Genomic DNA, 131,640 nt, shown 5'->3' with positions numbered 1-131,640 from the left:
GCTGGGCCCCCAGCCTGCAAGAGGGGACGCCAGGAGCTGCCCTGTGGCAACAGGTGGGGGCAAAGGGAGACACGCCAGGCCAGGCAGTGTGTGAGGTAGGGGGAGCTCTGTGACAGGTGAGGAGACAGCAAGGGAGAAGGCACTGGACCCTGCACATCAAGGAGGGGATACTGGGTTAGAGCTGACACTGGGTCCCTCTCTTGTCCTATTCCTGACTGGGAACCACAGCAGTGGGTGGAGGGGTGTCTTTGCATGGGGGGCCTTGGTGGGGCAGTTACTGTCACGGTGTGGTGGCCACTCCAGCCCTTCCATGTCTGGCCATCCCCAGCGGGTGAAGGGGGCTGGGAGTAGAGCCTGTTCCAAGGGGCCCATGGGTCCAGGAACCATCTTCCCTCTTGGATTGCCAGAGGGAGGGTGGGCGGGGTGCATTGCGGGAGAAGGGGAACCTGCCCCTGGTGTGATGGGCTGACTCCAGGTGCCACCTCATGCTGTCCCCTCCCCCATGACCCCATCTCTCCCGCTCTTGCCAGCAGCTGCCTCGAGGTTCACAGCATCGGCTCAGAGGATGAGGACTTGGAGCTGCCGCTGGATGGCTTGCTGCCCCACAGCCCCCTCCCTGACTCCACCCGTGCCGATTCGCCCTTCCAGAGCTTGGTCAGCAGCTCCCAGGGCAGCCCCCAGCTGTGCCAGCGCCTCTTGCCCAAGGCCTGCAAGGTGAGGGGCTGGCTGAGGGGGGGGTGAGTGGGGATGCCAGTTTGGGTGAGAGGTGGCCTGACCATCTGTCCCTGCCCTGCTCTCTCCCCAGACCAGCGTGGCGACCCAGTGTGACCCGGAGGAGATCATCGTTCTGTCGGACTCGGATTAGACCCCCTGCCTGCCCAGGGGGGCTGGAGACTCTGGGGGTCAGGGAGGGTGACAGGGTTTGTTTGTGGCTGGTTATGGGGTGGGGTTAAGGGGGTGGAGCAGAGCCCTCCACATCTCCTAGGCTGCCCCTCCCTCTTTGTACAAAGAAATGGTTAAAAAACAAAAAAAAACCCCTAAAAATAAAATCTTTTTCTTACTCAGCAGCTGCTGGTTCTAGGCTGTGACTGAGCTGGGGGTGGGGGCGGTAAAGGGACATGGGGGGGAGAGGTCGGGGACAGGTGCCTCTGGGGGGGAGGGCCTGGGCTGTGACTGAGCTGCAGGGGTGCTAAGGGGGAGAGGCCTGGGGAGCAGGAGGCTCTGTGGGGGGAGGGTCTGGGCTGTGACTGAGTTGGGGGGGTGCTAAGGGGTAAAGGTCCTGGGGGGAGGGTCTGGGCTGTGACTGAGTTGGGGGGGTGCTAAGGGGTAAAGGTCCTGGGGGGAGGGTCTGGGCCGTGACTGAGTTGGGGGGGCGCTAAGGGGTAAAGGACCTGGGGGGAGGGTCTGTGCTGTGACTGAGTTGGGGGGGCGCTAAGGGGTAAAGGGCCTGGGGAGAGGGTCTGGGCTGTGACTGAGTTGGGGGGGTGCTAAGGGGTAAAGGTCCTGGGGGGAGGGTCTGGGCTGTGACTGAGTTGGGGGGGCGCTAAGGGGTAAAGGTCCTGGGGGGAGGGGGGCTGGCCCGTGACTGAGTTGGGGGGGCGCTAAGGGGTAAAGGTCCTGGGGGGAGGGGGGCTGGCCCGTGACTGAGTTGGGGGGGCGCTAAGGGGTAAAGGTCCTGGGGGGAGGGGGGCTGGCCCGTGACTGAGTTGGGGGGGCGCTAAGGGGTAAAGGTCCTGGGGGGAGGGGGGCTGGCCTGTGACTGAGTGGGGGGGCGCTAAGGGGTAAAGGTCCTGGGGGGAGGGGGGCTGGCCCATGACTGAGTTGGGGGGGGCGCTAAGGGGTAAATGTCCTTGGGGGAGGGGGGCTGGCCCGTGACTGAGTTGGGGGGGGCGCTAAGGGGTAAAGGTCCTGGGGGGAGGGGGGCTGGCCCGTGACTGAGTTGGGGGGGCGCTAAGGGGTAAAGGTCCTGGGGGGAGGGGGGCTGGCCCGTGACTGAGTTGGGGGGGCGCTAAGGGGTAAAGGTCCTGGGGGGAGGGGGGCTGGCCCGTGACTGAGTTGGGGGGGCACTAAGGGGTAAAGGTCCTGGGGGGCGGGGGGCTGGCCCGTGACTGAGTTGGGGGGGCGCTAAGGGGTAAAGGTCCTGGGGGGAGGGTCTGGGCTGTGACTGAGCTGGGGGGGCGCTAAGGGGTAAAGGTCCTGGGGGGAGGGGGGCTGGCCCGTGACTGAGCTGGGGGGCACTAAGGGGTAAAGGTCCTGGGGGGAGGGGGGCTGGGCTGTGACTGAGTTGGGGGGGCGCTAAGGGGTAAAGGTCCTGGGGGGAGGGTCTGGGCTGTGACTGAGCTGGGGGGGCGCTAAGGGGTAAAGGGCCTGGGGGGCGGGTAGCTCTGTGGGGGGAGGGTCTGGGCTGTGACTGAGTTGGGGGGGGCGCCAAGGGGTAAAGGACCTGGGGGGAGGGTCTGGGCTATGACTGAGTTGGGGGGGCGCTAAGGGGGAGAGGCCTGGGGAGCAGGAGGCTCTGTGGGGGGAGGGTCTGGGCTGTGACTGAGTTGGGGGGGTGCTAAGGGGTAAAGGTCCTGGGGGGAGGGTCTGGGCTGTGACTGAGCTGGGGGGGCGCTAAGGGGTAAAGGTCCTGGGGGGAGGGGGGCTGGCCCGTGACTGAGTTGGGGGGGCGCTAAGGGGTAAAGGTCCTGGGGGGAGGGGGGCTGGCCCGTGACTGAGTTGGGGGGGCGCTAAGGGGTAAAGGTCCTGGGGGGAGGGTCTGGGCTGTGACTGAGCTGGGGGGGCGCTAAGGGGTAAAGGGCCTGGGGGGCGGGTAGCTCTGTGGGGGGAGGGTCTGGGCTGTGACTGAGTTGGGGGGGCGCCAAGGGGTAAAGGACCTGGGGGGAGGGTCTGGGCTGTGACTGAGTTGGGGGGGCGCTAAGGGGGAGAGGCCTGGGGAGCAGGAGGCTCTGTGGGGGGAGGGTCTGGGCTGTGACTGAGTTGGGGGGGCGCTAAGGGGTAAAGGTCCTGGGGGGAGGGTCTGAGCTGTGACTGAGTTGGGGGGGGCGCCAAGGGGTAAAGGTCCTGGGGGGAGGGGGGCTGGCCCGTGACTGAGTTGGGGGGGCGCCAAGGGGTAAAGGGCCTGGGGGGAGGGTCTGGGCTGTGACTGAGCTGGGGGGGCGCTAAGGGGTAAAGGTCCTGGGGGGAGGGGGGCTGGCCCGTGACTGAGTTGGGGGGGCGCTAAGGGGTAAAGGTCCTGGGGGGAGGGGGGCTGGCCCGTGACTGAGTTGGGGGGGGCGCCAAGGGGTAAAGGTCCTGGGGGGAGGGTCTGGGCTGTGACTGAGTTGGGGGGGCGCTAAGGGGTAAAGGTCCTGGGGGGAGGGTCTGGGCTGTGACTGAGTTGGGGGGGGCGCCAAGGGGTAAAGGTCCTGGGGGGAGGGTCTGGGCTGTGACTGAGTTGGGGGGGGCGCTAAGGGGTAAAGGTCCTGGGGGGAGGGGGGCTGGCCCGTGACTGAGCTGGGGGGGCGCTAAGGGGTAAAGGGCCTGGGGGGCGGGTAGCTCTGTGGGGGGAGGGGGCACAGCTGACTGCGGTGGGGCGGGGTTAGCTGCAGAGGCCCCGCCCCCTGCCGGCCCTGTCTGTCACGGAGGGGGGAGTTAAAGGGCAGGGGGCGCTGTCGGAGGCCGCTTTCTCCCGGGAAGGAACAGAGCCTGCGCAGCGATTATTCCTTTAAGGCCCGGCATTTAAAGGCAAAATTGCGGTGTCGGTCGACGTTGGCGAAGCGGCGGCTGAGCCTGCCCCTTTAAGAGGACGGAGTTAGTGGACGCCACACTCTGCGCGCGGGGTGGGTTGGGCTGCGTTAAAGGGGAGGGCCGGGTGTGGGTGGATCGTGCCCCCATGGCAGCCTGAGGGCGACGGCGCTTGCCCCTTTAAGCCAGGCAGGGGCGGGGCCGGGGGCTAGTGGGAGGAGGGTGAGGAACAAGATGGTGGCGGCGGCCTGAGAGCCCCGGAGCGCGAGCGGGCGGGTGAGCGGGCCCGGGGGGTGCGGGGGGGGGACATGAGGGGGGAGGGGCCCGAGGGGTCTGTGGGGGAAGGGACAGGGGGATCTGGGGGTGACATGGGGGGAGGGGTCTGGGGGAGCGGGGGGGGGTGACATGAGGGGGGAAGGGCCCGAGGGGTCTGTGGGGGAAGGGGCAGGGGGATCTGGGGGTGACATGGGGGGAGGGGTCTGGGGGAGCGGGGGGGTTGACATGAGGGGGGAAGGGCCCGAGGGGTCTGTGGGGGAAGGGGCAGGGGGATCTGGGGGTGACATGGGGGGAGGGGTCTGGGGGAGCGGGGGGGTTGACATGAGGGGGGAAGGGCCCGAGGGGTCTGTGGGGGAAGGGGTGGGGGGATCTGGGGGTGACATGGGGGGAGGGGTCTGGGGGAGCGGGGGGGTTGACATGAGGGGGGAAGGGCCCGAGGGGTCTGTGGGGGAAGGGGTGGGGGGATCTGGGGGTGACATGGGGGGAGGGGTCTGGGGAGCGGGGGGGTGACATGAGGGGGGAAGGGCCCGAGGGGTCTGTGGGGGAAGGGACAGGGGGATCTGGGGGTGACGGGGGGAGGGGCCTGGGGGAACGGGGGGGTGACATGAGGGGGGAAGGGCCCGAGGGGTCTGTGGGGGAAGGGGTGGGGGGATCTGGGGGTGACATGGGGGGAGGGGTCTGGGGAGCGGGGGGGTGACATGAGGGGGGAGGGGCCCGAGGGGTCTGTGGGGGAAGGGGCAGGGGGATCTGGGGGTGACATGGGGGGAGGGGTCTGGGGGAGCGGGGGGGTTGACATGAGGGGGGAAGGGCCCGAGGGGTCTGTGGGGGAAGGGGCAGGGGGATCTGGGGGTGACATGGGGGGAGGGGTCTGGGGGAGCGGGGGGGTTGACATGAGGGGGGAAGGGCCCGAGGGGTCTGTGGGGGAAGGGGTGGGGGGATCTGGGGGTGACATGGGGGGAGGGGTCTGGGGGAGCGGGGGGGTTGACATGAGGGGGGAAGGGCCCGAGGGGTCTGTGGGGGAAGGGGTGGGGGGATCTGGGGGTGACATGGGGGGAGGGGTCTGGGGAGCGGGGGGGTGACATGAGGGGGGAAGGGCCCGAGGGGTCTGTGGGGGAAGGGACAGGGGGATCTGGGGGTGACGGGGGGAGGGGCCTGGGGGAACGGGGGGGTGACATGAGGGGGGAAGGGCCCGAGGGGTCTGTGGGGGAAGGGGCAGGGGGATCTGGAGGGGACATGTGGGGAGGGGTCTGGGGGAGCGGGGGGGTTGACATGAGGGGGGAAGGGCCCGAGGGGTCTGTGGGGGAAGGGGCAGGGGGATCTGGGGGGGACATGGGGGGAGGGGTCTGGGGAGCGGGGGGGTTGACATGAGGGGGGAAGGGCCCGAGGGGTCTGTGGGGGAAGGGGCGGGGGGATCTGGGGGTGACATGGGGGGAGGGGTCTGGGGAGCGGGGGGGTGACATGAGGGGGGAAGGGCCCGAGGGGTCTGTGGGGGAAGGGACGGGGGGATCTGGGGGTGACATGGGGGGAGGGGCCTGGGGGAGCGGGGGGGTGACATGAGGGGGGAAGGGCCCGAGGGGTCTGTGGGGGAAGGGGCAGGGGGATCTGGGGGTGACATGGGGGGAGGGGTCTGGGGGAGCGGGGGGGGTGACATGAGGGGGGAAGGGCCCGAGGGGTCTGTGGGGGAAGGGACAGGGGGATCTGGGGGTGACATGGGGGGAGGGGCCTGGGGGAGCGGGGGGATGACATGAGGGGGGAAGGGCCCGAGGGGTCTGTGGGGGAAGGGGCAGGGGGATCTGGGGGGGACATGTGGGGGAGAGGTCTGAGGGGAGCGGGGGAATGACATGAGGGGGGAAGGGCCCGAGGGGTCTGGGTGGTGGGGCAGGGGGGTTTGAGGGGTTGACATGAGGGGGGAGGGCCCAAGGGGTCTGTGGGTGGAGGGGCAGGGGGATCGGGCGGGGTGATGTGGGGGGAAGGGCCCGAGGGGCCTGTGGGCAGAGGATCTGGGGGAGGGTGACATGAGGAGGGAGGGGCCTGAGGGGTCTATGGACAAAGGGGTGGAGGGATTTGAGGCAGTGACATGAGGGGGGAGGGGGTCCAAGGGGTCTGTGGGCAGAGGGCCTGGGGATTGGGGCACTGTGCGGGAGGCTAGTTGCCTTTGAGGTTGCAGGGGGCTAGGGGCAGGGTAGGAGATGGAAGGAGGGCTGGGGTGGACATGACATGAGGGACACTGGGCGGCTGGGAAGTGAGCTGTGAGGGGTCTGTTGGGGAGGAGGCAGACCCTGAACTGGGGGGAAGCTGCTCTGTGCGGGTTGAGATGTGCTGTGTGAAGTTTTCAGAAGGGAAGTACAAGGTCGGAGGTTGTGATCAGGTGGTGCCTGAGAGTTGGGGGGTTGGGAGAGGTTATGACCTGAGCGGTGGGGGGTGTCAGGGGCAGTTATAAGTTGAGGGCTTCGGGAGCCAGGCAGGGGCTCAGGGATTACTTTATGATAAGGACATAAGAGCGACTGCACTGGGTCCGACCAATTACCCATCTAGCCTTCTGGCTGGTGCTGGTGTCCCAGAGGGAATGAACGGAAAGGGGCAGTTATCGAGTGATCCATCCCCTGTCGCCCACTCCCAGCTTATGCAATTTCTCCACCCCGTGCACTCTGCTGTACCCCCAGTCGCCTTTTTTTTCCAACAGTCCCAGTTGTTTTACTCTCTCCTCATATGGAAGCCGTTCCCCCTCTCTGATCATTTTTGTAGCCCTTCTTTGTACTTTTTGCAATTACAATATCTCTTGTTTGAGATGAGGCGACCAGATCTGCGTGCGCACCATGGATTTATAGAGAGGCAACATGACCTTTTCTGTCTGGTTATCTATGCCTTTCCTAACGGTTCCCAACATTCTTTACTGGTTTTGGCTGGCACTGCCCGTTGAGTGGATGTTTTCAGAGAACTATCCACAACTCCAAGATCTCTCTCTTGAGAGGTAACAGCTAATTTAGACCCCATCATTTTATATGTATAGTTGGGATGATGTTTTCCAACGTGCATTACTTCGCATTTATCAACATTGAATTTCACCTGCCATTTTGGTGCCCAGTCACCCAGTTTTGTGAGATCCCTTAGTAGCTTTGGACTTAACTATCTTGAGTAATTTTATATCATCTGCAGATTTGGCCCCCTCACTGTTCACCCTTTTCCTGAGGTTTGGGGCTGCAGGGATGTGGGGGGGTCATGGGCTGGGGCAGGGGCTGGTAGGGTTAGGCTGGGGGGGATAAGGAGAGGTATGGGTGGGAAGGGGAGCTGGGCATGGGTTAGTTATATAGTAGGAGCAGGGATGGGTGGGAGATTGCGGTTTTTGGTTGGAGGGTTATAATAGGGGCTAAGGGGAGGGTGTGGAGGAGAAGCTGCAGTTTGGCAATAAGGGAGGTAGTGCTGAGGGAAGTGGGGTGGATTGTGATGGGGAAGAGGGGGGCTGGAGGGGGCTCAGTGTGTGTGTGATGGGTGCCCCACACACCCCAGTCTCTCTGAGTGCCCTGGTTCTGCTCCTACAACCTGGAAACCCTGTCTCTTTGCCTGGGGCTCCCACTCCCTCACATTCCCAGACACACTTGTATTTCACTGTTCTTTTCAAACCCGCTGGACAGCCCAGACAGACCTCGGCCAAGTGCTGGGGGAGCTGCGGGTGGTGGTACTGTGGAGGAGTTGAGGGAAGGTCTTGTCTGAGGGGCGGATGCCAAGAGGGGCCAGTCTGGATTTGCAGGAGTTGGTTGGTCCGAGAGGCAGAGTTCATGGTGTTGTGTTTGGAATCGCTCTCCCCTGGGGAGTTGGGACTGAGGCACAATTGTCCCCTATGGTCCATTCCACAAAGGGTTAAATGTCTCAGTGAATCTCCTCAGATCCTGGGCCTGTCCTGCTCCCTGTGCTGTGGGGGGCGTCTGGGTCACAGGATCTGGGGCGGGGGCCCACAGACAGAAGACCCCCGCCCTGCCCCAGGGATCTTTGGAATGTAGCATTTGAGGAAGGATGGGGGATCTCTCAGCACACCACAGCTCTAATCCTCTGTCTCTCGCAGGCAGTGCATCCCCGGCACCATGGACCCAGCGTGCGGTGCCATTGTACACGTGGACTTCCCTGAGATCACCAGTGCCCTGCTGGAGAACCTGAACCAGCAGCGGGTGGAGGGCAAGCTGTGCGACATCTCCATCCACGTGCAGGGCCAGGTGTTCCGGGCCCACCGGGCCGTGCTGGCCGCCTCCTCGCCCTACTTCCACGACCAGGTGCTGCTGAAGAACATGACGTCCATCGTGCTGCCCAACGTCATGGACCCGGGCGCCTTTGAGATGGTGCTGGGCTCCGCGTATACCGGCAAGCTGAGCATGGCCTCAGACGAGATCGTCAACTTCCTCACCGTGGGCAGCGTGCTGCAGATGTGGCACATCGTGGACAAGTGCACGGAGCTGCTCAAGGAGGGGCGGGGCACCGCCGGCCCTTCGCCTTCCTCCTCCTTCCGTGCCCACTCCAGCCGCACCAGTGAGAACCAGTCACCCAGCAGCAGTAACTACTTCAGCCCCCGGGAGACGGGTGAGGGGCCGGAGCACGGGCCTGCCAAGTATGCACTTCGAGGGGCGGCAAGTGGCATAGAGCGGGATGGATCGGAGGGGCCCGATGAGGAGGTGATCTTCCAGGCCGAGAAGGGTCCCTCCCGCTGCCCTGAGCCCTTCTCCGGTAGCAGCAAGTTCATCCTGGAGACTGACGATGACGTGAGTGACAGCGGCGGGGATGGGGGCAGTGGTGGGGGCGGGGGGCGGCGCCCAGCCTACGTGCAGCCTAGCATCATGCCCCAGAAGCAGTGGGTGTACATCAAGAAGGAGCGGTCCCAGGAGGACTTGGTGCTGACATGCGAGGAGGACGAGGACCCGGTGGAGGTGGGGCCAGCCCCCGGTGAGCCCCCCCTCAGCATCAGTGATGTGCGTACGCTGACCGAGCCCTCCGGGGCCAAGCTGGAGGAGCAGGTCAACTTCTGCGAGTCCTCGGAGGACTTTCCCTCGCCCTACGAGGGGCTGGAGGAGGGGCCGGGTGGCGGCGGCAGCTTTGCTCAGCGCTCCCTCATGCCCATGGACATGCAGGGCAACCAGATCCTGGTCTTCCCCCCGCAGGCCCCCGTGGAGCACGGGGCTGTGCAGCTGGCAGCCGGCTCGGGCGATGGCAACAAGATCTTCATGTGTCACTGTGGCAAGGCCTTCTCCCACAAGAGCATGCGCGACCGGCATGTCAACATGCACCTCAACCTGCGCCCCTTCGACTGCCCCGTCTGTAACAAGAAGTTCAAGATGAAGCACCACCTGACGGAGCACATGAAGACACACACGGGCCTCAAGCCCTACGAGTGTGACGTCTGCGCCAAGAAGTTCATGTGGCGAGACAGCTTCATGCGCCACAAGGGGCACTGCGAGCGGCGCCACCGCCTGGCTGGGGCGGGCGGGGGACCCAAGAAGGAGCCCGTGGTGGCAGGGGGGGCAGGGGAGGGCGACTGGGCGGCGCTACGGGAGCCCCAGGCTGCCGGGAGGTCTCCGCGCAGTGAACTGGGCTTCAGCGGGGGGAGCGGGGCAAAGATGTGAAGTGGGGGAGCAGGTGGCAGATGGCCTCCCCTGCCATGCACATGGACACCCCCTCCTCCCTGACAGACCCTGGGGCACAGACATGCCCTCCCCCACACCCATCCCAGACGCACACACTCGCCAGTTACTGGATTCCCCACCTGGAGTGGCCTGCTCTTCCCAGGATGCTGTGGAGCAGGGACGGGGGAGCCGAGGAGCCAGGACACTCTGGGGGTGGGGTGAGACAGGACACAGTGATGACTGTACAGACTGAAGTCTCTGTCGGGGTCCCGGGTTGTGAATTCTGTGCCTCCCTCCCCTTCCTGGGCCAGGTGGGGGCTGGATTCCTAGGCCGTGGCATTGTGGGTCCATAACTGTGTACCCTGGGGGGGCCTGGACTCCTGGGTCCCTGAGGGACTCTTAACACTAACCCCCCCGCCCCTTGCTGGGTCGGGGGCACCTCCCTCGCCCATGATGGGCTAAGGAGACTGGGCGGGGGAGATGTTTGTGAGGTGTGATCCCTCTGTGCTGTGTGTAGCAGGCTGACCTGTGGGTCAGTGAGTCTGTCCTGTCCCTGTCTGTCTGTCTGTGATTCACTTTGGCTTTCTCGTACATGTAATGACTGATGCTGAGCTGGAACCTGCAGCCCCCCTGCTCTATCCCTTCTGGAGGATGGGGCAACCCCCACTCTCCCCTTAGACCACCCTCACCCCTCCTCCCTGGGCCAGTGCCCCCTGGACCCCAATTTATGGCCAGAGGGCTAGTGTGATCCTTGGAGGTACAGACAGGGCAGTTGTGGGCAGGATGTGATTTTACCTTGTACCTGGCCCTGGGGCAGCCGTCACTGGGCTCTAGTGCCCAGGACTGGGGCCGGCACTCCCGCACAGGTGGGGATATGTTGGAGAGGGGCTGGAGGAGAGCCCCGAGAATGCTGAAAGCTGCGGGGAACATGCCTTGCAGAGAGAGACTCAAGTTGCTTACGCAGAGATGGCGAAGGGGTGACTGGATCCCCACCTGGGAACAGAGCTGTGATGCAAGGGCCCTTTGACCCAGCAGCTGGAGGCTGGAGACCAGGGAGGGGAATAAGGCTGGGAGCAGCTGCCAAGCGGGGCACCTTCCGACCAGGATGGGATGGCTGAGAGAGCTGCTCCAGTGCCGGGTGGGTCGCTGGGCTGTGTTCTGCGAGGGGCAGGCGAGACCTGGCCTGGGGATCTATGAATATCCCCTCCTGGGGGCAGGGCCAGTGTCCCTTCACCCTATAGTAGGGGTGGGGTCCCCTGCGCCTCTGTCCTTTTTCCCGCCCCCAGTCCCTCTCTGGGACAGCACCCCCCTTCCCTCCCAACTGCCCTCAGGACAGCATCCTCTGCTCCCTTTCCTCCATCTCTCCCCTCCCTGGACAACACCCCTCCATATCCCCCCTTCAGGGACTGCTCCCCCTTCCTCCCTGGTACAACACCCTCCCCCCACTCCCTAAGCATAGAGCTAACCTGAATATAGGTACGACGCCCCCTTCCCTGCCAAGGGCTGGGAGTGAATGACCCCCGGCCCTACTGGGGGGGCATTCCAGTGGGAAGTGCAGGCCCCAGTGGTAGGAGCACCTGATGTTTGGGGTGTGATGTAGTAATCCCCCATTACAAACTGAACAGGGGCATGGGGATCCCTCTAATGCACAGCACCCCCACCCCAATGCTGGGCCAGTGGAGAAGTCACTGGATTGGGCCTTAGAACTCCTGGGTTCTCTGCCTGGTGCTAGGAGGAGCATGGGGGCTGGTGGGTTAGAGCAGGGGGGCTGGGAGCCAGGACTCCTGGGTTCTCTCCTGGCTCTGGGAAGGGGGTGGGGGCTGGTGGGTTAGAGCAGAGGGGAGGGGCTGGGAGCCAGGACTCCTGGGTTCTTTCCCCGGCTGTGGGAGGGGAGGGGCTGGGAGCCAGGCCTCTGGGTTCTTTCCCCGGCTGTGGGAGGGGAGGGGCTGGGAGCCAGGACTCCTGGGTTCTTTCCCCAGCTCTGGGAGCGGGGACTGGTGGGTTAGAGCAGAGGGGAAGGGCTGGGAGGCGGGACCCCTGGGTCCTGTCCTGTTTTGGGAGTAAGCCCTTCCCCCCCACTCCACCTCTGTGCCTGTTTTCCCCACTGCAGCCTGGGGGCGAGGAACTGGCTGCGGCGCTTCTGCTTCTGCTCAGAGTGGGGCTCCCCCATCCCCCTCAGTTCCTGTCTCCTTCAGGTCTTTTGTAACTTGATTCTTTGTTGGTTTTTTAATGTCTATAAATATTTATTGGTCTGTTTAGTGCCTGGCTCCTGCTTCTCATTGTGTGCTGTGCCCCCCAAATGGGCAGAGGGACCCTCAGGCAGTGCTCCTCCAGGAAAGCACCCCCCAAAATGGCATGAGGACTGCCCAGCGCCCGGCTTGCGAGGTGGGGCACAACCAGGTTCCCTCACAGCACACTGCCCTCTGGTGTTGGGCTGGGGAGACTGCGTATTTGCGCCCACAGCAGTACCTCCGGCCCACGAGGCTGGGGACAGTGGGTGCAATAGGGCCTCCCACCGCACAGCGGCCCCTAGCACCAGGCTGGGTTTTGAGGTGCCGCTCTGTTCCCATTGCTGGTTATATCACACACACACACCCCACCCTGTTACACAACCCCAACCGCATGCCTGATTCAGGGGCTGGGCATGGGGTTATGTAACCTGCTGTGGCGGGGGGCTGAGGAGGGGGCTAAAAGCAGCCCCATCTCTGCCTGGTGCCCATCCGCATGAGAAGAGTTAGGTCATACCCCAAACTCTCCATGCAAGAGTCTGCAGAGTGATGGAGCAGCTGGGGGCATGGAGAGAGGGAGTGATGGGGGGGTTCAGAGTCTGGGTGTCTTGGGATTTGGGGTGCACCTGGGAGCTGATCCTGATGGGCTGGGGGGACTGATGGGTGCAGGGACCTACAGGCTTGGCAGATTGTGCCTCAGGCTCTCTGGTCTTGGCAGCGTGGGGTGTGGGTGTCGGGGGGGGGTTCATCACCAGCCTGAATCTCTCCCTGCAGCTTCTGCCATAGTGCCCGTCATGATGCTGCTGCTCCTGGCTGCACTCCTGCACCTGGCCCTGGCCCTGGCCCTGACACGGGGGGTCTCTCCCCACACTGCAGAGGGTGGTAGAGGGAACATCCCCAAACCCCTTCCCCAATGCCTCAGAGGTGGAGATTGATCCTTGCACAAACCCCTGGGGGCAACAGCACCCCCAGTGTGATGGGGCCAATCCTAGGGGGGCTGTCCGCCCTGACTCCCCATCTGGTTCTGCAGGGAGACGCCTAAGTTCTGCGGGGAAGTCACCGAATGTTTCACCTTTGATCTCATCTGCAACAGCTCTGACTACGAGGTGAGGGTCAGTTGTGAGGGGAGGGAAAACCTGCTAAAATACCCCCTCCTGAGATGGCCAGTTCCCCCACCCTGGGGCTGGACTGGCGCTTGTGCCCCATAGCGGGAAAAGAATCCGCGTCTCATTTCCCACCCTCTGGAGCCAGCCAGTCCTCCTGAAGCTGGGAGGGAGGGGGTTGGAGGGATGGAGCAGGAAGCATGGGAAGGAATTGACCCCCACCATGCTCCTGTTGTTCCCTGCCCCCACTAGGCCCGGCTTTACCCCCCCCCCCCGGCCTGGGTCAGCACCCATGTGAACAACATACACAGTCGCCAAGACCACCAGCTTCTGGCTCCTCTTCCGCTACATCCAGGGCCGGAACCAGCTGGGTAAGGTGACCCCCATAACCCCTCTGCCCCCAGCCTCAGATCGCAACCCCTAGAGAGTCCACAGCTCCCGACCCCCACATGTAACCCCCCTCCTAGAACCCCTAGAGCACCCACAGCCCTGCTCCACCCATAGCCCTCATCTCCCTCCCAAGTCCCCCAAACCCCACAGCCTTCTCCCATGGGGTCCCTACAGGCCCCCCCCCATAGTGACTCCAAGAGCCCCCCCAACTCCATTGCTCCAGATAGCCCATAATCCATCCCTCAGAGACCTCATGACAACAAGAAACTTCCTCCAAGGTCCCCAGGGGCTAAGGGGAGGGACATAGGGGGTTGGGCCTCCCCCCCCCCCGATCCCTGGCGCTGTTTCATGTTTAATGAGCCCTGGTAGAACAGGGACAGAAGAAAAGAGGGGTCTCTACCCTCGCCAAGAGCTGGCTGCAGCGGAGGGGGGCTGGGGATTGGTTCTGGGGTGGGGGGAATGTGGATTCTGAGTAAACATGAGACGAACGCGGCAGGTGTGAGGGTCCCGATGACGTCACCAGTTCTGACCTGGGTGGACCAGGCTGCTGGGGAGACGCAGGAGTAGCCATCTCCTTCCTGCTGCTGGCAGCATGGCAGGGCGACCCCCCCCCCCCAGCCCACCGAGCTTGTGGTGAGTGATCCCCCACCAAACGCACCGAGTGACCCCACTGCCCAGATTGCTGCCCACTGACCCTGCTGTGACCCCCCCACCGAACCCACTGAGTGACCCCACTGCCCCCACATTGCTCCCCACTGACCCTGCTTTGACCCCCCACCTTGCTCCCCACTGACCCTGCTTTGACCTCCCCACCCCACCCCCACATTGCTCCCCACTGACCCTGCTGTGACCTCCCCACCCCCACCCCCACATTGCTCCCCACTGACCCTGCTGTGACCCCCCACCTTGCTCCCCACTGACCCTGCTTTGACCTCCCCACCCCCACCCCCACATTGCTCCCCACTGACCCTGCTGTGACCCGTTCCCCCCCCCACACACACACACCCCCATGCCTGGTTGGGGCTGACACCCTCCCTCTGTGTCTGGCCCAGGTTTTCATCGAGTGGTTCCCTGCTCTGCCCACCTACGTTCACTCCTTTGGGCGGGTGGCTCACGGACTCCAATCGAGGGACCCACAGCTGGGCCCTTGACACCTCTCTAGGGTGGGACGCCCGGCACTTTGACCGCTCCTAGCACTACTCTGCCAGCTACAACAGGTCGGGGGAGACCTGTCTGCTGCCTCCCTGGGGTGCTGGGGCAGAGCAGGGGCCAGTGTTCCTTGGGGCGCAGCAGCAGGGAAAATTGCAAGGGAGCAACTCAGTAGGGGGTGCTGAGCTGTGGGGAGTGGGAGGCTGGGCAATTGGCCCCAAACCTGGGGCCTTTGCGAAGGGGTGGGCGGTTGGTGGGGTGACCAGAAGTTCCAATTTCATAGGGACAGTCCTGATATTTGGGACTTTGGCTTATATAGGCACCTACTCCCCCCCACCCCGATTTTTCACACTTGCTGTCTCATCACCCTAGGGGTTGGGGGCTGCCCTGCTCTCCCCCCAACCCCCCCCCCCGCTATCTTGCTGGCACAGAATCATCCATGCCCCTAGATGTTACACCAGAAGCTGCGGTCCCTAGGGAGCAGTTTTACAGGGTACAAGCTGCAGCTGGGAGGAATATCAGTGTGGGGCCCAGTTTACCTGTTGTACCCCAGGGACAAGTTAAAGGGTTACACTGGGGGGGTGCCTAGGGGGCTGGGTTTGTCTGTTACCCCAGGAGCTGGGAGTGGTGTCAGTGGGGACACCAAGTTGACCTGTTATGCGAGGACCTGGGGGGTGGGGGTAGGTTTATTTGTTACTAGAGTTGTGGGGGGCACTAGGAGACAGGTTTCTCTTTCACACCAGACTATGGGGATGGGATGGTTTCTGTGGGGCGGGGACAGATTTACCTGACTGGGCAGGGGCTGAGGGAAAGGGGTGACTAGGGGGACAGGTTTACCTGTCCAGGCAGGAGCTGGAGGAAAGGGGGGACTAGGGGGACAGGTTTCCCTATCCAGGCAGGGGCTGGGAGAAGGGGTGACTAGGGGACAGATTTACCTGTTCAGGCAGGAGCTGGGGGAAAGGTTTCCCTGTCCGAGCAGGAGCTGGGGGAAAGCGGTGACTAGGGGGACAGGTTTCCCTGTCCAGGCAGGAATTGGGAAAAGGGGTGACTAGGGGACAGGTTTCCCTGTCCGGGCAGGAGCTGGGGAAAAGCACTGACTAGGAGAAAGATTTACCGGTCCGGGCAGGAGCTGGGGGAAAGGGGTGACTAGTGGGACAGATCTGCATGTCTGGGCAAGAGCAGGGGGAAAAGGGCAACTAAGATACAGATTTCCCTGTCCGGGCAGGAGCTGAGGGAAAGGGGTGACTAGGTGACAGGTTTCCCTGTCCAGGCAGGAGCTGGGGGAAAGGGGTGACTAGGGGACAGGATTCCCTGTCCGGGCAGGAGCTGAGGGAAAGGGGTGACTAGGTGACAGGTTTCCCTGTCCAGGCAGGAGCTGGGGGAAAGGGGTGACTAGGGGACAGGATTCCCTGTTCGGGCAGGAGCTGAGGGAAAGGAGTGACTAGGGGACAGGTTTCCCTGTCCAGGCAGGACCTGGGCGAAAGCGGTGACTAGGGGGAAATACTTACCTGTCCAGACAGGAACTGGGGGAAACGGGTGACCAGGGGGACAGGTTTACCTGTCTGAGCAGCAGCTGGGAAAAGGGGTGACTAGGGAAGAGGTTTCGCTGTCCAGGCAGGAGCTGGGGGAAAGGGGCAACTAGGAGACAGATTTCCCTGTCCGGGCAGGAGCTGGGGGAAAGCAGTGATTAGGGGACAGGTTTACCTGTTCGGGCAGCAGCTGGGAAAAGAGGTGACTAGGGGACAGATTTATCTGTCCAGGCAGGAGCTGGGGAATCGAGTGACAAGGGGACAGGTTTCCCTGTCCAGGCAGGAGCTGGGCAAAGGGCTGACTAGGGGGACAGGTTTACCTGTCCAGGCAGTAGTTAGGGGAGGGGGCGGGTGAGAGGGAGCCGGGGGGCAGGGCAGAGGAAGATGGGGCAGTGGAGGGAGGGATGGGGGAGAGGGAGCTGGGGGGGTAGCAGAGGTAGATGGGGCAGTGGAGGGAGGGGGCGGGGCAGAGGAAGATTGGGCAGTGGAGGGAGGGGGCGGGGGAGAGGGAGCTGGGGGTGGAGCAGAGGAAGATGGGGCAGTGGAGGGATGGGGTGGGGGAGAGGGAGCTGGGGGCGGAGCAGAGGAAGATGGGGGCAGTGGAGGGAGGGAGCGGGGCAGAGGAAGATGGGGCAGTGGAGGGATGGGGTGGGGGAGAGGGAGCTGGGGGCGGAGCAGAGGAAGATGGGGCAGTGGAGGGAGGGGGTGGGGGAGAGGGAGCTAGGGGCGGAGAAGAGGAAGATGGGGGGAGGGAGGGAGCGGGGCAGAGGGAGATGGGGTAGTGGAGGGAGGGAGCGGGGCAGAGGGAGATGGGGTAGTGGAGGGAGAGGTGGGGGAGAGGGAGCTGGGGCGGAGCAGAGGAAGATGGGGGCAGGGGAGAGAGGGAGCGGGGCAGAGGAAGATGGGGCAGTAGAGGGAGGGGGTGGGGGAGAGGGAGCTGGGGGCAGAGCTGAGGAAGATGGGGGCAATGGAGGGAGCGGGGCAGAGGGAGATGGGGTAGTGGAGGGAGGGGGCGGGGGAGAGGGAGCTGGGGCGGGGGAGAGGAAGATGGGGTAGTGGAGGGAGGGGTGGGGGAGAGGGAGCTGGGGGCGGGGCAGAGGGAGCTGGGGCAGTGGAGGGAGGGGATGGGGAAAGGGAGCTGGGGGTGGAGCAGAGGAAGATGGGGCAGTGGAGGGAGGGGGTGGGGGAGAGGGAGCTGGGGGTGGGGCAGAGGGAGCTGGGGCAGTGGAGGGAGGGACCGGGGCAGAGGAAGATGGGGTAATGGAGGGAGGGGTGGGGGAGAGGGAGCTGGGGGCGGAGCAGAGGAAGATGGGGGCCGTGGAGGGAGGGAGCGGGTCAGAGGAAGATGGGGTAATGGAGGGAGGGGTGGGGGAGAGGGAGCTGGGGGCGGAGCAGAGGAAGATGGGGGCAGTGGAGGGAGGGGGCGGGGAGGAGGCGATGGGGGCGGAGCAGAGGAAGATGGGGCAGTGGAGGGAGGGAGCGGGGCAGAGGGAGATGGGGCAGTGGAGGGAGGGAGCAGGGCAGAGGAAGATGGGGTAATGGAGGGAGGGTGGGGGAGAGGGAGCTGGGGGCGGAGCAGAGGAAGATAGGGCAGTGGAGGGAGGGAGCGGGGCAGAGGGAGATGGGGCAGTGGAGGGAGGGGGTGGGGGAGAGGGAGCTGGGGGCGGAGCAGAGGAAGATGGGGGCAGTGGAGGGAGCGAGCGGGGCAGAGGGAGATGGGGCAGTGGAGGGAGGGAGCGGGGCAGAGGAAGAGGGGGTAGTGGAGGGAGGGGTGGGGAGAGGGAGCTGGGTGCGGGAGCAGAGGAAGATGGGGGCAGATGAGGGAGGAAGTGGGGCAGAGGAAGATGGGGCAGTGGAGGGAGGGAGCGGGGCAGAAGAAGATAGGGCAGTGGAGGGAGGGGGCGGGGGAGAGAGAGCTGAGGGTGGAGCAGAGGAAGATGGGGCAGTAGAGGGAGGGAGCGGGTCAGAGGAATATGGGGCAGTGGAGGGCGGGGGTGGGGGAGAGGTAGATGGGGCAGGGCAGGGAGCGGGTGGGGGAGAGGGAGCTGGGGGCGGGGCAGAGGAAGATGGGGCAGAGGAGGGACGTGGTGGGGGAGAGGGAGCTGGGGGCAGAGCAGAGGAAGATGGGGCCGTGGAGGGAGGGAGCGGGGCAGAGGAAGATGGGGCAGTGGAGGGAGGGAGCAGGGCAGAGGAAGATGGGGCAGTGGAGGGATGGGGTGGGGGAGAGGGAGCTGGGGGCGGAGCAGAGGAAGATGGGGGCAGTGGAGGGAGGGAGCAGGGCAGAGGAAGATGGGGCAGTGGAGGGAGGGGGTGGGGGAGAGGGAGCTGGGGGCGGGGCAGAGGAAGATGGGGCAGAGGAGGGACGTGGTGGGGGAGAGGGAGCTGGGGGCAGAGCAGAGGAAGATGGGGCCGTGGAGGGAGGGAGCGGGGCAGAGGAAGATGGGGCAGTGGAGGGAGGGAGCAGGGCAGAGGAAGATGGGGCAGTGGAGGGATGGGGTGGGGGAGAGGGAGCTGGGGGCGGAGCAGAGGAAGATGGGGCAGTGGAGGGAGGGAGCAGGGCAGAGGAAGATGGGGCAGTGGAGGGAGGGGGTGGGGGAGAGGGAGCTGGGGGCGGAGCAGAGGTAGATGGGGCAGTGGAGGGAGGGGGTGGGGGAGAGGGAGCTAGGGGCGGAGAAGAGGAAGATGGGGGCAGGGGAGGGAGGGAGCGGGCCAGAAGGAGATGTGGCAGTGGAGGGAGGGGGTGGGGGAGAGGGAGGTGGGGGCGGAGCAGAGGAAGATGGGGGCAGTGGAGGGAGGGAGCGGGGCAGAGGAAGATGGGGCAGTAGAGGGAGGGGGTGGGGAGAGGGAGCTGCGGGCGGGGCAGAGGGAGCTGGGGCAGTGGAGGGACGGGGTGGGGGAGAGGGAGCTGGGGGCGGAGCAGAGGAAGATGGGGCAGTGGAGGGAGGGAGCGGGGCAGAGGGAGATGGGGCAGTGGAGGGAGGGGGTGGGGGAGAGGGAGCTGGGGGTGGAGCAGAGGAAGATGGGGCAGTGGAGGGAGGGGGTGGGGAGAGGGCGTTGGGAGCGGAGCAGAGGAAGATGGGGCAGTGGAGGGAGGGAGCGGGGCAGAGGGAGATGGGGCAGTGGAGGGAGGGGGTGGGGGAGAGGGAGCTGGGGGTGGAGCAGAGGAAGATGGGGCAGTGGAGGGAGGGGGTGGGGAGAGGGAGCTGGGGGCGGAGCAGAGGAAGATGGGGGCAGTGGAGGGAGGGGGCGGGGGAGGAGGCTTTGGGGGCGGAGCAGAGGAAGATGGGGCAGTGGAGGGAGGGAGCGGGGCAGAGGGAGATGGGGTAATGGAGGGAGGGTGGGGGAGAGGGAGCTGGGGGCGGAGCAGAGGAAGATGGGGCAGTGGAGGGAGGGAGCGGGGCAGAGGAAGATGGGGCAGTAGGGGGAGGGAGCGGGGCAGAGGAAGATGGGGCAGTGGAGGGAGGGAGCGGGGGAGAGGGAGCTGGGGGCGGGAGCAGAGGAAGGTGGGGCAGTGGAGGGAGGGAGCGGGGCAGAGGGACATGGGGCAGTGGAGGGAGGGGGTGGGGGAGAGGGAGCTGGGGGCGGGAGCAGAGGAAGATGGGGTAATGGAGGGAGGGGTGGGGGAGAGGGAGCTGGGGCGGGAGCAGAGGAAGATGGGGTAGTGGAGGGAGGGAGCGGGGCAGAGGGACATGGGGCAGTGGAGGGAGGGGGTGGTGGAGAGGGAGCTGGAGGCGGAGCAGAGGAAGATGGGGGCAGTGGAGGGAGGGGGCGGGGGAGAGGGCGTTGGGGGCGGAGCAGAGGAAGATGGGGCAGTGGAGGGAGGGAGCGGGGCAGAGGGAGATGGGGCAGTGGAGGGAGGGGGTGGGGGAGAGTGAGCTGGGGGCGGGAGCAGAGGAAAATGGGGGAAGTGGAGGGAGGGAGCGGGGCAGAGGGACATGGGGCAGTGGAGGGAGGGGGTGGTGGAGAGGGAGCTTGGGGCGGGAGCAGAGGAAGATGGGGGTAGTGGAGGGAGGGAGTGGGGCAGAGGGAGTTGGGGCAGTGGAGGGAGGGGGTGGGGGAGAGGGAGCTGGGGGCGGAGCAGAAGTAGAGGGGGCAGGGGAGGGAGGGAGCGGGCAGAGGAAGATGGGGCAGTAGAGGGAGGGAGCGGGGCAGAGGGACATGGGGCCGTGGAGGGAGGGGGTGGGGGAGAGGGAGCTGGGGGCAGAGCAGAGGAAGATGGGGGCAGTGGAGGGAGGGAGCGGGGCAGATGAAGATGGGGTAATGGAGGGAGGGTGGGGGAGAGGGAGCTGGGGGTGGGGCAGAGGAAGATGGGGCAGTGGAGGGAGGGAGCGGGGCAGAGGGAGATGGGGCAGTGGAGGGAGGGGTGGGGGAGAGGGAGCTGGGGGTGGAGCAGAGGAAGATGGGGGCAGTGGAGGGAGGGAGCGGGGCAGAGGGAGATGGGGGTGGGAGCAGAGGAAGATGGGGGCAGTGGAGGGAGGGAGCGGGGCAGAGGGACATGGCGCAGTGGAGGGAGGGGGTGGGGGAGAGGGAGCTGGGGGCGGAGCAGAGGGAGATGGGGCAGTGGAGGGAGGGGGTGGGGGAGAGGGAGCTGGGGTAGTGGAGGGAGTGGGTCGGGGAGAGGGAGCTGGGGGAGGAGCAGAGGAAGATGGGGGCAGTGGAGGGAGGGAGCGGGGCAGAGGGACATGGGGCAGTGGAGGGAGGGGGCGGGGCAGAGGGAGCTGTGGGCGGAGCAGAAGTAGATGGGGACAGGGGAGGGACGGATAGGGCAGAGGAAGATGGGGCAGTGGAGGGAGGGGGCGGGGAGGAGGCGTTGGGGGCGGAGCAGAGGAAGATGGGGCAGTAGAGGGAGGGAGCGGGGCAGAGGGACATGGGGCAGTGGAGGGAGGGGGTGAGGCAGAGGGAGCTGGGGGCGGGGCAGAGGAAGATGGGGCAGTGGAGGGAGGGGGTGGGGGAGAGGGAGCTGGGGGGCAGTGGAGGGAGGGGGCGGGGAAGAGGGCGTTGGGGGCAGAGCAGAGGAAGATGGGGTAGTGGAGGGAGGGAGCGGGGCAGAGGGAGATGGGGCAGTGGAAGGGGGGGACAGAGGGGGCTGGGGGGCAGTGTAAGGAGGGGGCGGGGCCTGGGCAGCTGGGCTCCAGGCGGGGGAGGGCGGGGCCAGGCAGTGTCTGTCTCACCCGCCCGCTCCCCGAAAGTGAAAGTAGAAGCACGGGGCGGGGGGGGGAGGTCGGGTATTTTCACCCCTCCCTCGCCAGCCGCCATGACTTCACTCGCCCCCGTGGGGGCCCTGGCCCTGCTCCTGCCCGGTGAGTTGGGGGGGGAGGTGCTCTCTGAGCCACCCTCCTCCCCGTCCCTCAGACCCCCCGACACTGCGCGTCCGTCCACGGGGCACACCTGTTCCCCCCCCGCAAGGACAAACTGCCCCCCCGGGACTCAGCTCCCCCGCCCAGGGACCATGAACCCCCCCGAGACATGGCTCCCCCCCCGCCCCGTGCCGGGATGTCTGGGGTTCAGAGGGACAGTCCTGCTAGTTGGGGCTTTTGCTCATAGAGGCGCCTATGAGCTGCAGCCCGCCCCGTCTGGTCCGGCCGCTGCCCTGAGCTGGGCCGGGCTGTGCTCCCGCAGGGTGTCCGGGAGGAGGCGGTGATGGGGGGGCTGCTCAGGGCCTGGGGGGGATGTAGAGGCACCTGCTGATTATTGGTGGCAGGGGAGAAATCAGACCCTGAGGGGATGAGGGGTCATCCCTGGGGAGGGGACAATCTGGGGCAGTCCGGTGTCCCAGGGAGCTTTGGGGGTCCTGGTGTCCCCACTAACCCCTGGCCCTGGCCTCTAGGCTTCACTCTGTGTCTGGCTGCGGCGGGGCCCCCCCGGCTGAGCTGCTGGTTCGTGGAGGAGGCCGGGGGGGGCGTGGGGGTGATGCCGAGTTCCGTGACCCAGCGCAGGGCTCTGCTGCTGCTGCGGGGGGTGAGAGGGGGGCACCCCGAGACGGAGCCTGAGCTGCCCCCTGACCTGGAGCCAGGCATGATTTTTGATATCGTAGGTATGTCCTTCCCCCCCTCCCCCCCAGGCACCCACACCCTGCTCCTCCAGTGCCTGCCCCCACTACCGCCCTGCTGCCCGCTCCTGCCCCCCAGGACAACCCCTACATCCCACCTGCCCCAGTGTTACCCCATCTGTTCACCACACCCTGCTCCTCCAGTGCCTGCCCCCACTACCACCCTGCTGCCTGCTCCTGCCCCCCAGGACAACCCCTACATCCCACCTGCCCCAGTGTTACCCCATCTGTTCACCACACCCTGCTCCTCCAGTGCCTGCCCCCACTACCACCCTGCTGCCCGCTCCTGCCCCCTAGAACAACCCCTACATCCCACCTGCCCCAGTGTTACCCCATCTGTTCACCACACCCTGCTCCTCCAGTGCCTGCCCCCACTACCACCCTGCTGCCCGCTCCTACCCCCCAGGACAACCCCTACATCCCACCTGCCCCAATGTTACCCCATCTGTTCACCACACCCTGCTCCTCCAGTGCCTGCCCCCACTACCACCCTGCTGCCCGCTCCTGCCCCCCAGGACAACCCCTACATCCCACCTGCCCCAGTGTTACCCCATCTGTTCACCACACCCTGCTCCTCCAGTGCCTGCCCCCACTACCACCCTGCTGCCTGCTCCTGCCCCCCAGGACAACCCCTACATCCCACCTGCCCCAGTGTTACCCCATCTGTTCACCACACCCTGCTCCTCCAGTGCATGCCCCCACTACCACCCTGCTGCCCGCTCCTGCCCCCTAGAACAACCCCTACATCCCACCTGCCCCAGTGTTACCCCATCTGTTCACCACACCCTGCTCCTCCAGTGCCTGCCCCCACTACCACCCTGCTGCCCGCTCCTACCCCCCAGGACAACCCCTACATCCCACCTGCCCCAATGTTACCCCATCTGTTCACCATACCCTGCTCCTCCAGTGCCTGCCCCCACTACCACCCTGCTGCCCGCTCCTGCCCCCTAGAACAACCCCTACATCCCACCTGCCCCAGTGTTACCCCATCTGTTCACCACACCCTGCTCCTCCAGTGCCTGCCCCCACTACCACCCTGCTGCCTGCTCCTGCCCCCCAGGACAACCCCTACATCCCACCTGCCCCAGTGTTACCCCATCTGTTCACCACACCCTGCTCCTCCAGTGCATGCCCCCACTACCACCCTGCTGCCCACTCCTGCCCCCTAGAACAACCCCTACATCCCACCTGCCCCAGTGTTACCCCATCTGTTCACCACACCCTGCTCCTCCAGTGCCTGCCCCCACTACCGCCCTGCTGCCCGCTCCTGCCCCCCAGGACAACCCCTACATCCCACCTGCCCCAGTGTTACCCCATCTGTTCACCACACCCTGCTCCTCCAGTGCCTGCCCCCACTACCACCCTGCTGCCTGCTCCTGCCCCCCAGGACAACCCCTACATCCCACCTGCCCCAGTGTTACCCCATCTGTTCACCACACCCTGCTCCTCCAGTGCCTGCCCCCACTACCGCCCTGCTGCCCGCTCCTGCCCCCCAGGACAACCCCTACATCCCACCTGCCTCAGTGTTACCCCATCTGTTCACCACACCCTGCTCCTCCAGTGCCTGCCCCCACTACCACCCTGCTGCCCGCTCCTGCCCCCCAGGACAACCCCTACATCCCACCTGCCCCAGTGTTACCCCATCTGTTCACCACACCCTGCTCCTCCAGTGCATGCCCCCACTACCACCCTGCTGCCCACTCCTGCCCCCCAGGACAACCCCTACATCCCACCTGCCCCAGTGTTACCCCATCTGTTCACCACACCCTGCTCCTCCAGTGCATGTCCCCACTACCACCCTGCTGCCCACTCCTGCCCCCTAGAACAACCCCTACATCCCACCTGCCCCAGTGTTACCCCATCTGTTCACCACACCCTGCTCCTCCAGTGCCTGCCCCCACTACCGCCCTGCTGCCCGCTCCTGCCCCCTAGAACAACCCCTACATCCCACCTGCCCCAGTGTTACCCCATCTGTTCACCACACCCTGCTCCTCCAGTGCCTGCCCCCACTACCACCCTGCTGCCCGCTCCTACCCCCCAGGACAACCCCTACATCCCACCTGCCCCAATGTTACCCCATCTGTTCACCATACCCTGCTCCTCCAGTGCCTGCCCCCACTACCACCCTGCTGCCCGCTCCTGCCCCTAGAACAACCCCTACATCCCACCTGCCCCAGTGTTACCCCATCTGTTCACCACACCCTGCTCCTCCAGTGCCTGCCCCCACTACCACCCTGCTGCCTGCTCCTGCCCCCCAGGACAACCCCTACATCCCACCTGCCCCAGTGTTACCCCATCTGTTCACCACACCCTGCTCCTCCAGTGCATGCCCCCACTACCACCCTGCTGCCCACTCCTGCCCCCTAGAACAACCCCTACATCCCACCTGCCCCAGTGTTACCCCATCTGTTCACCACACCCTGCTCCTCCAGTGCCTGCCCCCACTACCGCCCTGCTGCCCGCTCCTGCCCCCCAGGACAACCCCTACATCCCACCTGCCCCAGTGTTACCCCATCTGTTCACCACACCCTGCTCCTCCAGTGCCTGCCCCCACTACCACCCTGCTGCCTGCTCCTGCCCCCCAGGACAACCCCTACATCCCACCTGCCTCAGTGTTACCCCATCTGTTCACCACACCCTGCTCCTCCAGTGCCTGCCCCCACTACCACCCTGCTGCCCACTCCTGCCCCCTAGAACAACCCCTACATCCCACCTGCCCCAGTGTTACCCCATCTGTTCACCACACCCTGCTCCTCCAGTGCCTGCCCCCACTACCACCCTGCTGCCCGCTCCTGCCCCCCAGGACAACCCCTACATCCCACCTGCCCCAGTGTTACCCCATCTGTTCACCACACTCTGCTCCTCCAGTGCCTGCCCCCACTACCACCCTGCTGCCCGCTCCTGCCCCCCAGGACAACCCCTACATCCCACCTGCCCCAGTGTTACCCCATCTGTTCACCACACCCTGCTCCTCCAGTGCCTGCCCCCACTACCACGCTGCTGCCCGCCCCTGCCCCCCAGGACAACCCCTACATCCCACCTGCCCCAGTGTTACCCCATCTGTTCACCACACCCTGCTCCTCCAGTGCATGTCCCCACTACCACCCTGCTGCCCACTCCTGCCCCCAGGACAACCCTACATCCCACCTGCCCCAGTGTTACCCCATCTGTTCACCACACCCTGCTCCTCCAGTGCATGCCCCCACTACCACCCTGCAGCCTGCTCGTGCCCCCCAGGACAACCCCTACATCCCACCTGCCCCAGTGTTACCCCATCTGTTCACCACACCCTGCTCCTCCAGTGCCTGCCCCCACTACCACCCTGCTGCCCGCTCCTACCCCCCAGGACAACCCCTACATCCCACCTGCCCCAGTGTTACCCCATCTGTTCACCACACCCTGCTCCTCCAGTGCCTGCCCCCACTACCACCCTGCTGCCCGCTCCTGCCCCCCAGGACAACCCCTACATCCCACCTGCCCCAGTGTTACCCCATCTGTTCACCACACCCTGCTCCTCCAGTGCCTGCCCCCACTACCACCCTGCTGCCCGCTCCTGCCCCCCAGGATAACCCCTACATCCCACCTGCCCCAGTGTTACCCCATCTGTTCACCACACCCTGCTCCTCCAGTGCCTGCCCCCACTACCACCCTGCTGCCCACTCCTGCCCCCCAGGATAACCCCTACATCCCACCTGCCCCAGTGTTACCCCATCTGTTCACCACACCCTGCTCCTCCAGTGCCTGCCCCCACTACCACCCTGCTGCCCGCTCCTGCCCCCTAGAACAACCCCTACATCTCACCTGCCCCAGTGTTACCCCATCTGTTCACCACACCCTGCTCCTCCAGTGCCTGCCCCCACTACCACCCTGCTGCCTGCTCCTGCCCCCCAGGACAACCCCTACATCCCACCTGCCCCAGTGTTACCCCATCTGTTCACCACACCCTGCTCCTCCAGTGCCTGCCCCCACTACCACCCTGCTGCCCGCTCCTGCCCCCCAGGACAACCCCTACATCCCACCTGCCCCAGTGTTATCCCACCTGTTCACCATACCTTGCTCCTCCCCTCTGCTCCCCCCCGTGCTCCCCCATCCCGTTTCTTACAGCCCACTCCTTTCCCCATCCTTCCCAAGTGCTCCCCCACTCCTCCGCCCTGCCCCCCAGTGCCCCCCCACTCCCCTCTCTGGCATGTCCCTCATTCGCCTTACTATGCCCCACAACTGCTCCCCGTCTCTCTCCCCAGATTCTGGGGGCCCCTGCGTTGTATCCCCCTCCTGGCAAGGGTGGGCATTGGGGTGCTTGATTTCTTTCTCCTCTCCAGACCCTGCAGGGGCCCTGCACCGTGTCCCCCTCCCAGCAGGGGGGCGCCGCAAGGAGGGGGAGCTGCCATCCTGTGAGATCAACACCTACATACCGCAGGAGGCCCACGTGCCCTGGGCGGCCGGCCTGACCCCCGAGCACCGCAGCCCCTTGGGCCTGGGGGGGCCCTGGTTCATCAGCAGCATCCAGGTCCCACCCAGGGGCTACGGGGTCAGCGCTGTCCTCAAGAGCGAGGAGGCTGCAATGTCCCTGCAACCAGCAGTCACCATGGCAACTGGTAACCAGGGCAACTGGGAATGTAGGGTGGGAGCAGCCTTCCCCCAAAACCCTGCTGTGGGACCCTCCCCAAACCCTCCTTGCGGCCCTGAGCTCCTTCCCTTGCCCCCGCATCCTGCTGTGCTGCTCACAGCACTACCCCTCCCAGGACACTGTCCATGTGGTGCTCACAGCCCTGCCCTCCTCCAAGGCACTGCTCCCATGGTGCTCACAGCCCACCTTGTGCCACTGCTCCCGTAGTGCTCAAAGCACTACCTCTGAGGCATCATGCTCACAGTCCTGTTCCCCATGGCACTGCCCACCCCCATGGCACTGTCCCTGTGGTGCTCACAACCCTGCACCCCCCTGGCACTGCTCCCATGGTGCTCACAGCAGTAACCCCCCACCCTCCTGGCACTGTCTTTGTGGTGCTCACAACCCTGCCCTTCCCTCGGTGGCACTGCTCCCATGGTGTTCACAGCAGTAACCCCCCACCCACGTGGCACTGTCCATGTGCTCACAGCCCTGCCCTCCTCCAAGGCACTGCTCCCATGGTGCTCACAGCCCGCCTTGTGCCACTGCTCCCGTAGTGCTCAAAGCACTACCTCTGAGGCATCATGCTCACAGTCCTAACTGTTCCCCATGGCACTGCCCACCCCCATGGCACTGTCCCTGTGGTGCTCACAACCCTGCACCCCCCTGGCACTGCTCCCATGGTGCTCACAGCAGTAACCCCCCACCCTCCTGGCACTGTCTTTGTGGTGCTCACAACCCTGCCCTTCCCTCGGTGGCACTGCTCCCATGGTGTTCACAGCAGTAACCCCCTCACCCCCGTAGCACTGTCTCTGTGGTGCTCACAGCAGTAACCCCTTCATCTCCTCCCTTCAGCGGTGTTGTCCGTGTTCTCCCGCACCCCACACCTGCACTCCCGCCTAGGCCGGGATGTGCTGCTGGACTGTGGCTTCACAGCACCACCCGGCCCCTTTTCGGTGGAGTGGCGGTACCAGTACCGGGGTGCTGGACGCGTGGTGCTGGCCTACGACGGGGTGTCAGGCCGGGCCCATGTGGCCGAGGAGGGGGCGCAGCTGTTCCTGGAGGAGGGGAGGGCGGACGCAGACACCAACGTCTCGCTGCGACTGTCCCAGGTTGGGGTGCGGCACGAAGGAACCTACATCTGCACCATCTACCTGCCCCACCTCCACGCCCAGCAGGCCCTGGAGCTGCGCATCACCGGTGAGTCTGGGGGAGCTCCTCTGAGCTCCTGCCTCTGCTCCCAGCCTTGGGGGAGGTCAGTATGGGACGATCTTTGCACCACATAGGTATCTTCCCCTCGCCCCAGGCTGGTGATACACAACTGATTCTAGGGAGGGCCCCTGAACTGATGCTCCCACAGCCTGGGCTGTGAACCCCAATATTTCCCCCCTGATTTGGAGGGGTCCCAGAGTTCCCCACATTGAGCCAGCACCCCCTAGAAACAACAGACTTTGGGGATGCTTAGCTGGGCTATACAGGGCTGTATGGGACTGATCTCTAATCCCTCCTTCCTCCCAGAGCCCCAGGTAGTGGCACTGTACCCCGTGGCCCCAGGAGATGAGGGAGGCCAGACTAGGTCATAAATCATCTCTTCCTTTGAACCCACTTCCCCCTACCCCCATGGTTACGCTGCACGCCAGCCCTCTGTCTGTGTCTCCTGGCGGAGGAGGGACACCAGGCTGGGCTGTACAGGCCCATATGGGACCAGTCTGTAACCCCCTGTCAAGGTATTTTTCCCACTTTGAACTTTAGCGTCCAAAAAGTGGGGACCTGCATGTACCCTTCTAAGCTTAATTCCTAGCTTAGATCTGATAGCGCTGCCACCAGCCAAAATATAGTGTTTGGCACACTCTCTGTTCCCCCAAAACCTTCCCTGGGGAACCCAAGACTCAAACCCCTTAGGTCTCAAAACCAGGAGAAATGAACCATTCCTCCCCCTCCTTTCCCCCTCCCAGACTTTCCCCTCCCTGGGTTATCCTGAGAGGCTACACTGATCCAAACTCCTTGGATCTTAAAACAGAGAGGAATTGACCTCCCCGGCCTCCTTTCCCCTTACCAATCCCTGGTGAGTTCAATCCCCTTGGGTCTTAAACAAGGGAAAATATCAATCAGGTTCTTAAAAAAGAAAGCTTTTAATTAAAGAAAGAAAAAAGTAAAAATTATCTCTGTAAAATCAGGATGGAAAATGTTTACAGTGTATTCAGCTCATATAGACTAGAGGGACTTTCCCCACCCCTAGCCTGAGATTCAAGTTACAGCAAACAGAGGTAAAAATCCTTCCTGCAAAATACACATTCACAAGTGAAGAAAACAAACATAAGACTAATCCGCCTTTTCTAGCTAGTACTTACTATTTTGTACATGAGACTGTTTCACAAAGATTGGAGAAACCTGGGGTGCACGTCTGGTCCCTCTTAGCCCCAAGAGCGAACAAAGGACAAAACAAACAACACAAACAAAGACTTCCCTGCATCAAGATTTGAAAGTATCTTGTCCCCCCATTGGTCCTGTGGTCAGGTGTCAGCCAGGTTCACTGAGCTTCTTAACCCTTTACAGGTAAAAGAGACATTAACCCTTAGCCATCTGTTTATGACACCCCCTCTCCCCTCAGAGCCCCCTGTGGTGATGCTGCGCCCTGACCCCCTATCGGTGGCTCCTGGGGCACCAGCCGAGCTGGTCTGTGAGATCTCTGGCTACTACCCGTTGGACGTGACGGTGAGCTGGCTGCGCCGGGGCCCTGGGGAGGCAGGGGGCAACCTGCTGGAGTATGTGACTGAGACTTGGGAGTCAGGGCACCGGCGTGGCCCCGACGGCACCTACAGCCTGAGCAGCTTCGCCCGCCTGGCGCCCGTCCAGCCCCGCGACCACGGAGCCACCTACAGCTGCCATGTGACCCATGCCGCCCTGGCCACCCCTGCCCGGAGGAGCATCCGGCTGTGCGTGGCAGGTGGGGACAGGGCAGGGGGCAATGGGAGAGGAGTGCAGGGACGGGGGGGGCTTGGGGGAAGGGGGCAGAGGGGAGAAAGGGGAGGGGGTAAGGCAGGGGTGTGGGGCAGGGGGTGGAATGGGAAGTGTCTCTCGGTCTCATTCCCCCTCTGCCCCAGGTGCCACGGGCCCCTCCCTGGAGGATGCCATTGGGATGTTCCTGGCCGCGTTCCTGCTCTATGGGCTCTTCCGCCTCCTCGGAAACAAAAGTTTGTGCCCCCCGTGTCACTTCCCCTGCCCCCCACTGCCCCCCGTGTGTCACCCCCACCCCCATTGCCCCTTGTATCACTTCCCCTTCCCCCATACACCCCTATCCCCACCGCCTCCTCTGGGACAAGGATGTGTGCCCTCCTGTGTCACTTCCCCTCCCCCCACTGCCCCTCATGTTACCCCCTCCCCCCATATGCCCCGATCCCCAGTGCCTCCTCCAGGACAAGGGTAGGTGCTGCCCTGCCACCATTCACCCCATTGCCTCCCATACAGCCCCCAACCCTCCCACTGCTCCCGTATCCCCCCCAGTCCTATCCCCCCATACCGACCTCCATTGCACTCCCAACCATCCAGCCTCCTCTGCAACACCCCCTCATACTGCCACTCCATACACCCCTCAGCCCCCAGGTACCCCCCAATGAGCCCTCTGCCTCCCAGGCCACATCTGTTCCTCTTCCCCACATCTCCTTGGGAAGGATGTGTACCCTCAGACCTCCGCTGCCCCCGCTCCCCTCAGACCCCCTCTTCCGCTTTGCACCCCCTGTCCTTCCCCTGTGTCTCACTCCTCTGTCTTGGTTTCTTTTTCAGTCTGTCCATCCGGAGCCGAAGAGAAAAGCAAGGTAAATACCCCTCCACACCCCAACAGTGCTCCTGCCCTGCCCCCCCCCAGCACCCCTTGCTGGGAGAGGCTGGGGCTGGAGTACCTAGGGTGATTCTTACCTGACTCTCTTCTCCCCACAGAAATCAGAGTGAGACGTGCCCAGGGAAGCTGAGATTTTGGGGGCTGATCTGTGACCCCCATAATAAGATTGTGAACCTCAGGCCAGGAACCAGAGTTAGGGGGCTTAATGATCAATAAAGGGTTAACTTCCTCTCTGGTACCCCTTCCATGCTGCCAGAATCATGCCTCAACCCGCCCCCTCCCGCCTCCCCTGCTGCTTCCCCACCCCCTCTTGGCTTGCTCTGCCCACAGCACCCACCTCTCCTGCTGCCGGGGTTCCTCCGCCTGAGCCCCCACCCTCACCCATGCTCCCCCTGCTGCCTGCCTCTCCCTGGGGGGTCAGGCAAATGGCCTGTTCTGTTTAAGATTGGGGGGCTGTTGGTCTGCACTGCTATATGGGGGCTTTGGCCCCAGAAATAAAAATGTTTTGCTGTGACCACCTAACTGCTGAATGGGCGTCGTCATCTCTCAGCATCCCTCCCCGGAGCCCCCACAGCAGAGGTCTCCTCTCCCCACCCAGCCCCACATGCCCTGCGCAGGGCAGCTCCAGGTTTTCTGCCGCCCCAAGCAGCGCAAAAAACAAACAAACAAACAAAAAGCCACGGCAGCGCAATTGCGCTGCTCCACTCTTCAGCGGCAGTTCAGCAGGGAATTCAGCCAGCAATTCAGGCCACCGAAGACCTGGACCTGCCATCACAATAGCAGCCAGAGGGCCGCCCCTTGGTATTGGTCACCCCAAGCGCCTGCTTCTTTAACTGGTGCCTGGAGCTGGCCCTGGCCCTGCCCAAACTGCCCCTGCCCCCAGTGCCCCCATCTCCTTCTGCCTCAGCAGGAGACTTTCCCATCCCCTTACCCCGCCCCCAGCTTCCCCATCCCTGGCACCCTCATAGCCCGGGCCAGTTGGGTTCAGAGAGTCTCCTCTCCCTAAGACCCAGGGCACACGGTCCCAAGGCTGAATGCCCAGTAGCAGAGAGTTCCACAGGGTCAGGGAGACAGAGCCTTTCCCGCCATCCTTGCTACCCTGAGTTGCTCCCATTCCCCCCCTTATGTTACAGAGTCCTGTATGTCCTGGTCTTGACTTCCCAGCTCCCCTCGCTCTCTAAGCACTGCCCATGCTGGGTTCATACCCAGCCGACAGGCACTGGAGGGGGGACTTCCTGGCTGGAGGGAGACAGGAAGGGAGTCCCCATTGTTCAGCTTCCTCTCCGTGGAGAGAGAGGGGAGAATATAGGGACTAGAGGTTCCAGACCCCACTGGAGGGGGGAATATATGGACTGGAGAGATGGGAAACACAGAACTGGATAGTGAGGCGGCCGCGAGGTGGAAAACGTTGGATCCAGCTCCCAAGGGGAGTGGGAGAATATACAAACACGTGGAGGGGGGAGCATATATACAGACCGCATCGCTGGGAAACATGGAGCCGGATCCTGGGGGGAAGGGGAAGAATATACAGACGAGCACTGGGAAACATGGAGCCGGATCCCAAGGGGAATATGGAGTGGAGAACTGGCAACATGGAGCTGGATCCCAGGGGAGGGGGAAATATACAAAATGGAGATCTGGGAAACACGCAGCCCTGGGACAGAGCCACATAGCGTGTCTGTCCCAGGTTCTAGGTCTCTCTGGCCTTGGCTCTGTTCCCAGGTGGATCCAATCTGGGCTTTAATGCTCTGCTCTGGATTTCATGTCACTTCCTTTCCAGACTGTTTCCACTCCAGGATTTTGATCTCCCCGGTAGGCTCTGCTCCAGGCTATGCGGTTCTGACTCCCATCCACCCCCTTTTAGTCCTGCCGGCTTTACCATTCCCTGGAGGTACTCCAGGCTGATACAGCTCCGGGCTTTGTGCCACTCCACTGGCTCCAGCTCCGGGCTTTCCGTCCTTCCCCCCTTCCTGCCCCTCCCTGGTTCCAGCTCCAGATTTTCTGTCCTGCCCCCACTTCCTGCCCCTGCTTGGCTCCAGCTCCGGGCTTTCTGTCTATCTGGCCCCGGGCTCTGTTCCTAGACTCCGTCCAGTTCCGTGCTGTCCGCTCTGACTGCAGCTCCGGATTTCTCTCTCTCCATCCAGTGACTCCACTCCGTCGTGCCCCTGCTATCCAGCTCCGGGCTTTGAGTCTCCCCGGCCCCTGGCTCCGTTCCCAAGCCGGCTCCGGGTTTCCGCCCAGCCCCGCCCCGCCCCGCCCAGCGCACTCAGCCTGGCCCCGGGGCGCAGCAGGGAGCCGGTGCTCGAGGGGCGAAGAGAGCGTCCCGCCCCCAGCCTGGCACCCAGGTGGGCGTGCACGGGGGGAGCAGGGGGTGCAATGGAGGACATGGGGTGTGCTAGGGGAATATGGGGGTGTAGGGTGGGGAGCAGGGCAGGGGTGCAGTATAGAATATGGGGGTGCAGGGAGGGATGTGTTGGGGCAGTGTGGAATATGGGGGTGTAGGGTGGGGAGCAGGGCAGGGGTGCAGTATAGAATATGGGGGTGCAGGGAGGGATGTGTTGGGGGCAGTGTGGAATATGGGGTTGTAGGGTGGGGAGCAGGGCAGGGGTGCAGTATAGAATATGGGGGTGTAGAGAGGGATGTGTTGGGGGCAGTGTGGAATATGGGGGTGTAGAGTGGGGAGCAGGGCAGGGGTGCAGTATAGAATATGGGGGTGCAGGGAGGGATGTGTTGGGGGCAGTGTGGAATATGGGGGTGTAGGGTGGGGAGCAGGGCAGGGGTGCAGTATAGAATATGGGGGTGTAGAGAGGGATGTGTTGGGGGCAGTGTGGAATATGGGGGTGTAGGGTGGGGAGCAGGGCAGGGGTGCAGTATAGAATATGGAGGTGTAGAGAGGGATGTGTTGGGGGCAGTGTGGAATATGGGGGTGTAGAGTGGGGAGCAGGGCAGGGGTGCAGTATAGAATATGGAGGTGTAGAGAGGGATGTGTTGGGGGCAGTGTGGAATATGGGGGTGTAGAGTGGGGAGCAGGGCAGGGGTGCAGTATAGAATATGGGGGTGCAGGGAGGGATGTGTTGGCAGTGTGGAATATGGGGGTGTAGGGTGGGGAGCAGGGCAGGGGTGCAGTATAGAATATGGAGGTGTAGGGAGGGATGTGTTGGGGGCAGTGTGGAATATGGGGTTGTAGGGTGGGGAGCAGGGCAGGGGTGCAGTATAGAATATGGGGGTGTAGGGAGGGATGTGTTGGGGGCAGTGTGGAATATGGGGGTGTAGGGTGGGGAGCAGGGCAGGGGTGCAGTATAGAATATGGGGGTGCAGGGAGGGATGTGTTGGGGGCAGTGTGGAATATGGGGGTGTAGGGTGGGGAGCAGGGCAGGGGTGCAGTATAGAATATGGGGGTGTAGGGAGGGATGTGTTGGGGGCAGTGTGGAATATGGGGGTGTAGGGTGGGGAGCAGGACAGGGGTGCAGTATAGAATATGGGGGTGCAGGGAGGGATGTTTGGGGGCAGTGTGGAATATGGGGGTGTAGGGTGGGGGAGGGGTGCAGTGGGTGTGTTGGGGGTGAAGTGGGTGCAGGGGGCTGCAGGAGGGAGGGGGACCAAGTCCCCCCAAATATTTCCTGCTCCTGGAGAAGTTCTAACTTCCCTCCCATGTCCTTCCGTCCCCGTCCCCATCCCCATCTTTCTCAGTCCTGGACCTCTCCGGGGGCAGCCCATGACTCCTCCGTGGGGCTGAGAAGTCCCCTCCCCCCACGGCCCCCCCATGCTGCCCCGCTCGCTGCGCCATCTGCTGGAGGGGGCCCGGCTGGAGCTGGGGGAGGAGCAGGGGGTCACTCTGAGCGGGTACCGGAGCTGGTCCCCCGACCCCCCGCAGCCGCAGGTGAGATGGGCTGGGGGCATGTGAGGGGCTGCAGGGAGTAGGCTGGGGAGCACGGGGGGGTCACAGGGAGGTGTGCGCTGAGGGGGATATGGGGAAGGAGTGGCAGCCCCGTGGGGGTGGCGTGGGGTGGTCAGCTCGGGTGTTGCTGGCAGCAGTCGGGGTGTGTGGGGTTAGAGGGGATGTGGGGTCACGCCCTTGTGTGTGGTTGGGGGAGGAGATTCTGTGTGGTGTTGGGTCACGCAGGTGTGAAGGGGGGTGTTATGGGGTCACACCATTGTGGGAGTATGTGGTGCAAGGGGGGGGTTGTGAAGCTGTGTGTTGTGTGGTGGGGTCACACCCATGAGTGTTTGTGGAGCCGTGTGTTGGGAGGGCATGTTGTACTGTCACACCCTTGGTGTATGTGGTACATGGGGGGGGTGTAGCCGTGTGTTGTCGGGTGTGTGTTGTGAAGTCACACCTCTGGGGTTTGTGGAGCCGTGTATTCTCAGATGTGTATGGTGGGGTCACACAGTTGCATGTGAAGCATTGTCATGGGGGGGTATGCGTCGTTGGTAGTTGAGCTGTGTGTGATTGTGTTGGCTTTGCTGGTAGTTATGCAGCTCACTCGGTGTGGTGGTGTGGATGGGGGTGTGTGGAGTGGTGGGATGTTTGGGGGGGTGTCTGTGTTGTGGGCTATTTGTGAGGAGTGAGTAGCTGGGGGGCTGGGGCTGTGGTGAGGGGCAGTGTGGGGCTTGGGTGCAAGTGGGCCTGAGATGTCCCTTCACTTCCTGTCCCAAATTCCCCTTGGTCCCCAGCTGCCCTGCCGCTCCCTGGGGTCATAGGGCTCAGGTGAGCGCCCCCTTCCGAGGACACACCCAGTCCCTGCGCTGGGGGGGGCAGGGCAGGTAACCTGGCAGGTTTGGGGAAGTGCCCGGGGGGGGGGGCAGGGCGGGAGGGGGTGGGGCTGGAGCAGACAGAGAAGGCGGAAGAAGCACAGGGAGGGAGACAGGAAGAAACAGGGACAGACAGACGGGGAGGAGTGTAGGGAGAACAGGACGGACAGACGGGGGAGGGGAGCAGGGACAGGAGAGACAGACGGGGGAGGGGAATGGGGACAGACAGACTTGGAGGAGTGTAGGGAGAACAGGACAGACAGACGGGGGAGGGGAGCAAGGACAGACAGACGAGGGGAGGGGGGACAGGAGAGACAGACGGGGGAGGGGAGCAGGGACGGACAGACGGGGAGGAGTGTAGGGAGAACAGGACGGACAGACGGGGGAGGGGAGCAGGGACAGGAGAGACAGACGGGGGAGGGGAATGGGGACAGACAGACTTGGAGGAGTGTAGGGAGAACAGGACAGACAGACGGGGGAGGGGAGCAAGGACAGACAGACGAGGGGAGGGGGGACAGGAGAGACAGACGGGGGAGGGGAGCAGGGACGGACAGACGGGGAGGAGTGTAGGGAGAACAGGACGGACAGACGAGGGGAGGAGGGACAGGAGAGACAGACGGGGGAGGGGAGCAGGGACGGACAGACGGGGAGGAGTGTAGGGAGAACAGGACGGACAGACGAGGGGAGGAGGGACAGGAGAGACAGACGGGGGAGGGGAATGAGGACAGACAGACGGGGAGGAGTGTAGGGAGAACAGGACAGACAGACGGGGGAGGGGAGCAAGGACAGACAGACGAGGGGAGGGGGGACAGGAGAGACAGACGGGGGAGGGGAGCAGGGACGGACAGACGGGGAGGAGTGTAGGGAGAACAGGACGGACAGACGAGGGGAGGGGGGACAGGAGAGACAGACGGGGGAGGGGAGCAGGGACGGACAGACGGGGAGGAGTGTAGGGAGAACAGGACGGACAGACGAGGGGAGGGGGGACAGGAAAGACAGACGGGGGAGGGGAATGAGGACAGACAGACGGGGAGGAGTGTAGGGAGAACAGGACAGACAGACGGGGGAGGGGAGCAAGGACAGACAGACGAGGGGAGGGGGGACAGGAGAGACAGACGGGGGAGGAGTGTAGGGAGAACAGGACGGACAGACGGGGGAGGGGAGGGGCGGACAGAGAGACAGACAGACGGGGAGGGGAGGGGGGACAGGAGAGACAGACGGGGGAGGGGAATGGGGACAGACAGACGGGGAGGAGGGGAGGGGGGACAGAGAGACAGACAGACGGGGGAGGGGAGGGGGGACAGACAGACAGGGAAGGGGAAGGAGACGGGGACAGACAAGGGAGTGTAGGGGGGGTTTCTTGTTGGTGTGTGTGAGACTGGGGAGGCAGGAAGGCTGGCTGGCTGCCCTGGGCTGCATGTTTGAGAGGTTCACTGGGTCCTGCTGCACCCCCTCCCTCCCCCCTACTGTCTGTGTCCCTGAACCCCTGCTGTGTCCCATAACTTTCCCACCCTGCCCCCCAGCCCTATGCACCCCAAACTCCTCTGCCCAGGTCCACAGGCCCAGGCCTGTCCCATAGGACTGCGGAGGGGTTCAGCTGGGCGATTCTCTCCCCCCGACGCCCCACCCCAGTGAGAGTCGTGCCCCTAGGTGGGGCTGAGCAGGACCCAGTGAACCTCTTCAGCACACACGCACCTTGGGGTGGGGGTGGTGACAGCCATCTGTCTGTCCCCCCCCACGTACCCGGATGTCCCCCAGAGTGCTCCCTCTGCCTGAGGGAAGGGGGCAGTTCCGGGGGAGGCTGGCGGGGGCCACGCCCCAGTAAGCAGCAGGAGGGGGTCTCTGTCGGGGGGGGGGCGCTGATGAAGGTTTTCCTGCGCCTGGGGGCGTGCCTGGGGCCGGGAAGTCAGGAGGGAGGGGGGCTGTCCCGGACTCGGTGGTACTGTCTGCCTGTCAAGGTGAGCTGGGTGTGTGGGGGTGGGGGGGGGGACGGGACTGTGACAACTCCTGTAGGGGTGTGGGGCCGCTCCTATACAGCTGGCCAGGGGAAATCCAGGGGGGCGGCTGGAGTAGGGGGAGGGAGGATGAGACTCCTGCAGATGGAGGGGTGGGGAGCAGTGATACCCGGGGTAACCCTCCGCTCTCCCCCAGCCCCCAGTGACCCTGACTGAGGAGGCCGAGGAGGGGGTGATCTACACAGTGACCACACGCCAGCCCGGGGGCGCCCAGCCAGGGGTGAGTGTGGGGGGCAGGTTGGCTCTGGTGCCATCTCTTCCCGGGCCCCCAGCGGTATGGGGGGGCTGTCACTGAGAGGGGATGGTGTGAGGGGTCCAGGCTGGCTCTGACGCTCTCCCCACAGGCTAAGGGGGGGCGCAGCCAGGCCGAATCACTGGGGGAACGTGGAGGGGGGTCTAGGCTGGCTCTGATGTTCTCCCTACAGGCCCCAGGCACGTGGGGAGCCAGGCTGGGTCACTGGGGGAGCATGGGGGGTCCAGGCTGGCTCTGACGCTCTCCCCACAAGCCCTGGAGGGGGGGCAGGGAGCCAGGCCGGGTCACTGTGGCGGAGTGGGGGGCCCAGGCTGACTGGCGCTCTCCCCACAGGCCCCGGTGGGGGCAGGGAGCCAGGCCCGCTCGCTGAAGGCCGGGTCGCTGGTCCGGCTGGTTCGGCACCTGCTGGAGGCCCAGATGCTGGGCGACACCACCTACGTTCCTGCCTTCCTGGTCACCTACCGGGTGTTTGCTCACCCCCCTACGGTGCTGGGGCTGCTGCTTGACAGGTGACGGTGCTCGGGGTGGAGGGGGCGCAGGATGGTGGGGGGAGAAGGGGGCGCAGGATGCTGGGGGTAAGTGGGGGGAGGAGGGGGTGCAGGACACGGGGTAAGTAAGGGGAGGGGGTACAGGACATGGTGTAAGCAGGGGAAGGATGCTGGGTTAAGTGGGGGGGCGAAGGGGGTGCAGGACACGGGATAAGTAGGGGGAAGGGGGACACGACGCTGGGGGAAAGTGGGGCGTGACTAGAATAGGGATTATGGGGGGGACGTGGGGGCAGAGGGGATGGGGGGACACAAGGGGAGAGGCAGGCCCCATGGGGGGATGAGAGGGGAGGGCTAGGACCCAGAGCAGAGGGTTAGGGGGTATGGGGAGATGAGAGGGGAGGGCTGGGACCCGGTTGGGGGGTAGGGGACGTGCACATAGGGAAAGGAGCCGTCTGGTGTGGGAATGGGAGTGCAGGGGCCATGGCAGCCCCCCTGACCTGGTCTCTCCCTCAGGCTGGAGGAGGTCGGGGCGCTGGAGCTGGGGCCCGTCTCCCCAGAGACAGCTGAGCTACAGCGGTGAGTGACACCCCCCACAGCCTCCCCCTCCCTTCCCCTGGCTGTGTCCCCCATTCACCCCCATCTCCCCCCAGGGCCTTCTCCTCGGTGATGTGCTCCTGGCTGGACGGGTACCCCGAGGATTTCGGAGGGGCCTTGGACCGGGGCCTGGTGGAGCGACTGGGCCGGAGCCTGCAATGTGCCCTGGGGCAGGGCTCCGAGGCCGAGAGATGCCTGCTCGCCCTACGGGGGGTGCAGGGAGGGCCCAGCAATGGAGGTGAGGCGTGACTAGAATAGGGATTCTATTTAATGGGGGTGGGGAAGCCTGCAGACAGGGGAGGGGGGCAGATGGATGGGGGAAGGGTCTGGTTGGAGAGGAGTTGGGGGGCCGAGAGGCAGGCAGATAAGGGTGGGGGGCAGATCTGGGGGGTGGGGAGGTGGAAGGGGGTACTGGGGTTGGGGGAAGGGTCTATCTGTGGGGCAGGCTCTTCCCCGCTGGGTCTAACGCTGCCCCCCCCCTTGCAGGAGAGCTGGAGGAAGAGGAATGGGGGGTAGGGAAAGATGGCCCTGAGGGGTGTGTGACCCCCAGGGGGGACCCTGACCCCCTTGACATCCTGATCTTCCAAGCCGACCATGTGGCTGCTCAGCTGACGCTGGTGGAGGCGGTAAGTGGGGGAGGGGGAGGGGGAGGGGGCTGTACCCCATAGGTCCCCTCGTCAGGGTAATTCGGGGGTGGGGGTAGGTAATGGGGTTGGGGACTCAGTGTTTAGGTTACAGGGTGTGGGGGTTCAGGACACCCCAGGAGATGTTCCTGTGGGTGAGGGGTAAGGGACACCCTTAGCAGTGGGTGGGGGTCAGGGTGCAGCCCCCCATTAATCCTGCCTCCTCAGGTGCTGTTCCCAGGGGCGGTAGGTGGGAGGGGTTGGGGTGCAGCCTCCCATTAACTCCTGCCCCTCCCCCCAGGCGCTGTTCCTGCGGGTCGTGCCCTACCAGTGCCTGGGCTCACTCTGGTCTCAGCGGGACAAGAAGGGGCGGGAGCGGGATTGCCCCAGCGTCCGTGCCACTGTGCACCAGTTCAACCGCCTGGCTGGGGCTGTGATCCGCTCCTGCCTGGCGAGGCCGGGGCTGCGCCCCCAGCAGCGGGCCCGGATCCTGGAGAAATGGATCCACGTGGCTGAGGTGAGTGTGGGGCCGGAGCTCAACCCTCTGGGGTCGGGGTCGTCACACTGCGTCAGGCCCCCAAACCCCAACCGCGTCCCTGGCCCCCAGCACCGGGCCTTCATCCTGGAGAAATGGATCCACGTGGCTGAGGTGAGTGTGGGGCTGGAGCTCAACCCTCTGGGGTCGGGGTCGTCACACTGCGTCGGACCCCCAAACCCCAACCGCATCCCTGGCCCCCAGCACCGGGCCTGCATCCTGGAGAAATGGATCCACGTGGCTGAGGTGAGTGTGGGGCTGGAGCTCAACCCTCTGGGGTTGGGGTCGTCACACTGCGTCAGGCCCCCAAACCCCAACCGCGTCCCTGGCCCCCAGCACCGGGCCTGCATCCTGGAGAAATGGATCCACGTGGCTGAGGTGAGTGTGGGGCTGGAGCTCAGTGCTCTGGGGTCAGAGTCACCGCACTGTGTCTGGCCCCTGGCCCCACAGTCTGGGCCATCCCTGCCCACCCTCCCCCCCCCAGCAATGGGCCCCTGGCTCATGGGAAAAGGATTCACACAGTGGAAGTGAGAGCAACGTCTGATCTCAGCTCTGCTCCCAGTACCAGCCAGGCCACCCTGACCCCTCACCCCTGAGTCAGCCCAGCCCCTGCCCTGCAGCTGGCCCCCCATGACCCTGACCGCTGTGCCCCCAGGAGTGCCGCGCCCTGAGGAATTTCTCGTCTCTCTGCGCCATCATCTCTGCCCTGCAGTCGAGCCCCGTGCACCGGCTCAAACGGACCTGGGACGAGACTGCCAGGTGGGGCTGGGCCGGCGTGTGTGTTTGTGTGTGTGTGTGTGTGTGTGGAGCTGGGTGGTTGGGATGGGGGGAGGCCATCGGGAGGGCAATGTCTCAGGGGTCACTCACCCCCCCCCCAATCCTCCCGCCAGGGATGCGCTGCGCAGCTACGAGGAGCTCAGCACCATCTGTTCTGAACAGGATAACTACAGCCTGAGTCGGCAGCTGCTGTTCCAGGTGAGGGGCCTCCTGACTCCTGTACCCCACCCCCATCCGGCCCCACACCTTCTCCCCGGGCCCCCCAGCTCCTGTGCCCCCATCCTGCCCCACACCTTCCCCCCAGCCACCCTGGCTCCTGTGCACTCCCCATCCGGCCCCCCGGCTCCTGTGCCGCCCAATTCTGCCCCCTCGGCTCCCAAGCTCCTGTTCCCTATCCTGCCTCCTATCTCCCTGCCCCCCATCCGGCCTCCCAGCCCCCTGGCTCCTGTGCCCCCATCCTGCCCCCTGGTTCCCTGCCCCCCATACTGCCTCCTACCCACCTCCTCACCATGGCCCCCTAATGTCCTCCTTTCCCATCCTGCCCCCCACTCCCTCCCTCTGCCCCTTCCCTACCCAGCTGGCCCAACCCCTGTGCCTCACCACATCTCCTGTATCCGCCCTCATCCCCGACACCTTCCCATGTCTCATTGTTCCTCCTCACACTCGCACCTGTGCCCCTCTCTCATTCCTCTGCCCCCCAGGAGGGCACCTCCAAACCGTCTGGCACCGACCCTGCCCCACGCCGGCACCTGCGGAGACCCCAGGAGCAGCGCCCAGTGGTGAGTGGGGGAGGGAGGGGCACAGGATAGGAGGGGCTGCCCCGTCCCTGTTCTCCCCCTTCAGGGCCCAGGAAGGCAGAGGTGGGGGGGATACTGAGGCGTGGTGGGCTTGGGCAGCCCTGGTTGGGGTATATGGGGGGCTGGGCAGAGGCACAATAGGGTGGGGAAAATGTGGGGGGCCCAGTAGCTTGGGTTGGAGGTATGGTTTGTGTGGGGGTATATGGGGGCCTGAAGGGGGTACACTGGGGTGGGTGGAGGCCAGGCAGGGGGCTGTGGGGCAAGGGGATTGGCAGTGTGCTTTGTGTGGGGCTATGAGGGTGCATGGTGGGTGTGGGATGGGTAGGCGGGTGTCACAGGGTCCCCAGGCGATGCTCTGGAACTGCTCCCCACCAAGCCAGGCAGGACTCTGGGGAGCCTCCTCTCCCTTGGAGCAGACTGTCCCCAGGGCAAGAAGCTCACACGGCTTCACCTCCTGGGTCTGACCTTGGAGCATTCAGCATCCTCTGCCCCTCCATGCGCTTCCCGCAGTGAGTCCGCCCGGGCGGGGTCCTGGGGGAGCCAGAGAGCCCTGCAGCCCAACTCTGCAGTTGGATGTGACTCTCAGCCAGCAGGTAAAAGAGGTTTATTAGTTGACAGGAACACGGCATAGAACAGAGCTTGTTAGCACAGAAATCAGTGACTTTCAGCCAAGTCCATCTGGGGGAGTCCTGGGCCAGGCGGCCTGGACTCCCCCTCTTCCAGTCCCCCCAAGCAGACTGCCAGCTTCCAGTGACCCCACCGCAGGCACCCCCATTGCTGCTTCTCCACATCTTTGTCTCGCTTCCCAGGCCAAGACTCACCTGGTTGCCAAGAGCGACACAGTCCTGTGGCACCTTATAGACACATTGGAGCATAAGCACGTCTGTAAGGTGCCACAGGCTCTGTCGTTCTTTGCAGCTACGGACTAACACAGCTCCGGTTCTCAGGTTACAAAGGGCACTGGCCATAGCACATGTGCAGGCAGCTGGAACAGCATCACCTGCCCCAGAGGGTCTCAGCCAAAAATCACACACCCCTGTTCCCACCACCCAGGTATTGGTGCAGCACACAGGGAAACTGAGGCACACATTCATGCAAAACAGTAAAACTCACATTGTCTCAACAGTAAGACACATACAATATAACAAAGGCTGGAGGGTTCACGGCAGGCGTGGGAGGACTAGGTGGGGTGCTGTGTAGCAGGCGGATTGTGGGGGGCTGGAGGGTGCACGGTGGGTGTGAGGGGCTAGGCGGGGTGCTGTGGGGTGGAGAGATTGGTGGGGGGTTGTGGGGGGCTGGAGGGTGCATTGCAGGCGTGGGGGGGGCTAGGCATGTGCTGTGGGGCAGGGGGGTTTGTGGGGGGCTAGAAGGTGCATGGTGGGCCTGGGGGGGCTAGGTGGAGTGCTGTGGGATGGAGGGGCTGTGGGGGGCTGAAGGGTGCATGGTGGGCATGGGAGGGGCTAGGTGGGGTGCAGGGGTTGGCGGGGTGGTTTGTGCAGGGCCGGAGGGTGCACAGCGAGGTGGGTGGGGACGGGGCACAGTGGGGAAATGGGGGGGCTGGGCGGGAGGGTTGACTGCCCGTTCTCTGACCCTTGCTCCCCCCAGGGCGTGGTTCCGTACCTGGGCACCTTCCTGCGAGACCTGGTGATGCTGGACACGGCCATGAAGGACGAGCTGGAGGTAAGACCAGGAGGCGGGGAGTAGGGGTGAGGGGCTGGGTTAGGGTTAGGTATGAGGCGGGATGGGGCCAGCCACGGAGTGGGGCCAGGTAAGGAGACAGCAGGGGTTAGGAGAGCAGTGGGCGGTTATGAGGGGGCTGGGCAGTGGGGGCAGGGGAGCAATGGGGGAACTGGGGGGCCAGGCAAGGAAGCAGCAGGGGAGCAATGGACCAGGCAGTGGGGGGCTGGACAGCAGGGGGAGGGGAGCAGTGGGGGGTTGGGGAGTGATGGGGGGGCCTGGCACACGTGTGGGTCGGTTGTGGGGCTCATGGCACGTCTCGTTTCTCTGGCAGAACGGATACATCAACTTCGAGAAGCGGCGCAAGGTACCAGGCTGTGCCAGGGCCACTGGGCTCCCTCCATGTCTGGCTTGGGGCTCCCCTCTGTCGCTCTTCCTCCCCCCCCCGGGTACAGCCCCCCTTTGTCACTCGCTGCCCCCCCCCAGTACAGCCCCCCTGTATCGCTCTCTGCCCCCCACCTCATACAGTCCCCTGGGCTCTCTGTGCGGTTCCCTCCCCCGCTGGTTACAGGCTCGGCCCCCCCTTCCGCCCCGCAGTATAGCCCCCCCCGCTCTCTGCCCTGCTGTCCTGTCATACTCTCTGCCCCGCTCTCTGCCCTGCTGTCGGCAGTGCCCCCCACCATGTAACCGCCCCACTCTCCCCCCCAGGAGTTCGAGGTGCTGGCCCAGCTGCGTCTCCTGCAGTCCGTGTGTCGCAACTACAGTGTCCAGCCCAGCCCCCCCTTTCAGTGCTGGCTGCGGGCGCTGCCCCCCCTCTCTGAGGCACAGAGGTAGCGGGAGGGAGGAGCGCCCCTGTGGCTGGTGGTGGTGGGTGGGGGGGTATGGTGCTTGTAGGAGCTGCATGAAGTGGGTTGCTGCATGTAGGGTTGTATGGTGTGGGAGGTTGTGTAGGGTTTTGGGGGTTGTGGTGTTGCATGTATATGGGAGTTTGTGTAAGGAGTGTTGCATGTAGGAGGGGTGTGTGTGTGTAGGGTTTTGGGGGTTGTGGTGTTGCATGTAGGAGGGGGGTGTGTGTGTAGGGTTTTGGGGGTTGTGGTGTTGCATGTAGGGGGGGGTGTGTGTAGAGGAGTTTGGGGGGTTGTGGTGGTGCATGTGGGTGTCTGTGTGGAAGTTTGGGGGGGTTGTGTGTATTATGCAGTTCTAATTCCCCTCTTCCCACAGTCACAGTCTTTCCTGTGAGATCGAACCCCCTGGGGAGGCCCCAACCCCCCAGCAGCTCCTGAAGCCCACCCTGGTCATCACCCACTGCACAGAGTGAGCATGGGCGGGGGGCAAGGCTGAGCAGTGATTGAGGGAGGGGGGCTCTGGGACATTGAGGGGCTGGAGGGATAGGGAAGGGGGCTGGAGGCTGGTGAGGCTGAGGTAGCAGCCCCCCCTTGCTCCATCTGTTACCTCCCCTATGTCTCAGGCTGCTGAGCTCCGTGGGGAACCCCCTGGTCTCCTGGGAGGGGCCCAGCTCCCATGAGGGGCCCTCTGGCTGCAGCCCTGACCTGCTGCCGCCCCCCCGTGGCCCCACGCAGCTGCTGTCTCGCCTGGCGCAGGTGAGAGACCCCACCACCACTGCTTCCTGCCCCCACCCCCCTGCCTGATCTCTCTCTCCCCGCAGTCCTGCACCCCCATCCCCTCTCCCATTCCTCCCCCACCCCACCCCACCCCCCTTTCCCCGTCGGTCCTCTGCCCCTTGTCCCATTCCTCCCCCTCCCTCAATCCCAGCACTGTGCCCTTCGCCACCCCCGTCACCCCATCTGCGTCCCCGCAGCACATGAAGTGGCCGTCAGTCTCCGCGCTGGACACAGCTCCTGAGGACGTGGGTTCCTCGGCCGGGGGCCTCTCGCCCCCCACCCCCACCGGGGGGGACTTTCCCCGGGGGCACCGGCGCTCGGCTTCATGCGGCTCTGCCTTCCCTGCCCCTCCCAACCCGGCGCCTGGGCCCCCCTCCTCTGACTGCTGCATCATCCGCGCCCGCATGGCCCTGCACAACGGCAGCCTCTATAAAAGCATCCTGGTGAGCACCTGGATGCCTGGGTCCTGTCTCCGGGGGGGCGCTGGGAGCCAGGACACCTGGGTTCTATCCCGGCTCTGGGAGGGGAGGGGGGGCTGAGAGCCAGGAGGCCTAGGTTCTCTCCTGTCTCTGGGAGGGGGAGTGGGCAGCTGGGAGCCAGGACTCCTGGGTTCTATCCCAGCCCCGGGGGAGGTAGGGGCTGGTGAGTTAGAGCAGGGGCAGCTGGGAGCCAGGACTCCTGGGTTCTATCCCAGCCCCGGGGGGGGGGGGGGGGAAGGGGCTGGTGAGTTAGAGGAGGGGCAGCTGGGAGCCAGGACTCCTGGGTTCTATCCCAGCCCCGGGGGGGAGTGGGGGCTGGTGAGTTAGAGCAGGGGCAGCTGGGAGCCAGGACTCCTGGGTTCTCAACCCTGCCCTGTCTGTCTTGCTGTGACACTTTCTCCTGCAGTCAGTGTGTTGGGGGTGGGCCAGGCTATTAGTTTAGCCTAGGAACCTCCTGTTTCCCCAAGGTGACCCCAATCCCACAGCTGCTATGGGGAGGGGGCAGCTGGTCCCCTGACGCAGTGTCTCTCCCTGTGGGGAGGGGCTGCCCCATTGTGTGTGTCTGGTATGAACAGGTTAGCCCTACGTGTGTGCGTGCATTGGTGGGGGCGGGGTGTTGACTGGGTGGGCGTGAGGCTCTCTGGGATGTCTGGTGGGATTTGCTGCGTTCTCCCAGCTTTGCATGTTGTATGTGTGGGGGGCATGTCTTGTTATCTCTGTGGGGTGATCACTTCCCTCTACGTGGTGGTGCTCTCTGGGGTGCCTGGGCTGGCTCTGTTGTGCACAGTGCGAATTGTGTTGCCGTAGGTGACCAGCCAGGACAAGACCCTGTCTGTCATCGCCAAGGTGCTGGAGAAGCACGGCCAGGAGCCGGGGGCTGCCCCCCAATTCCAGCTGGTCCAGCTGCTGCCTCAGGGGAAAGGTGAGGGGGGCAGGGGGAATTGGTGTCCCTGGGGTAGGGATTGGGGGAGCAGGGAGCACCCACAGCAATGGGGTCTCCCTAGGGAGCTGGGTCCCATGAGTGGGTGGGGGGACCCTATTCCCTACCCCCCCCTCACACCCTGTCTCTTCCCCTGCAGAGCTGACCTTCCCGCCTACAGCCAATGTCTTCTATGCCATGAATGGCTCCAGCTTGGACTTTGTGCTGCGTCCCAAGAGCGCCAGGGAGCCTCCCCTGCCCCCCAGTGCCGTGCCCCGTAGGGCAGAGCTCAGCGCCACCTTCCCCAAGATCAAGGCCACCGGCCGCAAGCTTGCCAGGGCCCTCTTCTGACGGCGAACCCCAAAACCGCCCTGGGGCTTCCTGGGCCTGGAGGAAAGGAAGTGACCTGCACCCTCCCAGGCTTTGAGGAAGGGAATTGGAGCTGCCTAGGGCTGTCTACTTGGCCTGGGGCTGCCTTCATGTCTCCTGGCATCAGGGTCTGGTCTGCCCCAGGACTGTCCAGGGGGCAGCCTGCCCAGCAGCCTCAGGGCCATGACCTAAGTGCCTTGAAATGGGTGATGTCCTGACAGCTCCTCCCCCAGAGGTCAGGACCTACTTCCTGTCCACCCAGGAGGTACAGCCCCCATGGGGGGCAGGGGCAGTGACCCCCCACAGCATGGTCTCACCCCTGCCACAAGGACTCCGTGGGGAGGCCAGCGTGGTAACGTCCTGCTAGACATGGGGGGGATATGGGGTGCCCCACTGGTGCCGAGATGGCAGCTTCTTAGGGACTTGTCCCGACTGGAGGTGTAGGGGGAAGGACTGTGTGATCCAAGCCCTGCAGGGGCAGCTGATACCCCCCCATCACTGTATAGGGGGCTTGTGGCCCTAGCCCTCTTCGCTGTAACACTAATGCAATAAAGACACTAGAAGCAGCTGGCAGAGAGCTGTGCCTGGGGGGGAGCGAGCCGTGCAGGGCACAGCCAAAGAAAGCAGAGGGGACAAAGCTCAGCGTGCTCTGCCCTGCCCTGCCCTGCGAGGAGGCAGCCAGGGGCACAGAGACACGCCCAGCTGGCAGCCAGAGCTGGTGAACAGCAGGGGCCCAGGGCCGGTGAGTGGGTACCGAGGGGTGGGGAGGGGAGGGAGCACAGAGGGCCAGGTACCATCAGTTTGTGCATCACATCTTTATTTCAAACAGTGAAACACTTAAATACAGCCCCCCCCCCAAGTATTGTCTCATGCCTTGGCCGCCCCCTTGCCCTGGGATCGCTGATAGTCCTGCTGCAGCCGGGCCAGCACCTCCCGCTGCTGTTCTGCCTTCTTCTCAGACTCCTGCATCTGCAGCTCGTAGCGCTTGCTGTAGGGGGAGAAGGGAGAGTGAGCTGGGCCTAGAACCCTCCTCCCAGCCCCAAAAACAAGAGGCCCCAGAGCTCAGGCCCCTGCCCACCATGGGGCTGGATTGAGGAAATGCCCATTCCCCACCCCATGAGCGAGCCAGGGCTGCCTGGGAGTGGATCTTAACCAGTGCCCCCTAGAGGGGAAGGGCCCATCCTGTGAGCCAGCCAGTGCCCCCGCCTGGGGGCTGGAGGAGCAGGGAGCCAGCCCATCACACAGGAAACCCCCTTCTCCCCCTCCACACGTACATCTCCCCAGCAATATAGTCCAGCCGCTTGCTGACAGTGGCTTTAGCCTCGTCCATGTCCTGTTTCACCAACACCGGGCCAATCAGCTTGTAGACGGTGTTGGTCGCATCCAGCAGCCCCAGCTCCTATGAGGGAGCAGAACAAGGGGAGGTGAGGGGCAGCTGAGGGGGGGGGTGGGAGAGAGTACAGAATTGGGGGTGGGGAACTCACCTCCTTGACAATGTTGTTCTCAGTCAACTGTGCCTCCAGTTTCTGCCGCGCCGCCATGGACTTGCTGAGATCTGAGGGGCACACATGGAGGGGACCCCATGAGCTGCAGGGCTGCAGCCCCCTAGGGAGCAGCCAGGACCCCTGCCCACATCACAGCTGCCCAGAAATCAACCTGTCATCTCTTATAGTACAACACAGGTGAATAACCCCTGGCTCTGCAGGAGGAGATGGGGGGGGGGGGAGACAGACTCAGCTTCATTCCGCCCGCAGTGGGGCTCTGCAGGCTGGGGGTCTCTGTGCCACAACTCAGGTGGCAGGGAGACCCCAGGGCAGGGTTACTCTCCCCACTGGGATCAGAGACCTCAGCCTGCCAAGCCAGCCTGTGTATTCACATTAGGAGTAACTGGGGGAAGAGGGCAGAGGTGGGGTTCAGGGATGTGGCGGGAGGGAATGTGGAGGGTGCAATGAAGGTGGGGAGAGAATCTGAGGAACTGTGGGTAGTTTGTCGGGGGGGGGGGGGCAACAGGAACCTCAGAGGGTGGAAGGGGGCAGGGAGAGTTATGGGGAGGAGGAGCAGGGATGGATTATAGGGCACAGTAGGCTATAGGACACAAGCAAGTTATTGGGGTTGGGGGACTATCAGGCACAGGGGGTTAGGGGCAGGCACTGGGGCAGGGCCCAAGGTGGCAGTGGGTTAAGGGCAGGAATTAGTGGGGAGGTGATGGGGAAAGGAGAGGCCCGGGGTTATGGCGTGGACGCTTAGGGTTCTGGGGCGGTGAGGAGCCCTGGGGGTTATGGAGCAATGAGGGGGGAGGGGTGTCCTGGGGGTTATGGGGTGGAGGGAGGGGGATGATAGGGCAGAGGCATATAGTGGGGAAGGGGTGAGAGACAGGTTATGAGGTAATGCAGGGAGGGGGCTCATGGAGGAATGGGGGCCCAGGGGTTGGCGGGGGCAGGGAGGTGATGCGGGTTGAGGCAGGTTATGGGCCGAAGGGGGATGGGGGGCGGGTAATGGGCCGGGGTTATGGGGCAGCTGGAGGGGGCGATGGTGACAGGCAGGCGGGAAGGGGGCAGGGCCGGGCATAATGGGAGAGAGGAAGGGGGCGGGGCGGGGCCAGGGGTGACAGGGGAGAGGCGGGTTATGGGGAAGGGGGGAGGAGACCCCGGGGGAATGGCGGGGGGGGGAGGGAGGTGATGGGGGGGAGGAAGGGGGCCGAGGCCGGCTATGGGGCGGCGGGAGGGGCTGAGGCTGGCTATGGGGCGGGGGGAGGTGATGGGGGGAGGAAGGGGGCGAGGCCGGCTATGGGGCGGCGGGAGGGGCTGAGGCCGGCTATGGGGCGGGAGGGGGAGACCCGGGGGAATGGCGGGGCAGGGAGATGATGGGGGGCGAGGCCGGTTATGGGGCGGGGGGGAGGGAGATGATGGGGCGGCGGGAGGGGGCCGCGGCCGGCTATGGGGCGGTGGGAGAGACCCGGGGGAATGGCGGGGCAGGGAGATGATAGGGGGGAGGAAGGGGGCGAGGCCGGTTATGGGGCGGGGGGGGAGGGAGATGATGGGGGGGAGGAAGGGGGCGAGGCCGGTTATGGGGCGGGGGGGGGGGACCTGGGGGAATGGCGGGGCAGGGAGATGATGGGGCGGCGGGAGGGGGCCGAGGCCGGTTATGGGGCGGCCGGCTATGGGGCGGGCGGGGGGAGACCCGGGGGAATGGCAGGGCAGGGAGATGATGGGAGGGAGAAAGGGGGCGAGGCCGGTTATGGGGCGGGGGGGGACCTGGGGGAATGGCGGGGGGGCAGGGAGATGATGGGGGGGAGGAAGGGGCCGCGGCCGGTTATGGGGAGGGGGCCGCGGGGGGGGGCGGTACCTTTCTGCAGCTGCTGGTATTTCTCCAGCTCGCCCTGCAGCTTCTTCTGGATCAGGTCCGCCATGAGGGTCCGGTCCGGTCCGCCTGCGGGGGGAGGGGGGTTAGAGCGGGGGGGGCACATGGTCCCTCCCCCCCTCCCGAGCGCCCCGCAGCCCCACCCGCACCTACCGCTCCCCGCTGCTCCGGTGCTGAGCCCCGCCCCGCCCCGCGCATGCGACCTCTCCACCCGGCTTCCGTACAGTCCACGTCTGCCGGGCGCCGCGGTGCACCATGGGATTTGTAGTCCTGCCTCTGAGCCCGTCCCCTTCCTCCCCCTGCCGGATCAAGGCCAATTGCGCTCTCCTGGCTGGGGGAAAGGGAAGGCGATAAATAGCCGTTCACTTCCGCCCGCTTCCAATATGACCGCCGGATGGGGGCCCGGAAGGGCAGCTCACTTCCGCCTTTTTCCAAGATGGCGGCGGGTTCAGGCGAGAAGCAGATTAAGACACTTCCGCCTTTTTCCAAGATGGCGGCGGGGTCAGGCGAGCAGCAGATTGACACTTCCGCCTTTTTCCAAGATGGCGGCGGGGTCAGGCGAGAAGCAGATTAAGACACTTCCGCCTTTTTCCAAGATGGCAGCATCAGGAACTTTTCTTGCTGCTGACAATACCCCGTTTCCCCTCCCTCTTCTGTGGGGCTGCAGCCTTCTCTTCTCACACCCTCCTTTGTCTGCCCCTCCCTCGCCCCCTTGCTGCTACAGAGCCTTGGCTGCTGTAGCTAAAAGCGGCCTTGAAACTTGCTTCAGTTTAGCTCCAGTGGGTTACAGCCGGGAACTGGCTGTTACACTCCGAAAACTAACTGCTGAGCTTACATTTTACAGCTCCTAACGTACTAGGAAGAACATTGGTTCATTGAGGCCTACAACAGGAGGGCTTCCTTGACACTTGTGGTCTACCACCCTCCCGAGTTACCTAGGGTTATGCCTAGTGACACCAACAATTACATAAAGCAACAAAAATCCACAAATAATAACAGCAGCACTTTTAAGCAGATTATGTAGCCATCCACCTACATCAGGCAACCAGCTAAAGAAATCACTCCACCAGGAGTTCCAGCTGGGTTGCTTTCCTCCGTGATCCCTTGCAATTTTTTCAAGATGTTTTGCTCTCTGCCATGTAGCGTTGTAAACATCAGGAATATATACACAACATTCTTGTCCTATTAAGGCACATGTCCCTCCTTGTGAGGCTAACAAAATGTCCAAAGCCATTCTGTTTTGAAGAACCATTTGCCTAAGCTGTTTTTGCTCGGTGGCCAGATCAGCGAGGGTTTCACCAGTGTTTAGCCATTGTTTTTAACACTCCTTGGAATCTCATTATACCTTCCCCTATATGGTAAGTAGCACCTCCACATGTAAAGAAAAGGGCTGCACAGGTTCTTGTCCAATCATCAAGTGCTTTCCAGGTAAGGGGTCGAGACCTGTCAACATCTTCCCTGGCATCTTGCACATTTCTTAAACGTCCAGAAGGAAGGTGATCTTGATATAGGACAGGTGTTCTAACCAGGCCAAATAGCATGACCCCTTCCAGGAGACAGGCAAGCTCAAATAAGTCTTTGCTCCACAAACCCAATAGACTCCAAACAAGGGACTAGATATAACAAATGCAGTATATTGAGATTTGTAATACCATCCAGTCCAGGCACAGAGACCGTGAAAACTATTAGTAGCATTGTTAATACACTGACACACAGAATACTTAGTACCCGAAGAATTAAAAGAATGCCTTTTTATGCAGTGTATGTGAATGATCTCTGAATGCTCCAGCACTGCGGTGCAATCAGTGTGTAATAAATGTGGTGCTATAAAGCAACCTATTCTGGTAAACACATGAGGTTTACCCAATACCAACCAATTAAACAAGCTGCAAAAGTTAGCAGGGAAAATATACCAGGACTTTCCAGGCTGGGGTAACCCTTGTACAAGAGTACAATCAGGGCCACAGCTACCACCAAAATGGGTTCCATTAAAATAGGCTTTACAATTGCTAATTCCTACAGGCACATTTCCTGAGCCCAGGAAGCACCACTCACCAGGTCACTTCCACATTGTAAGGTATCTATTAATCTGGATTCCTGAATTTGCCCAGGTTAGGTTCTGCAAGCCTGAGGAGTCCTTCCGTGAAGGAGTCCATGTCATATTCATAGGGCTAAGAGGTATGGGGATCATGGGAAGACCATACCTAACATGAAATATTATTCAGTGCTGGCATACGGGCTTTCGCTTCATGAACAAAGCGAATAAAGACATTATATTTATATCCCCTAGTTAATTTAACCACCACAAAGAAAAACAACAAACAATACACAAATGAGTTCACCAATTCCCCAAGCGACTATTCGTTGCCATTCCTTGGAGAACGGGCACCAGTATACTTCTTCTTGAGCTTTAGCCTCAGGTTGCCCTAGGGGGTAGCAGTCCATGTGTCCTGGGCACGGTGGTTGTCTGCTTCTGGCTCACCCGGTTCACGGTGGGGTGAATGTGCGTGGCTCCCTCGAAGTCCGATGTTGTCTGCTTCTGGGGAACCCTTTACCAGGTCAGGTTCCCGAGCGGTGCTCCTCTTGATTCTGGTATGATGAATCTAAGTGAGAAGTTTCTTGACCCAAACAGCAGTAGGGCTCACCAGGATAGTCTTGAACGGTCCTAGCCACTGGAGTTGAAGTGGAGTCTTTCAGTAAGCTTTGATTCACACTGGGTCACCTGGCGAAACAGAATGAACAGCTTCCCACAATGGTAAAGATTGAGACTGTGCTGAGTACTGTTGTAATGAAGTTAAATGCTGCTGCAAAGCTTTTACATACGTTTTTGTTTCACAAGTCAGATCAGTGTCACTAAGTATTGAAACCAGAGAAGTAAAAGAAGGTGGTACATGTTAAAAAATATATTTTAAAGGGTGCTACCTTAGTCCTAGTATTCGGGGTAGTCCGGACAATATACAAAGCCAAAGGAAAAACTTTAGTCCATTTCATCTGAAGATTTTTACACAACTTGGTTAGGGTGATCTTTAGAGTTCCATTCATACGCTCCACCAGGCCTGAGCTCTGAGGATGCCAGGGAACTTGAAAAACCCATTTTGTCCCAACTGCTTCAGTAAGTTTCTTGCAAATTTTTGCTGTAAAATGCATTCCCTGGTCAGAAATAATATTTTTCAGGAGGGCCAAATCCTGGTATGATCTCATTAAGAAGCACCTTGCAAACTGCTTTGGAGTGGCTTTCCTTCTGAGGGGGGTAATTCAGTAAATCAATTTGAATGTGCTGCATGGGCCTATGAGCCCATCTGCGCCCCCCCCCCCCAGGCGGTGCTTGTTTGTTTACACCCTTTGGATTACATTGCTGACATAGAGCACACTTTTCTACTGTTCTCCTGGCTACCTCATAAAGTCCTGGAGAAACAAACTATCTTAGGATAATTTGGGCCATTTTGTTTGCCCCCAAGTGTGTATTATTGTGAATCTGTTGCACCACCTCACTCTGATAACTTTTAGGCAACACATAGCGACCATTGCATTCCCAAAGTCCTGTCGAGTTGGGCTTAGCTCCCCACTTCTACCAGATTGTTTTTTCACCATCCGGGGCTTGCTGTTGCCAAGTCAAAAGAGGGGAACCCACAGTCAAATGTGTATTTTGTAGTGCAGCTGCCTTAGCAGCTTCATCTGCAAAACGATTTCCTACTGACACTGGATCAGTCTGTCTGGTATGAGCCCTGCAGTGAATAACTGCAATTTCTTTAGGGGCTTGGATAGCTTGCAGTAACTCAGCTATCTCTTCTCCATGAGCAATCTGAGATCCTGAGGAAGTAATGAATCCTCTCTCCTTCCAAATGGCTCCAGTAGCATGACACACCCCAAAGGCAGAGGGGTGACAGGCCAGGCCCTGGCTCCCGACCCTGGGGAGCGGGAGAGGCCCAGAGGGAGGTGCTGAGTGACAGGCCACCGACAGGAGCGACACTTGAGTGAGAGGTTGCAGGTACCCTCTCCCATGCCCCCCCCAATTCCCCCCACACCTCCCCCACAGCACCACCTCTGACCCATCCCCTCAGCAGTGGCCTCTATTTAGGCACTTGAACTGTGAGATTCCCTCAGTGCCAGGGGTGCTCCCACTGGTGGGGGTGCAAAGGGCCCTTGGGGGTTTTCTCCTTCCTCACACACACTGAGCAGGGATGGTGCCAGTCCTGACCTCTGGGCTGCCCCACCCTCGGGGTCATTGATCTCATGGTGAGGGGCACCTGGCCACGTCCTGGGCGCTGGGGGGTGCTGGATGTGCTGGGATATGCTGGGAAGCAGCTGCTTTGGGGACCCCAAATTTCACCCTCCATCCAGGGGGCAGGCACCCTGGACACGCATCCTCCTACCTCTTACACATTCCTGGGGGGGGCTCCCCAGGGCTGGGGGCTCCCTGAGGGACTCTTTCCCCTCCGTGACTCTCCCGGGGAGGGGAGGGGCAAATCTCTCTCTGCTGCTGCCCTGCGGGTCTGGTGGCCAAACAAGGCCCAGGGCCCTTGGGAGGGAGATGCTGCCTGCATAGAACCAGGGGGTGTCTCTGCTCAGGGGTGCAGCTCTCCTGCTGTAAGCGGAGGGCGGGGGGAGGATGGGACATATGTTGTACTTAAAGTGCTGCACAGGATCTTTTCTGGGGGGATAAGGCAAAGTGCCACATTTCTTGGTAATACATGTATCAACCCACACTGTGTCATCTGCGTATGATCTAGATCACACTCACAAGCACACTCCATATTGTTGTTACCAACTAGTTGCTCCCCTTAACTGCACTGGCCAGGTAAGTTAGACGGGGGAGGGGTGGAGCCGGGGTCCTCTGCAAGACACCTCCCCTCATAGCAGCTTCCCTCTCAAGCAAATCTGCACCAGATTCAAAATCTGGGTGTGTCCATTGGTCATCTGTGGTGCCTCCTTCTGGCTGTTGTCCCAATGCTGCACAGAGGGTGTTTCCAAGGGAAGGCGCTGGCTTCTAACCCCCGAGGCCGTCAGTGTGTCTGAGCTTCTCTAGTGAGCCCGCTTGGCCTGTTTTATTGTCCTTGGGGCTGGCTTCTACTCCGAGCAAAGAGACATTTTTCTTCGACCTTAACTATCCAGAGGGGCAATAACCTTCTACCAAGGCTCAGTACAAAGTTTCTATCTAAGGACTCGATACAAAGTTGTCCGAAAGTAGAGGTTATATATGGAACTACTGAACACAAGGGTATATGAAGGGGCACAATACAAAGTCATCTGAAAATGATATAGCTACGCCAAACTGCTTAATGCAGAGATTTATCTGCACCTGGGGCATCTCGGTCCAGTGTGCCTGGCTCTGGTTTGGGCAGAGGGTCTGTCAATGGGATGGCGGGGAAGGCCAGGTGTGTTCATGGCCAGCTTGAGGCCGAGAGATGTTCAGTGTCACAGGGGCTGCCTGCCCCTAAGGGGATCCGGGGGGGGGGCAACAGCCCCCTTGGAACTGCCCTGGAAGGAAGGGAGCGGGAGGGGGAGAGAGGCTCCCTTCTTCTCTGGGCTTGTGGGGGGGGCTAGCCCAGCCTCCAGAGCCCACACCCACTGGAGAGAACCCTACATGCCATGGGAAGAATCCCCACAGGCTATGAGCTGGCCTCAATATGGCTGCAGCTCAGAGCTCTCCAGGCCTGGACAGGAGCTGGGTGGGTGGAACAGGAGCCGCTATCTCCTTTCTGGGCTTCGAGCCGGCACCTGCGCCTCGCAGCCCCCTCCCTGTCTGGGAGCCCAGGGGGGTTCTTGTCTGACAGTGACTGCTGCAGGGTGGGGGTCTGGGAGCCAGGACTCCTGGGTTGTCTTCCCGGCTCTGGGAAGGGAGTGGGGGCTGGTGGTTAGAGCAGGGGGTGGGTGCTGGGAGCCAGGACTCCTGGGTTCTGTCCTTCCCATCCACCCCAGCCCCAGAGCTCCATGCTCAGTGCAGGGATGGGGCAGAGATGGTTCTGTCCTGCTGGCAGTACCTCTGGTACCTCCACAGGCAAGGGGGCCGTGGCCATGGCTGGTTTGCATGCCCCGTCTCTGAGCACCATCTTCTGCTCCGCCTGGGCCTGCCCCATGTCTGGCTAACCCCGTGGGCAGTGCCGCTAGCAACACGCCATCTCTCAACACAGTGGTTGGGCAGGATGGTGCAATGAGACACCCGTGCCCTGGCCCTGCTGATCCAGCCCCTCTCGGTGATGGTTGCTCAGCCCAGCTCGGGGACCGGGTGTTGGGAGGGATGGGGGTGAGCATAGCCTGAGGGGTGAGGGTGGTGTACTGGAGTCGCCCCATAGCACCATACACCGTGGGGTTCCCTGGCTTGAGGTGGGGAGATTCTCACGGAGAGGAGGGATTACCCTGTCCCTGAGAGCTCCCAGGCCATGCGGTGGCGGTGGGGGGGCTCAGTTCATGGTGTATGGAGGGGGAAGAGGTGGTGCTGTTGGGAGCGCTGCTGGGAGCTGCAGGCCCATGGTCCCACTCTGTGGGGGCTAATTGCACCCCATTGGCGGGGAGCGCTTTGTCTCCCATTGCTACGGATCCCAGAGGCCGATTGCTATTTCCTTCCCCACTGGCCCCTCTTCCCAACAGCCCTGGCTCTCAGCCTACAGGTGCCAGTAGTTCCTGGGGGGGGCGATGGACCCCCCAAGTGGGGCATGTTCCTGGGGGCCCTGGCCGGTGAGCTGGTCCTGCCGTGTGCTGTGCAGCCCGATGCCCCGTCCCAGGCATTCCCCCCTCCCGACTGGGCTGGCCCGGGCTCTAGCAGCCCCAGATGTGCTGGGGGGGGGCTGGCTCCGGAACCCCCGGGGCCCCCAGCCCTACACCCCGGCGGGCTGAGCTGGGGAGAAGAGGAGGGCTGAGGGTGACTGGGTGGGGGGGTGGATGGTCTGTGCACACAGCCACCATTAGGGTTTGTATTTTCCTGGTGCCGCTCCCCTGGTGCAAGCCGGTCTGCGAGGCAGGGGCGCTCCCGGGACGGGGGATGCGGGTTTGCGCACACGCACGGTCCTTACCCCCATCCCTGCGCACCGCTCACGAGCTACCACCGGGGGGGCAGTGACGCAGCTCGGAGCGGAGCGTGGCCGGGAGCTGAGTGCGGGTCCCCGGGCCCCCCGCTCGCTCCCTGCCCCCTCCCCTGCCACGTACCTGCCCCAGCTCCTGCCCCTCTTCCTCTGCGTCCCCCCGGCTCCTCGCCCCTCCCCTGCCATGACCCCCTGGGGCCTTGCCTCCCTTTCTCTCCACGCCCCCCCCCGGCTCCTGCCTCCTCTTCCTCTGCTTGCCCCGCCCATCCCCCGAAATTTCCATACCCCCATCCACTGCGCTCCCAGCCCGGGGTAGTGGGGGGCTCATACTGGGGGGGCTGCAGGGGCACTGGGGAGTTGTTCTGTGCGTGATCCCCGATCTCTCTCTCTCTCTCTCGCAGGCGACCTCCACCACCTGCTGACTCCCCCTCACCCTGTATGGCCCCCCGGCTCTGCCCCCCCCGGCGCCCCTCTGCCTGGCTTCTGCGGGGCCTGCTGGCAGGGCTGGGGGGGCTGGCACTTGTGAGCCTCCTGGTTGGGGGCACAGGAGAAGAGCTGCTATCGTGGTCACTGGCCCCCTTCCTGGGAGGCAGGGGAGGTTTCCAGCACGTAGATCCCCCCTTGCCTGGCTCCGACTCCTTCCTGCTGCCCAACGTGGAGGGCTGCGAGCCCCGGGCCCCCTTCCTGCTGGTGCTGGTGGCCAGCGCGCCAGGGCACTCAGCCCAGCGCCAGGCGGTGCGTGCCAGCTGGGGGGGCATCCGCTGGGCCGGGGGGTATCCAGTGCGGACATTCTTTGCCCTGGGGGCACCAGGCTCCAGTGAGGAGCAGACTCGGCTGGAGGAGGAGTCCCAGCGCCACGGAGACCTGGTGCAGGGCCGCTTCGCCGACACCTACGCCAACCTGACCCTCAAGACCATGATGCTGCTGGGCTGGGCAGCCGCCCACTGCCCTGGCGCCGCCTTTGTGGTGAAGGTCGACGACGACGTCTTTCTCAACCTGCCTGCCCTAGCCCGTCACCTGGGGGCGCTGCCCAGCCCTCGCCGGCTCTACCTGGGCCGCATCCACTGGTGGGTGCAGCCCAACCGCGACCCCGGCAGCCGGCACCACGTCCCGGCCTCCACCTACCCGGCCAGGGCCTTCCCTCCCTACTGCAGCGGCACGGCCTATGTGCTGTCCAGCGACGCTGTCCTGGGGGTGCTGGGGGCCACCCCCCACGTGCCGCCCGTGCCCCTGGAGGACGTCTATGTGGGGCTGTGTGCTCGCTGGTCCGGCTTGGCCCCCACCCACACAGCCCGCATGGCTGGATCCACCCACTACCCCATGGACCCCTGCTGCTATGGGGAGGTGCTGTACAGCGTGCACCAGGTGGGCCCTCAGGCGATGGGGGCAGCCTGGGCTATGGTGGGGGGAGAAGGGAGAGCCTGTACCCCACTGCACAGGGGGCTGGGAGTGCTGAGGTGTAAGGTGCTAGCCCTGCTGGAGGGTCTGTGAGGGAGCCAGGACTTCTGGGTTCTAGCCTTAGCTCTGGGAGGGGAGTGGGGGCTAGTCCAGTGGTTCTCGGGGGGCATGTGTACCATTGGGGTACACCAAAGTCTTCCGGGGGTGCATTGTCGCATCTAGAGATTTGCCTAATTTTACAACAGGCTACAGAAAAAGCACTAGCCAAGTCAGTACAAACTAAAATTTCATCCAGACAATGACTTCTTCAGACTGCACTGTGTACTGTACACTGAAATGCAAGTGCAATATTTATATTCCAGTCAGTGTATGGTGAAAATGAGAAAGCAGCGGTTTGTCAGTAATAGTGGCTGTGACACTTTTGTATTTTTATGTCTGACTTACGTAAGCAAGTTGATTTTAAGTTAAGTGAAACTTGAGGGTACGCAAGACAAATCAGACTCCTGAAAGGGGCACAGTCATCTGGAAGGGTTGAGAGCCACAGGTCGGGGGGGACTGGGAGCCAGGACTCCTGGGTTCTAACCCCAGCTGTTAGTGCAATGATGCTCAATGGCGGCCCCTGGGCCAAATGTGACCCGCCAGCTCACCTTAAAAAAATGTTTGTAACTAAATTCATGGCCAGCGATGTGCTGCCTACGGCTTCCTTAGTAAGTAACGTACTGGAGCTTAGGTTCTCCGATATCATCGGCTACGACTGAGTTGGGACGCTGCCTGTTTGATCATTGGTGATGTAAATGGAGCCGGAAATCAATGCGAGTGGGGGAGTAAGCATTGCAGAGTCGCCAGCGAATACCGAGCATTTAACCCAAGCTGCACAGCGGATTTTATCTTTATTATGCCACCTCATTTAAAGGCAAAGCCTTGGCATTCCCTCTGCCAAACCACTGGATCTGTCTGTAAGGTCGCCACAGGGAGGTGCCACTTTGGCTCAAAGCACAGTCACATCCATGCGGCCTGGCCACCTGGTGGTGCTGCAAAATGTGACAAAATGGAAAATCGGAAGTCTTCGGGTCCTACTTGAAAGGTTCTCACGAGATCAGCAACTTTACAGGGGAAAGCAACAGTTGCCTCGTTGGAGAACGTGGGCACTTGCTAAAAGGAAAAGGCCTTTCCTGGATGCCAAGCTTGTGAAGGAGCGCACACTAGAACCGCTGGAGGAGCTCTTTGCTGGGGGTAAAAACAAAGCTGACATTGTGACCTGTGTGACGCAGGTTCCCCTGTCCGATTCCACGGTAGTGCTAAGAGTGGCTGATATTTGTAATTTATGTGACTTGACTGTCAGCACTGCTTTCCGATTTAAAAACACCAAACACACGGCTCCTGTGGTGGACGAATCAAGCGATTTAAGTGACGCCCTCCAGCCAGTGCTACTTGTTAGATTTTTAGGATGGTGAAATTTTGAAGGTAGAATTTTTATGCTTAATACCATTAGAAACCTACCCCACAGGAAGGAGCATTTTTGTAAAGTTAAAAGGCTTTTTGGAAAAAAATGGGTTTAGGTCTGCAGAAAATAAACTTGTTTGTTACAGACAGAAGTCCCTCCGTGACAGGGAAAGGGACACTATCACTGCCCGTCCGCTCAACTTCTACCCTGCAACATTGTCTTTATAAAACTGTCTTACAAGACATTTCAGCCGAAGTCAGTGACCTGTTGCAGTGTGACGTTTGTTGGTTAAGTAGTGGGATGCATGGTACAGGTGTTGTGCGCTTCAAAAAGGAATAATAGAATCCTTTCAAACCACAAGACCACCAAGGTTGCAAGTTCCTGGAATGTATGGAAGCTGTCACAAGTAGCTTTTCTGTGCGATATTACTGGTTGCTAGAATTCCTTCAGCTTGCAGCTCCACAGTCGCGCAAGCAGTGCCAGGGAGCTGTTTGAGAAAGTGTGTGCCTGTCAGAGGAATCTTGAAATCTTTCAAGCAGACTTAACAAGATGTTGCACTTTCCCACATTGCATGTTGTTGTGACAGATGAAACCTCAATAGAAATGCTGCACGAATTCCTAAACAATCTGATCAAACATTTTAAAATGGGATTTGAGAATTTTAAAATTCCCAAGGATTTGATTTTATTTGTTGTCTCTGCCAGTGGACCTTACCCTTCTGAATCAAAGAACCCTCTTGATTCAACCAATGAAGGGGCCTTTCTATTAGAAAATGTAAGGCTCCAGAGCTCAGATGTCTTGAAGGCAAAATCCAGAGATGTGGGACTTTGTGAGTTCTGGACTCAGTCTGCTGACCAGTTTCAGAATAGCCAGCGTCTGGCTTTTAACCGTGTTCGGCCCAACGTACCTCTGCAAAGCTGGGTTTTCTGCCATGAACATTAGCAGAAAGTCAATCACCTGATGGACGAGCATCTTCATGCATGCATGGGCCTTGGTCTGACCGCCTACAATCCACTCGTCATGCTTGTTGCTGTCACCTCTCCCACTAGCGCGTGCCACAAACACGGGTAACAATGTTGATAAAGCTGATGAAGTGGGCTGTAGCCCATGAAAATAAATGTGTTAGTCTCTAAGGTGCCACAAGTACGCCTGTTCTTTTTGCAGCGACAGACTAACACGGCTGCTACGCTGAAACCTGTCTTAGAAGATGGAATCACTAATACTTACCTTGCACTCAGGGCTTGTATTTGTTGGCAGCTCAAGTGTTTTTTGTCAGACGTGTGCCAGTGGGCTACCCAAAGAGTGGGGAGCTTTCACTGAATATCACTGGGATAGTGGGTTAGAGTTGGGGGGTGGGGGGAACCAGGACTCCTGGGTTGTGCCCTGGCTCTGTGTGAGACACCTGGGGCAAGTCACCGAAGCACTTTGTGCCTCAGTTTCTCATCAGTTAAATGAGGCTGTTGTCTTTGTCTGTCTTGTCTAGTAAACCGTGAGTGGCAGTGTGGATCTGTGCAGCGCTCAGCCAAACCGGGGCCCTGAGCTTGGTCAGTGGGGGGTGGGGGGGCTTGCTCTCACTCACTCACGGGTCTTGCCATGCAATGAGGGCTGTCATAAACCTAGAGATAAGGGCAGCTGTACTCAATCGCTTTACCTGTAAGGGGGTAAGACGCTCAAATAACCTGGCTGGCACCTGACCAGAAGGACCAATAAGGAAAGCAGCTACCTTCAAATCTGATATATGTGTGTGTGTTGTTTATGCTCTTTCTTTTTTTGGTTGTTCCCTCCTCGGATAATGAGAGAAAACAGGCAGGGACATCGCCTGAAAACATACCTGGCAGAAGCTATCGAAGAATTACACGTGAGGCAAGGCAATGTGTTAGACTATCTTTTATTTTAGCTTGTGAATTTTCCCTGTGCTAAGAGGTAGTTTTATTCTTGTTTTTGTAACTGTGAAGCTGAGTCCAGAGGGTGAATTCTCTGTGTTTTAAATCTTTTTATTACTCTGTAAAGTTATCTTCCATCCTGATTTTACAGGTGTGATGCTTTTCCTTTTTTCTTTATAATAAAGTTTTTCTTTTAAGAACCTGATTGAGTTTAGTGTCCTCAAGATAAAAGGTTTGGTCTGTGCTCACCAGTTGGTTGGTAGATTATGCTCAAGCCTCCCCAGGAAAGCGGGTGAAGGGGGAATATTTTGGGGGTACAAATACCAAGTGACCTTTTCCTGAATTTTCGTGTAAATCACTTGGTGGTGGCAGCGATACCGTCCAAGGACAAGGAAAGGAATTTGTGCTTTGGGGAAGTTTTTAAACTAAGCTGGTAGAAATAAGCTTAGAGGGTCTTTCATGTGGGTCCCCACAACTGTACTCCAGAGTTCAGAGTAGGGAGGGAACCCTGACAAGGGCCCTGTGCTGCACCCAGTTCTGGGGAGGCGCCGGGACATAGACTGAATGGGATGGGGTGTGGTGGTGGGGACAGACTCTGTAATTAGCAGGGAGGGGACAGGTGCCCCCCCCTTTCCCTCAGGAGCTGGTACCTGCCCCTTGGAGTCCCTGGCAGTGGGTGGGGACGGCAGGCTTGGCGAGCTCTGCCTGTTGTTAGCATTAATGGCGGCCCGTCCTCAGAGCCAGAGAAACATCCGAGCCCTTTGTGCTCAGTTCGTGGGCTCAGCACCAACCCAAGGGTTAATGTGCCCCAAGCCACTCAGTGCCAAGGGGCAGGGGTCACCGCCAGTTCCTGCTGGGTCAGGCCAGGCCTCGCACTGTGCCAGGGACATACAGCCAGGACCGGCGCTAGGGGTTTGAGTGCCCTAGGCGCACGGCAATTTCACCGCCCTGCGCGCTGGTCCCGCGGCTCCGGTGGAGCTGCCGCAGTGGTGCCTGCGGGAAGTCCACCGGAGCTGCGCGAGCAGCTACCGCCCACAGGCAGGACTGTGGCAGCTCCACCGGAGCCGCCTGCCGCCCCCTCCGGCAAAACGCCGCCCACCAATAATCCTTGTGCCCTAGGCGATTGCCTAGGCTGCCGAAATGCAAGCGCCAGCCCTGCGTACAGCTGCCAGCTGAGGCGTTACAGCGAGCGACGTTGACAACGGCGGTCGGGGATTTGTCACCAGCCAAAGGGAACTCAAGACCTCACCCGCTGTGTGGGGCTCACCCCCTGGCTGGCGGAAAGCCTAAGTCCTTAGCATACGCACGAGCCTCAGCTGGCCCATGACGGGCCAGTGGGTGGATCACTAGCTTCCCTGGGCTGGGCACTGCCAGACGTGGGTGGGATGCGAACACTGATGCATGGCCCCTGCGATGTGAGTTTCCCCTGTGCTGCATGGTTAACAAGGGGGGAGGGGGTTAAGTGTGGGCTGCTGGAGGCAGGAAAGAAGCTTCTGGACTGGGATTAAAGAGGAGTTAGAGGGCTCTGGACGGATCCAGATCCACCTGGCTGTAACTTTCTGTTGCCTGTGTTAACTAAAGACTTGCTACGCTGTGTTCCTGACATCTAATAAACCTTTCTGCTTTTACAATACTGGTTGAGAGTCACCTTAGATCAAGGAGCTGGGGGTGCAGCGCTCCCTTTGGGGGTGCAAGTCTTCCCTGGGTCACTGAGGGGCGTTCACAGCCTGAAGGAGGGATGCTGAAGGCTCCAAGGGTCAGCCCAGGAGGTGACGCCCAGCGAGTGTGTGATGCTAAGGGGGCTGATACCCTGAAGGGGTCCCCCAGGACTGTCTCAGAGCCGTGGGAGAGCACGGGGCCTGCACAGCCATGTCTCAGAGCACAGCCAGTGACCGTTAGGGGCATTGCTAGGAGGCAAAGCCAGCAGTCACCCAACTTGCAGCGAGGAAGCGAACGGGCAGCGTGTCGCCATTCCTGAAGGCAGGCTCTCAACCAGACCGAGGACTCCCTGTGATAAACGGCTCCAGCTCCACAGCATGGTCACACAACAGCTGAATGTGGGCAGGGCGTGTGCACAGCACCCCTGGGACTCCATGGGGGGCTGGCAGGGGCTGCAGCTCATCCCCAGCAAAGCGGGGACGCTGGGGAGTCATTCGGCTGCCTGGCTGGGGGGTGAGAGTGTAATTGGCTAGATCAGCACCTGTCCCCTCACATTAGGAGAGCAATGGGGGGGGGGGGGAGTGGCAGAGAGGGAACATGTGTTACACCTGTCACAGTTAACCCATGACCCCACAGCTGGGTGAGGGAGTGAGAATGCTGGAACTGTGGGGGCAGCACTGGTCCCAGGGCAGGGCAGCCCAGCGGGGTGTGATCTCAGCTCTGGCGGGGGGCAGGATGCACCCTGACAAGGGCCTGGAGGTCCCACACACATAGGCTCTGTTCCCCTGCAGAGGTGTAAAACGAACAGGACTCCAGGGGCTGGAGCAGAGCCCCCGCTGGTGCTGGTACAGAACCTTCCGCTGACACCCGCAAGCCTTTGAATTTCCACCTCCCTGTGCCCCTGACCTGTTTATCCCCAGCTGGCCGGGTGTGGGTAGCTGCCAGGAGCTCTTCTCCCTCCCCTGTACAGAGCCGCCCGAGCCCCCCAGCCTGCGCTTGGCTACCAGTCACGCTCCCCTCTGCCCCTACACACGGCCCCCACCTCCAGTAACCCCTGCCCCCAAACACTCCCCATTGCACAGAGCCCCCCAAGCCTGCAATCAGCTCTCAGCCATGCCCCCCTCTGCCCCCACCAAACCAGAGAGTCAGGCATAGCCAATGACAACTTTAATACAAAAATGTCAGGGTCCAGTGTAGGTTGAGTGGGGGACCCCACAGCCCCTACCCCGGAGGGGATGGGTAACGCTCGTTACCCCATCGCCCCCATGGGGGGCAATCCCCTCCCCACAGCCTCCCCAAGGCTATTTCCTGAACCGATCCAACGCCGAACTCTGAGCCCGGGGTGCCGCCTTCCGCTCTTGCTCCGCCGCCTGCTGCTGCTCCAGGCTCTTCCGGATCTTGGTCTGGGGGGAGGGGGAGCAGGGGTGAGCCGGGGACACCCTGTAAATAGCCCAATGCGGAGGAGCAGCCCTGGGATCCAACCCACACCCCAATTCCCAGCGTAATGGAGCCTGGGGTACAGGGGAGATGCCCCTAGATGTCACTGGCCCAGTCGGACGGGGTAGTTGTGGTGGGGGGCAGGAACATGGGAAGTCCCTGAATGAGACAGGAAGTGGAGAGCTGGCTCTTGGGGGTGGGGGATAAAGCCTGACCCAAGGACGGACGTACCCGCTGCTCTTCGTTTGCCACCTTCCTCTTGCGCTGTAGGAGGCTCCCGGCTGAGCTGCGTCCCTTCAGCTTCCGGCGCGGCTGGAATGCCGGCTTGGCCTGGGGGTCGAAGCCCTGGGGGGTGGGAAGGAGTGAGAGTCCTCCTGTATCCCACAATGCACCATGGTCCATCCCCCCCCCCCCCCCCCCCCCCCCCCCCCCGCTCCTGACGTGCCACAGTGACTGTGCCACTGCCTGGTCCCCACTGTCCTACCCGCCCCACTTCCCACAATGCACCACGGTGCCCCCTACGTGACAGCCACAGCATTGCCTGGTCCCCACACCCCGCAATGCACCACAGTGACAGCCCCCCCCCCACTTCCCCCAATGCACCACGGTGACAGCCCCCCACTTCCCCCAATGCACCACAGTGCCCCCTGTGTGACAGCCACAGCACTGCCTGGTCCCCACAGCCCGCAATGCACCACAGTGTCACCCCCCCCCACTTCCCCCAATGCATGTGTGTACAGCACAGCACTGCCTGGTCCCCACACCCGCAATGCACCACAGTGACAGACCCCCCACTTCCCCCAATGCACCACGGTAGCGCGCCCCCCCCCATGCACCACAGTGCCCCCTGTGTGACAGCCACAGCACTGCCTGGTCCCCACACCCGCAATGCACCACAGTGTCACCCCCCCCACTTCCCCCAATGCACCACAGTGACAGCCCCCCACTTCCCCCAATGCACCACAGTCCCCCCTGTGTGACAGCCACAGCACTGCCTGGTCCCCACACCCCGCAATGCACCACAGTGTCACCCCCCCACTTCCCCTAATGCACCACGGTGGTGCCCCCCCCCGCCATGCACCACAGTGCCCCCAGTGTGACAGCCACAGCACTGCCTGGTCCCCACACCCTGCAATGCACCACAGTGTCACCCCCACTTCCCACAATGCACCACGGTAGCGCGCTCCCCCCCACCCCCATGCACCACGTTGCCCCCTGTGTGACAGCCACAGCACTGCCTGGTCCCCACACCCCGCAATGCACCACAGTGTCACCCACACTTCCCCCAATGCACCACGGTGGTGCCCCCCGCAATGCACCACAGTGTCACCCCCCCACACACTTCCCACAATGCACCACGGTGGTGCGCTCCCCCCTGCATGCACCACAGTGCCCCCTACGTGACAGCCACAGCACTGCCTGGTCCCCACACCCTGCAATGCACCACAGTGTCACCCCCCCACACTTCCCCCAATGCACCATGGGTGGTGCCCCCCCATGCACCTCGGTGCCCCCTGTGTGACAGCCACAGCACTGCCTGGTGCCCACACCCCGCAATGCACCACAATGACAGCCCCCCACTTCCCACAATGCACTACGGTAGCGCCCCCCCCCATGCACCACGGTGCCCCTTGTGTGACAGCCACAGCACTGCCTGGTCCCCACACCCCGCAATGCACCACAGTGTCATCCCCCCCACTTCCCACAATGCACCATGGTGGTGTGCCCCCCCCCCCCCCGCATGCACCACGTTGCCCCCTGTGTGACAGCCACAGCACTGCCTGGTCCCCACACCCCGCAATGCACCACAGTGTCACCCCCCCACACTTCCCACAATGCACCACGGTAGCGCCTCCCCCACCCCCCCGGAGTCACTCACCAGCCGCTCCACTCGCTCGTGGTGCTTCTGCTCCATGGTAATGGCATCCACCTGGCCCAGCTGCCCTGGGTCCAGCGTGATCAGCTCCGACGGGATCTGCCGGGGACCAAGCCGTAAGGGGGGGCCTGGATCACCCAGGCTCCCCCTTCCCACAACATCGCCCCTCCTGACGGTGCCCCCACAGACATCCCAGCTACTGACCCTGGTTTCCCCTCCCCGAAGCCCCAGAGCTCCCTCCCTTAGCATGAGCCCCCTTGGCCCCGGAGCAGTAGCCCACCACTGAGATCCAGCTGCCCCCTAGCTGGGGCTGCATGGGGGGAGCCGGGGGGGCAGGCTTGCACACTGTTTGCAGGGGTGATGTTACCTTCTCCAGCAGGGCCTTGACCTCCCACTCCTGCCGCTGCTTCCGGCTCCGGAAAGGGTTGTTCTCCAGGGCATCGAAATTTGCCTGTCCAGCACCTGGGATGGGGAGAGGAGGGGGGGCGAAGAAGACGACAGGAGGTTAGTGGTGGGGAGAGCCATCCCCCCTCTGCCATAGACACAGCCACACAGCCATGCCAGGACCACGCAGGCTGTAGCAGGGGGCACACAACAGGCATGTCAGCTACTGGGCACAGGGAGGGTTATGGGGGCATAGTGGGGGGCCACACCTGGTACCAGGAAGCTGGTGACGCTGTGAGGGATGGGGAGTTGGGGGGGGGCACAATCGGTGGGGGGTCCGTACCTGGCACCAGGTGGCTGGTGACGCCGTGGGGGATGGGGTGGTGGTGGTACAGGGGGGCAGCGGGGGTTCCATACCTGGCACCAGGAGGCTGGTGAAGCTGTGGGGGATTGGGGGTTGGTACTGCAGGGGGAAGGTGGGGGGGTCCGTACCTGGCACCGGCGGGCTGGTGACGCCGTGGGGGATGGGGTGGTGGTGATTGTACAGGGGGACAGTGGGGGTTCCATACCTGGCACCAGGAGGCTGGTGAAGCTGTGGGGGATTGGGGGCTGGTACTGCGGGGGGGGCTATGGAGGGGTTCCATACCTGGCACCAGGAGGCTGGTGATGCCATGGAGGATTGGAGGCTGGTACTGGGTGGGGGCTGGGGGGGTTGGTACCTGGCACCGGGGGGCTGGTGACACTGTGGGGGATGGGGAGTTGTGCTGGGGGAGTGGGGGCTATGGAGGGGTCCGTACCTGGCACCAGGAGGCTGGTGAAGCCGCTGCCGTGCCCCACGCCCAGCACGTCCTCGAAGGGGCAGAAGCGCAGGCCGTGGGCTGTCCAGGGCAGCGTGTGCGACAGGTAGGGCTTGTGAGGCGGCTGCATGGGCACGTCCCGGTACACCTGGGGGAGGGGGCAGACATGGGGGATTAGTGCCTGCAGCAGGACCTGGCTCACAGGGGTGTCAGTGCACAGGGCAGTCAGAGCCACTCCTCAGGTGGTGCCCAGGTTGGAGGTGGGGGACAGATGGGGCCCAGGCTCATAAGAACGTCCACACTGCGTCAGAGCAAAGGTCCATCTAGCCCAGTCTCCTGTCTGCTGACAGTGTCTGGTGCCAGGTGCCCCAGAGGGAACGAACCAAACAGGGAATCACCAAGTGATCCATCCCTTGTTGCCCATTCCCAGCTTCTGGCAAACAGAGGCCAGGGACACCATCCCTGCAATCCTGGCTAATGACCATGACCATGACCATGAACTTGACCATGACCATGAACTTGTCTAGTTCTTTTTTGAACCCTGTTATAGTCTTGGTGTCACAACATCCTCTGGTAAAGAGTTCTGTGAAAAAATACTTAAACCTGCTGCCTATTAATTTCATTTGGTAACTCCTAGTTCTCCACACCAGTCATGATTTTATAGACCTCTATCATATCACCCCTTAGTCGTCTCTCTTTTCCAAGCTGAAAAGTCCCAGTCTTCTTAATCTCTCCTCATACGGCAGCTGTTCCAGACCCCTCGTCATTTCTGTTGCCCTTTTCTGAACCGTTTCCAATTCCAATACATCTTGTTTGAGATGGGGTGACCACATTTGCACACAGTATTCAAGATGTGGGTGATGTGATACAGCATGGCCAGAGGGCAGCAGGAGACTGTTAGCAGGGAGCCAGGTTTGTTATAGATTAACTAGAGTCATGAAGCCAATTAGAGCACCAGCAGTCAGGCATGTGATAAACCCCCTGCTTCAGTCAGACAGGGTGGGAGTTGGAGCAGGGAGGTTTGGTTGGAGCAGAGAGCAGTTTGAAGGAGTTGGAGAAGAGAACAGTATTGAAGAGAGACAAAAGGAAAGTTTGGAGGAGTGGTGCGGTGGGCTGAGAAATCAAAGAGAAACCCTAGGTAAGGGGCACCTGGCTTGTGTAGAAGGAGGGCAAGAAGCCCCTTCCCAAGCTGAAGGGCAGGAGAGGGAAGCAGCACAGGGGAAGGAACCGCTAGTTCAAGTGGTTCACCACAAACCTCAGGGCCTCTGGGTTGGGACCTGGAGAAGAGGGCGGGCCCAGGTCCCTCCCTCTCCACTCCCCTCCCCCAAGGACACTAGTGGGGTAATTAAAATACTGATTCAGAGGCAAGCAATGGCGCCCTGAACCTTCCCCAAGGAAGAGAAAGCGCAAGACCCAGCATAACAGTACCGGCAATTTGCCACAGTGACCACAGATTTCTATAGAGGCAGCATGATATTTTCTGTCCTATTATCTGTCCCTTTCTGAATGATTTGCAATGTTCTGTTTGTTTTTTTGGCTGCCGTGGTACATTGAGTGGATGTTTCCAGAGAACTGTCCACAATGACTCCCAGATCTTTCTTGAGTGGTAACAGCTAATTTAGACCCCATCATTGTATAGTTGGGATGATGTTTTCCAAAGTGCATTACTTTGCATTTATCAACAATCAATTTCATCTGCCATTTTGTTGCCCAGTCACCCAGTTTTGCGAGATCCTTTTGTAGCTCTTCACAGTCTGCCTGGGACTTAACTATCTTGAGTAGTTTTGTATCATCTACAAATTTGGCCACTTCACCGTTTACCCCTTTTCCCAGATCATTTATGAATATGTGGAATAGGACTGGGCCCAATACAGACCCCCTGGGGGACACCACTATTTACCTCTCTACAAAGCAGTGCCCAGCTTTTTTGGAAGGGAGTTGGGGGGAAATGGGAAGTGGGTTTGAGCAATCCCCAGTCTGCGGGGGAAGGATGCAGGACAGATGGGGCCCTGCTGAGCCCAGCGAGAGCGGGGGAATGGCCCGGAATACAAGGGCCTCTCCTTTACCTGCGCCACAGCCCCACAGCTACCCCCAGCTGGCTGAAGGCCCAGTGCCGGTGTGTGTGTGGGGAGTAGTGGGGTGTGTGTGTGCAGGGATGGGGAAGGTGGAATCGTTACCTGCACCACGGCCCCACAGCTACCCCCAGCTGGCTGAAGGCCCAGTGCCAGTGTGTGTGTGGGGAGTAGTGGGGTGTGTGTGTGCAGGGATGGGGAAGGTGGAATCGTTACCTGCACCACGGCCCCACAGCTACCCCCAGCTGGCTGAAGGCCCAGTGCCGGTGTGTGTGTGGGGAGTAGTGGGGGGTGTGTGTGTGCAGGGATGGGGAAGGTGGAATCGTTACCTGCACCACGGCCCCACAGCTACCCCCAGCTGGCTGAAGGCCCAGTGCCGGTGTGTGTGTGGGGGGAGTAGTGGGGTGTGTGTGTGTGCAGGGATGGGGAAGGTGGAATCGTTACCTGCACCACTTCCCCACAGGTGGCTGCCAACAGGCCCCGCTGGCTGAAGCTCAGGTGCCCGGCGCCCACAGGCAGCACCAGCGACTGCACGGGCTGATACGCCCGGAGGTCGTAGATGTGCAGCTTCCGGTCCAGCCCTGACGTCGCCATGTACCTGGGGGGGAGACGGGGAGAGACCACAGCATGACACCATCATGTATCTGCTGGGAGGCAGGGCAGACCCACAGTATGACCAACCCTCCCCAGCCCCAACGTCGCCATGTACCTGGGGGGAAGCAGGGGGAGACACACAGTGTGACCCCCCCCCTTACAGCATCACCCCCAAGCCCTACCTCCCACTCCAACCCCAGCCCTGACATTGCCATGTACTTGGGGGTAGGCAGGGGGAGACCCACAGCACGACCCCCCCCCAGTTCCAACGTTGCCATGTATCTGGGGGGAGGTGGGGCAGACCCACAGCATGACATCCCCCCAGTCCTGACATTGTCATGTACCTGGGGGGAGGCACGGAGAGACTCACTGCATGACACACCCCCCCCAATATCCTGCCCCAGGAAGGTGGGGGGAGATCCACACCGTGACCCTCCCACCCCTTTTCCATATTCCACCCCTGCCCTGATGACATCATTGTCAAGGTAGTATCCCCACTCTGAACCTTAGCATCCAAAAGATGGGGTACCTGCATGAACCCCTCTAAGCTTAATTACTAGCTTAGAAATGATAGAGCGGCCACCACCCAAAAATATAGTGTTTTGGGTCACTTTCTGACTCCCCAAACTCTTCCCTGGGGACCCCAAGACCCAAACCCCTTGGATCTTAACACAAGGAAAGTAAACCCTTTCCCCCGCCGTTGCCTCTCCCAGGCGTCCCCCCCCGGGTTATCCTGGAGAGACTATACAGATTCAAGATCCGTGAATCTAAAACAAAGAGGAAATTCGCCTTCCCCCTCCTCTTTTCCCCCTCACCACTCCCTGAGAGAGAGACAGATTCCTAACACAGAGAGAAATCAGGCTTTTCCTCCCCGCTTCTCTCTTTCCTCCCACCAATTCCCTGGTGAGTGCAGTCCCCCCCCCTCCCCTTGAGTCTTATACAAGGGAAAAATCAATCAGGTTCTTAAAAAGAAACACTTTTAATAAAAGAAAGAAAAAGTAAAAAATTATCTCTGTAATATCAGAAATATCAAAAAATGTTACAGGGTCTTTCAACTTATAGAGACTAGAGAGAATCCTCCCCCCCAGCATAAAACAAGTTGCAGCAAACAGAGATACAATCCTTCTAGCAAAATACACATTTGCAATAAAGAAAACAATCAAAAGACTAAACCACCTTTCTAACTAGTACTTACTAAATTGAACAGAAGAGATTTTTTCAGAAAGATTGGAGGAACCTGGATGCATGTCTGGCCTCTCTTAGCCCCCAGAGAGAACAAAGCAAAAACCCAAAAAACACAAATAAAGGCTTCCCTCCACCGAGATTTGAAAATATCTTGTCTCCTGATTGGTCCTCTGGTCAGGTGTTCCAGGTTTACTGAGCTAGTTAACCCTTTACAGGTAAAAGAGACATTAACCCTTAAACATCTGTTTATGGTAATCATGTAGCTGGGGGAAGTGGGGAGGAGACCCCTCCAGCTCCCCTCCTTTTCCCACATGCACCCCTGCAGCCCCTTTTCTCCGCTCACCCCCTTCAGGCCCCCTCCCCCCACAGCAGGGCTGCCCCCACCAGTCACTCACATTCCGGAGCTGTCGACGGCCACAGCCCGGACCCCCCCTCGGTGGCACAACATCCGCACCAGGGGCTCCTTGATGTTGGGGCTCCACAGGGTCACTGTGCCTGGGGACGGGGCACAGAGCAGGAGGAGTTAATGAGGCATCACCCCCCACTGGGCACAAGGGGTTAGCGAGGGGTGGAGGGGATGGACAGAATCAGGCTCACCGCTGGGGGGTGGGGGGAGAGTGTCACTAAGGGGCAGTCATAGTACTGGGTCTGACTGACCAGGCCAGGCTGCAGGGGCTGGGGGGTGTGTGTGTGGAAGATGCAGCCAGGGGTCCCTAGGGCAGAATGGGGCCACGCTGAGCCCCGTGCATGCTGGAAGGTTGATGGAATATCCCTGTCTGAGCTCCGCCTGCCCCAGTGATGAGCCTGGCTAGGCCAGTGCGCTGGGGCCTGCGGGGCGGGGTGGGGATGACACACTGACACACACAGAGAGTGAGGGCCCTGGGAGAAACGCTCCTAGCAGTGTGGGGCAGGGGACGATGGCTCTGGGGTGAGATGAGCATAAGGGGGTCTCTCCGTTTCTGTACCCATAGTGCATGATGGTGCTGGCCAGGCTGCGGATTGGTTATGGGGTACAGGGGTGTCAGGGGATTATGGTGGGGCACAGGGAGGTTACAGAAACTGTCAGATGCCTGCATCCTAAGAAAGGGGAAAAAAATCATAGGCAAGAGTTGTAGACCAAGCTGGATGAGCAAGCATCTCAGAGAGGTAATTAAGAAAAAGCAGAAAGCCTACAAGGAGTGGGAGATGGGTGGGATTAGCAAGGAAAGCTACCTTAGTGAGGTCAGAACATGTAGGGATAAAGTGAGAAAGGCCAAAAGCCATGCAGAGTTGGACCTTGCAAAGGGAATTAAAATCAATAGTAAAAGGTTCTATAGCCGTATAAATAGGAAGAAAACAAAGAAAGAAGAAGTGGGACCGCTAAACACTGAGGATGGAATGGAAGTTAAGGATAATCTAGGCATGGCCCAATATCTAAACAAATACTTTGCCTCAGTTTTTAATGAGGAGCTTAGGGATAATGGAAGGATGACAAATGGGAATGAGGATATGGAGGTGGATATTACCACATCCAAGGCAGAAGCCAAACTCGAATAGCTTAATGGAATGAAATCAGGGGGCCCAGATAATCTTCATCCAAAAATATTGAAGGAACTGGCACATGAAATTGCAAGCCCATTAGCAAGAATTTTTAACAAATCTGTAAACTCAGGGGTTGTACCGCACGACTGGAGAATTGCTAACATAGTTCCTATTTTTAAGAAAGGGAAAAAAAGTGATCCGAGTAACTACAGGTCTGTTGGTTTGACATCTGTAGCATGTAAGGTCTTGGAAAAAATTTTGAAGGAGAAAGTAGTTAAGGACATTGAGGTCAACGGTAATTGGGACAAAATACAACATAGTTTTACAAAAGGTAGATCGTGCTAACCCAACCTGATCTCCTTCTTTGAGAAGGTGACAGATTATTTAGACAAAGGAAACGCAGCGGATCTAATTTACCTAGATTTCAGTAAGGCATTTGACACGGTTCCACATAGGGAATTATTAGTCAAATTGGAAAAGATGGGGATCAATATGAAAACTGAAAGGTGGATAAAGAACTGGTTAAAGGGGAGACAACAACGGGTCATACTGAAAGGTGACCTGTTAGGCTAGAAGGAGATTACTAGTGGAGTTCCTCAGGGATCAGTTTTGGGACCAATCTTTTTTAACCTTTTTATTACTGACCTTGGCACAAAAAGCGGGAATGTGTGAATAAAGTTTGCAGATGACACAAAGCTGGGAGGTATTGCTAACACAGAGAAGGACCGGGATATCATACAGGAAGATCTGGATGACCTTGTAAACTGGAGTAATGGTAATAGGATGAAATTTAATAGTGAAAAGTGCAAGGTCATGCATTTAGGGAGTAATAACAAGAAATTTGGTTATAAACTGGGGACACATCAGTTGGAAGTAACACAGGAGGAGAAGGACCTCGGAGTATTGGTTGATCACAGGATGACTATGAGCCGCCAATGTGATATGGTCGTTAAAAAAGCTAATGCGGTTTTAGGATGCATCAGGTGAGGGATTTCCAGCAAAGATAAGGAGGTGTTAATACCATTATATAAGGCACTGGTGAGACCTCATCTGGAATACTGTGTGCAGTTCTGGTCTCCCATGTTTAAGAAGGATGAATTCAAACTGGAACAGGTACAGAGAAGGGCTACTAGGATGATCCGAGGAACGGAAAACGTGTCTTATGAAAGGAGACTCAAAGAGCTTAGCTTGTTTAGCCTAACCAAAAGAAGGTTGAGGGCGGATATGATTGCTCTCTATAAATATATCAGAGGAATAAATATTAGAGAGGGAGAGGAATTATTTAAGCTTAGTACCAATGTGGACACAAGAACAAATGGGTATAAACTGGATACTAGGAAGTTTAGACTTGAACTTAGACGAAGGTTTCTAACCATTAGAGGAGTGAAGTTCTGGACCAGCCTTCCAAGGGGAGTCGTGGGGGCAAAAGACCTATCTGGCTTTAAGACTAAGCTTGATAAGTTTATGGAGGGAATGGTATGATGGGATAGCCTAATTTTGCCAATTAATTTGGCAATTGATCTTTGATTGTCAGGGGATGGGATGTTAGATGGCGGGGATCTGAGTTACTACAGAGAATTCTTTCCTGGGTGCTGGCTGGTGAGTCTTGCCCACATGCTCAGGGTTTAGCTGATCGCCATATTTTGGGTCGGGAAGGAATTTTCCTCCAGGGCAGATTGGCAGAGGCCCTGGAGGTTTTTCACCTTCCTCTGCAGCATGGGGCACAGGTCACTCGCTGGAGGATTCTCTGCAGCTTGAGGTCTTCAGACCATGATTTCAGGACTTCAGTAACTCAGCCATAGGTTAAGGGTTTGTTATAGAAGTGGATGGGTGAGATTCTGTGGCCTGCTTGTTCAGGAGATCAGACTAGATGATCATAATGGTCCCTTCTGGCCTTAAAGTCTATGAGGTCTCACCGTTGCTCTGCCCCTGGTGGACAAGGGTGGTGACTGGGCGGGTGGTTGGTTGGTTATGGGGTATGGGGGAGTAGCAATGGGGCTGGGGGCAGTGGTGGGGTTGGGTTGGGCGTAGCAGTGGGATTGGGTCAGGGTTGGGGGTAGCGGTGGGTCAGGTTGACGGGGTAGCAGTGGGTTTGGGGTGGGGATGAGGTTGGGGGATAGCAGTGGGGGTTGGGGTAGTGATAGGTTTGGAGTGGGGACGGGGTTGGGGGTAGTGGTAGGTTTGGAGTGGGGACGGGGTTGGGGGAAGAGCTGGGCACAGCAGTGGGGGTGGGGGGTAGCAGTGGGTTTGGGGCGGGGTTGGGGGGAAGAGTTGGGGTTAGCAAGGGGTTGGTGGTAATGGTGGGGTCGGGTTGGTGGTAGCAGTGGGGTTGGGGGTAGTGGTGGGGTCAGGTTGGGGGGGAGCAGTGGGTTTGGGGCGGAGTTGGGTTTAGCAGTGGGTTTGGGGTGGGAACAGGGTTGGGGGAAGAGTTGGGGGTAGCAGTGTGGGGTTGGGTGTAGCAGAGGGTTTGGAGTGGGGACGGGGGGTAGCGGTGGGTTTGGGGCAGGGTCAGGGGAAGAGTTGGGGGTAGCCGTGGGTTTGGAGCGGGGACAGGGTTGGGGGAAGAATTGGGGTACCAGTAGGGGTGGGGGGTAGCAGTGGGTTTGGAGCAGGGACGGGGTTGGGGGAAGAGTTGGGGTACCAGTGGGTTTGGAGTGGGAACGGGGTTGGGGGTAGCAGTGGGTTTGGGGCAGGGTCAGGTTTGGGGATAGCAGTGGGCTTGGGGCAGGGTCAGGGGAAGAGCTGGGGGCAGCAGTGGGGGTTGGGGTAGCGGCGGGGTTGGGGGAAGAGTTGGGGGTAGCAGTGGGGTTGGTGGTAATGATGGGGTTGGGTTGGTGGTAGCAGTGGGGTTGGGGATAGTGGTGGGGTCGGGTTAGGGGGTAGCAGTGGGTTTGGAGTGGGGACGGGGTTGGGGGAAGAGTTGGGGGTAGCAGTAGGAGTTGGGGGTAGTGGGGTTGGAGTGGGGACAGGGTTAGGGGGTAGCGGTGGGGTCGGGGATAGTGGTGGGGTCGGGTTGGGGGTAGCAGTGGATTTGGAGTGGGGACGGGGTTGGGGGAAGAGTTGGGGGTAGCAGTAGGAGTTGGGGGTAGTGGGGTTGGAGTGCGGACAGGGTTGGGGGTAGCGGTGGGGTTGGAGCGGGGTTGGGGGAAGAGTTAGGGGGTAGCAGTGGGGTCAGGGGTAATGGTGAGGTCTGGCTGGGGGTAGCTGTGGGTTTGGAGTGGGGACGGGGTTAGGGGAAGAGTTAGGGGTAGCAGTGGGGTTGGGGGTAGCAGTGGGCTTGGGGCAGGGTCGGGGGAAGAGCTGGGGGCAGCAGTGGGGGTTGGGGCAGCAGTGGGATTGGGGCGGGGTTGGGGGAAGAGTTGTGGGTAGCAGTGGGGTTGGTGGTAATGATGGGGTTGGGTTGGTGGTAGCAGTGGGGTTGGGGATAGTGGTGGGGTCGGGTTAGGGGGTAGCAGTGGATTTGGAGTGGGGACGGGGTTGGGGGAAGAGTTGGGGGTAGCAGTGAGTTGGGAGTAGCAGTGGGTTTGGAGTGGGGACGGGGTTGGGGGAAGAGTTGGGGGTAGCAGTAGGAGTTGGGGGTAGTGGGGTTGGAGTGGGGACAGGGATGGGGGTAGCTGTGGGTTTGGAGCGGGGTTGGGGGAAGAGTTAGGGGGTAGCAGTGGGGTCAGGGGTAATGGTGAGGTCTGGCTGGGGGTAGCTGTGGGTTTGGAGTGGGGACGGGGTTAGGGGGTAGCAGTGGGGTCAGGGGTAATGGTGAGGTCTGGTTGGGGGTAGCTGTGGGTTTGGAGTGGGGACGGGGTTAGGGGAAGAGTTAGGGGTAGCAGTGGGGTTGGGGGTAGCAGTGGGCTTGGGGCAGGGTCGGGGGAAGAGCTGGGGGCAGCAGTGGGGGTTGGGGCAGCAGTGGGATTGGGGCGGGGTTGGGGGAAGAGTTGTGGGTAGCAGTGGGGTTGGTGGTAATGATGGGGTTGGGTTGGTGGTAGCAGTGGGGTTGGGGATAGTGGTGGGGTCGGGTTAGGGGGTAGCAGTGGATTTGGAGTGGGGACGGGGTTGGGGGAAGAGTTGGGGGTAGCAGTAGGAGTTGGGAGTAGCAGTGGGTTTGGAGCGGGGTTGGGGGAAGAGTTGGGGGGTAGCAGTGGGGTCGGGGGTAGTGGTGAGGTCTGGCTGGGGGTGGTGGTGGGTTTGGAGTGGGGACAGGGTTGGGGGAAGAGTTGAGGGGTAGCAGTGGGGTCGGGGGTAGTGGTGAGGTCAGGCTAGGGGTGGTGGTGGGTTTGGAGTGGGGACAGGGTTGGGGGAAGAGTGAGGGTTAGCAGTGGGGTTGGGGGTAGTGGAGGGGTTGGAGTGGGGACGGGGTTGGGGGAAGAGTTGGGGGTAGTGGGGCTGGAGTGGGGACAGGGTTGGGGGTAGCAGTGGGGTTGGGGATAGTGGTGGGGTCGGGTTAGGGGGTAGCAGTGGATTTGGAGTGGGGACGGGGTTGGGGGAAGAGTTGGGGGTAGCAGTAGGAGTTGGGAGTAGCAGTGGGTTTGGAGCGGGGTTGGGGGAAGAGTTGGGGGGTAGCAGTGGGGTCGGGGGTAGTGGTGAGGTCAGGCTAGGGGTGGTGGTGGGTTTGGAGTGGGGACAGGGTTGGGGGAAGAGTTGAGGGGTAGCAGTGGGGTCGGTGGTAGTGGTGAGGTCAGGCTAGGGGTGGTGGTGGGTTTGGAGTGGGGACAGGGTTGGGGGAAGAGTTGAGGGGTAGCAGTGGGGTCGGGGGTAGTGGTGAGGTCAGGCTAGGGGTGGTGGTGGGTTTGGAGTGGGGACAGGGTTGGGGGAAGAGTGAGGGGTAGCAGTGGGGTTGGGGGTAGTGGAGGGGTTGGAGTGGGGACGGGGTTGGGGGTAGCGGTGGGTTTGGAGCGGGGTTGGGGGAAGAGTTGGGGGGTAGCAGTGGGGTCAGGGGTAATGGTGAGGTCTGGCTGGGGGTAGCTGTGGGTTTGGAGTGGGGACGGGGTTGGGGGGAAGAGTTAGGGGTAGCAGTAGGAGTTGGGAGTAGCAGTGGGTTTGGAGCGGGGTTGGGGGAAGAGTTGAGGGGTAGCAGTGCGGTCGGGGGTAGTGGTGAGGTCAGGCTAGGGGTGGTGGTGGGTTTGGAGTGGGGACAGGGTTGGGGGAAGAGTGAGGGGTAGCAGTGGGGTTGGGGGTAGTGGAGGGGTTGGAGTGGGGACGGGGTTGGGGGTGCGGTGGGTTTGGAGTGGGGTTGGGGGAAGAGTTAGGGGGTAGCAGTGGGGTCAGGGGTAGTGGTGAGGTCTGGCTGGGGGTAGCTGTAGGTTTGGAGTGGGGACGGGGTTGGGGGAAGAGTTGAGAGGTAGCAGTGGGGTCGGTGGTAGTGGTGAGGTCAGGCTAGGGGTGGTGGTGGGTTGGAGTGGGGACGGGGCTGGGGGTAGCGGTGGGTTTGGAGCAGGGTTGGGGGAAGAGCTGGGGGGTAGCAGTGGGGTCAGGGGTAATGGTGAGGTCTGGCTGGGGGTAGCTGTGGGTTTGGAGTGGGGACGGGGTTGGGGGGAAGAGTTAGGGGTAGCAGTGGAGGCTGGGGGTAGCGGTGGGTTTGGAGCGGGGTTGGGGGAAGAGTTGAGGGGTAGCAGTGGGGTCGGGGGTAGTGGTGAGGTCAGGCTAGGGGTGGTGGTGGGTTTGGAGTGGGGACAGGGTTGGGGGAAGAGTGAGGGGTAGCAGTGGGGTTGGGGGTGGTGGTGGGTTGGAGTGGGGACGGGGTTGGGGGTAGCGGTGGGTTTGGAGCGGGGTTGGGGGAAGAGTTGAGGGGTAGCAGTGGGGTCAGGGGTAATGGTGAGGTCTGGCTGGGGGTAGCTGTGGGTTTGGAGTGGGGACGGGGTTGGGGGGAAGAGTTAGGGGTAGCAGTGGAGGCTGGGGGTAGCGGTGGGGTTTGGAGCGGGGTTGGGGGAAGAGTTGAGGGGTAGCAGTGGGGTCGGGGGTAGTGATGAGGTCAGGCTAGGGGTAGCAGTGGATTTGGAGTGGGGACAGGGTTGGGGGAAGAGTTGGGGGGTAGCAGTGGGGTCGGGGGTAGCGGTGGGTTTGGAGTGGGGTTGGGGGAAGAGTTGGGGGGTAGCAGTGGAGGCTGGGGGTAGCGGTGGGTTTGGAGCGGGGTTGGGGGAAGAGTTGGGGGGTAACAGTGGGGTCGGGGGTAGTGGTGAGGTCAGGCTAGGGGTGGTGGTGGGTTTGGAGTGGGGACAGGGTTGGGGGAAGAGTGAGGGGTAGCAGTGGGGTTGGGGGTGGTGGTGGGTTGGAGTGGGGACGGGGTTAGGGGTGCGGTGGGTTTGGAGCGGGGTTGGGGGAAGAGTTGGGGGGTAGCAGTGGGGTCGGGGGTAATGGTGAGGTCTGGCTGGGGGTAGCTGTGGGTTTGGAGTGGGGACGGGATTGGGGGGAAGAGTTAGGGGTAGCAGTGGAGGCTGGGGGTAGCGGTGGGGTTTGGAGCGGGGTTGGGGGAAGAGTTGGGGGGTAGCAGTGGGGTCAGGGGTAATGGTGAGGTCTGGCTGGGGGTAGCTGTGGGTTTGGAGTGGGGACGGGGTTGGGGGGAAGAGTTAGGGGTAGCAGTGGGGTTGGGGGTAGTGGAGGGGTTGGAGTGGGGACGGGGTTGGGGGTGCGGTGGGTTTGGAGCGGGGTTGGGGGAAGAGTTGGGGGGTAGCAGTGGGGTCGGGGGTAATGGTGAGGTCTGGCTGGGGGTAGCTGTGGGTTTGGAGTGGGGATGGGGTTGGGGGGAAGAGTTAGGGGTAGCAGTGGAGGCTGGGGGTAGCGGTGGGGTTTGGAGCGGGGTTGGGGGAAGAGTTGGGGGTAGCAGTGGGGTCAGGGGTAATGGTGAGGTCTGGCTGGGGGTAGCTGTGGGTTTGGAGTGGGGACGGGGTTGGGGGAAGAGTTGGGGGGTAGCAGTGGAGGCTGGGGGTAGCGGTGGGTTTGGAGCGGGGTTGGGGGAAGAGTTGGGGGGTAACAGTGGGGGTTGGGGGTAGCCGTGGGGCGGTCTCACCGTTGCTGTGTCCCAGGTGGATGATGGCATTGGCTGGGTTCTGCCCCATCACGCCCAGGCGTCCCCCCCGGGTGCAGATGGTGGCAACCTCCTTCCCCACTGAGATGTCCAGGTACTGCAGGAACCCCGTCTCGCTCTGCACAGAGCACGAGGGGTCAGTGGGGCACCGGCCCCTAAGCCCTGGCGCCCAAGCCCACTCCTGGCTTTACCACATTGGCCAGCAGGAGCCCTGGTGTCCAGGCCCCCCTCTTTTGCTGTGGTGGGCAGCAGGAACCCTGGCATCTGGACCCCCCTGCAGCAGGAACCCCCCATTCACCGTGATGACCAGCAGGACACACCCCCATTCGCTCTGGTGGCCAGCAGGAAGTAGAGGGGCAGGAACTCCATGCGCAGGACACCCCCCGCATCCCGCGGTGGCGAGCAGGACCCCCTCGCCACACACAAACACACAGCGGTGGCCAGCAGGACCCCCCTTCCCTCCCCCCACCCCACTCATGGCAGCGGAGAGCAGGAAGTGGTAGGGCAGGAACTCCATGCCCAGGACCTCCGACCCCCACGGTGGCCAGCAGGACCCCCCACACACACACACTCACGGCAGTGGCCAGCAGGACCCCCCCCACACACACACTCACGGCAGTGGCCAGCAGGAAGTGGTAGGGCAGAACTCCATGCCCAGGACCCCCGACCTCCACAGTGGCCAGCAGGACCCCCCCAACACACACACTAACGGCAGTGGCCAGCAGGACCCCCCCACACACACACTCACGGCAGTGGCCAGCAGGAAGTGGTAGGGCAGGAACTCCATGCGCAGGACCCCCGACCCCCACAGTGGCCAGCAGGACCCCCCCACACACACACTCACGGCAGTGGCCAGCAGGAAGTGGTAGGGCAGGAACTCCATGCGCAGGACCCCGTTGAAGCGTTTCAGACAGTTCAGCTCCACGCCCTGGTTGTCGTAGACGTACAGCCAGCGCCGCTGGGCCACTGCGAACATATTCTCTGTGTGTAGCCACCTGGGGACGGGGGGGACACCACAATGTGTCCCATTGCACGACTCAGCCAAAGCGCAACTTGCCAAACACTGCCTGTGCAACATGCCCCCTCGTGCAACCCAACCAGCCTCCCTGGCCACAAACGGGCAGGGATGCGCACACTCACGTTCCTGATGCACGCCCACAGGTGCGATGGGCACGTCCTGTTGATGCACCGTTACACCTGCAGGGAGCAGCGGATGCAGGGCCCCCCCCCCAACTCCTCCGTGTTGCACACCCCTGGTGGCCCATCCGTGTCACACACCCCTAGTCACACACTCACGTGACATCAGTGACTGTCTCCATGACGTTGATCTCACACAGCAGTGACTTGGTTTGCCAGTCCAGGGCTGCCACGTGGCCCCGCCGGCCCCCCAGCAGCAGGTGCCTGCGGGGGGAGATGGGAGGGGTAAGGGGAGCAGCTGGGGAACCCCCCAGCTATGCACCAGGGTCCTGGCCTGGGGAGACTCATCTTCTAACACACACAATCCAGTCTCTGTATATCTCCAGACCTGCCCCTCTGGGACCCCGCTAGGACCCGCAGAGCAGCTCAGGGGAGGCCTGTGGGGTCAGGGGTCCCTGACCCAGACCTTCCACCCCACAGGAGAACCCAGACGGGCCCTGCCTCTCAAACCGCACCCTAGAAGACCTGCCACCTAGGTATAGCCGACCAGCCCCCACTCCTTCCCCACTGATTCCCACCTGCCCCATGGGTCCCCCTCCCTCATACTCTCCCTGCACATGCTCCTCCCTGCCCACGCCCCACTCACCGGCCAGGTCGGGTATAATCCATCCTGTAGGGGCCAAACTGGTTCAGTGTCAGCTCAAAGTGCTATGGGGGGAGAGACCTGGTTAGACTCTAAGCCCAACCCCGGGTGAACTCCCCAGAGACACTGCCCCGGGATCCTCCTACTGACCCCCCCCCCTCCCACCACTGAGATGCTGTCCCAAGATTCCTCCCCCCAGGTCGCTGCCTCCCGGGTGAACTCCCCAGAGACGCTGCCCCGGGATCCTCCTACTGACCCCCCCCCACCACTGAGATGCTGTCCCAAGATTCCTCCCCCCAGGTCGCTGCCTCCCGGGTGAACTCCCAACTGAGACGCTGCCCCGGGATCCTCCTACTGACCCCCCCCACCACTGAGACGCTGCCCCGGGATCCTCCTACTGACCCCCCCCACCACTGAGACGCTGCCCCGGGATCCTCCTACTGACCCTCCCCACCACTGAGATGCTGCCCCGGGATCCTCCTACTGACCCCCCCACCACCACTGAGATGCTGCCCCGGGATCCTCCTACTGACCCCCCCCACCACTGAGATGCTGCCCAAGGATACCGAGAAAGGCTCTCCCCCTCCCAATACTGCCCACTGACCCCCGCCATATCCTAGGGATGACCCCTCCCCCTGCCATTCCCCCCACCTCACAAAACACATGCACACACCCCCCTCCCCCGGCGCCTGGGGGCGTCTCTGACCTTGGTGGCGCTGGCGATGTCGGCGGCCTCGGCAATGTCGGCCTGGGCGATGGTGCAGGTGTCCTCACCGGGGTCCCCCTCCAGGAACCTGTGGGGGTGGGTGGGGGTGAGAGCCAGGAATGGAGCCGGCACTGGTGGGGGAGGGAAGCCGGCCAGGATTGGGTGTGTGTGTGTGGAGCTGGGTGGGGGGGGTCACCTATCCCATCGGGTGGGGGGAGAACCAGCGCGTAGCCCAGCTCAAGCGGCAGCCCCGGGCGGGGGCCCGAAGGGAGGGGATGATGGGGGGCACTGGGGGGAGAACCAGCGCGTAGCCCAGCTCAAGCGGCAGCCCCGGGCGGGGGCCCGAAGGGAGGGGATGATGGGGGGCACTGGGGGGAGAACCAGCGCGTAGCCCAGCTCAAGCGGCAGCCCTGGGCAGGGGCCCGAAGGGAGGGGATGATGGGGGGCACTGGGGGGAGAACCAGCGCGTAGCCCAGCTCAAGCAGCAGCCCCGGGCGGGGGCCCGAAGGGAGGGGATGATGGGGGGCACTGGGGGGAGAACCAGCGCGTAGCCCAGCTCAAGCCGCAGCCCCGGGCGGGGGCCCGAAGGGAGGGGATGATGGGGGGCACTGGGGGGGCAGGGGAGAGGAGACACTCACCCTGGCTCCTCGGGAAGCAGCAGCTCCATGCGCGCTGCCTGCTGCACTGCCAGCTCCACCTTCTGCTCCAGCAAGGCCAGATGGTCCCGGAGCCGCTGGCTGGACACCTCTGCCTGGGGGGGTGGATGGACAGACACACAGACGGGGTGAGAGCCACACGTGGCCCTGTTCCTCCTGACCCCCACCACTGGGGGTCAGTAACCATGGGGGACCCCCTCCCAGGGATGACCTTGCCTGGCAACCCCCAGGACCCAGCTGCCCCTCAATTTCCGCCACGCCCCTCGACTCACCAGCTGCGATTTCTGGCCCCGCTGGAATTTCTTCACCTTGTGCTGAGGGAGGGGGGCGGCGCCAGGGAATGGGTCCCTCTTCTAGGGAGAGAAAGACAGACGGAGAGTGTGTGTGGGGGGTGTCTGCTACGGGCCCCCATCCCCCCAAGAGCCCCAGCAGTACTCCCCTTTGCCGTGCAATCCCCCGGCCCTCGTCCTCCCCCCATGGCCAGCCCCCCAGCATTCCCAACTTTACCCCCGAGATCTGGCCTGCAGCCTCTGACCCGTGCAGCACCTTCCTGGCCTGCAGGCTCCCCTCTGCCCCAGCCCGTGGCCTAGTCTTCTCATTGTGGCGCCTCTTGGCCTTCGAGGGGGCACCTGCGGGGGTGTCCGGCGGGGGGGGCCCTTCCCAGTAGCGCTGCAGCTTCTTGGTCATCTTCTTCTTCGGGGGGCAGGAGAAGAGAAAGCGGTGATGAATCATGGGGGTGAATCAGTTACCCCCAGCTCGCGAGGTGGGGAAATTGGTGAGGGGGTGAGACATGGGGGGAGTCAGTTCCCCCAGCTGGGCGTGGGGGGCAGAGGACACAGACTAAAATGGCCCCCCAACTTGTGGGGAGATACCTGCCTCACAGGGCAGAATAGCCAGGCACTCCCACTGGCCTGATGGGGAGCAGCCCCCACCACGAGGGGCAGAACCACTAGCCACAACACATTATCGTGTGTGGGGGGAACTGCCCTCCAGCCCCCCCACCCCGACCGGAGAAAGACTTGCCCCTCTGCGGGGATGGAGCTGATCCTGCTGTAGCCCCTGGAAGAGGGCCAGCCCTGCCCCCCAGATCACTCCTCGCGGGACACCCCACAGATACAGCCAGCCCCCACCCCCTGCCCCCAGGTTACTAGATGAGCCATAGAGACCCCACCACCTCACGGACATGGCTGGGGGCAAGAAACACCCCCAAACCCTGTAATTGGGTGCTCACCCCCGGCCCGTGTTAGTGACCTGCCCCCTCCCTGCTAATGACATGGGGTAACCACCACCCCCCTGGGGGGAATCCCAGCCCCAGAGACACAGGGTGGGAACTGCCCCCCCACATCGAAACCCGGCTCCACAGACACAGAGTGGAACTGCACCGCCCCCACGGGGAACCCTGCCCCACAGACACAGGGTGGGAACTGCACCCTCCCATGGGGAATCCCTGCCCCACAGACACAGAGTGGGAACTGCACCCCCCCCACGGGGAATCCCTGCCCCACAGACACAGGGTGGGAACTACACCCCCCCCCACGGGGAATCCCTGCCCCACAGACACAGGGTGGGAACTGCCCCCCTCACGTCGAAACCAGCTCCACAGACACAGAGTGGAACTGCACCCCCCCCACCCACGGGGAACCCTGCCCCACAGACACAGGGTGGGAACTGCCCCCCCCAAGGGGAATCCCTGCCCCACAGACATACAGTGGGAACTGCACCCCCCCCATGGGGAATCCCCGCCCCACAGACACAGGGTGGGAACTGCCCCCTCCCATGGGGAATCCCCGCAGACACAGGGTGGGAACTGTCCCCCCCTCACGGGGAATCCCTGCCCCACAGACACAGGGTGGGAACTGTCCCCCCCACGGGGAATCCCTGCCCAACAGACACAGGGTGGGAACGGTCCCCCCCCACGGGTAATCCTCGCCCCACAGACACAGGGTGGGAACTGTTCCCCCCCCCACGGGGAATCCCCGCCCCACAGACACAGGGTGGGAACTGCCCCGGCCCACGGGGAATCCCCGCCCCACAGACACAGGGTGGGAACTGCCCCGGCCCACGGGGAATCCCCGCCCCACAGACACAGGGTGGGAAGTGCCCCCCACCCACGGGGAATCCCGCCCCACAGACACAGAGTGGGAAGTGCCCCCTCCCACGGGGAATCCCGCCCCACAGACACAGGGTGGGAACTGCCCCCCACCCACGGGGAATCCCGCCCCACAGACACAGGGTGGGAACTGCCCCCCACCCACGGGGAATCCCGCCCCAAAGACACAGAGTGGGAAGTGCCCCCTCCCACGGGGAATCCCCGCCCCACAGACACAGGGTGGGAACTGCCCCCCACCCACAGGGAATCCCGCCCCACAGACACAGGGTGGGAACTGCCCCCCACCCACGGGGAATCCCGCCCCACAGACACAGGGTGGGAACTGTTCCCCCCCCCACGGGGAATCCCCACCCCACAGACACAGGGTGGGAAGTGCCCCCCACCCACGGGGAATCCCCGCCCCACAGACACAGGGTGGGAAGTGCCCCCCACCCACGGGGAATCCCCGCCCCACAGACACAGGGTGGGAAGTGCCCCCTCCCACGGGGAATCCCCGCCCCACAGACACAGGGTGGGAAGTGCCCCCCACCCACGGGGAATCCCCGCCCCACAGACACAGGGTGGGAAGTGCCCCCTCCCACGGGGAATCCCAGCCCCACAGACACAGAGTGGGAAGTGCCCCCCACCCACGGGGAATCCCGCCCCACAGACACAGAGTGGGAAGTGCCCCCTCCCACGGGGAATCCTGCCCCAAAGACACAGAGTGGGAAGTGCCCCCTCCCACGGGGAATCCCGCCCCACAGATACAGGGTGGGAAGTGCCCCCACCCACGGGGAATCCCCGCCCCACAGACACAGGGTGGGAAGTGCCCCCCACCCACGGGGAATCCCCGCCCCACAGACACAGGGTGGGAAGTGCCCCCCACCCACGGGGAATCCCCGCCCCACAGACACAGGGTGGGAACTGCCCCCACCCACGGGGAATCCCCGCCCCACAGACACAGGGTGGGAAGTGCCCCCCACCCACGGGGAATCCCGCCCCACAGACACAGAATGGGAAGTGCCCCCTCCCACGGGGAATCCCCGCCCCACAGACACAGGGTGGAAACTGCCCCCCACCCACGGGGAATCCCGCCCCACAGACACAGGGTGGGAAGTGCCCCCCACCCACGGGGAATCCCCGCCCCACAGACACAGGGTGGGAACTGCCCCCTCCCACGGGGAATCCCCGCCCCACAGACACAGGGTGGGAAGTGCCCCCACCCACGGGGAATCCCCGCCCCACAGACACAGGGTGGGAAGTGCCCCCACCCACGGGGAATCCCCGCCCCACAGACACAGGGTGGGAACTGCCCCCTCCCACGGGGAATCCCCGCCCCACAGACACAGGGTGGGAAGTGCCCCCCACCCACGGGGAATCCCAGCCCCACAGACACAGGGTGGGAAGTGCCCCCTCCCACGGGGAATCCCCGCCCCACAGACACAGGGTGGGAAGTGCCCCCCACCCACGGGGAATCCCGCCCCACAGATACAGGGTGGGAACTGCCCCCGAGAGCAGGGGGCTCACTGCCCCGGCACTCACCTTCTTCCCTCCCCCGGCTGACCCCCCGTGCGCCCTGCTCCCAGCCACCGCCTCCATCCTCAGCGCCTGGACCGCGTGTAGCCTCCAGCTGCGGGCCAGGTTCTTCCGCTCCCGGCCGCCGCACCCAATCATGGAGCGAGGCGACTGAGCCCGCGGCCAATCAACGTGGCGACAACCCGCCCCGTAGTGAAGCCCTAGAGGTGACATCATGGGTGAGGGCAACTCAACGGCGCCAAGAGGTCTGGGCAAAGTCAAGCGGCGGCCATCTTGGATGAGGGCACAGGCCGAGGCCGTCCCTTTACAGACCCATTGACAGAGAGGCCAGTGAAATAACCACAGCCCACGTGACAGGGGGACCTCACCAGGGTCACGCTACCGGGCACAGAGATGCAGCCACCTCTGGGGAGTGGCAGGGGGTTTCACAGATTCCAAAGCCAAAAGGGACATTTGTGGCCATCTAGTCCAATCCTAGGCCAGCAACCAGCCCCACCAAAATCCCTAGTGCAGAATTCGTTTTCGAGAAGCACCCAATCCTCATTTAAAACCCAGCCGTGTCCAAGAATCCACCCCCACCCACCTGTGGAAATTGGTTTAATTACTCTCAGCATTACAAATTGATGATTTCGGTGTGAGTTCCTGTAACTCCAGCACCAGCCAGTGAATCCTGTTGCCAGACGTTTGATTGGCAAGTAGATACCTACGGAGGCTGTCACCCATTCACCTTGTTAGCCCCACCGCTTGGCCTCCTGGAGCCTAGTGCTGGATGGCCTTTTCCTTCCTCTCTTCCTTCTCACAGCTCCAGCTTATCAACAGCCTCCTGGAATTGTGGGCAGCAGAACGGGACACCTGATTCCAGCAGCAGCTGTGCCAGGGCCCCCTCCGGAGGGAAAATAATCTGTTCACAACTCCCCTTTCTGCAGCTCAGCAGCCTGTGAGCACTTTTGCCCAGCATCCCCCAGGCAGCCCACATTAAAAAGTGTTCTTAAAATGTAGAAGTCTGTTAGTTCTATACTTAGGGATATATGTAAAGGTGCATATATCCCTAAGTATAGAACTTAGGGATATATGTTTATTTTCAAGTTCTAGAAGGAACTCGCCACCAGTGAGCTTCCCCACTGTCTGCAATTTGGGGGGCGTGCCATAAACAGATAGCTAAGGGTTAATGTCTCTTCCACCTGAAGCACCTGACCAGAGGACCAATCAGGAAACCGGATTTTTTCAACTTTGGGTGGAGGGAGTTTTGTGTCTGAGTCTTTGTTTTCTGTCTGCCTGCTTTCTCTGAGCTTTGGAGAAGTAGTTTCTACTTTTAATCTTCTGTTTCTAAGTGTAAGGACAAAGAGATCAGATAGTAAGTTATATGGTTTCTTTTCTTTGGTATTTGCATGAATATAAGTGCTGGAGTGCTTTGATTTGTATTCTTTTTGAATAAGGCTGTTTATTCATATTTCTTCTAAGCAATTGACCCTGTATTTTGTCACCTTAATACAGAGAGACCATTTGTATGTATTTTTCTTTCTTTTTATATAGCTTTCTTTTTGAGACCTGTTGGAGTTTTCTTTTCTGGGAAATTTCAGGGAAATTTCGTCTGTACTCACCAGGGAATTGGTGGGAGGAAGAAATCAGGGGAGATCTATGTGTGTGTTGAATTTGCTAGCCTGATTTTGCATTTCCTCTGGGTGAAGAGGAAAGTGCTTTTTGTTTCCAGGACTGGGAACGGAGAAGGGGAGTCACTCTGTTTGGATTCACAGAGCTTGTGTCTGTGTATCTCTCCAGGAGCACCTGGAGGGGGGAAGGGAAAAAGGATTATTTCCCTTTGTTGTGAGACTCAAGGGATTTGGGTCTTGGGGTCCCCAGGGAAGGTTTTTCAGGGGGACCAGAGTGCCCCAAAACACTCTAATTTTTTGGGTGGTGGCAGCAAGTACCAGGTCCAAGCTGGTAACTAAGCTTGGAGGTTTTCATGCTAACCCCCATATTTTGGACGCTAAGGTCCAAATTTGGGACTAAGGTTATGATAGACCCCCACAACTTTTTCAGAGCCTCCTCTTCCCAGACAGTCCCCCATGGCCTCTGCTGTTGTTTCTGACTGTCTGCAGAGATTTAGCTTCATTAAAACACTTTCTCTGGGGGCCAGCTTACCAAGCACCATGGCTCCTGCTAAATCAGTGAACAGCCATATTCATTATTTCCCACTCCCCTAATTTGAATGCAGAGACCCACCACCCATTGGTAATGTGCAGCTGCCTGATGCGGGCATGAGAGCTGGTTATGCAGGGATCCCTCACGGGGCACAGCTGTAGGTGGGGCAAGGTACAGGGTCTGAAGAACTGCATACAGGCCATGAAGAAGCCTCCTGTATCCCACCCCCAATTGGGGGTAGTGCAGGATGCAGAATGCAACCCCACACTCCTGCCCCAACACCACTAGGGCCTGCACTGACCACCCTTTCCCAGTTCATGGGGGAAAGAGCCCCCAGAGACCCAGCCCCACACCAACCCCCTCCAGAATCTTTGGGGCCCAGGCCAAAATGATGCTGGCCCGGCTGGGCCCTGTGCCCAGGTTTACTCCTCCCCATTGCCCTCCCCCTAAGGCGATGACAACCCCCTAATCTCTCCCTGTTGGGGGTCAATCCCTAGTCACAAAGATCGCCCTCCCCCACACAGTAAGGAGGCAGCTCTGAGAACAGCACTTTATTGCAGACACAGGGCAGACACTACTTCTTCTTGGAGACACCAACGGTTCTGCCCCGGCGCCCGGTCGTCTTGGTGTGCTGGCCCCGCACGCGCAGCCTGGGGGAGAGAGGGGAGTGAGATGGGACCAGACCCTGGGTCGCCCTGCTGCTGCTCCCAGGTTCCAGACCTGCCCCCCCTACCCCCCAAAATTCTGAATCCACCCCTCAGCCAACTCCTATGGCCCTACACCCCCGGTTCTGCTTTGTCCCATAATCCCCTGCTACACCCACATGCAAAGGCTCTGCGCCCAATTCCCCCTCCCCTTATCCAGCCCAATGACCCCCTTTATCTTCAGCTACCCATCCCCACTGCACAGCAAAGGATGAAGGGGACCCCCAACCATCTCCCAGGGAGTAGGAAAAGGCCCCCCCATTCACCCTTCCCACCCCCACAGCTCTCGCTCCTCTTGTACCCCCAGAAGTGGCGCAGGCCCCGATGCGCCCGGATTTTCTTTAGCCGCTCCAGGTCCTCACGCAGTTTGTTGTCCAGCCCATTGGCCAGAACCTGAGGAGACAGACATGGTGGGGGGCGGGGGGGAAGGGGAGAAGGAGACGGTCAGGCACAGCTGGACTGCCTCAGAGACCCCCAGCCAAGCTTCCTTCTGCAGTAGGGACCAGCGCTAGGTGGGGCAGAGCTCCACAGGAGCAGCTGTGGGACAATCTGCCCCACCTCAAGGATCTTCCTGATCTGTGATTGTCAGAGATCATCTCAGGCCCTGCAACGTGAGGTTTGATATCCTTGCCCATTGTCAGTATGAACTGGTCCACCCCTGGATAGTCTGTGAGTCACAGAAATGCCCAATCCCTCTGTGAATCCTGTGGCAGTGAGTTCCACAGGCTAAGTAGAGGGCACGTATGAAAAAGTCTTTCCTTGTAGCAGGTTTGAACTTATCCCCTTTCAATTCCATAGCATCTCCCCTCATCCTCACAGCAGGAGTCATGGAGCCAGAAGCCACCGATTCGCCCCTCCTGAGCGCTGAGGGCATGCATGCTAGGACAGGATTCCTGCTAACTCTGCAGTGACAGCCAATGGGCTGGTGCCCCCACAATACACTGGGGTGACAAAGCCCTCTGCTGCCTACGGGACCCCAGAGCAGCCCCTGCAGTGAGGGGAGGAACAGGCCCAGTCCCACACTGCTCTGAACATCAGAGCCCCCCGCCCCCCCAAAACACACACCAAGCAATGGGCTCCACACCCCGCTCTCACCTGGCTGTATTTGCCGTCTTTGACGTCCTTCTGCCTGTTGAGGAACCAGTCGGGGATCTTGTACTGTCGGGGGTTCTGCATGATAGTGATGACACGCTCCACCTGTGGGGGGCACAGAGATGGGATTAGGCAGGGGGTCCCCTCACTCCAGAGGGATCTCCCTCCTTCATCTCAGACATCGCTCCCCCCCGCACCCCGAGACATTCCCAATCTCTTGATCACAACCTCCACCTAGATACCCCAAGAAATTCACCCCCACCCAACACCCCTCAGCTGGCTCCCAGATACACCCCAAGCCTCAGCTCCCTTCACCGCACAGCCCCTCACCCAGGTTCCCAAGTGAGAGCCATACCACCTTCATCTCAGAGACTCCAGCTTTCTTTAGACCCCCACCCCATCTGAGAGAAGGGCCACCCCTCATGGTCCCAGAGAGACCACCTCCGCCCTCCCCCCTTGCCCACCTCATCCTCTGTCAGCTCCCCAGCCCTCTTGGTCAGGTCAATGTCCGCCTTCCTCAGCACCACATGGGCATAGCGGCGACCCACACCCTGGAAGGGGGAAGAAACATTAATAAAGCCCCAGGGCAGGGACTCAGTTCCCTCCACCCCATACTGTTCCCGGGGAAGCTCAGTCTCTGATGCTGAAAGCAAGACCCTCCACACGCCAGGACAGAAGAATCTGCTTCAAGAGACACCTAGGGTATAGCCCAGCTTTACCACACCCCATACATGCCTCCATATACACCTCCACCCTTGCCCATGAAACACAGACAGACCACGGGATCGAACCTGGGACCTCTGCAGCTCTACTGCATGAGGTAAAAGCCACCTAGCCATTAGCCCGGATTGTTAATCTGTCTCTGAGTGATGTCAGTGCTACTAAATGCGACAGACACTACACCCGGAGGTGTTTGGGTTACACCTGCACCCTGCTCAGCGAGACCTTGTGACAGGGAGTTCCCCTGACTAACTGCATGGCGTGAGAACCTTTGGGAGCCCGACCCCTTTCTCCATCCCATCTCAGCTGTGCAGCACCTCTCCTTCCGCCGGCCTGCCCGCTCCGCCACACAGGGTCAGCCCTGACCCCCAAGTCTTAGATGGCTCCCCCAGAAAAACCTCATCTCCCCAGGGAGGGCGCCCCATGGATGCACACAGAGGCACTGGGATGTTTTTGCTGTTCTCGCTCTGGTACAGCATTCCCAGGGCTGACAGCAGGGATACCCAGCCATGCCCCACCGGGGGGGATACCCCACACCCCCCTCACCTTGATGGCGGTGATAGCAAAGGCGATTTTCCGTCGCCCATCTATGTTGGTGTTGAGCACTCGCAGGATGTGTTGGAATTTCTCAGGGATCACAAGAGACTGTGGAAAAAGGAGCAGGGTGTGTGTGTCAGCACAGAACTGTCCCCCATCAATGCCCCCTTCTGAAGCCCCCCCCGCTGGGGACACACTCCCCACAAGGCAGGAGTCAGCCTCTCCCCTCCCCTCCCGGATGCAGCAGCCCCCAGACTGGGTTGTTATACATAGCAGCAGGCGTCCCCTCACTCTGCCAGCCTTGCCTCCAGTGCCAGTCCCCTGGAGCCCCAACTCCTGCCTAGCAGCCAGCCCCCTCCTCCCCCCTCCCCTCCCCAGCCAGCACGTCCCAGCCTCCCCCCCCCGCCCCAGGGCCAGTTCCCCTGTAACCCACACGGGGGGACCGCCCCGCTTCTACCCTTCCCAGGGAGCGCGCGCGGGCCCCGCTGCCCCCTGCTGCGGGACGGATGGACCCCGATTCCCCCACTCCACCCCCCTCCCGGCCTGATCGCAGCTCCCCCCCCCGGCCCCTTCCTGCCCCCTGCGGCGGGACGGATGGACCCCGATTCCCCACTCCACCCCCCCGGCCCCTTCCTGCCCCCTGTCGGCTCCCCGCGGAGCCCCCGGCGGGAAATGGGGGGCGCCCCAGGAAGCCCCGGCTCCGCCCTCTGGGACAAGCCCCCGTCAGCCCCGCTGCCCCTTTCCCCGGGGCGGATGAACCCAGATTCCCCGCAGCTCTCACCATGGCGCCTACTCCGCGCTCTAGTCTCGCCCCGTCCGGAAGAGAGAGAGGAAGTGACGCAATGCCTCTTATAGAAACCCCCCCTACAGGCAGATAACTTTCCGGTCAGGGCAGTTCACCTTCCGGCAGAGCCGACAAACTTCCGGTTCTCCCCGTAGTCTTTCCGGTCATCCTCCCGCAGAGTTCCACTAGGGACACGGAAACCGGGTTGGGCACCAATATGTGAGGTCCGGGTATGAAACCTGCCCCATGACAGAAGGTTCCTATGGGATTAAATCCCCCCTTATTTGATAGGGACTGACCCCCTTCGACTCGGGGGACATGTTCATACCAGTCACCCGCTCCCGTTCCCGAAAGGAGGGGCTTTTTGCCTCATTTCCAGTAGATCCCAGCCTTCTCGGTGCATCATGGGAGTTGTAGTTTTTTAAAGGCACGCGACCGGAAATGAGCCCTTGGAGGCCCGGATGTGGTGGGAGCGAAAGAAGGAGCGGGGCAGGGGTGATGGCGGCGCTGAGGCGCGATGAGGAGCTGGGGCTGCGGGTGACTGAGATGGAAGAAGAGGAGAACATGGTGAGGGGCCCCCAGCCCAACTTCCGGTCCCCAGGCACCCCGCTTCCGGTCCCTTCAAAATAGGCCCGTAGTGGGGAACCGCCCCCTGGTGTCCAAATTGGTCCCCACTTGTCATTTACCCCCTATCCCCAGCGTGCTGTGGGGCGGTTCTGGGTTTGGGCAGGATTTGCATGTGACCACGTTAAATGTTGTGTGAAGTGTGGGAGCCTGAAAGGCCAGCGACCTTTGACCTCTGACCCCAACATGACCCCATCCCACTCTGTCACCCCCATGCCTGTTCATGTGACCCCATATCCTTGTGACCCCTGACCCCACCCTGAACCTCCTGCCCCCTCTGGTCCCCCGACCTCTGCCCCTCCCCTGCTCTGTTCCCTCTCTCTGTGCCCCCCTGCCCCCCTAGGGGCCCCACCTTGCCCCTCCCGTCCGGACCCAGTGGCGTCTGTCCTGTGTCTCAGCCGGTGCATGGCGTTTTCCCATCCATGTGTGGAATTAATTTTGGTTTTTGCCCCAGTGTGGAAGGTGACATGTGACACATCCCCTTCATATTGGTGCACATAACAAAATTCATGTGGTGGGGGTGGGGCCAAGGGGTTCGGAGTGTAGAAGGGGCTCAGGGCTGAGGCAGAGGGTTAGGATGTGGGGGAATGAGGGCTCTGGCTGTGGTATGGGGCCGGGGATGAGGGGCTCAGGGCTGAGGCAGAGGTTTGGGGTGTGGAGGGGGTTAGGGCTCTGGCTGGGGGTGTGGGCTGTGGTGTGGAGCTGGGGATGAGGGTTTTGGAGTGCAGGCTGCCCCAGGGCTACAGTGGGGAGAGAGGACTCCCCCCAGCTCTCTCTCTCTAAGCAGCAGCACCTGGGCTGGTGGGGGAGAGGCACCCCTCCCCACCATGGCAGCTCTGGGGTTGGGGCTGCAGGATAGGTGCCCCGACCCCAGCAGGACTGGGCTGTGGCAGAGTTGAGGCCAGAGGAGGGACACCCCGGCCGCAGTAGATCCTCGGGTGGGTTCCCTGAGAGCCGGCACGGCGCTAAATAGGCTGCTGTGTGGCCGCACAGCTTACAAGGAACTGAGGTGCTGACTCTCACCAGTGCTATGTATCCTCGGTCTCCATGTGTTAACCATGATCTTTCACTCCCTGCGATGCCCTGTCCACCCTCCCATAACCTCAGATTCTCCTATCCCCATCCATCCACCCTTGCTACATATCCCCTGAATCCACTCTCAGCTGTCATCTTTGACCCCACAGTGTCCCCCATGACCCTGGGACCTCCTGTTTCATGGGTGATAGAACCCCACTGGCCTCTTTTTGTGCCCCACAGCTTCCAACTCCTATTCCATGTCCCTGTAGTCTTTGATCTCTGCAGTGAGCCCTATGGTCTGTGCTCCCTCCTTGACCCCCACTTGTCCCTCTGTTCCTAGCCCACCCCCCCGGTAACCCTGAGCTCTGTTCCCTGAACCTTTATGGCCCTTAAACCCCCCAGCCTCCAGCCTGCCTAGCCTGGTCTCTGGGTGTACCTCCAAGACCCCTTCCACAGAGCCTACTGGAGCTCATTGCTCCCCCACAGCCCCCCCGTAACAGCTTGATCTGCACTCCCTAGGGCCGTGGAGAGGAGCAGTCGCTGCAGCTGAACTTGGGGGACCTGGACCTCACCTCAGATGAGTTCATCCTGGATGAAGTGGACAGTAAGGGGGGCTTACCCCTGCACAGCAACCAGTGGGGGGCAGATAGTGATCTGGGAAAGTGGGGGAAGGCCGTGAGGTGGGGGAGGCCAGGAGTAGTTTGGGTGCATGTAGGGAGGTGGGGGAGCACTGTGGCATGGGGGGAATGCAGGGAGGTGGGGGGGTACTGTGGGGAGGTGGGTTTGGGGGTCCACTGTTATGGGAACTGACCCAGTCTCCCCTACCCTAGTTCACATCCAAGCCAACCTGGAGGACTCCCTGGTTCAGGAGGCGCTGAAGACAGTAAGTTGCCCCCCTCCTCCCTCTCCTGGGGCAGGGGCCCAGCTGAGCCCCCCCTCGCTCCCAGGTGACTCCCCTCTCTCCCCAGGGTGTCGATCTGCGGCAGTACTCCAAGCAGGTGGAACTGGAACTGCAGCACATTGAGCACGCCTCCATCAGCGACTGTATCCTGCCTCCTGGAGTCCCCCTGCAGCCCACACAATGTGGGAGGGGGCAGATGGGGGGAGGTCTCAGTGTCGGGGGAGGTCCTTGCACTCTGGCTGTACTGCTTCATACCCTGGGGCAGAGGTTCCCAACGCGGTGCCCTCAGGCGCCATGGCAAAGGGGGTGTCAAGGGGCAAACCCCTCCCCAGGAGAAAGAGGAAAGTGGCCCCTCCCCAGGACCTCTCACAAGCATTCCCCCCACTGCTTGGCTGGCTGGGTCCCCCATGCCCGTTTCCTTAGCTGCTTGTCTGCCCTGCAGACATCAAGGAGAGCAAGAACATCACCTCCCTGCACAACCAGATCACCGCCTGTGACGCCATCCTGGAGGTGAGCCTTTGAACCCTGTGGGACCCCCACCCCTCCAGTGCCCCACCCTTAAGTCACTGCCTGGGTTACCATTCTGAAGGTGAGACCTGGAACCCCATAGCCCCCCCAACCTCCTGATGCCCCCAAACTCTCCACAGCCCCACCCCCCGCTCCCCAGAGCACTGTCTGCAGTTCATGTCTCTGACTGGTCTGCCCTCCCACCCAGCGCATGGAGCAGATGCTGAGCTCCTTCCAGTGTGACCTGAGCAGCATCAGCTGCGAGATCCAGACGCTGCAGGAGCAGTCGGTGGCCATGAACCTGCGGCTCAAGAACCGCCAGGCCGTGCGTAGCCAGCTCAGCCAGCTGGTGGACGAGCTCGTGGTGCCAGCTGCCATGATCAGGTGGGGAGCTGGGTTGGGGGCCAGCCACCGTGGTCAGGTCGGGGACTGAGCTGGGGGCCGTCTGCCATGATCAGGTGGGGGACTGGGCTAAGGGCTGGCTGCCAGGCAGGGGGATGGGAGGTGTGGGGAGGGCACCATGGGGGGACAGGCTGGGGGCTGGCTGCCATGTTTGGGGGAGGGGGGGTTGAGCTGAGGGCCTGCTACCAGGCAGTGGGGTGGGAGGTGTGGGGAAGGCACTGTGCGTGGACAGGCTGCAGGGAGATGAGGCTGTAGGCGTTGGTGGGTAGGGGAGTTTGGGGTGCTGGCCACCACCTCTGGGCTGGATGCGCAGGCTGTGAGGTGTGACCCTGGGACGCCTTTGTCCCTACCCCCGCGCCTCCAGCACTATCCTGGAGGCCCCAGTGACTGAGCAGGACTTCCTGGAGCAGCTGCACGAGCTGAACAACAAGATGAACTATGTGAAGGAGCAGGCCTTCCGCGAGACCATGGCCTGCACTGACGTGCACAACGTGCTGGATCGGCTGAAGGTCAAGGTGAGCCCCTCCCTGGGAGGCCAAACTCGGCCCGTCCCAGGGGATCTCTGCACATGGGGTGGCCCTGCTGGTCACATGGGTGTTGTGGGATGGAGGTGCAGTGGATGTGGAGCTGAGGGAGTGGGGAGGTGCTGGGGGGAAGGGAAGGGTGTCCGCGTGGGCTCAGCCTGCCCTGCGGTCCGTGATCCGCTCCCCCTCGACCCTTTGCAGGCTGTGACCAAGATCCGGGAGTTCGTCCTACAGAAAATCTATTCGTTCCGCAAACCCATGACCAACTACCAGATCCCCCAGAATGCCCTGCTCAAGTACAGGTCAGTCATGGAGTGGGGGATAAATAAGAATCCCCCAGAATGCCCTGCCCCAGTACAGGTCAGCCATGGGGTGGGGGGTAAATAAGAATCCCCCAGAATGCCCTGCCCCAGTAGAGGTCAGCTATGGGGTGGGGGGTAAATAAGAATCCCCCAGAATGCCCTGCCCCAGTACATGTCAGCTATGGAGTGGAGGTTAATGGGGTTTCCCCAGAATGCCCTGCTCCAGTACAGGTCAGCTATGGGGTGGGGGGTAAATAAGAATCCCTCAGAATGCCCTGCCCCAGTACAGGTCAGCCATGGGGTGGGGGGTAAATTAGAATCCCCCAGAATGCCCTGCCCCAGTACAGGTCAGCTATGGGGTGGAGGGTAAATAAGAATCCCCCAGAATGCCCTGCCCCAGTAGAGTTCAGCTATGGGGTGGGGGGTAAATAAGAATCCCCCAGAATGCCCTGCCCCAGTACAGGTCAGCTATGAGGTGGAGGGTAAATAAGAATCCCCCAGAATGCCCTGCTCCAGTACATGTCAGCTATGGGGTGGAGGTTAATGGGGTTTCCCCAGAATGCCCTGCTCCAGTACATGTCAGCTATGGGGTGGAGGTTAATGGGGTTTCCCCAGAATGCCCTGCTCCAGTACATGTCAGCTATGGGGTGTAGGTTAATGGGGTTTCCCCAGAATGCCCTGCTCCAGTACAGGTCAGCCATGGGGTGGGGGGTAAATAAGAATCCCCCAGAATGCCCTGCCCCAGTACAGGTCAGCTATGGAGTGGAGGTTAATGGGGATTCCCCAGAATGCACTGCTCCAGTACATGTCAGCCATTGGAGTGTGGATGGGAGTGCATGGGGATCTCCCAGAATTCCCTGCTCCACTACAAGTTAGCCAGCCGGCAGCAGGGGCTATGGAGCTCTCCCAGAATGCCCTGCTCCAGTGATGGGCAGTTCCCCAGACTGACGCACCTTGGCAGGTTCTTCTACCAGTTCCTGCTTGGGAACGAGCGGTCGGTGGCACAGGAGCTGCGGGAGCAGTATGTGGAGACCATGAGCAAGATCTACCTGTCCTACTTCAAATCCTACACCGGCCGCCTCATGAAGATCCAGGTGAGGGGAACCTGGGGAGAGTGGGGCAGCCCTTGGGGATGGGGGGGGTGTACAGAGCCTCGTGGGGCAGGCGTGTGGGGGTGGGGATTTCCACACAGTGTGCTCTGATTCCCCACCATGTGAATGACGGGGTGGGGATGGGGGACCCCATGCTAACCTCCCCCCATCTGTCCTGCAGTACTGGGAGGAGGGATTGGGAACCCCACCCTGACCCCTGTCTGTCCATCACTGTTGGGGGGAGGGGCTGGGGACCCCACACTGACCCCCCCATCTGCCTGTCTGTCCTGCAGTACGAGGAGGTGGCGGAGAAGGACGACCTGATGGGAGTGGAGGACACGGCCAAGAAAGATATCCTGGCTCCCTGTGCCTGGACAGCTGCATTCCCAGGCACCTTGTGAGGCAGGGAAAGGGTGTGGGGCTGAGGGTAGGGGGGCTCGCTGGGAAGGCAAGGGGGGGTGGGGCTTGGGGGGGACTGGCTGGGAAGGTGAGGGAAGTGGAGCTGGGGGGGGGGGCAGCATCTCCCCACTCTTTTCCTTGACACCTCCCTGCACGTTTTTTCTCAAAGCCGTCACTGAAGAACCGCAACACGATCTTCACGCTGGGGAACCGGGGCAGCGTGATTGGGGGGGCTGAGCTGGAGGGGCCCATCATTGTGCCCCATGCTGCCCAGAAGAGCGATGTCCGTGTGAGCAAATGCGGGTTTTTGGGGGGGCAGACTGAGGGGCAGAGGAGGAGATGTGGTGGGGACAGGAGGCTTGGCCCAGCTGTGGTGGGAGGGGCAGGAGGCTGTGACCTGTTAGGGCCAGTGGATCAGGGGGGTCACTGGGGAAGCAGGATGGGAGGTGCTGGGTGTGTGTTCCTCCCCACCGGCAGTACCCCTTTGAGTCATGGTTCCCCTGCCAGAGGGGTTGGGGGGGCTGTGTCCCCACCCCCCAGCTAACCCCGCCCCCCCGGCAGTACCCCTTCGAGTCGTTGTTCCGCAGCCAGCACTACGCTCTGCTGGACAACAGCTGCCGAGAGTATCTCTTCCTCTGCGACTTCTTCCTGGTGACGGGGCCCAGCGCCCAGGAGCTCTTCAACGCCGTCATGGGCAAGACGCTGGCCATGTTTCTGGTGAGCCTCGGGGCGGGGGCTCAGCGGGGGGGCAGGCCAGGGGAGATGGGCAAGATGCTGGCCATATTTCTGTTGAGCCTGGGGGAGGGGGGCTCGGCGGGAGGGGGCAGGCCAGTGGGGAGATGCTGGGATGTTGCTGTGGGGAGGGGACAGCTGTTGTGGGCTCTTGGCCCCTTTGACCCTGTGTCTGTGCCCCCTAGAAACACATGGATGCGTACGTGTGCGACTGCTATGACAGCATCGCCATATTCCTCTGCATCCACATTGTCCTGCGCTTCCGAGCCATCATGGCCAAGCGCAACGTCCCCGCCATCGACAAGTGAGTGTGGTACCTCCCCCTGCTCTGCTGCTGGGCCCCAGACCCCCCCCCCGGCGCTGGGAGAGCCCCGGGGTCCTGGCTCCCAGCCCCCTGCTCTGACCCACTGCCAGCCCGGCGCTGGGAGAGCCCCCCCGAGTCCTGCCTCCCAGTCCCCTGGTCTGACCGCTGGGCCCCACTCCTCAGCTGGCGCTGGGAGAGTCCCCCGGAGTGTCGGCTCCCAGCCCTCTGCTCAGCCGCTGGGCCCCACTGCCTGCACAGCACTGGGAGAGACCCGGAGTCCTGGCTCCCAGCCCCCTGGTCTGACTGCTGGGCCCCACTCCTCACCTGGTGCTGGGAGAGCCCCCTGGAGTCCTGGCTCCCAGCCCCCTGCTCTGACCCACTGCCTGTGTGGTGCTGGGAGAGCCTCCAAAAGTCCTGGCTCCCAGTCCCCTGGTCTGACCGCTGGGCCCCACTCCTCACCTGGTGCTGGGAGAGCCCCCTGGAGTCCTGGCTCCCAGCTCCCTGCTCTGACCCACTGCCTGTGTGGTGCTGGGAGAGCCGTGGAGTCCTGGCTCCCAGCTCCCTGCTCTGACCCACTGCCTGTGTGGTGCTGGGAGCCTCCAAAAGTCCTGGCTCCCAGCCCCCTGGTCTGACCGCTGGGCCCCGCTCCTCAGCTGACTCTGGGATAGCCCCCAGGAATCCTGGCTCCCAGCCCCCTGTTCTGCCCTCTGGGCCTCACAGCCCACCCAGAGCCAGGAGAGAACCCAGGCCTCCGGCTCCCCCCAGGTACTGGGACACGCTGCTGGGGATCCTGTGGCCGCGGTTCGAGTACATCCTAGAGCTGAACATCCAGAGCATCCAGAACACGGACCCCCAGAGACTGGGCTTCCTGGACACGCGCCCCCACTATGTAGGGGGGATGGGCATGGGAGGGGGTGGGGGCTCACCTGGGAAGGGTGGATAATGTTGGTGGGAGGGGTTGGGGGTGTGGAGAGTTAGTGGGTGCTCCTATGGGGCAAGGGGGGTGAGGGTTGTCTGGGGCGTGGGGGGGGGGGCTGGCCTAGGGCAGGGTGAGTAGTTTGGGGGGGTTGGGGTGTCAGGGCTGGAGGTCAGGGAACGCCGAGGGAGCAGTGTCTGGGGGTCCCCGGGAACCCGCTGTACCCTCACCCCCCCCCACCCCATGTCCCCCCAGATCACACGGCGCTATGCAGAGTTCTCTTCTGCCATCGTCAGCATCAACCAGACCTTCCCCAACGAGCGAACCCACACGCTGCTGGGGCAGCTGCAGGTATGGGGGGGTAGGGAGACCCAGCACAATGGGGGGTGCCCTTGTGCTGCCAGAGAGCTATGGGTACCACGAGGAGGGAGATACAGCCCAGGGGACCCAGGAGTCCTGCGGCCGGGGGGAGCTGGGGTTGCTCGGACCCATGGGGGTGGGGACACCCAGCCAGGGGACCCAGGAGTCCTGGGGTGGGGGTGGGGCACACCCAGCTCAGGCACAGGGGTGACTGGCTCGGCCCCTCAGCCCTGGCTCTGCCCCAGGTGGAAGTGGAGAACTTCGTGCTGCGGGTGGCGGCTGAGTTCTCGTCGCGCAAGGAGCAGCTCATCTTCCTCATCAACAACTACGACATGATGCTGAGCGTCCTCATGGTAACGGCCCCCAGAGCCAGCCTGTGCCCCGTGCCCTGGGGAGCTGGCACCCTCCAGAGGGGACAGGCCCCGTGTCCCCTCCCTGCCCCCCTGAGCCAGGTAGTCCCTGCCCTGGGGCTGGGTGGGAGCCGGCGCCCCCCAGAGGGGACAGGCCCCGTGTCCCCTCCCTGCCCCCCTGAGCCAGGTAGTCCCTGCCCTGGGGCTGGGTGGGAGCCGGCGCCCCCCAGAGGGGACAGGCCCCGTGTCCCCTCCCTGCCCCCCTGAGCCAGGTAGTCCCTGCCCTGGGGCTGGGTGGGAGCCGGCGCCCCCCAGAGGGGACAGGCCCAGTGTCCCATTCCAACCTCCCCCAGCCTTTTACTCCCCTGCCCTGGGGCCGGCTGACGGCCAGTGCCCCATAGAGGGGAGAGGCCTTGTCTCCCTTTCCCTGCCTCCTGAGCCAGGCAGCCCCCCCCACACCTTGGTGCTGACAGGTCCCCCCCAGCTTGGTGCTTGGGCTGAAGGTCACGCCCCCTGCCCCATTCTCTGCCCCCGCCCCCCCCAGCGTGGCGCTGAGGGCCCTGGGCTGACAAGTCACTCCCTTGCCCCATTCCTTCCCCAGGAGCGGGCGGTGGAGGAGAGCAAGGAGGTGGAGGGCTTCCAGCAGCTGCTTTCAGCCCGGTCCCAGGTGAGTTCCCAAGCGCCGCACAGCTAGGGCCAAAGCGTGGGTGTGGGTCCAGGCAGGGGGCACTGACCTGCGGGGCAGGGCTCTGGAACAGACAGGGGGCGTAGTGGGGGTGGGGGTCTGGAACAGATATGGGGGGGCTGTGCAGTAGGGGCAGGGCTCTGGAACAGACGGGGCGCAGTGGGGGTGGGGGTCTGGAACAGATATGGGGGGGTGCAGTGGGGCAGGGCTCTGGAACAGACAGGGGGCACAGTGAGGGGTGGGGGTCTGGAACAGATATGGGGAGTGTGCAGTAGGGGCAGGGCTCTGGAACAGACGGGGGCACAGTGGGGGGTGGGGGTCTGGAACAGATATGGGGGGGTGCAGTAGGGGCAGGGCTCTGGAACAGACGGGGGCACAGTGGGGGTGGGGGTCTGGAACAGATATGGGGAGTGTGCAGTAGGGGCAGGGCTCTGGAACAGACGGGGGCACAGTGGGGGGTGGGGGTCTGGAACAGATATGGGGGGTGTGCAGTAGGGGCAGGGCTCTGGAACAGACGGGGTGCAGTGCGGGGTGGGGGTCTGGAACAGATATGGGGGGGTTTGCAGTAGGGGCAGGGCTCTGGAACAGACGGGGTGCAGTGCGGGGTGGGGGTCTGGAACAGATATGGGGGGGTTTGCAGTAGGGGCGGGGCTCTGGAACAGACAGGGGGCAGGGTGGGGATCTGGAACAGATGGGAGGGCGCAGTGAGGAATCAGCTGAGCCCAAGCTCCATCCTGGGGTCACGATTGTCCCTTCTGGCCTTGGAACTGAAGAATGTGTCACGTGGCCCTTTTTTGGGATGTGTGGAGGGGGAGTGGGGAAAGGGGTCTGACCACCTGGTGCCACCACAAGGACCCCCCCACATGGGATCTCCGCACCCAGCAGGAAGCTTCTTGGGTGCCCTGATCCAGGCCTGGGACCTAGGGGTAGGAAATGGGGTGGGGGGGATGCTGTGCTGGGGGGGGCAGTGCTGGGGGTGGGAGTTGGGGGAGGATGGGGGGACAAGGCCGGTGCTGGGATGAGGGTGGGAGTGGGGTAAGGATGGGCGGGCAGGACCGGTGCTGACTCTCCCCTCCCCCCCAGGAGTTCATCGAGGAGATCCTGTTGCCCCCGTTCGGGGGGATGATTGCTTTCGTCAAGGAGTCGGAGTCACTCATTGAGAAGGGGCAGCTCGACCGGCTGCGTGGGGAGGAGGGTGAGACACGGGGACCTCCCTGGCCCCCACACGAGGAGGGTGACAAACAGGGATCCCGTTCCTACCCCCTTGTCTCCACCGCTCCACTGGCTACACCAGCAGGGGAGCTGCAAGGGTCCCTCGGCCGGCGGCTGAGCCTGTCCCCGGTGCTGGGTTCTCTATAAAAGGGTTCCCCAGATAAGGGGAGGTTCTAGGCTCTGTCCCGTCCCCCCAGTGGCACTGACCCATCTCTCCCCAGCCCGGGTGACCCAGCTGGTGCGCGGATTCTCCACCACGTGGAAGGCCTCGGTGGAATCGCTGAGCCAGGATGTCATGAGATCCTTCAGCAACTTCAAAAACGGGACCAGCATCATTCAGGTGAGACAGGCAGCGAATCACGGAGCTGGGAGGCTGGCAGGGACCCTCAGAGGCCACCGAGTCCAGCCCCCTGTGCTGAGGCCGGGCCAAGTAAACTCAGCCCAGCCCAGCCCCTGTGGGAGCTTGTTCAACCTGGCCTGAAAATCCTCCAGGGACGGGGATTCCTGGATGTGGGGCCTGGTCCAGGGCCTCAGCCTCAGCCTCCCACCCCAGCGCCTGGTCCGGGGCCTCAGCCTCCTGACCCGGCGCCTGGTCCGGGGCTTCGCTGCCTGGGGAGTTAGAAAACGTTTCCTCATCTTCAGCCGGACTCACCCCTTGCTCCATGTCCTGCCTGCTGGGGCCACGGGGAGCAAGCGACCCCTGTCCTCTCTAGAACAGCCCGGGACTGAGCTGAAGGCTGCTCTCAGCCCCCCCCAGGACTAACCGAGCCAGGCGGTTTTAACCTGTCCTCACAGGTCAGGGTCCCTAACCCTTTGTCACTTGTGTTCTCTGGACTCTCCACTTGTCCCCAGCGGGGCCCAGGGCTGGACACACTCCGGGACCGTTACCTCCTGCGTCTTACACACGCCACCCCTGTTAGCACTGCCCAGCATGACACCAGCCTTTCACCAGCTGCAGCACAGGGCTGGTTCCCACTCGCTGCGTGAGGCACCAAAACCCCCAGTGTGGCTCAGCAGCCCCCCAGACAGCTAGGCCCGAGGCTGGAGCTGTCTGTTCTCCTGCCTCAGGGACCTACTTTGCACTTTACTGAATTCAGACCAGTTCTCCGAGGTGTCCGGCTTGTTTAGAATTCTAACCCTGCCCTCCACCATGCAGCAAGCCCCCCGCCGCCCCTGGTGTCAGCTGCAGATTGGTAAGCAGCATCTCCGCTCCGTTCTCTAAGCCATTAGTAAAACTATTGACTAGTACAGGAGCCAGGGCCGACCCCAGCAGGACCCCCCTAGATACGCCCTCCCAGTCTGACAAGCTCCCCCTTACAGACATTTCATGTAGCCCCCCGGACCCCTGGCAGGGACAGGCGTGAAGGGGGCTGGGATGTTACCCTGCAGCTGCTCCCCGAGTGAGGGGCTAAGGACGTGGCCCAGCAGCTGTAATGTACGGGGGAGGGGGTCGGCCTGAGAGCTAGCCCCCACCAGGTGGTGGGGACTGGAGCACAGGGAGTGCCGAGGTCTGGGCGGAGGCGGCACTGCCCGGGGGGGACGGACTGAGGGCCTCTGACTCCACCCCTCTCTCCCCCCTGCAGGGGGTGCTGACCCAGCTGATTCAGTACTATCACCGCTTCCACAAGGTGCTGGCGCAGCCGCCCCTGCGCGCCCTGCCGGCCCGCGCCGAGCTCATCAACATCCACCACCTCATGGTGGAGCTGAAGAAACACAAGCCCAACTTCTAGGAGAGGGGAAGCTGCGGCCCCCAACCCTGCCTCAGGCCTGGGGGGGGGATCAGCACAGCCCCCTCCCCTGTGTGGGCACGGGGTCTGTGCCCCCTCTCGCCAGTGTACTGTGGGGAGTGGAAAATCCTTGTCCCACTCTTCCCTTCTCCCCCTGCTGCTGTAACCCACTGTGACTAGTCCAACCCCAGCGCTCGCCACCGACTTGTGGGGCCCCTATGGTTGGGGGGGCAGCTCCAGGCTGCAGCAGGGACCCGTCCCCCTCATGTCAGCACCCCTTTCTGCCCTGCGGTGGCTCCCCACAAAGGAGGGGGAAGGTGAGGGACCTGCAGGTGGGTGTCAGGAGGCTCTTCCCTCCCCTCCAGGTGGCTTGTGTGTGTATCTGGCTTTGTATAGTGACAATAAACTCCTTGCTACTCACCAGCTTGTCTGGGACCCCTGGCATGGGGAGTAGGGGAACAGCAGGGAAGACCCCACACACCCTGCCCTAGCACAGAGAGGGGAGATGGGGTGGGAATCAGGGCCTGCGTCTGGTACCCGGCTCAGACACGTGCTCCGGCGGCCTGAACTCCCCCAGCTCAGACCAGTGTGTCCAGTTCACCCAGTACCTCCCCTCCCTAACATGAGGGGGAGCCAGGACTCCTGGGTTCTCTCCCAGCTCTGGAAGGGGAGTGGGGGCTGCTGGGTCGGGGCTGCTGGGTCAGAGCAGCAGGAGCTGGGAGCCAGGACTCATAGACTCAAGGACTGGAAGGGACCTCGAGAGGTCATCGAGTCCAGTCCCCTGCCCTCATGGCAGGACCAAATATTGTCTAGACCATCCCTAATAGACATTTATCTAACCTACTCTTAAATATCTCCAGCGATGGAGATTCCACAACTTCCTTAGGCAATCTATTCCAGTGTTTAACTACCCTGACAGTTAGGAACTTTTTCCTAATGTCCAACCTAAATCTCCCTTGCTGCAGTTTAAGCCCATTGCTTCTTGTTCTATCATTAGAGGCTAAGGTGAACAAATTTTCTCCCTCCTCCTGATGACACCCTTTTAGATACCTGAAAACTGCTATCATGTCCCCTCTCAGTCTTCTCTTTTCCAAACTAAACAAACCCAATTCCTTCAGCCTTCCTTCATAGGTCATGTTCTCAAGACCTTTCATCATTCTTGTTGCTCTTCTCTGGACCCTCTCCAATTTCTCCACATCTTTCTTGAAATGCGGTGCCCAGAACTGGACACAATACTCCAGTTGAGGCCTAACCAGCGCAGAGTAAAGCGGAAGAATGACTTCTCGTGTCTTGTTTACAACACACCTGTTAATGCATCCCAGAATCACGTTTGCTTTTTTTGCAACAGTATCACACTGTTGACTCATATTTAGCTTGTGGTCCACTATGACCCCTAGATCTTTCTGCCATACTCCTTCCTAGACAGTCTCTTCCCATTCCCATTCCTGGGTTCTCTCCCCAGCTCTGGGAGGGGACTGGGGGCTGGTGGGTCAGAGCAGCGGGAGCTGGGAGCCAGGACTCCTGGGTTCTCTCCCGGCTCTGGGAGGGGAGTGGGGGCTGCTGGGTCAGAGCAGTTCTGTGAAGATAGGGCCCAGGCTCCTCCACTTTGCCCCCAAACCTCAAGAGACTCAGACGCTGATGCTTCAAAGACCCAAATTGCTTAATGAGCCACAAACAGCAGAACCACTTTGAAAAGCCCCAAACGAATCCCACCCCCAGCATGAGGGGAAGCAGCAGGCGGCCCCCTGTGCAGAGGGGACAAAGCAGAACCTAGGGTGCCCCTACACAGCCCCTTAGGGGCAGGCATCTGTCCTGGGAGCAGCACCCCGTCCCTGGGGGGATGTTTCCAGCTTTGTGGGGGCCCTGCCGGCTCCAGCGGCTGTACACGAGGGTGCAGCAGCAAGGCAATCGCCGGGCTGAGTTCCATGGGGGGACGGGTCAGTCCTGGTCAGAGGGGCCCCCCTACTTCTGCTCCTTGGTGGGGGCGTAGTACAGCTCCAGCGGCTTGGTGACCTTCCAGAACTTCTCATTCACCAGCTCCAGGGTGAGGGAGCCGTTCAGGGTCTGCAGGGAGATGGGGTTAGTGTGGTGGGGGGAGCGCCCCCTGCTGCCCACAGCCCCCACCCCCCTACTGTGGCAATGGGGCCATCCCTGGCTGCCAGGGGAGAGCGTCCATGCTGACCCCTGACCCCCACAGTCCCTGCCCCATAGTGCTGCAATGGGGCCATCCCTGGCTGCCAGAGGAGAGCGCCCCCTGCTGACCCCGACCCCCCCAGTCCCTGCCCCATAGTGCTGCAATGGGACCCATCTCTGACTTCAGGGGAGAGTACGCCCTGCTGACCCCTGACCCCCATACTCTCCACCCCATAGTGCTGCATTGGGGCCATCCCTGACTGCAAGGGGGAGTGCCCCCTGCTGACCCCCACACTCCCCGCTCCATAGTGCTGCAAAGGGGCCATCCCTGACTGCAGGGGAGAGTGCCCCCTGCTTACCCCTGCCTCACAGCACAGACCCCTAGCACTGCCCTAGGGCCAGCACTGCCTCCCAGCCCCCATACCGTGAAGGGCCCCCCGGAGGTGGTGATGTAGATTGTGTACTGCTTCTCGCTCACGTCCTCCAGGCCGGGGGCCTCGGGACCAGGGGCCGGCGCCTCCTCCAGCGCGATGCGCAGGGCCAGGTACTTGGAGAGGTGGTCCACCGTGGCGTTAGCTGTCGTCTTCACGTACCTGCCGGGCGTGGGGCAGAGTGAGGGGGATTGCCAGGCCCGGGGGGAAGTATGGGTGCTGGGAGGGGGGTATGAGTGCCGGGACAGAGGAGCAGGTCACTTTGGAGGCTGCACTTCAGAGAGGTGCAATGGGGTGGGAGCGGGCGGAGCTCTAGGGGGCACGTGTGACAATGGGGTGCTGGACTCTTGGGGTCCCCAGGCTGTCCCCTCTGCTGCAGCTGGCTCGGTGGGATCGTAGAATGGAGGGGTCCCTGGAGGCTGCTCTCCCCTGGTCTGAGAGAACTCCCACTTCCCCCAGCACAGGGAGCAGCCTGGGTTCTCGGAGGGGGACACTGGGACTCGGGGGGTCGTGGAATGGAGGGGCCCCCAGCTGCTCTCACCTGGTCTGGGAGTATTCCCCTTTCTCCACCAGCACGGGGTGGGGGCGGAAGACGAGTTCGATCTCGCTGCTGCCCGGCTCAGCGCCCGGCTCGGGGGTCCCGCAGCCCCCTCCGTCGTGAGAGGTCTCAGGGTCGGGCTCGGGCCCTGAGTCGTCGGAGGCGCGTGAGCGCTTGCGGCTGGGGCCGGCCTCGGGGTGGCTGGGGGCCGAGGCGTTGCTCAGGTGGGAGCGGCTGTCGCAGTTGTCCTCCCCCCCGCTGAACGTGGTGTTGTCAGACTCCTGGTGCAGCTTCCGCACCCGCTGCGCCCTGGGGTAGGGGGAGCAGAGGGGCGTTATCTGGGGGAGGCGGAGCGGAGGGAGACCGGCCAGAAGGGGGAAAACATTAGGAAATTCCCAGCAAAACCTGCAGGAAATGCCGAACTGAGCCAATAGACGCAGCTCTCACTTTGGGCCGGACCCCTCAGCCAGCCCCAGCCCCCCAGAGCAGGGAGTTGAAGGCAGAGCTAACGGGTGGGATTTAGGGAGGGTCCTGAGGGACGGGGCGGGGGGCATTGCTATAGCGACACCCTGGTTCCTCTGCACAAAAAAAGGGGCAGTAAAAACCCAGGAAATTCCCTGCCAACAACTGTGTGAAATGCAGCCGTGATCCCAGGGAGCCCCCCCTGCCCCCGGACGCCTCGGTCCTGCCCCCCACCTGTGCATGGCCTGCATGCGGAGCCCCTCCTCGATGCTGCTGCTGAGCGCCTGCTGGTTGTGGAGCCGGCTCAGCTTGGCCAGCACGCGGTCCTGGTGCGCCTCGTACTCGTCCCGGCTCGGGTAGATCTTGGAGATGAGGGCGTCGAAGTTGGGGTCGGGGCGGAGCGAACGCTTGGAGACCAGCTTCTTCCGGCAGGTGGGGCACTCCTTGTTCCTGCACCGAGGGGGGGGTTATTCGGGGCATGGCCCCCCCCGACCTGCTGGGTCCTTCCCTGTCTGCCCCCCACCCGATACACGCCCCAGTAACCCTCCGACCCACCCGGCCCTTCCCTGTTCACCCTCTGCAGCCACCTCCCCCCCAGTAAACCCCCCAGTGATTCCCCCAACCCACCCGGCCCTTCCCCAGCTGCCCCTTGCATCCACCTCCTACCCGATGCGCTGTCCAGCAACCACTCCCGCAGTCACCCTCAACCCAATACACTCCCCAGCGACCCCCCGACCCACCCGGCCACCCCGCACAGCCGCCCCCACCCAATGCGCTGTCCAGCAACCACCCCCGCAGCCACCCTCAACCCAATACACTCCCCAATGACCCCCAACCCACCCAGCCGCCCCCACCCAATGCGCTGTCCAGCAACCACTCCCGCAGCCACCCTCAACCCAATACACTCCCCAGCGACCCCCCGACCCACCCGGCCACCCCGCACAGCCGCCCCCACCCAATGCGCTGTCCAGCAACCACTCCCGCAGCCACCCTCAACCCAATACACTCCCCAATGACCCCCAACCCACCCAGCCGCCCCCACCCAATGCGCTGTCCAGCAACCACCCCCGCAGCCACCCTCAACCCAATACACTCCCCAATGACCCCCAACCCACCCAGCCACCCCGCACAGCCGCCCCCACCCAATGCGCTGTCCAGCAACCACTCCCGCAGCCACCCTCAACCCAATACACCCCAATGACCCCCAACCCACCCAGCCACCCCGCACAGCCGCCCCCACCCAATGCGCTGTCCAGCAACCACCCCCGCAGCCACCCTCAACCCAATACACTCCCCAGCGACCCCCCAACCCACCCAGCCACCCCGCACAGCCGCCCCCACCCAATGCGCTGTCCAGCAACCACCCCCACAGCCACCCTCAACCCAATACACTCCCCAGCGACCCCCCCGACCCACCCGGCCACCCCGCACAGCCGCCCCCACCCAATGCGCTGTCCAGCAACCACTCCCGCAGCCACCCTCAACCCAATACACTCCCCAGCGACCCCCCGACCCACCCGGCCACCCCGCACAGCGCCCCCACCCAATGCGCTGTCCAGCAACCACCCCCACAGCCACCCTCAACCCCATACACTCCCCAATGACCCCCAACCCACCCAGCCACCCCCACCCAATGCGCTGTCCAGCAACCACCCCCACAGCCACCCCCCACCTAATACACTCCCCAGCGACCCCCCAACCCACCCGGCCACCCCACACAGCCGCCCCCACCCAATGCGCTGTCCAGCAACCACTCCCGCAGCCACCCTCAACCCAATACACTCCCCAATGACCCCCAACCCACCCAGCCACCCCCACCCAATGCGCTGTCCAGCAACCACCCCCGCAGCCACCCTCAACCCAATACACTCCCCAGCGACCCCCCGACCCACCCGGCCACCCCGCACAGCCGCCCCCACCCAATGCGCTGTCCAGCAACCACTCCCACAGCCACCCTCAACCCAATACACTCCCCAGCGACCCCCCAACCCACCCGGCCACCCCACACAGCCGCCCCCACCCAATGCGCTGTCCAGCAACCACCCCCACAGCCACCCTCAACCCAATACACTCCCCAATGACCCCCAACCCACCCAGCCACCCCCACCCAATGCGCTGTCCAGCAACCACCCCCGCAGCCACCCTCAACCCAATACACTCCCCAATGACCCCCAACCCACCCAGCCACCCCCACCCAATGCGCTGTCCAGCAACCACCCCCACAGCCACCCCCCAGCAACCCCCCCGGCCATTCCCCAGCCACTCTCACTCAATGCACCCTCCAGCAGCCCCCCACAACTCCAGGCCTTCTCTGACACACTTCCAGGCGGCCCTCATCCCTTCCCCAAGACACCTCCTTCCCTTCCGTCTTCCCCCACTGCCCTCCCATACCCGCTGCGCAGGGCGGTGACGATGCAGTCGGAGCAGAAGCGGTGCAGACACTCCTTGGTGGTCATGGTGTTCTTCAGCATGTCCAGGCAGATGGGGCACATCAGCTCGCTGTGCAGGCTGCGCGGAGACACCGCGATCTCTGTGCTGTCCATGATGGCCTCCTGCCGGGGAGGGGGGGGGTGTCAGAGCCCAGGCACCCACAGACCAGCCCCCCCCTTACAGCCTGGCATCCCCCCAGCCCCACCTCCCACTTTGGTGTTCCCCCACGCATCCCAGCCCTCTGTCCTCATACCCCTACCCTACCAAATCAGACCAATGCGTCCATCCAACCCCTCTCTCCAAGCCTGTTATCCCCACCCCAACCCCAGCCAAGCCCCCGCCCTCGTCCCCCCCTCATGTGCCTCACCTGGGGGGTCCGGTGCAGTTCATACAGACTCAGCTCCCAGGTCTTGCTGGCACTCTGAGCATTGGCCGGGGTCGCCATGGCGGTGGGGGCTGAAGGGAGGGGAGCTGGGGGGGACACAACAGATTAATGGGGAGCAGCCAAAGCTGGGGATACCCAGGAAGCCCCCCACATACACCAAGCTCCCCAGGGTCCCCTGAGACGGAACTGCCCCTCCTCAAGTCACAGGGTTTTCCCCCCAATTCCCAGCTCCCCCTCCAGGGTTTGTCCAGCTAGAGGGTCCCCGCCATTCCCAGCCCCCCCCGAACCTCCTCAGCTGATTCTCAGCCCCCCAGGATCCCCCCAGCTGCAGGGTCCCACCCCCTTCCCAGCCCCCCAGCTGCAGGGCCCCCCCATTCCCAGCCCCCCAGGATACCCCCAGCTGCAGGGTCCCACCCCCTTCCCAGCCCCCCAGGATACCCCCAGCTGCAGAGTCCCACCCCCTTCCCAGCCCCCCAGGATATCCCCAGCTGCAGGGTCCCCCCATTCTCAGCCCCCCAGGATACCCCCAGCTGCAGGGTCCCACCCCCTTCCCAGCCCCCCAGGATACCCCCAGCTGCAGGGTCCCCCCATTCCCAGCCCCCCAGGATACCCCCAGCTGCAGGGTCCCACCCCCTTCCCAGCCCCCCAGGATATCCCCAGCTGCAGGGTCCCACCCCCTTCCCAGCCCCCCAGGATATCCCCAGCTGCAGGGTCCCACCCCCTTCCCAGCCCCCCAGGATACCCCCAGCTGCAGGGTCCCACCCCCTTCCCATCCCTCCAGCTGCATGGCCCCCCCATTTCCAGCCCCCCCAGCTGCAGGGCCCCCCCATTCCCAGCCCCCCAGGGCCCCCCAGCTGCAGGGCCCCCCCATTCCCAGCCCCCCCAGCTGCAGGGCCCCCCCATTCCCAGCCCCCCCAGCTGCAGGGCCCCCCCATTCTCAGCCCTCCAGCTGCAGGGCCCCCCCATTCCCAGCCCTCCCCCAGCTGCAGGGCCCCCCCATTTCCAGCCCCCCCAGCTGCAGGGCCCCCCCATTCCCAGCCCTCCCCCAGCTGCAGGGTCCCCCCATTCCCAGCCCCCCAGGGCCCCCCAGCTGCAGGGCCCCCCCATTCCCAGCCCCCCCAGCTGCAGGGCCCCCCCATTCCCAGCCCCCCCTGCTGCAGGGCCCCCCCCTCACCGGCTCTCCGGGTCCGACACACAAACAAGATTTTCTTTCCTCCTTCACTTTCAGGGGGGCGGGGCCTCCCCTCCACCAGAGACGTCACTTCCTCCCCTTCCTCCCCGTGACGTCATGCACCCCCGCCATCGCCGGTGATGTCACACGCCCCCTCCCGAAGCGTAACGGGGCCGGCGGGGATCCCGGGGAATCCCCCCGAGACAGAGACCCCCCCCGGCCCCCTTACCGCGACCCCCACGGCCCCTCCCCCAGAGACCCCCCCGAGACGGAGACCCCCCCCGGCCCCCTTACTGCGACCCCCACGGCCCCTCCCCCAGAGAGACCCCCACGGCCCCTCCCCCAGAGAGACCCCCAAGCCCCCTTACTGCGACCCCCATGGCCCCTCCCCCAGAGAGACCCCCACGGCCCCTCCCCCAGAGAGACCCCCAAGCCCCCTTACTGCGACCCCCATGGCCCCTCACCCAGAGAGACCCCCACGGCCCCTCCCCCAGAGAGACCCCCAAGCCCCCTTACTGCGACCCCCATGGCCCCTCCCCCAGAGAGACCCCCACGGCCCCTCCCCCAGAGAGACCCCCAAGCCCCCTTACTGCGACCCCCATGGCCCCTCACCCAGAGAGATCCCCCATCCGCCCTTAATAAGCCCCCACGACCTTCTGGAGAGACCCCCTGAGACAGAGACCCCCCAACCCCTCTGGAGAGACCCCCCGACCCCCTTACTGCGACCCCCATGGCCCCACCCCCAGAGAGACCCCCCAAGACACTCTAGAGAGACCCCCCCGAGACAGAGACCCCCCCACGGCCCCTCCCCCAGAGAGATCCTCCATCCGTCCTTAATGAGCCCACATGGGCCCTCCCCCAGAGACCCCCCCAGGCCCCCTTACTGTGACCCCCACAGCCCCTCCCCCAGAGAGACCCCCCCAAGACCCTCTGGAGAGACCCCCCGAGACAGAGACCCCCCAGCCCCCCTTAATGAGCCCCCATGTCTCCTCTCCCAGAGAGACCCCTCGAGACAGGGACCCCCCAACCCCTCTGGAAAGACCCCCCGACCCCTTTACTGTGACCCCCATGGCCCCTCCCCCAGAGAGACCCCTCAAGACCCTCTGGAGAGACCCTCCCATCCGCCCTTAATGGGACCCCCATGCCCCGTCCCCCAGAGAGACTCCCCAAGACTCTCTGGAGAGACCCCCTCGAGACAGAGACCCCCCGTCCCCTCTTAATGAGCCCCCATGGCTCCTCTCCTAGAGAGTCTCCCCTCTGAGAGACGCCCCCAGCCCCCAACAGAGACCTTCCCCAACGCCCCTTCCCCCAGTGCCCCCCAGCCCTGTCCACAGATAGGGTCTGGCCCCAACAGACACCCTCGGACCTGTTTCCAAAGGGGTTTAACCACCCCCCCGTCCCTCCCCTTCCCCCCCTCGAGAGACCCGCCCCCCCAATCCCTCACACTAGGCAGAGCTTAACCCCCTCGAACGGGACCCCCAGCCCCCTGAGACAGAGACCCCAGAGTCTATTCCCTGTAGCTGCAGGACCCCCCTCACTGTTTCCCCCACGTGTGATTTACCTGCCATTAGCCCCCCCCACACCTCCATCAGGGTGACCCCAGAACTTGGGAGCTGGGAGGGCTGCAGGTTGGGAGTGAGGGGCACTGGCAGCGCTGGGGGGGGCAGGGGGAGCCCAGGGCTGGGCTAGCAGGGGCCTGGTTGGAATTGAAGGAGACTGGGGGGGTCGGGGGCTCAGGAGTGCAGACGGGGTGAAAGCAGGTGGGAGGGTTCCCTGCCAATGCCCCCTTCCCACCACATGTCTCTCTCACCCCCGTCTCCTGACCTGACCCCCCCATTCACCCCCCTGGGGACAGCGGCTCAGTGTTTGCTGCAGGGTGGGGGGGGGCGGGAGCGGTGGCTGCTCCGGGTGTCTCTGCCAGGCCTTTGAATGGGGCTGGGACCACACAGGCTGCACCCCCCCCCCCCGCCCATTGTGCCCAGTGAAAGGGCCCAGAGGAGCGGGGGTGGGGGAGTTAGCGCTAGGGGGGGAGTTGGGAGGGGCTCACACCAGACACAGGCAGAGCCCCACCCACCCCACCCCGGGGTCTCCCCTCGCCTCCCTCTGCCCCTGGGCTCTGCTCTCAGGCCCTGCCCCCTAGAGACCCTAGAAATGGCCCCTCAACACTGTGGGGGGCCCTGTAACCTAAAACCTGAGCCACCTGCATGCCCCCATCTGTCAACCAATCAGGGAGTGTCGCCTTCACACCGCTGGCCAATCAGGTCATGACAAATCCATATCTCCCCACCTCTTGTCCAACCAGAATGGGGAGGGGGCGGGAGCTGGCAAGTACATTCAGCCAGTCGGGTCTGTGACCTTCCCTAGCAGCCAATCAGAGGGCGCTGTCTATATTCCCTGCCATCTGCCAACCAATTATTTGCACCTGTATTTGCACCCCTACCCCTTGACCAATCAGTTTTCAAATGGTGAAAGTGGGGCGGGATAATCCCCAGGTTATGGGTTGCCACCTGCCAAGGTTGGCCACTGGGCTCCATAGAGATAACGAGATGGGGGGTCAAAGGCCAGAGGTCATAGGGGCTGACAAGTTTGGGGTTGATGAATGAGAGAGGTTGGATGGGGAGAATCACCCGCCCTGCTCCCCCGCCGAGTCAGCCAATCCCTGCCCTGGGGCCGGGTGGGAGCTGGCGCCCCCTAGAGGGGAAAGGCCCCTGCCCTATTCCCTGCCCCCCTGAGCCAGCCAGTCCCTGCCCTGGGGCCAGGTGGGAGCTGGTGCCCCCTAGAGGGGAAAGGCCCTTGCCCCATTCCCCACCCCCCAAGCCAGCCAGTCCCTGCCCTGGGGCCAGATGGGAGCCGGCGCCCCCTAGAGGGGAAAGGCCCCATTCCCCCAGGCTGTGTGGGGTGCTGTGGGGGGTCGTGCCTCCCCATCTCCGCCAGGTGTCGATAGGAAACCCCGGCTCACGACGTCCACACTCAATTCTTGGGCACAGACACAAGAATTGCGTTTGGACAATCAGGAGCAGGCGTTCAGTGCAGGGCGCAGGCAGAGCCAGGGGCTGGGGGATATGTGGGGGCAGCCACAGTGCAGGGAGGGGTGTGAATGACACCGTGAGGGGACGATTCACACACGTCACCTCCCATGAGCAGCGAGACCAACTCAGACGACAACATGCTGATAAGTATTTGGGCTGAAACAGGTGTGATCTGGAGTTCAGATCAGTGTGAACTCAGACACAATATCACATGTATAAGCCATTATACAAACATGCCAGCTCACACGTGTCACATTACACATCTGAACTGGGTTGGAAACCCATAGACTTGCACATGGGTGAGCTGTGATGCAAAGACGTGAATTCAGACACACTATATAATCATACACGTCATCACACACGATCACACACACGCATCACACACCATACACAAGCATATATGTGAACACACACACACACAGTGCCTGATGCAAACATACATGAACCCACAGTAAATGAGTCTCTGTTGTCAATAGAGTTGTCTAAACATGTGAATCTATATGTGCAAACAGGACAATCAACACAGGTGATTCTTGTCATGTGACCTCATATACATGATTGGCTACAAATGCACATAAACCCGCACACTCACACGCGTGTGATCCCTGGCATGAACATGTGTCCATTTGAACATGGCAGTCATGAGCTGTTATACAAACAGGTGTTAACTCACAACTATACATGTGAGCTGTCATATGTATAAACTCAAACATAGGAACTGACACATGGGATCTGGTCCAAACACACATGGAATCATGGGTAACATGAACTCACACACGTATGAATTCTGATGCAAACCTTTGTTAACTCACATATATGCCCTCATGCCATCCATGAACCAAAACCAACCAAACAAAAAAGTGACCTTGTGTGGCAAAGACATGAAATAAAAAATAACCATGAACCATGATGTAAACACATGTGAGCTCACCACCCACATGCATGTGCATACATGACCACAAACACATGAAATCAAACATGCTCTTACATGTAGGAGCTCTTCAAACATGTGAGCTCATTCACGTGAGTTCACATATGCATGTGATATAAACTGACCACAGCTGAGCTCACAGACTTATGAACAAGGCTAATTAACACACACGAACTCACATACATTGTCTGGCACAACTCTGAGCTCCCATGCAAAGCCACATGACCTCCAACACACCCGAGCTCACAAGCAGCACAGTGTCTGACATGAGTGCACATGGAATTGCACAAGTGTCAATGTGACTTCACAAGAACTCGAATGCAGACATGCATGAACTCACAGATAAATGTGATCCAACCTTGTCTGATCAGAAATAAACATCAATTAATGTGTTCTTATAAACACACATGAGCTCACCATTAAACATGGCATCTACTTCACACGTGATCTACACGTGGCTTCACACAAGTGTGAGCTGTGCTGTCAGTACATGTGATCTCACATACATGATCCTCTACACACATGAAAGTAAGTGTGGAGGTACACAGACACACACACAGACACATACACACGGCTGACACATGCCCACCTGAACTCAATAACCATTGTGACCTGAGTCCCACATATGAACCCAGATATCTTGTGAGCACACATGGATAATCCCAGGAATTCACGTGTGACCTCAGGAACTCACCTGTTACCTCCTAACACACACACACACACACTCTTAAGGAAAGCAGGGAACTCACCTTGTGGACCCCAATCCCTGGCACCCAGACATGGGACGTGGACTGGTGTGTGTGTGTGTCTGAGACAAACCAGCTCGGAATAGTCACTCGGGATGGTCCCAGGACAGGGGGGTCCCCAGGGGATCAGTTCTCCCCCCATTGAGTGCTGAGAGGTCCCATGGGGGATTCCCCTGGATAATGCATGTCACTAGCTAGCACCCAGGACATCTTACAACTGACATGCTAATATGCAGAACCCCTCCATCCCACATGCCTGACACACACTAACACACCTCAAGACATGGTAACACACAGGATACCCTCAAGCAACACGCTAACACACAAACACTGTAAATCCCACACACTAGTGTGCAGTGCATGTCACAACCCTCATGCAACACACATGGACACAGACACCGCAAAGCTCTCAGCGTGTCAGAGACCTGATTCCTACACAATAGCACAGGCATGTACACATGCTACCACATGAGACACACGGGACACCTTGCAGCCCTCCCAATAACACAGAGGACACCCGAAATCCTACATGCTAATGCACTGCTGGCACACACCCAGACACATGTGGACCCCCACCAGCCCTCACACTACCCCAAACACACAGACATATGTGCTGGCATGTGTACTGTACAGCCATCCCCACACAGAGACACGCTAATACACATGGAACGCCCAACAGCCTGTCTGCTAAACACACATGGTGACCCAGGCTCCCACACGTTAACCCAGCCAGCCCGACTGCCACATGTGTGACATGCATGTTAACATGCAGGACTGCCCTCAGCTGATACAACCCAGAACATACCGGAGCTAACAAACCCACAAGCTAACACAAGCTTCTCCACCTCGTCCCACCCCCCCGCAGCAACGCCCGTCTAGAAACAGGTGGGGAGAGACAGCTGGGCAGACCTCCGCCAGCCCCCCACTCCTGCTCCCAGCCCCCCAACTCCCACCCCCAGGAGCTGGGGGTGTTTCCCCATCAAATACAAAGCGGAAGGTTTTGCAAAGTCCCTGGCTGTCCATCCGTTCCAGGGCAGCCGTGGGGGGCTGGAGGGGGGGAGGTTTGACACCAGTTCCCCCCATTGGGGTCAGTGTGTGCTGGGGTGGGCAAACTCCACCTGTCGCCTTCCTAAATTCCACCTCATGGGGAGGGAGAAAAGAGGTTAATTCCTGCTTCCCTTCCTGCCCCCCCAAATCCCTCCCAATCCAGCCCCCTATTCCTTCCCCCACTTCCCTGCTCACTACTCCCATCCTGCTCCCCCATCCCTACACTCTACCCTGACCACTCCCATCTCCTGTGTCCCAGCCCCCTCACAGCCCCATTCCTGCTCCCCCACCCCCAAATCCCCCCACAAACCTCTGCAGCTCCATTCCCGCTCCCAGCCCCAAATCCAGTCCCCTCCCCCCCAGCCTCAGACCTCCAGCCCCAAATCCCCCCCAGCACCCATCCTGTCGCCTATTCCTGTCCCCTCTGAATCCCCCAGCCCCTGTCCACCGGCTCCCTCTCCTCTGGGGGCTCCGCCCGAGCCCCCCTCATGAGATGGGGTGTCTGGTTTTCTCCCGCCGGCCCCTCCCATAGCAGCTAAGAGGGGGTGCTGCCCCCCATCTCCCTCCACTCATTCCCCAAGGGGGGGCGGGCAGATTCCCCCACCCCTCCCCGAACCCCGTCCTGGGCTCTGTGCGCTGGCTCCGTCCTGGGTGTGTGAGCTGGGGCAGGCTCCGGCCGGACCCCCCCCGCAATTCCCCCCCCCGAGGGGCCAGGCAGCTGGGCCACAATAGGCGGGAGGGGGAGGGGGCGGGGGACCCTCCGGCCGGCTGAATAGGCTCGAGGGAAGCTGCCTGAATGGGGATGGGTCCGCCCCCTTCCCTATGGGGCGCGGTGTGTGTCCCCCGCCGCCCCCCGGCCCGGCAGCCACCCAGGGCGGTGGGGCGGGGGCTCAGACCACCCCAGAGGGGCAGAGACCCCCAGCTCCACCTCACTTGGGGGGCAGGGCCAGGGGCTCAGACCCCCCCAGAGGGGCAGAGACCCCCAGCTCACTTTGGGGGCAGGGCGAGGGGTTCAGCCCCCCAGAGGGGCAAAGACCCCCAGCTCATTTGGGGGGCAGGGCCAGGGGCTCAGCCCCCCAGATTAGGGCTCAGACGGAGGGAGAAGGGAGAAGGGCTCAGACCCCCAAAGCCCACCCCACACACACACTGGTTCTGACACACGAGGGTCCTTCCCTCCCCTCTGCCCCCTTTGTGCGCGGCTCCCCCGCCCCCGGCCGTTGCCCTGAGAGATGGGGCCATGAATAGGAGGCATCTTCCCCCAGCGACCCCCCCCACCCGCCCCGCCGAGACAAGGGGGCGGAGGCTTCAAACAGGAGGGAAGCGTGTGGGACACAGCCCCCTCCCCTCCCCAAAGACAGCCCCCTAATCCCCCTGCCCCTCCTCCCCACAGCCCCCTCCCATCCCCACAGCCAGACCCCCAATCTCCCTGCCCCTCGTCCCCACAGCCCCCTCCCATCCCCACAGCCAGACCCCCAATCTCCCTGCCCCTCGTCCCCACAACCCCTTAATCCACTTTGCCCGCAAACCTCTTCCCCTCCCCACAGCCCCCCACAGTACTCTAATCCTACAGCCCCCTCCCCAATATCCCCACTCCTCCCCTCCCCCCAGCTCTTATACCCCCAGGCCCCAAATCCCTGCCCCCCACCTGTCCCAGTCCCTCCCCTTTTCCCCAGCCCCAGGCTCCCCCCACCCCTGTGGCTGCAAACCCCACACGCGCACCCCTGCCTGCTCTAACCCACTAGACCCCGCTCCTCCCCCAGAGCTGAGGATAGAACCCAGGAGTCCGGGAGCATCAGGGAAGAAATCAATGGGAGACGGAATCAGCCTGGTACAATCAGTGTTTTATTTTAATACGCTGCCCCGGACCCCTCCAGCTCAGCTCCGCTCCCCAGATCCTGCAGGGCCAGGGGCTTCCCGGGGGCAGCTCACAGGCACTTGGCAACCGCTGCTTCCCCCAGCAGTGGGCGTGTGTCCAGAGACCGGGGGCAGATCCATCAGAGAAAGAGACCCCCTGCGACAGAGAGAGAATGAGGGAGCCCCCGATGGAGGAGGGAGCCCCCGACTGTCTCCCCCCGCTCCCTGGTCTCTCTGTTCCTCCCGCTTTCCCCCCACCCCTGCCCCTACTCCCACGCACCCCATGTCCCTGCCCCTCCCCTCATCTCTATCTCTCACCCCATCCTCCCGCCCTCCTGCTTGGTCTCTACTTCACTAGCCTCCACTCCCCTCCCCAAGCGTCCTGGCTCCCAGCCTTCCCTGCTCTAACCTACCGGCCCCACTCCCCTCCTAGAGCTGGGATAGGACCCAGGAGTCCTGGCTCCTGCCCCCCCCCCATACCTGTCACCTCCACACTGGCCCCTGTTATGTAGCGACTCTCCTCTGAGGCCAGGAAGACGCAGACATCAGCAACCTCTGGGGGCGGAAGGGGGGCGGGTCAGTAACAGCCGCATGTGTGGGGGCCACAGCCCCTTCCCTAATGGGGAGCTTTCTGTGCAACACCCCAAATCAGTGTGCACAGCCCTGACCCCCCCAGGACCCCAATCTATATATGCACCCCCCAGAACTGTGTCCCACACCACTCCTCCCCACGCCCACAGATCCAGCCCCCCTGCACAGGGAACCCTGAGTCAGTGGGTCTCACCTTTGGGGTCCCCGAGTCGTCCCAACGGCACCATCCCTGCAAACTGAGCAGCGGGAGGGGAGGGGTCAGAGATGACAGGTGAGCATGGAGCCCCCCTGCACCCCAGGGGAAAGAGGGGAACCAGGGGCAGGGCGTGGAGTTGCAGGGGCAATAAGGGGTTATGGGGGTAATATGGGGTTATGGGCTGGGTGCCTCAGGGGAGATAGTGCCCCCTCACCCCATGCACCACTCCGAGGAAGCTCATAGCCCCAGATAGCTCTGTCCAGGGCACTGCTCTGAGGAAGCTCACAGCCCCAATATCCCCCATCCCCTAGGTTGTGGAGCAATGGGGGTACTGGGCAGGAATAAGGGGTGCAGAGGGATTGTTGGGCTTGGTGGGGAGGAGGGAACTGGGGGAGGTATGGGACACAGGGGCCTGTGGGGGCCAGGGTGGTGGGGGAATAGGGCTGTGCTTGTGGATAACGGGGTAGAGGGGGACTATGGGGCTGAGGGGAATATGGGTCAGGGGAGTTGTGAGACAGGGGGATATGGGGCAGAGAGGGGTTGTGAAGTCCAGGGGGAGGCAGATACGAGGCAGAGGGGGCTGTGGGGCTCAGGGTAATACAGGGCAAGTTCTCTGAAGGGAGGGGGCGGGGAGTTATGGGGCCCAGCCCCTCTGGTGTTACCTTCTGCAGCACTTTGGGAGGCATCTTGTCTGTCATGGGGGTGGCGATGAACCCGGGAAGCACCACATTACAACGGATCCCAAACCTGCAGGGGGGACCATGGGGGAGAGGGCAGCCCTCCTGCCTGGTCACCACAGCTCCCCCTGGCCTGCTTCCCCCAAACCTCCACCCCAGCCCCGCATCTTCCCAGCATAGCCCCCCACACCATTGCCCTGCCCCACAGCCTGCCACCCTACCCATGATTTGCCCTACTTTTTCCAGGCCTCCTCAGCCTGCCCCCCAGCTGCACCACCCAGCCTGTATTCCCAGCCTACCCCGCAGTCCCCCACAGCCTGCCCCCTTGCCACCCTGCAGTCCCCCCCCAGCCTGCCCTGCCCCGCCTTCCTCCCTTCAGCCTGCCCCCTTCCCACCCTGCAGTCCCCCCCCCGAGCCTGCCCCGCCCTCCTCCCTTCAGCCTGCCCCCTTGCTGCCCTGCAGTCCCCACCCCAGGCTGCCCCCCTGCCATTTGGAGTACCCAGCCCCACCTGGCCAGCTCCTTGGCAGCGGTCTTGGTCAGCCCCTCCACACCAGCCTTGGACGCTGCATAGCTCACCTGCCCCAGGTTCCCCACCTGTCAGGGAGAGGGACATGTGAGTACAGGGCACTGCTCCAGGGAAGCTCACAGCCCCTATTATCCCCCCAGGGCACTTCTCCAGGAAAGCTCACAACCCCCACTATCTCCCCAGGGCACTGCTCCAGGGAAGCTGACAGCCCCTATTATCCCCCCATAGCACTGCTCTAGGGAAGTTCACAGCTCCTATTATCACCCCAGGATACTGCCCCAAGGAAGCTCACAGCTCTCACCTTGCCCACGATGCTGCCCATGTTGATGATGGACCCCCCTGGGGCTCCGCTCTCCACCAGCCCCCGCGCCACAGCCTGGGTGACCAGGAAGGTTCCCTGGGGAGAGGGGGGGTAAGTTAGCTGGGGGGGTTCCAGCAGGAGGGGTTCTGCCCTGCCCCCATCCAGAGACCATGTACCTTGAGGTTGACTTGGAGCACCTTGTCGAATGCAGCCTCTGTCTGCTTGAGCAGGAACTCGTCCATGGTGATCCCGGCGCAGCTCACGCAGACCCGGGGCGGGGTGGAGAACCGGGCCTGGGGACAGCAGGCGGTCAGGGGGCCTGGGTTCTCCCAGAGGCCAGTAGGGGCTTGTGCTTAGGGTGGGGTGGCGGGGGAAGGGGTCAGGGGGCCTGGGTTCTCCCAGAGGCCAGTGGGGCCTAGTGGTTAGTGTGTGTGTGTGTGTGTGTGTGTGAGTGAGTGAGGGAGGTGTCAGGACAACTGGGGTCTCAGGGAGGGCCTAGTGGTTAGAGTCGTGGGGTGGGAGCCAGGACTCCTGGGTTCTCTGAAGGAGAGAGGAATCAATTGGTTACAGTAGGGGGAGCCCGGACTCCTGGGTTTTCTCCATCCTCGTTACCTGGATCCGAGCCATGAGCTCCCCCACGCTCTGGGCTGAGCTGACGTCTACCCCAAATGCCTCGTGCTCCCGGCCGGACTCCCCACGTGGCAGCCCCCGCACTGTCTCTGCAGCCCCCGCTTCATTCTGGTCAGCCACGGCCACCAGCGCCCCCTCCTCAGCCAGCCGGGTACAGATAGCGCGGCCAATCCCGCTGCCCCCGCCTGCCATGGGGGGAACCAGGGTCAGAGATGGGGTGGGGGGACCCACAACCCCTCCAGGGACCCCCAGAAACATCCCCTGCAGATGCCTATACCAATTCCGCTGCCTCCCCCCTCCCCAGCTGCCATGGGGGGAACCAGGGTCAGAGACGGGGGTGGGACCCAGAACCCCTGTAGGGACCCCCAGACCCCCCCAGATACCTATACCAATCCCGCTGCCCCACGCGCCTGCCACGAGGGGAACCAGGGTCTGAGACAGGGGGACCCAGAACCCCTGTAGGGACCCCCAGACACACACCTCAGGTACCTATACCAATCCCGCTGCCTCCCTCCCGCCTGCCATGGGGGGAACCAGGGTCAGAGACGGGGGGGACCCAGAACCCCTGTAGGGACCCCCAGACCCCCCCCCAGATACCTATACCAATCCCGCTGCCACCCCGCCTGCCATGAGGGGAACCAGGGTCAGAGACGGGGGGGATCTAGAACCCCTGTAGGGACCCCCAGACCTCCCCCAGATAACTATACCAAACCCGTTGCCCCCCCCACCTGTCATGGGGGGAACCAGGGTCAGAGATCGGGGGACCCAGAACCGCTGTAGGGACCCCCAAACACCCCCCCAAGATACCTATACCTATCCGCTGCCCCCCCCCCCGCTTGCCATGGGGGGAACCAGGGTCAGAGAGGGGGGACGACCCAGAACCCCTGTAGCGACCACCAGACACCCCCCCCAGATACCTATACCAATCCTGCTGCCCTCCCCACCTGCCATGGGGGAACCAGGGTCTGAGACGGGGGTGGGACCTAGAACCCCTGTAGGGACCCCCAGACCCCCCCCAGATACCTATACCAATCCCGCTGCCCCCCGCGCCTGCCATGGGGGGAACCAGGGTCAGAGACGGGGGTGGGACCCAGAACCCCTGTAGGGACCCCCAGACCCCCCCAGATACCTATACCAATCCCGCTGCCCCACGCGCCTGCCACGGGGGGAACCAGGGTCTGAGACAGGGGAACCCAGAACCCCTGTAGGGACCCCCAGATACACACCTCAGGTACCTATACCAATCCCGCTGCCTCCCTCCCGCCTGCCATGGGGGGAACCAGGGTCAGAGACGGAGGGGACCCAGAACCCCTGTAGGGACCCCCAGACACCCCCCCCACATACCTATACCAATCCCGCTGCCCTCCCCGCCTGCCATGGGGGGAACCAGGGTCAGAGACAGGAGGACTCAGAACCCCTGTAGGGACTCCCAGACACCCCCCCCCAAGATACCTATACCAATCCCGCTGCCCCCCCCACCTGCCATGGAGGGAAACAGGGTCAGAGACGGGGGGGACCCATAACCCCTGTAGGGACCCCCAAACCCCCCCCAGATACCTATACCAATCCCGCTGCCACCCCGCCTGCCATGGGGGGAACCAGGGTCAGAGACAGGGGGACCCAGAACCCCTGTAGGGACCCCCAGACCCCCCCCAGATACCTATACCAATCCCGCTGCCCCCCCGCCTGCCATGAGGGGAACCAGGGTCAGAGATGGGGGGGGATCTAGAACCCCTGTAGGGACCCCCAGACCGCCCCCAGATACCTATACCAAATCCGCTGCCCCCCCCACCTGCCATGGGGGGAACCAGGGTCAGAGACAGGGGGACCCAGAACCCCTGTAGGGACCCCCAGACCCCCCCCAGATACCTATACCAATCCCGTTGCCCCCACTTACCTGCCATGGGGGGAACCAGGGTCAGAGACGGGTGCGACCCAGAACCGCTGTAGGGACCCCCAGACCGCCCCCAGATACCTATACCAATCCCGCTGCCCCCCCGCGCCTGCCACAGGGGGAACCAGGGTCTGAGACAGGGGGACCCAGAACCCCTGTAGGGACCCCCAGACACCCCCCCTCCCCGATATCTATACCAATCCCGCTCCCTCCCCCCGCCATGGGGGGAACCAGGGTCAGAGACAGAGGGACCCAGAAGCTCTGTAGGGAGCCCCAGACCGCCCCCAGATACCTATACCAATCCCGCTGCCCCCCCCAGCCTGCCATGGGGGGAACCAGGGTCAGAGACGGGGGTGGGACCCAGAACCCCTGTAGGGACCCCCAGACCCCCCCAGATACCTATACCAATCCCGCTGCCCCACGCGCCTGCCACAGGGGGAACCAGGGTCTGAGACAGGGGGAGCCAGAACCCCTGTAGGGACCCCCAGACACCCCCCCTCCCAGATACCTATACCAATCCCGCTGCCCCCCCCAGCCTGCCATGGGGGGAACCAGGGTCAGAGACGGGGGTGGGACCCAGAACCCCTGTAGGGACCCCCAGACCCCCCCAGATACCTATACCAATCCCGCTGCCCCACGCGCCTGCCACGGGGGGAACCAGGGTCTGAGACAGGGGGACCCAGAACCACTCTAGGGACCCCCAGACACACACCTCAGGTACCTATACCAATCCCGCTGCCTCCCTCCCGCCTGCCATGGGGGGAACCAGGGTCAGAGACGGGGGGGACCCAGAACCCCTGTAGGGACCCCCAGACCCCCCCCCCCCCAGATACCTATACCAATCCCGCTGCCACCCCGCCTGCCATGAGGGGAACCAGGGTCAGAGACGGGGGGGGATCTAGAACCCCTGTAGGGACCCCCAGACCTCCCCCAGATAACTATACCAAACCCGTTGCCCCCCCCACCTGCCATGGGGGGAACCAGGGTCAGAGACAGGGGGACCCAGAACCCCTGTAGGGACCCCCAGACCCCCCCCAGATACCTATACCAATCCCGTTGCCCCCACCCACCTGCCATGGGGGGAACCAGGGTCAGAGACGGGGGCGACCCAGAACCCCTGTAGGGACCCCCAGACCTCCCCCAGATACCTATACCAAACCCGCTGCCCCCCCCACCTGCCATGGGGGGAACCAGGGTCAGAGACAGGGGGACCCAGAACCCCTGTAGGGACCCCCAGACCGCCCCCAGATACCTATACCAATCCCGCTGCCCCCCACCCCCGCCTGCCATGGAGGGAACCAGGGTCAGAGATGGGGAGGAACCAGAACCCCTGTAGGGACCCCCAAACACCCCCCCAGATACCTATACCAATCCCGCTGCCCCCCCCGCCTGCCATGGGGGGAACCAGGGTGAGAGATGTGCTGGGGGGGACCCAGGACCCCTGTAGGGACCCCCAGACACCCCCCCCAGATACCTATACCAATCCCGCTGCCCCCCCCGCCTGCCATGGGAGGAACCAGGGTCAGAGATGGGGGGGACCCAGAACCCCTGTAGGGACCCCCAGACCCCCCCAATACCTATACCAATCCCGCTGCCCCCCCCTGCCTGCCATGGGGGGAACCAGGGTCAGAGACGGGGGGGCTCAGAACCCCTGTCGGGACCCTCAGACCCCCCCCAGATACCTAAACCAATCCCGCTGTTCTCCCCGCCTGCTATGGGGGGAACCAGGGTCAGAGATGTGCTGGGGGGGGACCCAGAACCCCTGTACCGACCCCCAGACACACACCCCAGGTACCTATACCAATCCCGCTGCCCCCCCCCCCCCCGCCTGCCATGGGGGGAACCAGGGTCAGAGACGGGGGGGAGACCCAGAACCCCTGTAGGGACCCTCAGACACCCCACCAGATACCTATATCAATCCTGCTGCCCCCCCCCGCCTGCCATGGGGGGAACCAGGGTCAGAGATGGTGGGACCCAGAACCCCTTTATGGACCCCCAGACTCCCCCCGATACCTATACCAATCCCGCTGCCCCCTCTCCTGCCATGGGGGGAAGCAGGCTCAGAGACGGGGGGGGGGGGATCCAGAACCCCTGTAGGGACCTCCAGACCTCCCCCAGGTACCTATACCAATCCCGCTGCCCCCCACCCCCGCCTGCCATGGAGGGAACGAGGGTCAGAGATGGGGAGGAACCAGAACCCCTGTAGGGACCCCCAAACACCCCCCCAGATACCTATACCAATCCCGCTGCACCCCCCCGCCTGCCATGGGGGGAACCAGGGTCAGAGACGGGGGGGACCCAGACCCCCTGTACGGACCCCCAGATACCCCCCCAGATACCTATACCAATCCCGCTTCACCTCCCCGCCTGCCATGGGGGGAACCAGGGTCAGAGACGGGGGCGACCCAGAACCCCTGTAGGGACCCCCAGGACCCCCCCCAGATACCTATACCAATCCCGTTGCCCCCACCCACCTGCCATGGGGGAACCAGGGTCAGAGACGGGGGCGACCCAGAACCCCTGTAGGGACCCCCAGACCGCCCCCAGATACCTATACCAATCCCGCTGCCCCCCACCCCCGCCTGCCATGGAGGGAACCAGGGTCAGAGATGGGGGGAACCAGAACCCCTGTAGGGACCCCCAAACACCCCCCCAGATACCTATACCAATCCCGCTGCCCCCCCGCCTGCCATGGGAGGAACCAGGGTCAGAGACGGTGGGACCCAGAACCCCTTTATGGACCCCCAGACTCCCCCCGATACCCATACCAATCCCGCTGCCCCCTCTCCTGCCATGGGGGGAACCAGGGTCAGAGACGGGGGGACCCAGAACCACTCTAGGGAACCCCAGACACACACCCCAGGTACCTATACCAACTCCGCTGCCCCCACTCCCCGCCTGCCATGGGGGGAACCAGAGTCAGAGACGGGGGGGGGACCCAGAACCCCTGTAGGGAACCCCAGACAACCCCCTGCAGATGCATATACCAAATCCCGCTGCCCCCCCGCCGCCTGCCATGGGGGGAACCAGGGTCAGAGATGGGGGGAACCCAGAACCCCTGTAGGGACCCCCAGACACCCCCCCCAGGTACCTATACCAATCCCGCTGCCCCCCCCGCCTGCCATGGGGGGAACCAGGGTCAGAGACGGGGGGGGCTCAGACCCCCCCCAGTCCCCAGGGCCCCTCCCGGGTAGCCCCGCCCCCGAGCGCCCCCTGCTGGGTGCACCTGTCACCAGGGCCAGCGTGGCGCGGAGCCGCAGCGGGGCCGCCATGACAGCGCCGCGAGGACCATAGAGCGGGGGCGGGGACGGGCCCCAGAGACGGCAGCTCTAGGCGGGAACTCTATGGTCAGAGTCCTCCCGGCCCAGAGTGCGGGAGCTGGGGCAGGACTCCTGGGTTCTCTCCCTGCTCGGGGGTGGGGGGAGGATTGGGAGCCAGGACTCCTGGGTTCTCTCCCTGCTCGGGGGTGGGGGGAGGATTGGGAGCCAGGACTCCTGGGTTCTCTCCCCCCACAGGGATGGGGCGAGGATTGGGAGCCAGGACTCCTGGGTTCTCTCCCTGCTCGGGGGTGGGGGGAGGATTGGGAGCCAGGACTCCTGGGTTCTCTCCCCCCACAGGGATGGGGCGAGGATTGGGAGCCAGGACTCCTGGGTTCTCTCCCCCCACAGGGGTGGGGGGAGGATTGGGAGCCAGGACTCCTGGGTTCTCTCCCTGCTCGGGGGTGGGGGGAGGATTGGGAGCCAGGACTCCTGGGTTCTCTCCCCCACAGGGATGGGGTGAGGATTGGGAGCCAGGACTCCTGGGTTCTCTCCTCCCACGAGGGTGGGGCGAGGATTGGGAGCCAGGACTCCTGGGTTCTCTCCCCCCACGAGGGTGAGGCGAGGATTGGGAGCCAGGACTCCTGGGTTCTCTCCCGCTCGGGGGTGGGGGGAGGATTGGGAGCCAGGACTCCTGGGTTCTCTCCCCCCACCGGGGTGGGGGGAGGATTGGGAGCCAGGACTCCTGGGTTCTCTCCCCCCACAGGGATCGGGGGAGGATTGGGAGCCAGGACTCCTGGGTTCTCTCCGTGGGGGGAGGATTGGGAGCCAGGACTCCTGGGTTCTCTCCCCCCACGAGGGTGAGGCGAGGATTGGGAGCCAGGACTCCTGGGTTCTCTCCCCGCTCGGGGGTGGGGCGAGGATTGGGAGCCAGGACTCCTGGGTTCTCTCCCCGCTCGGGGGTGGGGCGAGGATTGGGAGCCAGGACTCCTGGGTTCTCTCCCCCCACAGGGATCGGGGGAGGATTGGGAGCCAGGATTCCTGGGTTCTCTCCGTGGGGGGAGGATTGGGAAGCCAGGACTCCTGGGTTCTCTCCCCCCACGAGGGTGAGGCGAGGATTGGGAGCCAGGACTCCTGGGTTCTCTCCCCGCTCGGGGGTGGGGCGAGGATTGGGAGCCAGGACTCCTGGGTTCTCTCCCCGCTCGGGGGTGGGGCGAGGATTGGGAGCCAGGACTCCTGGGTTCTCTCCCCCCACAGGGATGGGGTGAGGATTGGGAGCCAGGACTCCTGGGTTCTCTCCCCCCACGAGGGTGAGGCGAGGATTGGGAGCCAGGACTCCTGGGTTCTCTCCCCCACAGGGATGGGGGGAGGATTGGGAGCCAGGACTCCTGGGTTCTCTCCCCCCACAGGGATGGGGAGAGGATTGGGAGCCAGGACTCCTGGGTTCTCTCCCCCCACAGGGATGGGGGGAGGATTGGGAGCCAGGACTCCTGGGTTCTCTCCTCCCACGAGGGTGGGGCGAGGATTGGGAGCCAGGACTCCTGGGTTCTCTCCCCCCACAGGGATGGGGGGAGGATTGGGAGCCAGGACTCCTGGGTTCTCTCCTCCCACAGGGATGGGGGGAGGATTGGGAGCCAGGACTCCTAGGTTCTCTCCCTGCTCGGGGAGGTAGGAGTCAGGACCAGATCCTGATGAAACAAGCAGTGAGGTGGTCACTCCATGCCCCCTGCTGTCCATGGGGGTACCACCCCCTCCTCCAGTACATACAGACTTTGCACCAACAGCATCTCAGATCATTGTTTAATCCGTTAATAAAACAATTTTTGCTACAATCATCCACAAAATAGTCCTGCAGGGCCCCCCCTCTGCCCTTTCCTGGCCCCCAGTGCACCCATACAAAAGCAAAATCATCTACAAAATATACCCCCTCTTCTAAAACCTTTCCTGCCCTCCTCCCCCCGGGAGTAATTGACCCCACAACCACCAGGCTCCAAAGTCACCCCTAATTAACAGCCCCTCCCCCAGGACATACCATTCAATAGGGACACCATCGAGCTGGGTGCTTGTGATTTGCCTTCCAGCTCCAGATGCCTGGGTCCACATGGACCCCCTGGATCCCGCAGTTCATAATAATTCCCCCAGGTCGGGATGCCTGGGTCCGCATGCTAATCCCCCTTCTCCCCCAGCAGCCCCAGATGACTGGGTCTGCTTGTCCCCTCCATCACCAAAGCCCTGCACCCAAGAATTACCCCCAGTTCCCTCCAAAATAACCTCTGTCGGGGAACTGTCGCCTAGCAGTGTCTTGATTAGCCCTGCTCAATGCCCCTTTGGTCCCAAGTGTGGTGGGGGGGTCAGGGCAGTCACCCCATATGGAACTAGCCTGGATAGCTGCTCTGGTTTGGGGGTCACACAGGGTGGGTTGTGGGGGAGAATTCTGAGTAATCTGCCCCAAGAAAACCTGGTCCAAGAAGCAAAGGATTCTGCATAACCCCCCCATGTAGCCCCCCATGTGGTCCAGAGGGCAGGTGCTTTTCTCCCCATCTTCTCCAAACGAACCCATGATGTTGCCAAGAGGATTCACTTCCATAAGGTCCCCCTTCCAAAGCAAAGGGCGGCCCTGCTGCCCCCCATCTCACCTCTAGGGGACACACAGGGCTGGGGAGGGACTTGGATTTGGACCCTCCCAGAAAACAAATCAAGCAGCATCACATTACCTCCCTCGCCCCAGGTTCGCACCCCCCTGCCCTCTGTTCAGCTGGAAGTCAGATGATGCCTCCGGATGCCAAGGCCAATGAGATTCCCCCCACGCCAGTGTCTGGGCCATCCTCTGTCCCTGGCTACTGGGGCTTTGCGGCTGCCCCCTCCCCCCAGCAGAGGTGCCTGTGTCTACAGGGCACTCACAACCCCACGTCTATATGGTGCCCACCCCGAGGTCTAATCCAGCCCCAGAGCCTGCACTGCGCCAGCCCCATTACTGGGGTCCTTGCCACCACCCAATTCCAGCGTGAGTGTGTCGGCACCTGGCCACCAGTGTCCGTTCCACCCTCTTCCCACGGCACGCACTGCATCCTCCCTGCCCCCCAGATAGCCCCAGGGCTCACACAGCAGCCCCACCCCAGGGGGAAGTTCTGGGTGCCCCAGGCATCTGGGATGGGGAGGGGCATGTCCCCCACCCTGGTCACCAGGATTCACGTGGCCTCCCCCCACATAGCACCCCCAATCCTGGACACCTGGGTCCACGCAGAACTGGTCCCCGCTCCCCTCCCCCCTGTGTCCCGGATGCCAGGGTGTACCACACCCCCCGCCCCTGGAGTCCCATCCCAGATGCCTGGGTCCACGCACCACCGCCCCCCAGGCGCCCCCTGCTGGGGCCTGCTACTCGTAGTGCGCGATGAGCACCATCATGGCGACGCCGCAGACCAGCCCCAGCACCTCCAGCAGGGACTGCAGGGGCGCCGCATCCCGCAGCAGCTCCGGGATCACTGACACGGTGCCCACGTAGATGAACCCGCCCGCCGTGAAGGGCAGGATCCAGGCCGTGGCTGCCTCCCCGATGCCCTCGGCCAG

At 62.1% G+C, this 131,640-nt stretch overlaps 10 protein-coding genes and 1 long non-coding RNA gene across 25 annotated transcripts; 6 read left to right on the top strand and 5 right to left on the bottom strand.

Moving 5' to 3' along the window:
- LOC115643969 lies at positions 1-1,067 on the top strand. 3 transcript variants are annotated; one of them, XR_003998408.1, is made up of 3 exons: positions 1-53; positions 534-714; positions 806-1,067. It is a non-coding gene; the product is annotated as an uncharacterized LOC115643969 (long non-coding RNA). The 3 variants fall into 3 exon arrangements; XR_003998409.1 differs by having other exon boundaries at positions 531-714; XR_003998407.1 differs by having other exon boundaries at positions 7-714.
- Positions 1,068-3,900: 2,833 nt separating this feature from the next.
- ZBTB22 (zinc finger and BTB domain containing 22) lies at positions 3,901-11,379 on the top strand. Its single transcript, XM_030548024.1, has 2 exons — positions 3,901-4,002; positions 8,063-11,379. The coding sequence occupies exon 2, from the start codon at positions 8,082-8,084 to the stop codon at positions 9,606-9,608; it is 1,527 nt and encodes a 508-aa protein (XP_030403884.1). The 5' UTR covers positions 3,901-4,002; positions 8,063-8,081; the 3' UTR covers positions 9,609-11,379.
- A 9,784-nt stretch (positions 11,380-21,163) lies between these two features.
- Positions 21,164-31,022, top strand: TAPBP (TAP binding protein). 4 transcript variants are annotated; one of them, XM_030547977.1, is made up of 8 exons: positions 21,165-21,307; positions 21,835-22,041; positions 26,376-26,651; positions 27,518-27,862; positions 29,274-29,598; positions 29,767-29,856; positions 30,446-30,477; positions 30,599-31,022. In XM_030547977.1, exons 1-8 carry the CDS (start codon positions 21,262-21,264, stop codon positions 30,628-30,630), a joined length of 1,353 nt encoding a protein of 450 aa, XP_030403837.1. In that variant the 5' UTR covers positions 21,165-21,261; the 3' UTR covers positions 30,631-31,022. The 4 variants fall into 4 exon arrangements, with proteins under 4 accessions (XP_030403840.1, XP_030403837.1, XP_030403841.1 ...); XM_030547978.1 differs by having other exon boundaries at positions 21,166-21,307; positions 29,274-29,609; XM_030547980.1 differs by lacking the exon at positions 29,767-29,856 and having other exon boundaries at positions 21,164-21,307; positions 29,274-29,609.
- Positions 31,023-31,123: 101 nt separating this feature from the next.
- Positions 31,124-46,967, top strand: RGL2 (ral guanine nucleotide dissociation stimulator like 2). Of its 3 annotated transcripts, XM_030547974.1 has the most exons (19): positions 31,124-32,845; positions 34,191-34,380; positions 37,404-37,487; positions 37,854-38,029; positions 38,522-38,584; positions 38,659-38,840; positions 39,089-39,228; positions 39,527-39,742; positions 40,416-40,519; positions 40,651-40,735; positions 41,239-41,316; positions 42,940-43,014; positions 43,346-43,378; positions 43,720-43,841; positions 44,233-44,325; positions 44,480-44,612; positions 44,831-45,076; positions 45,920-46,034; positions 46,192-46,967. In XM_030547974.1, exons 2-19 carry the CDS (start codon positions 34,264-34,266, stop codon positions 46,380-46,382), a joined length of 2,253 nt encoding a protein of 750 aa, XP_030403834.1. In that variant the 5' UTR covers positions 31,124-32,845; positions 34,191-34,263; the 3' UTR covers positions 46,383-46,967. The 3 variants fall into 3 exon arrangements, with proteins under 3 accessions (XP_030403834.1, XP_030403836.1, XP_030403835.1); XM_030547976.1 differs by lacking the exon at positions 44,831-45,076; XM_030547975.1 differs by lacking the exons at positions 31,124-32,845; positions 34,191-34,380 and adding an exon at positions 36,539-37,210.
- Positions 46,968-47,196: 229 nt separating this feature from the next.
- On the bottom strand, positions 47,197-50,107 carry PFDN6 (prefoldin subunit 6). Of its 2 annotated transcripts, none has more exons than XM_030547982.1 (5): positions 49,921-50,107; positions 49,746-49,829; positions 47,885-47,955; positions 47,675-47,799; positions 47,197-47,388 (listed from the first exon to the last, which is right to left on the bottom strand). In XM_030547982.1, the coding sequence occupies exons 1-5, from the start codon at positions 50,015-50,017 to the stop codon at positions 47,268-47,270; spliced, it is 498 nt and encodes a 165-aa protein (XP_030403842.1). In that variant the 5' UTR covers positions 50,018-50,107; the 3' UTR covers positions 47,197-47,267. The 2 variants fall into 2 exon arrangements, with proteins under 2 accessions (XP_030403842.1, XP_030403843.1); XM_030547983.1 differs by having other exon boundaries at positions 49,914-50,000.
- Positions 50,108-55,655: 5,548 nt separating this feature from the next.
- On the top strand, positions 55,656-61,036 carry B3GALT4 (beta-1,3-galactosyltransferase 4). Its single transcript, XM_030548031.1, has 2 exons — positions 55,656-56,850; positions 57,181-61,036. Exon 2 carries the CDS (start codon positions 57,218-57,220, stop codon positions 58,268-58,270), a length of 1,053 nt encoding a protein of 350 aa, XP_030403891.1. The 5' UTR covers positions 55,656-56,850; positions 57,181-57,217; the 3' UTR covers positions 58,271-61,036.
- Positions 61,037-64,315: 3,279 nt separating this feature from the next.
- On the bottom strand, positions 64,316-87,057 carry WDR46 (WD repeat domain 46). Of its 5 annotated transcripts, none has more exons than XM_030548025.1 (16): positions 86,818-87,057; positions 83,694-83,879; positions 83,459-83,539; positions 83,169-83,281; positions 82,531-82,618; positions 81,828-81,889; positions 81,341-81,445; positions 80,889-81,039; positions 80,027-80,162; positions 71,904-72,003; positions 70,174-70,327; positions 67,658-67,805; positions 66,844-66,938; positions 66,480-66,575; positions 64,832-64,945; positions 64,372-64,566 (listed from the first exon to the last, which is right to left on the bottom strand). In XM_030548025.1, exons 1-16 carry the CDS (start codon positions 87,025-87,027, stop codon positions 64,465-64,467), a joined length of 1,941 nt encoding a protein of 646 aa, XP_030403885.1. In that variant the 5' UTR covers positions 87,028-87,057; the 3' UTR covers positions 64,372-64,464. The 5 variants fall into 5 exon arrangements, with proteins under 5 accessions (XP_030403889.1, XP_030403885.1, XP_030403887.1 ...); XM_030548027.1 differs by having other exon boundaries at positions 83,733-83,879; XM_030548026.1 differs by having other exon boundaries at positions 83,694-83,876.
- Positions 87,058-89,491: 2,434 nt separating this feature from the next.
- On the bottom strand, positions 89,492-92,894 carry RPS18 (ribosomal protein S18). The gene is made up of 6 exons (XM_030547995.1): positions 92,788-92,894; positions 92,016-92,114; positions 91,214-91,300; positions 90,753-90,854; positions 89,959-90,050; positions 89,492-89,603 (listed from the first exon to the last, which is right to left on the bottom strand). Exons 1-6 carry the CDS (start codon positions 92,788-92,790, stop codon positions 89,528-89,530), a joined length of 459 nt encoding a protein of 152 aa, XP_030403855.1. The 5' UTR covers positions 92,791-92,894; the 3' UTR covers positions 89,492-89,527.
- Positions 92,895-93,227: 333 nt separating this feature from the next.
- Positions 93,228-105,263, top strand: VPS52 (VPS52 subunit of GARP complex). 2 transcript variants are annotated; one of them, XM_030547993.1, is made up of 20 exons: positions 93,228-93,357; positions 94,951-95,035; positions 95,262-95,314; positions 95,400-95,475; positions 95,775-95,842; positions 96,048-96,223; positions 96,606-96,756; positions 96,967-97,067; positions 98,029-98,161; positions 98,452-98,509; positions 98,713-98,846; positions 99,119-99,274; positions 99,475-99,593; positions 100,359-100,482; positions 100,765-100,860; positions 101,115-101,222; positions 101,821-101,886; positions 102,988-103,099; positions 103,338-103,456; positions 104,700-105,263. In XM_030547993.1, exons 1-20 carry the CDS (start codon positions 93,232-93,234, stop codon positions 104,844-104,846), a joined length of 2,208 nt encoding a protein of 735 aa, XP_030403853.1. In that variant the 5' UTR covers positions 93,228-93,231; the 3' UTR covers positions 104,847-105,263. The 2 variants fall into 2 exon arrangements, with proteins under 2 accessions (XP_030403853.1, XP_030403854.1); XM_030547994.1 differs by lacking the exon at positions 93,228-93,357 and adding an exon at positions 93,762-93,876.
- Positions 105,264-106,482: 1,219 nt separating this feature from the next.
- RING1 (ring finger protein 1) lies at positions 106,483-112,494 on the bottom strand. Its single transcript, XM_030548032.1, has 7 exons — positions 112,397-112,494; positions 111,205-111,308; positions 110,799-110,959; positions 108,642-108,857; positions 107,949-108,254; positions 107,401-107,569; positions 106,483-106,907 (listed from the first exon to the last, which is right to left on the bottom strand). The coding sequence occupies exons 2-7, from the start codon at positions 111,280-111,282 to the stop codon at positions 106,806-106,808; spliced, it is 1,032 nt and encodes a 343-aa protein (XP_030403892.1). The 5' UTR covers positions 111,283-111,308; positions 112,397-112,494; the 3' UTR covers positions 106,483-106,805.
- A 7,472-nt stretch (positions 112,495-119,966) lies between these two features.
- On the bottom strand, positions 119,967-128,102 carry HSD17B8 (hydroxysteroid 17-beta dehydrogenase 8). 2 transcript variants are annotated; one of them, XM_030548035.1, is made up of 9 exons: positions 128,043-128,102; positions 122,905-123,107; positions 122,469-122,585; positions 122,293-122,388; positions 121,974-122,059; positions 121,450-121,534; positions 120,785-120,827; positions 120,481-120,555; positions 119,967-120,157 (listed from the first exon to the last, which is right to left on the bottom strand). In XM_030548035.1, exons 1-9 carry the CDS (start codon positions 128,086-128,088, stop codon positions 120,141-120,143), a joined length of 768 nt encoding a protein of 255 aa, XP_030403895.1. In that variant the 5' UTR covers positions 128,089-128,102; the 3' UTR covers positions 119,967-120,140. The 2 variants fall into 2 exon arrangements, with proteins under 2 accessions (XP_030403895.1, XP_030403896.1); XM_030548036.1 differs by lacking the exon at positions 120,785-120,827.
- Positions 128,103-131,640: the final 3,538 nt, after the last annotated feature.

This window comes from Gopherus evgoodei, unplaced genomic scaffold (genome assembly GCF_007399415.2).
Source record: "Gopherus evgoodei ecotype Sinaloan lineage unplaced genomic scaffold, rGopEvg1_v1.p scaffold_80_arrow_ctg1, whole genome shotgun sequence".
NCBI lineage: Eukaryota > Metazoa > Chordata > Testudines > Testudinidae > Gopherus > Gopherus evgoodei.
Note: the sequence above shows the minus strand (reverse complement) of the source record. Positions and strands in the feature narration are given on the sequence as shown.

What these genes read in the sequence shown, in the direction of transcription:
- ZBTB22 (XM_030548024.1), top strand. Translation starts at nt 8,082, where the DNA reads ATGGACCCAGCGTGCGGTGCCATTGTACACGTGGACTTCCCTGAGATC.
- TAPBP (XM_030547977.1), top strand. Translation starts at nt 21,262, where the DNA reads ATGACTTCACTCGCCCCCGTGGGGGCCCTGGCCCTGCTCCTGCCCG. An exon ending in CCTGGCCCTGCTCCTGCCCG is followed by an intron (nt 21,308 to 21,834) that starts GTGAGTTGGGGG and finishes CCTGGCCTCTAG; the next exon opens with GCTTCACTCTGTGTCTGGCT. An exon ending in GCCCGGAGGAGCATCCGGCT is followed by an intron (nt 29,599 to 29,766) that starts GTGCGTGGCAGG and finishes CCTCTGCCCCAG; the next exon opens with GTGCCACGGGCCCCTCCCTG.
- RGL2 (XM_030547974.1), top strand. Translation starts at nt 34,264, where the DNA reads ATGCTGCCCCGCTCGCTGCGCCATCTGCTGGAGGGGGCCCGGCTGGAG. An exon ending in AATGGATCCACGTGGCTGAG is followed by an intron (nt 39,743 to 40,415) that starts GTGAGTGTGGGG and finishes CTGTGCCCCCAG; the next exon opens with GAGTGCCGCGCCCTGAGGAA. An exon ending in CCCAGGAGCAGCGCCCAGTG is followed by an intron (nt 41,317 to 42,939) that starts GTGAGTGGGGGA and finishes TGCTCCCCCCAG; the next exon opens with GGCGTGGTTCCGTACCTGGG.
- PFDN6 (XM_030547982.1), bottom strand. Translation starts at nt 50,017, where the DNA reads ATGGTGCACCGCGGCGCCCGGCAGACGTGGACTGTACGGAAGCCGGGT. An exon ending in AGAACAACATTGTCAAGGAG is followed by an intron (nt 47,800 to 47,884) that starts GTGAGTTCCCCA and finishes GCTCCCTCATAG; the next exon opens with GAGCTGGGGCTGCTGGATGC. An exon ending in GACTATATTGCTGGGGAGAT is followed by an intron (nt 47,389 to 47,674) that starts GTACGTGTGGAG and finishes CTCCCCCTACAG; the next exon opens with CAAGCGCTACGAGCTGCAGA.
- B3GALT4 (XM_030548031.1), top strand. Translation starts at nt 57,218, where the DNA reads ATGGCCCCCCGGCTCTGCCCCCCCCGGCGCCCCTCTGCCTGGCTTCTG.
- WDR46 (XM_030548025.1), bottom strand. Translation starts at nt 87,027, where the DNA reads ATGATGTCACCTCTAGGGCTTCACTACGGGGCGGGTTGTCGCCACGTT. An exon ending in CCACCTGGGACACAGCAACG is followed by an intron (nt 72,004 to 80,026) that starts GTGAGACCGCCC and finishes CCCCGTCCCCAG; the next exon opens with GCACAGTGACCCTGTGGAGC. An exon ending in TCAAGGCCCTGCTGGAGAAG is followed by an intron (nt 66,576 to 66,843) that starts GTAACATCACCC and finishes GGTCCCCGGCAG; the next exon opens with ATCCCGTCGGAGCTGATCAC.
- RPS18 (XM_030547995.1), bottom strand. An exon ending in TTGCTATCACCGCCATCAAG is followed by an intron (nt 91,301 to 92,015) that starts GTGAGGGGGGTG and finishes TCCCCCTTCCAG; the next exon opens with GGTGTGGGTCGCCGCTATGC. An exon ending in AAGACGGCAAATACAGCCAG is followed by an intron (nt 90,051 to 90,752) that starts GTGAGAGCGGGG and finishes CTGTCTCCTCAG; the next exon opens with GTTCTGGCCAATGGGCTGGA.
- VPS52 (XM_030547993.1), top strand. Translation starts at nt 93,232, where the DNA reads ATGAGCCCTTGGAGGCCCGGATGTGGTGGGAGCGAAAGAAGGAGCGGG. An exon ending in AGACGCTGGCCATGTTTCTG is followed by an intron (nt 99,275 to 99,474) that starts GTGAGCCTCGGG and finishes TGTGCCCCCTAG; the next exon opens with AAACACATGGATGCGTACGT. An exon ending in TGATGCTGAGCGTCCTCATG is followed by an intron (nt 101,223 to 101,820) that starts GTAACGGCCCCC and finishes TTCCTTCCCCAG; the next exon opens with GAGCGGGCGGTGGAGGAGAG.
- RING1 (XM_030548032.1), bottom strand. Translation starts at nt 111,282, where the DNA reads ATGGCGACCCCGGCCAATGCTCAGAGTGCCAGCAAGACCTGGGAGCTG. An exon ending in AACTGCACCGGACCCCCCAG is followed by an intron (nt 110,960 to 111,204) that starts GTGAGGCACATG and finishes CCTCCCCGGCAG; the next exon opens with GAGGCCATCATGGACAGCAC. An exon ending in CGCATGCAGGCCATGCACAG is followed by an intron (nt 108,255 to 108,641) that starts GTGGGGGGCAGG and finishes CCCCTACCCCAG; the next exon opens with GGCGCAGCGGGTGCGGAAGC.
- HSD17B8 (XM_030548035.1), bottom strand. Translation starts at nt 128,088, where the DNA reads ATGGCGGCCCCGCTGCGGCTCCGCGCCACGCTGGCCCTGGTGACAG. An exon ending in GCTGCCAAGGAGCTGGCCAG is followed by an intron (nt 121,535 to 121,973) that starts GTGGGGCTGGGT and finishes TCCCCCCTGCAG; the next exon opens with GTTTGGGATCCGTTGTAATG. An exon ending in ACGACTCGGGGACCCCAAAG is followed by an intron (nt 120,556 to 120,784) that starts GTGAGACCCACT and finishes TTCCGCCCCCAG; the next exon opens with AGGTTGCTGATGTCTGCGTC.